Consider the following 144,179-nt stretch of genomic DNA (forward strand, 5'->3'; position numbering starts at 1 on the left):
TCTGTTCTCTGGATTCCCCATAAACCGGCAGTTAGACGGGCTACCTTGATCCAGTTCAGGGTCGATTCCTTGGGGTGGTTTAAGATGACAAGCAACCCCGTACTGGTAGTGTGTTAAAAAGCACCCAGAGATGGGATGCCTGGGTGGCTCAGTGGTTTGGTGTCTGCCTTTGGCCCAGGGCATGATCTCAGAGTCCTGAGATCGAGTCCCACATCAAGCTCCCTGCATGGAGGTGCTTCTCCCTCTGCCTGTATCTCTGCCTCTCTCTCTCTCTCTCTCTGTGTGTGTCTCTCATAAATAAATAAATAAAATCTTAAAAAAAAAAAAGGCACCCAGAGAGATCACAACCTGGAAAGATGCTCATCAGAACTTTATCAGTTATTGGGGAACCAGAATGACCTTGGGGCTTTTTTTGCCTGCCTTTTGTGGATCTATACTTCACGATTTATTCCACAGTGAGCATGCCTTTCTCAGGAAAAGTAAGCAAAAGCTATTATTTATTGCACGCGATGTGCCAAGCACTGTGCTGAGCGATTCGCTTACATCAGCTCATGGAATCCTCGTGACAATTCTATGAGGTAATGACTCTCTCCATTTTGCAGTAAACAGTCAGGAAGGTTAAGTAACTTGTCCAAGGTCAGCTGGTCAGTATTTGGTGGAGTCTGGATGTGATCTCTGCCTCTCAAGGGGTTCTGATGGTGGGAAGTGTGGTGTGCAGCCCCAGAGGTTAAACTTCTGGAAGGTTCTTCTGAGGCAGGCCCAGGTCTGGGAACCCAAGCGCATCCCTGCCAACCATGCTGCATCATCATCCACAAGCCTGTTGTTTCCCCATGTTAACCCCTGCTCTCAGCTGAAAGCTATTCTGCATCTGGCACGTACAGAGCAGGCCTGATGCCTGCACAGAGCGTGTGCTCAACAAATGTACCTCCTCTCTTTCCCAGCTCCGCTGGGACAATGCCTGAGAGCTGACACCACCCCACGTCCTGGGGTCCTGAGATCGAGTCCCACCTCCGGCTCCCTACATGGAGCCTGCTTCTCCCTCTCCCTGTGTCTCTGCCTCTCTCTGTGTCTTTCATGAATAAATACATAAAATCTTTAAAAAAAAAGTTCCTGCCCTCATGGAGCTTACAGTTGGAGGTTTGGGAGGAGAGATAAAAGTGAAGATAGTAAGTTAAATATAGAGAAAGGGGAGCCTGGGTGGCTCAGTTAGGTAAACGATTCTTGGTCTCAGCTCAGGTCTCCAACTCAGGGTCTTGAGTTCAAGGTCCATGTTGGGCTCCATGCTGGGTGTGGAGCCTACTTAAAGAAGAAGAAAAAGAAAAAAAAAAGGGAAGAAGAAAAAGAATAAATATAGAGAAAGCCAGATCATGAGACACTATTAAGAAAGGATGTGAAAAATGGGGAGTGTGTGTGTATGTGTGTGTGTCCACGTATAATTTGGGGGCAGATGGCCAGGCAAGCACTCTATAAAGCAAAGGTCGACAGACAAGGGACTGAGGGCAGCCAAATCCAGCCTACTGCCTAGGAGTGGTTTCTCCATTTACAACTTGTAGGAATAAAAATTTTTTTAAACAAAGAACAACATTCTGTAACACACGAAAATTACAGGAAATTCCATTTCTGTGTCCATAAATAAAGTTTTATTAGATCACAGTCCCGCTTGTTTATTGCCTATGGTTGCTTTTGCATGATGGTGGCAGGGTTCAGGTATTGGCAAAGACATCAAGTGGCCCACAATGCCTAAAATGTTTACTCTGAATGTCTGAGCAGATGTCACAGCACATTTAGAGGCCTAAGAAAGGACCATGCCTGGTGTATTCTTGGCAAGACGAAGAAGTCATGGTGTTTGGAGCAGAGTGGATGAGGTCAGAAAGCACGGCAGACCAGATCATATGCTGTCCATCATAAAAACTTGGGATCCTGGGGTCCTTAGTGGCTCAGTGGTTGAGCATCTGCCTTTGGCTCAGGTCGTGATCCTGGGGTCCTGGGATCGAGTCCCACATTTGGCTCCCTACAGGGAGCCTGCTTCTCCCTCTGCCTGTGTCTCTGCCAATCTCTCTGTGTCTCTCATGAATAAATGAAATCTTAAAAAAAAAGAACTTGGGGTCCTAGCCTGAGCAAGATGGGGGCCATGGCCATTGTGCATGAGGCGTGATGTGGTCTGGCTTATTTTCACAGATTTCTGTACTTTAAGGACAGACCAAAAGGGGTAGGGGAGAATGGAAACAATGAAACCAGCTCTGAGGGCACCCTAATAATCTATGTAAGAGATGATGAGGGCTTGAACCAGGAAAATGATAGAATTGTTGGGATTTATCTTGTGGAATTCTTTTTTTTGTTTTTATTTTATTTTAAGATTTTATCTATTCATGAGAGCCAGAGAGAGAGAGAGAGAGAGAGAGAGAGAGAGAGTAAGAGAGAGGGAAGACAGTTGGGAAACAGTCCCTGAGTGAAAGCAGCAGTCAAGGATTACCCGAAGGGTTTTGGCCTGATCCAACCTAAAACTAGAATTTTCTTTAGCAGAGCTGGAGAGGATTGTGGAAAAAGCCAGTTGGGCGGGGGAAGATGAGGTACTCAGTCTGAGTTATACTAAGCTGAGATGGTTTTAGGCCACCAAGGGGTGAGTAAAGACAGAGAAGATGAGATAGCTCATTGGATGCTCCCCATCCCTGTCCACCCCACAGACAACCTCCCCAGGGGACTCTTGTTCATAGTAAAACCCAAGCTTCCTATCATGTCAAGGCTCTCTGACCTCTACGGTCACCACTGTCCGCTCCTCCTATCAGCTCTCAGGGCCCCACGTTCACCTTTCCTCCAACAGGTCCAGCTCACCCAGTCCTAGGCCCCTGTCCGCTCCCCGCTCTGCCTGGAACCCTCCATCAATGGACGCTTGTAGGGCTGCAGGCCCGGGTCATTCACGGCTCCATTCAAATACCTGCCCTGCAGGAACCCTTCCAGATCACCTAACCAGATAGCCCCCGGCCCATCTTGATCCCACAACCAGGTTTTATTGTCTTTCTGCCTGTAAACTTCTCCGTCCAGTATTTGCCTTCTGTGAGACTGTAGGCTCCGTAAGGGCAGAAACTGTCTTATTCTTGAGCAGAGCCTGAACACAGGGCAGAGACTCAAATATTTGTTGACTAATTTAATAAAGGAATAGATAAGGGATGGTCATTTTCTGCTTTTTACATCCTGCATTCTCTACGCCAGAATTGTCTAACCTCTCTGTCACCCGCACGCTTAGTATAGAAGTCTGGTCTTGGGGCACCTGGGGGGCTCAGTGTTGAGCATCTGTCTTCGGCTCAGGTTGTGATCCCGGGGTCTTGGGATCGAGTCCCACGTCGGGCTCCCTGCATGGTGCCTGCTTCTCCCTCTGCCTGTGTCTCTGCCTCTCTCTCTGTGTCTGTCATGAATAAATAAGTAAAAAAAAAAAAAAAAAAAAAGTCTGGGCACAATGGTAGGCAGGAGTTGGGCATCAGACACACATGCAAGAATGAAGGGGATTCTGAGCAAGACATCACATCGTCAAGACATAGCAGGAAACAATTCTGTGTCTGAGCAGCTTAATAAGATAATCAGGGGGCACCTGGCTGGCTCAGGCGGTGGAGCAAGCGACTCTTGATCTCGGGGTCATGAGTTCGAGCCCCACGTTGGGTGTAGAGACTTAAAGTAAATAAATAAACTTAAATGAAAGATAATCAGGATGTGCAACTATTGAAACAGGTGAGGGGCAGGCACTCGTTGGACACACCTCTTCTAGTTTCTAGCTTGTTTGTTCTATCATTTGGGGGAAAGAGGCTTCCTTTTGGGTGTTTGGCAAAGCAAGTTTTGGTATTTTCCTGCTTGGGCCAAAATACAGCAGGAGAGGAGATCTTTCAGGAGATATGTGAGTTGCAGGCAGACAAAGTGGCTTTCTGTGGGTCTCTGCCAAAAAGGAGAATCAGCTGTCATCTATTCCTAAAACAAAAGTACCTTGAAGAAGAGGGAAAGGGTGGGGGGAACAGAAATTATATCGAAAGTACAGAATTTAGCCTTTACCATCATGACTATTCCTCACCACGCCTTCTCACAAGACTTTCAAGATCAGGAGATTCCAGGAAACAAAAGCAGGACCGTCCCATTCCCCAGTGGATTTGGATGGAAAGTGGTAATAAAATCAGGTACAACTCAGGAGGAGGCACTGAGGAAGCTCCCAGCCACGTCTGTAAGGGATCGCACGTGCGATGGCACACGTACTGAGGCTGCGTGAAGATCACGTGCTCGCATCCTATCACCCTGTTAACATCACTACCACCCGAACAATAGACATGTTTTATCAGGAAAGTGATTTTTCTCTGTTACTACACTTCTGTACTAGTAGGTTGGTTCAGTAATAAATATGTGAGACCTTCTGTCTGGAGAAAAAAAAAAAAAAAGGAGGAAAATTTAGAAACAGCTACTTGCTAGAACAAAAAGGGGGAATTTTAAGGGCAGTGAAACTGTTCTGTATCATACGTTAACGGTAGATACGTATCATTGTGCACCTTTTCTTTTCTTTCTTTTCTTTTTTCTTTTCTTTCTTTCTTCCTTATTTCTATTTTTAATTATTTATTTTTATTTTTTTACGCATTTTTCTTTTTTTTTTTCATTATGCATTTTTCAAAATCCACAGAACTTTACAACATAAAGGATGGACCTTAATGTCATCTGTGGACATTAGCTAGTGATCATGCACTGGTACTGGTTCATCGGTTGAATCAAATGTACCGCACCAACGCAAGGGGGTAAATAATAGGGAAATTGTACGGGGCAGGGGTGGAGTGTATATGGCAACTTTCTATATCATCTGCTCTGGTTTTCCATATACCTACAATCACTCCAAATTATGAAAATAAATAAAAGTGGAAAGGGCACACTTTTTAAGGAGCTGAACTTGTGAAGATACCCCTTGGTTTCACTATCACACAAACAGTAAATAGAGACATTTAAAAGCGTCTGTATCTCTTGAGGGAAGGAGGTAGTAAACAATGCCAGCCACCATTCATTAATTTGGAATTGCTCCACTGTTCTTGAGTTTGAACTGCGTGTGGCTTTGCTTTTGTTGTTGTTGCCCTGGGTATTTGGTCATCCAAAGAAAGCCCGCAGAGGGCTGTGACTCTTAAAAGACAGTATCAGAATGTTTCAACAACTGACAAACCTCAGACTTCCTGTATTTCTGTAGCTTGCAGTTTTCCCTCCTTTCTTTTAATTTGTTAATGATCTCTCAGCCACAGGCTCCCTCTGTCACACATCCCTAACTAGATCAGTAGATCAAAGGTGAGGCTTTGCTAAGTAATCAGTGTCATTTCACCCATGTAGCCAGCTATTAAAAACAGACCTATAGGGTTTTTCAAGGACAACCAAGGTATTGATCTGGCACCAAAACAAAACAAAACAAAACAAAAAACCAACCAACCAACCAAACAAACAAAAAACCCAAAAAACCTCCTATAGTGCAAGCAGTAATATACCCGAGCTAATGTTTCCACACTGTCCCTGTTCCTTATTCCCTGGGTCCCTAGTGAAATCCTGCAAGGCTCAGAAAGGCAAACACACCCAGTCCCACCCCCACAGCCCCGCCAGCTCAGTTCCTGCCTTCAGAAAGGAATTTCACTCTTACAAATTAGACAAGGGAAGAGAAACCTCCTTGTTTCATGGGCATTTTCATAAGCTTTTTTTTTTTTTTTTTTTTTGAGAGTTGTTTTCCCATGCATTAATTTTCCTTCCCAGTTACTACACCTATATGTGTAATTTTTTTTTAAAGAACATATTTCTTATGTAATCTGTTTTGCATTTCTGGAATGAGGAACCTTTTTTGCTCATATTGTTAAAATCTAGACAAGGCACCCGTGTGATAGATTACCCTGAGCCTTGGAAGGAAATGATTCACCACAATACTGTAACCGAAAGTGTTCTAACGCCAGGGAAGAAGGTAGGTCATTAACCATGTCACCTGCACAAACCAGCGATGAGGCCATTTGAGTCTTACCTTAGCCTTTGCCCTCAGAGGTGCCCTGCACCCATTAGCTCTGCCTCTCTTCTCTGGTTCGTCTGCCCAAATACAAATAATTGATGCTGGGATCTCATGCTCCATTTTTAATTTTAATTTTAATTTTAATTTCTTTTTTTTTTTTTTTTAAGATTTTATTTTATTTACTCGGGAGAGACACAGAGAGAGAGGCAGAGACACAGGCAGAGGGAGAAGCAGGCTCCATGCAGGGAGGCCATGTAGGATTCCTTCCCCAGACCAGGGATCACGGCCTGAGCTGAAGGCAGATGCCCAACCACTGAGCCACCCAGGCATCTCTATTTTTTATTTCTAAAAAAGATTTTATTTATTTAATTGAGAGAGTGTGCAGGAGCAAGGGGAGGGGCAGAGGGAGAGGGAGAAGCAGATTCCCCACTGAGCAGGAGCTTGATCCTGGGACTCTGGGATCAAGACCTGAGCCAAAGGCAGATGCCTAACTGACTGAGCCACCCAGGTGCCCCTACATTTTTAATTCTTTTTTTTTTTTTTTTTAATTTATGATAGACACAGAGAGAGAGAGAGAGGCAGAGACACAGGCAGAGGGAGAAGCAGGCTCCATGAACCAGGAGCCTGACGTGGGATTCGATCCCGGGTCTCCAGGATCGCGCCCTGGGCCAAAGGCAGGAGCCAAACCACTGCGCCACACAGAGATCCCAACATTTTTAATTCTTCAAAGAAACCTACAACTTTGTGATTTTAAATTGTCCACATCCATTCATCTGCTTCCAAAGGTCCTTCTCAGGCTACTCTTTTCTAATTTTTGTATTTAAATTTGCTATATGAGTAAAGAATAAAACCATAAATGTCCAGAATAAATCGAGATTTGTGAAAATAAATATTTTTAAAAAATAAAATAAAATTTTATTTATATATTTATTTTAAAGATTTTATTTTTATTTATTAATGAGAGGAAGAGGCAGAGACATAGGCAGAAAGAGAAGCAGGCTCCTAATAGGGAGCCTGATGCAGGACTTGATCCTGGGACTCTGGGATCATGACCTGAAACAAAGGCAGACACTTAACCACTGAGCCACCCAGGCACCCATAAAATTTTATTTAAACAAAAGATGAACTAAAGGGGGACCCCTGGGTGGCTCAGCAATTTAGCGCCTGCCTTTGACCCAGGGCATGATCCTGGAGTCCCGGGATCGAGTCCCACATCGGGCTCCTGGCATGGAGCCTGCTTCTCCCTCTGCCTGTGTCTCTGCCTCTCTCTCTCTCTCTCTATGTCTATCATGAATAAATAAATAAAATCTTAAAAAAAAAAGAAAATCTAAAAAAAATGTTTTTAAATAAAATAAAAAAATAAAGATTGCTTTAAAAAAAGATGCACTAAAGCAATGTGTGGGAGAGGTTAACACTGAATACATCTATTTCTTTTTTTTTTAATTTTAATTTTAATTTTTTTTCTTTTTTTTTTTTTAATTTTTATTTATTTATGATAGTCACACAGAGAGAGAGAGAGAGAGGCAGAGACATACGCAGAGGGATAAGCAGGCTCCATGCACCGGGAGCCCGACGTGGGATTCGATCCCGGGTCTCCAGGATCGTGCCCTGGGCCAAAGGCAGGCGCCAAACCGCTGAGCCACCCAGGGATCCCTAATACACCTATTTCTGATTAAAATTTTAAAAGGTCAAACAATAAAATCAAAACAAGGGGAAAACAAAAAATGTGTCTTTTATTTCCCTCTCAATGTGTTGAAGGTAGATCACAGCTATAGCCAGATGTTTGTCATTCTTTATGAAAAGTGACATGAATTGTTTCTCATCTTCCTTATTTAGACACACTTCAAAACTGAAAACTGGGGATCCCTGGGAGGCTCAGCAGTTTGGTGCCTGCCTTGGGCTCAGGGCACGATCCAGGGGTCCTGGGATCGAGTCCCATGTCGGGCTCCCTGCATGGAGCCTGCTTCTCCCTCTGCCTGTGTCTCTGCCTCTCTCTCTCTCTCTCTGTGTGTGTGTCTCTCATGAATAAATAAATAAAACCTTTAAAAAAGAAAACAAAAAAATTGAAAATTGATCACTATTTTTTTTTAAAGATTTTATTTATTTATTCATGAGAGACACAGAGAGAGGCAGAGACATAGGCAGAGGGAGAAGAAGGTTCCCCGTGAGGAGCCTGATGTGGGACTCAATCCCAGGACCCCAGGATCATGATCTAAGCCAGAGGCTGACCTCAACTACTGAGCCACCCAGGTGTCCTGAAAATTGATCACTATTGATGGAAAATTATGTGAATATTTTACACACTGAGATTCAAGTTGTTACTTTTATTCTACTTAGTTCACATGGAAGCAACCATGTGCTTGATTTGATCCATGTGTTTTGAGCAAACATGCTAAAACTAGGCAGGGCTGTAATATGACTTCCATGGCTCCCTTCCTTTATAAAAAAATAAAATAAATTATATTTTATTACTGTATTGGTATAAAATGAATTGAATATATTAGTATTAAATATTAAAACATTTCTTCAACCTAAAAGGTCATGCTTTTGTTCTGATTTCAAAAGACACTAAAACTGGAGCACCTGACTGGCTCAGTCAGTGGGGCATGTGACTTGATCTCAGGGCTGTGAGTTCGAGTCCCATGCTGAGTGTAGAGAATACTTAAAAAAATAAAAACACTAAAGTGGTTTTGTGGGTCTGCTGTGTCTAATGGAGAACTCTGCCCTGGAGGAAGGTCATTTTATAGAAACATGGATTAATAATCATAAAGCCAATGACAGAAGACAGATTTTTTTTAATATTCAAAAAAAGCCTATCCGTGAATTGTCACAATTATGAAAAATATTTGTGTTCATTTAAAAGATTAAAAAAAAATCTTCAGGATAAAATAAAAACTGGGTATTAGTACCGGGGAAATATAAATAAATTTGGAAATGGAAACATTATTCCATCACTAAGAAAATCAATTTTCAATAGATAAACATTTTTTAATGTAATTGAAATGCAAAAAAAAATTATTTAATGGATTTCCTCTCTGGAGTTAATGAAGGTCTGTGGAAATAAACACTTGTTCATTTAGTAGGTAAACCAGCACTGACTTTTCGGAACCTTTTGGAAAGCACATTGGTGATATCTGCTGAAATGTACACTTCAATTAGCAAATTCTACTTCTAGACATTTATTCTATAAGTGGATTTCTACAGGTGTGCAAATATATAAAGTCATATATGTGACTAACTAAGACAGCAGAGAATGGGAAAGAAAATTAGTGCCCGTCATTAGTGAACTGGTTATATAAATGATGGTCTATTTTCACTATGGAATACTATATAGTCATTAAGAAGAGTAACACAGGCATTTCGTAACATGGCTCACCGGCCAGCATTCTCTCACCTGCTTATTCATAAGTTAGTGGTTCTCAAGCAGGTGTATTTTTGCTCTCCAGGGGACATTTGGCAACGTCTAGACACATTTTGGTTTGGTTGTTACAATTAGGGAGATGTCACTACTGACATCTCAGGGTAGAGGCCAGGGACTCTATCATACATCCTACAAGCACAGGACAGCCCCACAACAGAATGATCCAGCCTCACGTGTCCAAAGTTCTGAGGTTGAGAAATGTTGTTCTAAACTGATCACTGGGGATCCCTGGGTGGCGCAGCGGTTTGGCGCCTGCCTTTGGCTCAGGGCGTGATCCTGGAGACCCGGGATCGAATCCCACATCGGGCTCCTGGTGTATGGAGCCTGCTTCTCCCTCTGCCTGTGTCTCTGCCTCTCTCTCTCTCTCTGTGACTATCATAAGTAAATAAAAATTAAAAAAAAAAAAAGGGTCATGTCCCCATAAAAAAAAAAATAAATAAAATAAACTGATCACTGGCAAGAATAATGGGACACCCAGATTTGTGTGCCAGATTAACCAGATTTTACTTTCTGGGACAAGGGTGGGTCCAGCCTTCACTCTGAAGTTAAATACCTGACAAAAGTCAGGGTTCTGTGAATAAGAAAGGATAGCATAGTTGCTGTGTTGTGTAAGCAGTCAACAGTGTCTGCCACAAACACGAAATAGAGAACAATATAAAACAAAGAACATTTTCATATGTATGTAAAATACTGAAAGAGGATGCACCCAAACTATTCAGGTCCTTAGCTGGGCAAGAGTAGAGTTGTGGGTGATGTTTATTTTCTGTTTTTGCACTGCTTCAAATTTTTTTTAATGATTTATTTATTTATGAGAGACAATAGAGAGGCAGAGACATAGGCAGAGGGAGAGGCAGGCTCCCCATAGGGAGCCAGATGCGGGACTTGATCCCAGGACCCCAGGATCACCGCCTGAGCCAAAGGCAGACACTCAGCCACTGAGCTACCCAGGCACCCCTCATATTTTCAACATTTTCTGTAATGATCATGTCTAACTTTTACTATCAGAAATAAATGCAAAAATTGTTTAGTTACATTTAGGTAAAAATCTGGCAACAATATCGTTTTTGAGATGTTTTTAAATTTTTTTTCTACGATGCTGCTATCTTCTAAAGTTGATGAAATTTAAAATTGAGTGAGTGGGTCTAGGAAACCTGAATACATCTGACAAAATCTTGATTTCCCAGATTACAGCTGAAACTGAGTTAAGCGATACAAATATTCAGCTTTTTTTTTTTTTTTTTTTTTTTTTGCTTTGGGTGATCTTCATTTCCATAGATCTTGAATGGAAAGTGAAGGGAAATGGGAGTCAGAAAGTCTGGCTTCTAGAACGGTTTGCTAGGCATCCGAACATGGGCAAGTCGTCTGTCACAATAACAACAGCACCCAAAGGAAATGGAATCGCTATCTCGAAGAGATATCTGCTCATTGCAGCATCATTCTCAAAAGACAAGATATGCAAACAACCTAAGTGATCAACAAGGAATATATGGGTAAAGAGAAAATATATAATATATAATGGAAATATGATATTGGAATATATATAATAGAATATATCTAGATGTCTATTATATGTTATAATGGGATATTCTGGGATCTTCATGCTCTGCTCTGAAATATTATTTGGTCATAAAGAAGAAGGAAATCCTGCCATTTGCAACAGCATGGAGGTAACTGGAAGGCATTTTGCAAAAAAAAAAAAAAAAAAAAAAAAAAGGAAGGCATTTTGCAAAGTGAAACAAGCCAGGCAGAGAGAGACAAATACTATATGGTATCACTTAGATGGAGAAGTTTTTTTTTTTTTTTTTTTTTTTTTTAGTTGGACTCATAGAAGCAGAGAACAGAATGGTGGTTACCAGGGGCTGGGGCTGGTGGTCTTTAGAGGGATGGGGAGCAGAATGAGGAGAGGTGGATCAAGGGGTACACGCTTTTTGTTAGAAGATGAGTAAGTTCTAAGGATCTAATGTCCAGCATGGTGACCATGGCTGATAATACTCTATGACTGTACATTTGAAATTTGCCAAGAGAGCTCAGGGCTTGATCCTGGAGTCCTGGGATCGAGTCCTGCATCGGGCTCCTGGCATGGAGCCTGCTTCTCCCTCTGCCTGTGTCTCTGCCTCTCTCTCTGTGTGTATCTCTCGTGAATAAGTAAATAAAATCTTTAAAAAAAAAAAGAAATTTGCGAAAGGAGTAGATCTCAAGGGTTCTTACACACACATAAAAGACAACTGTGAGGTGATGAATGTTTCAACTTGGTTGTGGCAATCATTTGACAGGGTATGCAAGAGCAAATCATCACTGGGTATGCTCCAAATATATTATTACCATTTTATTTGTCAATTATGCCTCAATTCAGCTGGAGGCAAAGAATCATAGCAAAGACCTACGTAGAACCTACTGTGTGCTGGGCACCGTTCTATGTACTTTACAGCCATCTATTCATTGAGTCCCCACAGCTACTTGGGGGGGGGGTTACTATTGTCCCCATGTCACGCAGATGGACACAGAGCCCCATGGTCACAGCACTGAGTGGCGAGTTGGAGGGTCACCCCCAGCCCTGACATCAGAGCTTGGACTTTGGTGGCTGGATTCAGCTGGCAGACAGGTGTAGTTTGTCCTCCCAGTGATTTCATTGGTGTGTGTGTGGTTTCATTTTGTATAAATTACTTTTTAACATCTAAAATCCTGGAGAATGAGGAAATAGCCACATAAATCCCCCCAAGAAGACATTCTACAGGGCGACTGGCCTGGCCTATTTAACAAGACACGGAGGAAGGAAGAAGGGAATGAGCTAGATTGGAGAAGACTGGCATGACATAATAACCCAATTCCGTGCCTGGGCCTGGACTGCATCTTGGTTTGGGTAAACCAGCTGCAAAAGACATTTTTTGGGTCAGTAGGGAAATTTGAAAATGGAGCAATACCAGATAAGAAAAAAAAAGTATTGAAATGGAAAGGTGGAGATGATTAACTGATTAACTCAATAAGTCAAGGATGATCTTGTCAAAAATACATGGATGTTTATGTATGCATTCAGAGAAAGATCTGGAAGCATAAGGTGTTCACAGAGGCTGGAGTCTAATGCTTTTGTGTTCACATTATTGTTTAGCTCTATTTTCTAATGTTCTACAAAATGCATGTGTACTATACTATACTTCGGATAACAAAAGGTTATTTTTAATAAAAATAAAATAAAATAACCTGGAGACTTTATAGCATCCAGATTCGGGGCTCATCTTGAAAAATTTCAAGATTTTCCTAGATTCCCTTTGGGCTCAGTCAGGGGAGCATAGTATGAGGTGACCTTTTGGATGGAGTGTAGACTCTTCAGTTCAGAACTGCCCCCCATCTGGCCTGCTTGTTCTGCTCTATTCATTCATTTATTCATTGATTTGAGAGATAGTTTTTGAGGGCTTTCCCTGTTCCTGGCACTGTTCAGGACACAGCAAATAGAAGTCAGTCTCTAGTGGTGCCTGGGAGGCTCAGTGGTTGAGCGTCTGCCTTTGGCTCAGGGGTCCCGGGATAGAGTCCCGCATCAGGCTCCCCAAAGGCAGCCTGCTTCCCCCTCTGCCTCTGTCTCTGCCTCTGTCTCTCTCTCTCTCTCTCTCTCTGTGTCTCATGAATAAATAAATAAAATCTTAAAAAAAAAAAAGAATAAGTTTGCTGGGACATCTGGGTGGCTCAGTTGGTTAAGCATTGGACTCTTGATTTCAGTTCAGGTCATGATCTCAGGGTCCTGGGATGGAGCCCCCACCTTGGCCTCTGGCCCCACACTCGGTGGGGAGTCTGCCCCTCTCCTGCTGATGATGCTCCTTCATGTGCACGTGCACTCTAAAATAAGTAAATAAATCTTAAAAACAAAAAAAGAACAAGTTTGCTCTTTAAAAAAAAAAAGATTTATTTATATATTCATGAGAGACACAGAGAGAGAGGCAGAGACACGGGCAGAGGGAGAAGCAGACTCCCTTCAGGGAGCCCAGTGCGGATTTCGATTCCAGATCCCAGGATCATGCCCTGAGCTGAGGGGAGATGCTCAACCACTGAGCCACCCAGGCGTCCCAAGTTTGCTGACTCTTGAGCTACAGTCTTTTGCACCTGGAAGATACCCGATACTTAGATTTAATGTAAAGTCAAGAAGAGACATCAGGTCCTATTTATCATTCTTTCCCTGGGTCCAGCAAAGGCCTTATACATATATATATATATATATATATATAAAATATATAAATATTAATATATAAAATATATATAATATATACATATATAAAATCATAAAAAATAAAGTTAGCATTATTATTGATAAAAAATGTAATAGTTATGACACAGCAATCAGAGGAAATTATTTACCAATAAAACTTTAGGCATGAGGCACCTGGGTGGCTCGGTTAGTTGAGGGTCTGCCTTCCTCTCAGATCATGATCTCGGGGTTCTGGGATGGAGCCCCATAGAGGGCTCCCTGCTGAGTGAAGAGTCTGCTTCTCCTTCTCCCTGTCCCCCACCCCCTCTCATGCTCTCTCTCTCTCACTCTCCCACTCTCAAATAAATAAATGAAATCTTTTTTAAAATTTAAAAACAACAACAACCCAACAACTTCAGGACATCTCTAACTTAAAATCACCCTAATTTACTTTTGTGCAAATAATCTGTATGGCATTGGGATGCCACTCAGCTGGCTTACACTTACACGGAAGAGGATCAGTTGCTGTAGGAGACCAGTTTTGATCTCTTGTATTATTTCTCAAGCTATAATGATCATAAGATGAAATGTAAATATATTGCGCTAACTTCAAATAGTGTCTCAGTGGCTTAAACTCCTACTAAAGGTAGGTTTTAGAGCAGACACAAAATAGAATATGGTGCTGGATACTGGTTGATGCAGTGATGACAGGGCGGAGACAGAGCAGGAAACAGGCCAGAAGAAGAATGGGAGCAGGTGCCATTAGCTCACCATCCCCGCTGCAAGTCAGCAGGCCGCAGTCCCACTCCACTACCCAGTCCGGGCACATCTAAGCACTCAGTGGGCATTTCGTTTTTAAGGGAGGAATGTTAACTTCCAAGCAGAACTTAACCAGAGGCAATGCTCCAAGATTCCCTGGAGAATTATCAGCTTTGTGGCTTCTCCACAAATAAATTTGGAATGGCAGGCTACACAACAGTTGTGGGCTGCCCTGTCTTGCTGCCAGTTGGTGGGTCTTTCCACTCATTTTTATTATTGATACAAGAAAAAAAGAAACAAAGAAAACCGAGACTCTCAGCCCAAACAAAGTACTTTAAAAGCCAAACATAAAGTAGCTTGGGAAGTAGCCAGTTTTGCATTAGCCACTTTTTCTTCAATTAGTGCAAGAAACTGTTTTAACAGTGCTCATTCAACCAAGGTGGCCTTGCTTTATTTAATTTTTTAGTTGTTTATGCAAAGACTGTAACCCATGAAGACAGAATCCAGCTCACAGCTGTATTGTCAGCATCTAAAACAACATCCGACAGGTAGCAGGTATTCAGGGTTATCTGCTAGAAGGGAATATAAACTGGTTTTATTCCAACCCATGGTGATGCAGCGGTGAGCAAGAGAAATGTTTTCCCTGCCCTCCTGGGGCTTATTTACCAGGGAGAGGCAGAGACATAGGCAGAAACCAGTTCATTTTTACTGATTGTAATAAATGCTATGAGGGCAACAAGGTGTCCCATTATAGGTACAGGGTCTAACACCAGACTACTCGGGTCTCAATTTTGGTTCCTGACCCAGGGCCAGGACTCAGGTGAAGCAAGTGTGAGCATGCTGAGGTTTTCTGTCGTTTCTTCATCTCTACAAAATGGGATGACAACAGTATGACCCTTTGGGGGCTTCGTGAGGATTAAATGTTGGGGAATTTTGCACAATTGCTGACCCACAGGAGGAGCTCAATAAATGGTAATTGTTATTTTATTATTCTCATCAATGTTATTAGTCCTATGGAAGCCCATCGTGGAAGAGGTACTTGAGTGATAACATCGAAATACTTCAGAAAACCAAGGGGGCCAGCTACTGTATCTTGTCGAACCTAAAACATCACCTCGGAAAATGCTTCATTATCTTGCGAACTCTTAAAAAAGAAATAAATGCTTCCAATTACAATTGCAAGGTGTCATTGATGGCAAAATCTACACTAATTTCAGTTATGTTAAAATGTAAAAACTAAAGTGAGCTTTAGAATTGATCAGCTATGGCACTGGGCACCCCAATTCCATGGCAAGGAAGCAGAAATGTGTGCCTTAGAGATGACCTATTTCCAAAAGATTGAGTGTTAAATAAATATTTCTTTGCAAATGTTGGTTAGATAATATAATAGAAATTCTAGGACCCCTGAGCATTAGACCAGTCTTGTTGAATAATGATTGTTGAATGAAAAATGAATGAATGAGGGGTGCCTGGGTGGCTCAGTGGTTGAGTGTCTACCTCTAGCTCAGGGCGTGATCCTGGGGTCCTGAGATGGAGTCCTGCATCAGGGTCCCTGCATGGAGCCTGCTTCTCCCTCTGCCTGTGTCTCTGCCTCTCTCTGTGTGTCTCTCATGAATAAACAAATAAAATCTTAAAAAAAAAAAAAAAAAGAACATGAATGAATGGAAAATGAAAGAATTTGAGCTACAATTAAAAAGAGTAAAAAAATTAAAAAATAAATAAAAAATAAATAAAAAGAGTCTCTGCTCATCAACAGCAGTAGAAACTCTATAAAACAATACCAAATGCCCTATGAGAGCTAAATGGAAAAGTATACGGAGAACAAAAATAAGGGAGACTTGCATAGACATTTTCTTAATTAAAATGGTGATGTCGATATAATAATACTGCCATGGTTAACCTGGAGTGTTATTTTTATTATTATTATTTTTTTAACCTGGAGTGTTTTTAGAAGTCTACATCACTTTGACACAACAACTCTATGGTAAAATCCACTTATATACTGAGCACCTGTCCTGTCTCTAACCTGGATTTGTAAACTGGTAATCACCATTTTTGGGAAGTGGATTCTAATAAATATTGAATAAATAAATGAATGAATTCTGTGCGTATGGGAACCTGAACCTAATTCTCAGACCAAACATGATATAGTCCACAAATTTAATTTTGGATTCCAGGAAATTTTCAACTCCAAGAAAATATGTGGATTACTCCTACAGACAGAATATTCATAGTCAGCAAGCATCCTTTCAAAGAGATTAGGCTTATCATAATACATTGAGGTTTTTGACATTTAATTTAAAAGAAAAACTGTCCATTTTTAAAACTGGTATTTCCAGATCTATGAAAAAGGAGTCACACACTTTTCTGTAACTAATAAACTATCTTCCCTCCTAGAGTTAATAATTTTTACAGTCGCTTTGCTTAGTTACATGAGCTAGTTTTTCCCAAGATTTACTAGTTTTGTGTGTGTGTGCATGTATGGGTTTTTGGGCAAGATTTTCATCTAAATTGCCTTGGAATATTATCACCATTCCACATTGTTGTTTGTTTAGTTAAATACATGCCTCTGCATTTATAGCATTTTGTAAATACTGTTACTGTCACTTTCCGGTTATGTTCTTTTGAAGAAAGCAAGGGGAAAAAAAAATAATAACCTCCTCTGTTGAATTAAGAGTACACAAGCTGCTCTTTCCTTTTTTTTTTTTTTTTTTTAAGTGTATTTTGGCAGTTGAAAACAGGTGCTCGTTTGGTTCATTCACGATATGAGAAAGATCAATGTGCATTTGAAACTCCTCTTTCTTCAGAGCAGAAAATTGTAAGCGTTGAGCAAAACAGAAAACAGAGCACTTTTCTAAATTTAGCCGTGTCATATGACCCCACTCGTCTTTGTACTCAGAGCATTAAGGTATGAGCCACATTGCTTCATGGATGCAGCATATAATTACTCCAGGAAAAGGGGAGCATGACCAACCAGGGCAGATATAAGTGTTGGGCTTCTGTCTGTCTTTTTTGATCTAAGGAAATAGACTTTTTAAAGTGCTGTTGGGACGTCCCACATGACAGCTTGTCATTTGGGTAAACTTTCCCACTGCATACAGAACGCAGTTCTTCCATCTCTGGTTTTATTTTTATACCTCTTTTCAGAGCAGCCCGTGTTGAAACACTTTTCACATAGATTTTTTTTTTTTCCATTTGCTTCTTTAACTGTGAGATCTCAAACTGAGGCAAATTCGCTTTTGTCGTCATGATCACTCATGCCAACGTTACATAGTTCTCAATAGATCCCCTGTAATTAATCTCTGAATGTGGTGTTTTGTTTGTTTTATTTTTAAAGGAATGTTTATAGGGTAATTTGGACATGGATTCTTAAAGCTTTTAATTTTTTTTTTTTAAGAACATTTCAGGTTTGCTGCACTTCTGGAACGTTCCCTTTTTTTATTTCAAGTTTTCATTTAGAGTCTAGTTAGTTAACATTGGAAGTTGCAATTAAAGATTAAGTTGGGAATGGGAATCTCAAGAGCTATCCCTGCCTTTCCGTGTGTTTATCTATAAACGAAAATTCTTAAAATGCCATTTCTGTTTTGCAGAAGGTAGATGTTTCTGACCGAGGGAAGGTTTGCAAAGCCCTGGTTAGGAAGGAACACTTGCTTTGGCAGCCGTGGGGGATGGAGGAACTGATACATATTAAAATTGAGAAAAGGCCTACCCAAGCTTGGGGGAAAAGCAGTGGCTCTCACACGGTATCAGCGAATATAAGGGGGAAATTTTTTTGCCCTCTGGGCCCACTGGAGGGAAGAAGTAGGAGGAAGTAACTAGGATTGTCCCATACTTGAAGGAAGCAGAGGCCTCAGCTGGTTGCTAAAAATTCAATTAAAAAAAAAAAAAAAAAAAGTAGCTCGGGCATACAGGAAGCTGTGGACCAGAATTGAGAATTTATTTGGTTTTAGGATTCTGGTGTTTCTACTCAGAAACTTATCACCCTGTTTCCTTAACCTGCCTTTAAGTATATTTTATGATGATGCCCACTGATTAGTTTTGAATGTCCCTCATGAAATCCATTTTTTTCTTAAACCTTTTACTACATTGTACTTACAAAAAAACAAACAACACAACACTTACAATGTATTGAGATAATATCATATAGTTAAGTTATTTTAAATGTATTCTTGACAAAGTAAAGGTTCTACATTTTTTTAATGTCTTTTTTTTTTTTTTTAATAATCTCTTTGCGCCCCGTGGGGCTTGAACTCACCACCCCAAGATCAAGAGTCATAGGCCCTATAGGCTGAGACAGCCAGGAGCCCCTCAATACCCTTCTTTTCAAAACAACCCTCCCGAAGTTAGATTAATAGTTGAGTTGGTCTCTGTGACCTTTACTTGTCTTTTAAAAAAAAAATTAAAATTAAAAAAACTGCTATTTTGGAATGTCCCTTGCAAAACGATAAATCATAACTTTATCAACTTCCCCAGAGGCCTTCAGAACGAAAGAAAAAAAAAAAAAAAGTTCAGCCAAGTTCAGTTGCTCTGTAAATTCATCCTAAAAGGTAGCATTCCTCCCTGTGTATTTTGTTCACAGGGCAGCGTTTCAACAACCGCAAAACACACTTTCCTTTTGGACGCTGGCTGAGGCTCCTCGATGGGAGAGGAGTCTGGGCAGTGGGGAAGCTCAGGCCAGGGGAGGCTGGCCTTGAAGATCTGACTTCCTCAGGTGCAGAACTGGGGGCTGCTATGGGTGGCCTGGAGTCATCATCCAGAGCTCAGAGTCGTGAAATTAGGGAAGCAGTAAATTCATTTCCAAGAGTTGTCTTCCCAAACTAATCCTGCTTCTAAATATGGAAACTTCCTTTGTTTCTCAGTGTGTGTACACCATTTTCCCCAGTCTGTGACAAAGCTCTCTCTCTCTCTCTCTCTGTCTTCCCATCTCTTAATAATCCAGAAGACTTGAGAGTCCATTAATACTCAAGAGGGTTTTGTACTTTATAAAATGTCTAGCATGTCAAGAAGGGAAAGAGTTCCTGCAATAACATTATTTATGGACCTTTTTTGCCTCTTTTTAAAAACCTCCCTGAATCCTTCTCCCGACTACATGTCTGATTAATCTTTGGGCTCGCAAGTTTACTCAGGAACCACACTCCACTGGCAGTGAACTATCTTTAGGAGATGAATTCACTACAGTTCACTGTTTTGCTACTCGGATTGGCCCCTGCTGCTGCATTTTCTTTTCTAATAAAATCTTGATATTTCAATCTTTGTGCTACAGGAATGAGGTGAGTTTTGCCAAGACTCACGATTTTCCCATGTTTCTCTAATCATTTTCATTTTCTCTCGAAAATGGAGAGTTACAAATCTCCAGAAACATCTGGCTTCCCTTTTTTTGTTATATAGTCAGTAGGTCAAAAAACCCATATGGAATAATAGGAAGTAGATACATTAGAAATACATCTTAAAAATTCTATCCTGTTCAAGTCACTTCAATAGTTCTAATCATAGAACTATTAACCAAAGTGTCATATTTTCATGTATTAGAATATATATTTTTATTTATTATTATTGTTTTTTATTTTTTAATAATATATATTTTTATACGCTTATACACATATAAGTGCTTAGGCTCCATGAAGTTGTTGAGAAAGCCGACCTGAAATCAAAATACTAAAATCCTGGCACTTGAGAATTGGAAATCATACAATTTTGTTGATCCCAACTCTTGAGCTACACAAAGGGAAATTGAGGCTGAGGCAAGCTGTTCCACTTGCCTTGGGGTCTTTGGATCCTGGTCCTTAATTTACTATATAATTTTGCACTGATCCCCTAGGGCCTTTCATTTCCTCATCTGTAAAGTGGGTGCAAGCAGAGGATTTGGATCACACAGAAGAGGTCATCCAGGACTCCCCGTCACTGGTCAGCCCACCCAGTGGCCCTGGACAGGCATTAGCCACCCTTCACTAAAAGACTGGTTTCTGGCAGCTGGAGTTTCCTGCCTATTTGGGTTTGTCTATTTTTACCAGCTTTGACTCAGAAAACTCCAATTCAAGTCTATTCCTTTAGTGCAAGTGGCAGCAGATACTAGAATATCCAGTATTGTCAGAATCTTCGTTTCCTGCTTCACCCAGCCTCCTGCCTCTGCCTCACATGGCTTTCAGCTTTGCCAGAACGGGTCCGTTGTACTTTTGGGAATTCCCTCAACCACTCACCATTTCAGGCACAACATGAATGATTTATCCAGCAAGAGTTAATAAAACTGACTGTGGTCTCTGAAGAAGGGATAGTTTGTCAAACTTATATCTTCAAACTAATTGAATATATTTTTCATGAATTGTGATTAATGCAAGGTAATTTCAGAGGATGGCTTTTACTAATTAATAAATCAATCACATGGACTCATCTTGGCAGACGGCACTTGCAAAGTTCACTACTGCCTTGTTCAAAACCGGGATCCCATACGTACCTAGTTTAGTGGTTTAATGTAATTCTTAAGAAAGCAACCAGATTGAGCAATACTTTAATTCAGAAACAAGTTGCTCAATGTGTGTCCTCTCAAAATAACAAGCTTGAGAAGGGGAAACTATAAAACAGGGGCAGTCCACGAATGTATTCCTGCTTCTTGATTGACTTCACATTTACAACAAAGCTCACATTATTATAAAGGATTTGGAGAGGTCAGGGGGGAGCATCTTTCTACCCATAGGAGGATTTCTGAAGTCGTTGAAAAGCACCAAGTTAACTCAAAACGACACAATCTAGAGAAAACTTTATCTGAGTTCTTATTACACGCCTGGCTCTCAAACTACAGAACTCAGGAAAATAAATGCAGGTGAATTTCTTTTTTTCTTTTCTTTTCTTCTTTTTCTTTTCTTTTCTTTTCTTTTCTTTTCTTTTCTTTTCTTTTCTTTTCTTTTCTTTTCTTTTCTTTTCTTTTTTCTTTTTTCTTTTCTTTCTTTTTTTTTAACCCCTGCTCATGGAAGTTTGTTTAAAAAGGCACTGGAGTTATGGTTTCAAAAAAGGAAAATGGTTTGAGTTTTTCTTATCACATCAAAAGGGACTTACACGCCCTTTAACAGAAAGCAATTAGGGGCTGTTCAAAGAAAGGGCCTCCCTGCAGCTAATGGCAGTTGGTTCTGAGTCAGGTAATGCACACACCTAGAACCTTTGGGTGGGAGGGGGGTGGGGGGAGAAAAAGGCATAGTTAATTCAATCACTCCATAAATTAAACCACAAATGACATTCTCAGTGGTGTCTTTTCTGCTTTCTGTTACTAGGATATTGAAACAATTTCTCTGGAGGAACAGGCACTCAGTGGATGTCTTCATACAAAAGAGGAAAGGCCTGGACCCCAGCCTTGGTGGGGTTCCCAACCACACAGAAGGCTTGGAGAACAATAATCCTGCCCTTTTAGGATATTCACTGAAGTAGACCTCGGTGACTCTGGGCCCAGGACCCCACAGACCTTTCTGCCTGGTGTCTCTGGTTGGGGATAGGACGCCAGGGCTGAGAGCAAACAGTTGGTGGTTGAGGGGGGAGCCTGGAGAGGGGCAGGGAGGAGATGAGTGCGGAAGGATCCAGAGCCTCGAGAACATTACTCTACAGCTACCCTGAACAGCTCTGGCACAGAAAATTCTTCTCCTTTGGAATGCAAATGTCGCATTCACAGCGGGTCTGGTCTTCTGAGTGGATTAACATTGAGACCGTCATTTTTTTTTTTTTTTTTTGGTTGGGAGAGGGAGAGGGGGGTAGAAAAGAAAGAGAAAGAGGAAGAGGCATTTTCTTTTAATTAAGAGGAGTTAGAGGTAGAGTCATCATAACCCTGATGGACGTGATGACTTGTAGGGATGTTTCTGAGGTGCCAGGTCTGGGTTAAGTAAGGGCTTTCTATTCTTTACTCCCTAAACTTCCGGTTAGGTAAAGCCGCCCTAGCTGACACTCCCTCAGTTTCCTAAAATCCTTTAGTCATCTTCCCTGAGGGCTTTGGATGTTTTTGCTACCTTAAACACCCACTCTTTGCTGTGGGCCATCTATGTAAGACAGGTACAGCACCCAGGGTGAAATTTCAAGGTTCCCAGTTAAAACATGGTGAGGGAAGAAACAGCTGGATTCCCCTATGGTGTCATGTACTATGGACTTTAAAAAAAAAAAAAAAATATATATATATATATATATATATATATATTTATTTATTTATCCATTCATTCATGAGAGACACAGAGAGAGAGGCAGAGACACAGGGAGAGGGAGAAGCAGGCTCCCTGCAAGGAGCCCGATGCGGGACTCGATCCCAGGACCCCGGGATCATGACCTGAGCCAAAGGCAGATGCCCAACCACTGAGCCACCCAGGTGCCCCAATGTACGGGCTTTCATACCGTCAACGGTCATAGGCTTCCTTAACCCCGACCCCCATTCAGCCACTCACAGCTGTGTGACCTTGGGCAACCTTCCACACCTCAGTTTCACCATCTATAAAATGGCTATAATGATGGTATCAGGCCCTAAGCATCATTGTGAGGGCCAGACACACTAATACACATAACAAATAAAGGCTGGCCATTGTTTTTGTGCTCATTTTCAGGTTATCTGTTAAGATACTGGGCAGCCGGGATGGCTCATTGGTTTAGCGCCGCCTTTGGTCCAGGGCCTGATCCTGGAGATCTGAGATCGAGTCCCGTATCAGGCTCCCTGCATGGAGCCTGCTTCTCCCTCTGCCTGTGTCTCTGCCTCTCTCTCTCTCTGTGTGTCTCTCATGAATAAATCAATAAAATCTTTAAAAAATATTTTTTAAAAAAATCAGTGATTCTTGGGACACCCGGGTGGCTCAGTGGCTGAGCATCTGCCTTGGCTTGGGCGGTGATCCTGGGGTCTTGGGATCGAGTCCTGCCTCGGGCTCCCTTCGAGGAGCCTGCTAATCCCTCTGCCTGTGTCTCTGCCTCTCTGTGTGTCTCATGAATAAATAAATACAATCTTAAAGAAAATCAGTGATTCTCGATAAAATGTATCTCTCCAACATCATGACTTACCCACCACAGAAACTTCTAAAAACTTGATACTATTTTTCTATGCGAAATTCTAAACTCTTGGACCCTCCTTGTCTCCTCAGAATATCCTTATTCCATGAGAAAAGTAACAATGTTCCCTCCAATCTCCTACAGTGAGTATTTAACATATACTACATCAAACAAGCAGGTAAGGAAAAGTAATCCTTTTAGGTGTAAACAGAATGCCTGACTGGGCCAATCGTGGTAGTCCCGCCCCACCCCAGGCAAATGCAGATTTTCAAGCCCAAAGGTACATTATAGTGTCTACAAACGTAAGAAGTCTGCTCCTGACCTGTAATCACATTTATTTCTATTCGTGATGTTGTTTCTAAGTAGGTTCCCTCTCATTTTTCCTATGCATTCCGGCCAAAGATCTGTCTTAATTTTATTGGACTTTGCAAAGAACCAGGAATCCATACTGGGTCGTTGTTGGTTGTTTCTTATTTATGTCCAAGTTTTCTGCTTTTAAGTGTGCTAATTCCCCCTTCCATTTATATTAGTAGATAATTATCCACGTTCACATGGCCTGGAGATCTATGGGGGCGTGGCACTTGGGGTGGAGTGGGATCCAGGGATCTAAGATTTAGGAAAGAAAAATACACTGAGCAGATGATCTCTCCCCTAACAGAAATGGTTATTTATTTATTTATTTATTTATTTATTTATTTATTTATTTATTTAGGAGGGGGTTGTTTGACTTTGAGATTTTACTTTTTTTTTTTTTTAAACAAGAAGAATGTGTTCAGGTAATAGCTTGAATGATGAAAAACGCAAAAAAAAAAAAAAGACGCCAAGATTCCCTAAGCCTCTGCGGTGGGGAGGGCTCACCTGGGGGGGGGGGGTGTCCAGGGAACAGGAAGCGGGGAGGGGCCCAGGGCCACCCAGCTGCCCTCTCCGGGCACCTGGTCCTTTGGTCTCCCCCACGCACGGATTCCAGCCGCGTGTGTGCCAGGACCCGCGTGCACCTCGCAGCACGCTGCAGGGGCGACGGTGACTGTAAAGGTTGGGGTACACAGGCTGGAGGGAGGGAAGGAGGGAGGAGGGAGGGAGAGGGCGGGGGAGGGAGGGAGGGAGAGAGATCACGTGATTTTCTGGAACGCAGACCAGCTTCTTTATTTTGATTCTCTCGCAAACCCACTCCCTCCAGAGCGCGTTGAGCGCATGGAAAGAGGAAAGTCACGTTCCACTGGAAAGGGTCACTTCTGAAGTTCACACGCACTTACTCTTTGATCCTCCCTCACCGCTCTGAAGATTGGCTGCTCTTTCAAATCAAATAATTTGTTTCTCATTCGGAGAACAGCTTTCTAGATGTGATTTCCCTTTTCAAAGAGCGGCTTTGAAGTCTTCCTCCAGCACATCCTTTCTTGAAGGGATCTGGAAACAGGAGCCAGGCCTGCGGGCGGGGGCCCTTGCCGAGTGCCCAGCCTTTCCACTAAACGCTGCGAATGCCAGGGGCCCATTCCGGGCACAGCTCCCGGCGCTGGAAACACCCCTGCCCGCGCCCCCCCGCCCCCCGCCGGGGATGCGCCACCCCCCGACCCCCAGGGATGAGCCCCCCCCACACCCCCAAGGGATACGCCCCCCCACCCCCAGGGATGCGCCCCCCCCCGCCGCCCCCAGGGATGCGGCCCATCCGCACCCCCAGGGATGCACCCCTCTCCACCCCCAGGGACTCGTACCCCCACCGCCCCCCCAGATGCACTACCCCCCTACCCTAGGGATGCGCCCCTCTCCGCCCCAAGGGATGCGCCCCCCCACCGCCCCCCAGGGATGCGGCCCCCCCCGCACCCCGAGGGATGCGCCCCCCGCCGCCCCCTAGGGATGCGTCCCCCGCACTCCCAAGGGATGCCCCCCCAGGGATGTGCCCCCTGCCGCCCCCCAGGGATGCACCCCCCCCCGACCCCCAGGGATGCGCCCCTCTCCGGCCCCAGGGATGCGCCCCCGCACCCCCAAGGGATGCGCCCTCCCCCGCCCCCCAGGGATGCGCCCCCCTTCTGTCTTTTGGACTCGGGAGCCGGGTGAAGGTAAAGGTGGGCCGAGCAGCAAGGAAGCCGTGTTTTCGTGTTTGCGCGAAGCCACTTCCGCGGGAGGGCCCCGGCCCCGAAGGAGCCAGGATTGCCAAATGCCTTTGGTTCTCCACTCCCAGGACTCGAGGGCAGGGGCCGGTGAAATCCAGGGGCGTCGGCTTCCCGGGACGGTTCGATTCCAGGATTCCAGGCGCCGGGGCCGAAGGGTGTTTCTTCCCTGCCTCGCGGGCGGGAGCACCTGGAGCACCTGGAGCACCTGGGCGGACGTGCCCGGCTGAGCACCTGCCCCTCGGTGGCCAGAAACGCCGCCAACAAGTTCAAGCCTCTCGGTGCGGAATGAGATGTGTGCACACCGAGTGACCTTTAATTGTGTCTTAGAAACTCATGTCAGATCAACATGTGGTTTCACTTATTCAGCAGAGGTGATTACATTTCAAGCTGTTTTGTGTTAGTTTTCAGCATTTAAATAAAGCATTTTTCTCTGTCCTATATTTGATGTGGCTCCGAGAAGCTCGCTTCTTTTTTCTTTCTTTTTTCTTTTTTTTACCCTCATAGATTTTATTGTTTGATTAGCTCTTTTTGTCAAGCGAGATCAAAGATGGCTCTCCTTTCTTTAAGAGAGATCTTTTCTTAAAACAAATCAATAGAATGGATTCCACAGTAAAGGGGAATTTTATTTAAAAGATTTTGAAAAGGGAAAAGATTTCAATGGGAGTGAAGAAATGATGGTTTTATGTCTGCATCATATTTATCTGTCAGAGTTCGATGAAAGAAAATGCTAGGGGTGCCTGGCTGGCTCCATCAGCAGAGCCTGTCACTCTTGATCTCCAGGTTGTGAGTTTGAGCACCACATTGGGTGTAGAGATTACTTTAAAAAAAGATTTTTTTTTTAAATAGATTACTTAATTTTTTTTTTTTTTTTTTTTTTTTTTTAAGAGAGAGGATCCCTGGGTGGCTCAGCAGTTCAGCGCTTGCCTTTGGCCCAGGGCATGATCCTGGAGTCCCAGGGTCAAGTCCCACGTCGGGCTCCCTGTATGGAGCCTGCTTCTCTCTCTGCCTGTGTCTCTGCCTCTCTCTCCCTCTGTGTGTGTGTGTGTGTGTGTGTGTGTGTGTGTGTGTATCATGAGTAAATAAATAAAATCTTTTTATTTATTTATTTATTTTTTTTATTTATTTATGATAGTCACAGAGAGAGAGAGAGAGAGAGAGAGGCAGAGACACAGGCAGAGGGAGAAGCAGGCTCCATGCACCAGGAGCCTGATGTGGGATTTGATCCCGGGTCTCCAGGATCGCGCCCTGGGCCAAAGGCAGGCGCCAAACCGCTACGCCACCCAGGGATCCCTAAAATCTTTAATAAAAAAAAAGAAAAGAATAAGAGTAAGTCCTGTGGCATGCTGAACTTTGGATTTACTATAGAAAGGCTTTAGCAATCTTAGCTGGTACACATATTATGGAAAATATCCACTTCACTTTTGTGATCTGGGAATGTCATGGAGCTATCCATCTGCACTCTTGGCTTTGCTGTCGGGCAGATGCAGGCCTATGGCCTTTGCTCATGCTCCTCTAGCTACCTGAATGTCCTTTCCATGTCTCTGCTGGATACTCCTTCCTATATTTCAAGAGGAAACCTGGGAGTTTCCAGAAAACATCTGTGTTGTAGTGTAGTTACCTCTACCAAGGACCGACAATGTTTTATTGAATTTATGTGCTTACTGTGGACCTGCTACTCCTTCGGGGCAGGAAACATATTCTTCACCTTTTTTTTTTTTTTTTAAGATTTTATTTATTTATTTATTTCAGAGAGAGAGAGAGAGAGACAAGGGGGAGTGGTGGAGCAGAGGGAGAGGGAGAAGCAGACCCCATGCTGAGTGTGGAGCCTGTTGTGAGGCTCGATCCCAGGACCCTGAGATCATGACCTGAGCCGAAATTAAGGCCCAGGCGCCCTAGGTTCTCTACCTCTGTGTCTCTCTCCTCCCTGTGCTTATTGGAACTCAATACATATTTGTCAATCTGAACTGAACAAAGACAGAATTGTGGTCAGCATTCACTTCGCTGTTAAAAAAAAAATGACTAGGATTATATCAGGAATATGTGGCAGTCACACAGTAAATGACATACAAATGGCATATGCGGATGCTCCTGGACAGCACTTACTATGATCCTCAAATGATGTGTATTTTTCTTATTTACTGTATTAATCCATTTTTATAGCTTAAAATGTCCGCTTCACGGGGGCAGGAGTTTTGCCTTGTTTCCTTCACTGCTCTATCCCCAGCATTTGGAACAATGCCTAAGATGTTGCAGTAGCTCCAAAATTATTTGTTGAGTGAAGGAAGCAATCCAGACACCATTTTGCCCACTTCCAGTCAGGATGTTGGGGGGGAAATTGAGATCGTCATCCAAATACTTCAAACCAAAGATTACTACATAAGTCCTGGGGATGTGGTGACTATAGTTAATAATACCATATTGCATATTTGGAAGTCGCTGAGAGTAGATCTTAAAGAAGTTTGCGTCACAAGAAAGAAAAATTTGTAACTGTGTGTGGTGATGGATGTTAACTAGACTTAATTGTAGTGATCATTTCACAATATATATAGATATATAGATAGATAGATAGATAGCTAATCATATTGTAATCTGAAATTAATATAATGCAATAGGTCAATTATATCTCAATTAAAAAAAAAGTTGACTTTCTTTTGAGTTAGCTTTCAAGGGGTCTCAGTTATATGGGTGGTGGGTACAAGTCTCCAGTTGCACAGAATATGATTTTAGCCTCAGGCTCCCAACTAGTTCATCATGTGGTTGATGCCTCTTCAATGCTCAGAACAATATATTCTTAGTTTATTAAAAAAAATCAGGGGCACCTGGCTGGCTCAGTCGAGTATGCGACTCTTGATCTTGGGGTTGTGGGTTCGAGCCCCACATTGAGTGGAGAGATTACTTAAAAATAAAAAATTCTTTAAAAAAGAAAACAGAGCAGCCCCGGTGGCGCAGCGGTTTAGCGCTGCCTGCAGCCTAGGGCTTGATCCTGGAGACCCTAGATCGAGTCCCACGTCAGGCTCTCTGCATGGAGCCTGCTTCTCCCTCTGCCTGTGTTTCTGCCTCTCTCTCTCTCTCTGTGTCTCTATGAATAAATAAATAAGTAATCTTTAAAAAAATAAAATAAATAAAAAAATAAAAAAGAAAACAAAACCAGGTAATTGCATGGAAAAAAACAAAACCTATCAGGAAAATGCACTATTTGGTATCCTAGAGAGTCACCAAGACAACATTTAAAAATTCTTCTTTTGCTCTCATTTTTGTCCCACAGTCTTCAAAGTGTAGACACTTAATAGAACTTTTTAGACTTGACCTTAGCCAAGAAAATTAAAAAAGTCAGGGCCTTCAATGTGTAGAACACATGCTCCATAATGCCAGGAACCACGTTGGTTGTGTTCTGTGTTGCCTCCCACACTCCCTGGCAGAGTGGCTGGCACACAGTAGGCCATCAAGAACTGTGTTGATGGGGGCACCTGGCTGACTCAGTCAGTGGAGCCTGTGGCTCTTGATCTCGGAGTTGTGAGTTCAAGTCCCACATTGGATGTAAATAAAGATTACTTCAAAATAAAATCTAAAAAAACAACAATAGAAACCACTGTGTTGATGAATGAATGAATGAATGAATGAGTGAATGAAGGAATAGTCTATCTCAGCGACTGTTGTATAGGTTGAACTTTAGGCATCATTTGAGATCATGAACAGCTGTGGGAGAAATTTCCCCTGCCTTTACAAAGTAGTGGTTGAATGGCTAACCATTTAATTTGAACATCTAGGTGGCCACTTGTATGCCCAATTAAAAGTTTCCAACCACAGTTTTGCTTGTGTACATATTGCCCCTATAATTAACCATGTGTGTAAAATACACTGGGTTTTCTGTAATAGAAAAAACAGCAAGGAAATACATATACCTATGGCAGAGAGGTGAGCATTAAAAAAAAAAAAAAAAAAAAGAATCCCAGGAGTGAAAAACAACAGAAAAAAAAGCATTTTTTTAAACAATAGAAAAAAAATTAATGCAAAAATTAGTGCAATTAGATTTTTTTTTTTTTAATTTCCTTAGAGCACAAAGCCTCTGAAAGAAGATCTTGACCTTGGCCAAAAAAAAAAAGAAAAAGAAAAAGAAAAAAGAAAAAGAAAAAGAAAAAGAAAAAGAAAGAAAGAAAGAAAGAAAGAAAGAAAGAAAGAAAGAAGAAAAAAGAAAAAAGAAAAAAAGAGGGACACCTGGGTGGTTCAGTGGTTGAGTGTCTGCCTTTGGCTCAGGTCATGATCTTGGATCCAGGATCCAGTCCCGCATCCAGCAACCTGCAGGGAGCCTACTTCTCCCTCTGCCTGTGTCTGTGCCTTTCTGTATGTCTCTCATGAATAAATAAATAAAATCATAAAAAAAAAGAAAAGAAAAAAGAAAAAAATTAAGACTCATAGGCCAGTGCAAGGCAAGGTCTGGCCATCTAAATATCTATACTAAATATCTATACTCAGTATGTCAGCTTTTTCTGCACAATAAACTTTGCCAAAATGTGGCAACCTCAAGCAACCAATTGTTTAAAAACATTATTTTAAGTTTTAATAATTAAAAAAAATTTTTTGAGAGCATTTTTGGATTAGAGCAAAACTGAACGAAGGTCTAGAGATAGTCTGTATATCCACAGTGCACATGCTCCCCGGAACCTATACTCAGCCTCTCCCCAACCATTTATTTTCTAGGTTGTATTCTTTCAGATTAAGCCAGACAGGCTGCTCACTGCTGGACTCTCTCGTGGATCTGTGGCCAGCTGCTGGGTGCTCAAGGACGGCCTTCCTCCCGTGGCTGCTGGCTGTCCAGCTGGATAGTCTAGGAGTCCTCAGCTGGGACAGCCTATCTCCGGTCCCTGTGGTCCTTCGTCTTCCACGACAGTAGCCCAAAGTTCTTCACCTGATGATCTCAAAATCCCAAAGGGCAGTAAGAGTGCAATATACACAGTGCCCTGAGGCCTGGGCTCAGGGCCTGTGGCGTATCACCAGGGCTTGAAGATAATGCTAACAAAGTATTACCATTGGGAAAAACTGGTTTGGGCAAAACTAAATAATATAATCAGTAAATCAACTAAATCTGGCAGACATCAACCACAGAGGGTAAACACAGGAGAGAGGGGAGGATCACGAGATCTAGCAAAGCACTATTAGCACACAATAGTTGGGCCATACTTCACACTAAAACATGATTTGTTTTTTATCTGCAAGTCAAATTTAAATGAGAGCCTAAAGCCTTTCTTACTATTTTCCTGTAAGAAATAGAAATGAAAGCTCTAGGATTTTCCTTTGCCACCCAGTGGCTCACCTGGGACCAACAACCGTGTTGTCAACCATCCTCTCCACTTTGGAGACACACTATACACTGAACTTTTAGGGAAAGATCACCTCTTTCTCTCTCTCTCTCTTTTTTTTTTTTTTAAGATTTTAAAAATTTATTTATTCATGAGAGACAGAGAGAGACAGAGAGAGAGAGGCAGAGACACAGGCAGGGGGAGAAGCAGGCTCCATGCAGGGAGCCCGATGCAGACTCGATCCCTGAACCCCAAGATCACGCCCCGGGTAGAAGGCAGGCGCCAAACCGCTGAGCCCCCCAGGGATCCCAAGACCACCTCTTACTGGGTTTTGTGTCTTCAGAGCTAATTATGAGCTTCTAATAGACTATATGACCGTGAGTAAGTGTTTAAATCTTCTGTTTCTGGGACGCCTGGGGGGCTCAGTGGTTGAACATCTGCCTTCGGCTCAGGTCCTGATCCCGGAGGTCCTGGGATCGAGTCCCACATTGGGCTCCTTGCAGGGAGCCTGCTTCTCCCTCTGCCTGTGTCTCTGCCTCTCTCTGCGTGTCTCATGAATAAATAAAATCTTTAAAACAAAAGAAAACAAAAATCTTCTGTTTCTCACTTTCCTCATCTGTGAAATAGAACTACTAGTAGTACCTGCCTTATAAGCCACGTGAGGATCATATGTATAGTATATGTGAGATGCTTAGAGTGTCACACATATGATTATATGCTATTTATTATTATTATTATTATTATTATTATTATTATTATCAATCTCCTTGTTATTGGCAATAAGAGTTGGTCAAATTCTACTACAAGAAAAACTGTTAGAACTGCATAGTTTTCTTAAAAAGGAATATTAGGGGGTGCCTGGGTGACTCAGTCAGTGGAGTGTGCAACTCTTGATCATGGCTTGTGAGTTCGAGCCCCACGTTGGGTAGAGAGCACTTAAAAAAAAAAAAAAAAGATAAAATTGTTGATCAAAGGATAAAACGAATGACCTGGTGAGTGAATGAATTCATGGCTGCTTTATGTAGCAGAAGATCTTGTCCATGTTTACGGGGCTTATTTCACTATTGCAGGTCGTTATTCCACTCAGAGCTGATTCTCCAGCGTCCTTCATCTGTGGGACTGAAGTCCAACCTCACCCGGGAGAACCACGCCCTTAAAGCATTTAGCACAACATACGCATAATAATAGCTAGCCAGGGAGCTTTTGCATTTTGCCAGGCCCAGGGCCCTGTTCTTTAAAAGTTATTCCAGTTTAAAGCTTGAGAACTCTTGGGTCAGCTGAGCTGGATTTTAATGTTTCATCTCCCTCTTTACTCCTGCACGAATTTGTGTGACTCGGTTGAACTGTTCTGGGCCTCCGTTTTCTCATCTGTAACCGGAGGGAGCCAACAGGGCCCATCTCACTGAGTTACTGTAATTCTAAGAATGGTCATGTTTGCGTAATATTTACTGGTAGTTATTAAGTGTCAGGCATGCTCTCATCCCTCACCATCGCCCCCAGAAATCCATCGAGGTAGGTAAATTAGGTCATAAAAAAATAGATCCCACCCAATGCAATAAAGCTACTCCACTTGGTGTGACGTAGGGGTGTGTGTGTGTGTGTGTGTGTGTGTGTGTGTATACACACTTCTACAAATATTTCCATTTTTTTAGATTCATCCATGGTGCAAAAATCTTTGTACGCCCCCGGTCAAGGGTGTAGTGGGAGGAAGAAGTAAACTAGTTGTGGATCAGTAGCAAACGGTAGTAGACTATAAAAAGTAAGGATTTTTTTTTCCCTTCTTTATAAAGCAAGGATGACTCACACATTATTATCCTTTTGAAGCACTCAGTTGTTCTTTGGGGAGGGACTATTTCCATGGTTGATACATTCCGGAAACAGAGTCTCCTCCCTCTGAAAATCCACGGCACATGGCCTAGGCTGGTCTGGCCACAGAAATTGTCGTCGTAGTCGATTCTGTCATCACCACCATTGGGGAACACGGTCTGGAAGCTTCCAGCATTTCGCTAGGTCTGCAGGAACTCAAGCAAACATTGAGGGCGTGCATCTGAAGCCGAGGGTACCTTCCTGTGAGCTGGGGGTCGACAATCCAGGAGGCAAGGCAGGCTAATGACCATGTCAGTAATTTTTCAACTGATTCTTGGGGTTGGCTGCAGAGGTAGCTTTAAAAGCTGAATCACAATGGCAGGAGACCTGGTGAATAGCAACGAGTGCTAGGAGGGAAAAAAAAAAGTGGTGTTTACAAGCTCTGGGTCTTTGTAGCAGGCCCTCCACGAGGTGATGCTGTGCTGCCCCAGGGGGAGGTGCAGAGGTGAGCCTCTGTGGGGCCGCGTGGGGCCTGTTTATATAGTAAGTGTGAACTGTTCTGACCTCAGGGAATCGCAACCCGGGTGATCCCTCAATCTGGGGTCCCTGCTATTTATTACTCAATTGAGAAAGTTACTTATTCAGCTTTTATATGGATAGCTCTTTGCTTTTCTCATTCCCACTCTGCACTAAGTTGTCTCTCTGCCTGATGCATTCCTAATTCTTTGGGAAAGAGATTTTTATTGCTTAAAACCACCTGTGTTCCGCTTGAAAGAAAAGTACACAGAGAATAACAATCGTGAACCTTCTACCGTGTAGAAAAGGGCCCTCTCGATATCTCGGGAGCGTCATTCTTGACTTTTCTGACACCTGACAGTAATTTTATGTGAATTCTGTGCTGTGCGTCCTAGACCCTTTTTTTGCAGTAATAAACATAGGTAGACATTATTTTTGTTGATGGCCCCCAATATTCTACTGTGTGGCTTTGTCGTAGTTTATGTGGCCCTTTGTCTGCTTTTGAGGGACCTTCCGGTTGTTTGCAACTTGTAATCATTCCAAATTGGGGTTTGTTCAAACACCCTTGGTTGTTTTTTTTTTTTTTTTTTTAAACACCCTTGTGTAAGTAGCTTTTCACACTTGAGAGATGTTTTCCTTACGGTGAATCTCTAAAGGCTAAAATATCTGTATCAAAGAGTACCTATATCTTATATTTGCCTCCATATTGCCAAATTGCCTTCCAGAGAGGTTACACCAAATGACCCCCACTCCAAATGTTCAAGAAATTGCTTCTTTTGATACCTGCAATTTTTAAACCATTTATAAGACCACTCTCAATCTTCACTTTAATGTATTACTATCCCTAGGGAAAAAGGTTAGTTCTGTTGTAAAGTGGATCCCTTCCAAGGGGGAAAAATGCCTATAATACAGAAACCAGTTAATTTTCCATTTTGTCCACATAATGCCAAAAGATAAGCGTGAACATCCCTTTCAGGGAATTAAGTGTCTCAAGCAGCACAGAGATCAATCTGAGCCCAGTACTGTAACACAAACACAAACGACACACAGTTCCCTCTTTTCCAAGAGTTCCAAGGCTTGGGAAATCCTAAGTGAATGTCTTTAAATAGATATGAATCTATTACATCAAAGATTTAATTATTTCATGTACAATGAGCAACTTGCTAATATAAGAGAGAATGCCATCTTCTAAGCCTGCTTTTATATAACCTTCTTGGAATTATTGACTGGGTATGTTAAAAAAAAAGGATTTCTAATGCTGGGTTTCCCTTTAGACAAGAGCACTCTATACAATGCCTCATTCCTGGCATCTTGTAACTATTCAGTAAAACCTAGTTGAATGGATACAAGGCATATGGCAAAGTTAGGAAATATCATCTTATCAGTCAGCATCTATCTAATCAGCCAGAGTTATTCAGGAGCTATTAATAGGTAACCAAAGGGTGTAAGTATATGCTCTGAGCAATCCTTCATGAATTCTCATGTTTTCCAGAAGTGGTGACAGCAAACTGGTGGCCAAGAGCCCACACACATTTTATTTTATTTTTATTTTTATTTTTATTTTTATTTTTATTTTTATTTTTATTTTTATTTTTTTTCCCCAGGGAGTATTTAAACATTTTGAAATAGTTGCCAACATTTTTCAAGTAACCTTTACATAAAAATCTGGATTTCTGGCTTTTCTCAACCAAATGGGAGCTCCGGCCACACCAAGTCTGAACGCATAGCACCATGGCCATAGAGGGCCAGGGCTGAGGAAGGGCGACCCCTTCTTCCAGACTGCCACAGCCCCACCTGGCTGCCTGGCTCACCTCCCTCTCTACCTGCCTGGTCTCTGGGTGCATCTTGATTTTGCCACACCCCCCTTTTTTTCCCTTTAAGTTCAGAATGTGTTCCTTGGAGATCTTCTTATCTTAGATCGTTACCCCAATTCAAAGAAATTTGCTTGCTCTCCCTCTCCCTTATTTTTAAGACCATGCTATTTCTGAGCTTTCCTTCCTCTGTAGCTTGTATTTGGTTCTTTGTCTTCACCAGACTAGCAGGGACAACTCTCTAGAGAGACTGTCTCTCAGCAAACTCTCTACTGTAGGTTGGTGACAATCAAAGACATTGGAATACTTTCTCCCAGGCACATGGGGTGGGGGAGGGGGAGATTCCAAGAAAGGAAAAGACACAAGATTATGGAGGGTTATGGCTCTACCTTCCTGTTCTTGGCCAATCCTGGTTGTCAGACAAACCCCAGCAAGACATTTACTTGAAATATTTATTTTGAGGTGGGGGAGGGGGGAATCTTGATTCTACTCTGCTTTGAGAAAAAAAAAGGCTGTTGACCCTTTATGATATAATTAGACATCAAAATACAGAGAAACATTCTTAATACTTTGCTATTAGAAAAGCAGACATTTTAGACATTGCAGATCACATACAAGATAAACACACACAAGTGCCCATCCCCCTCCTCCCTTAATAACGTAAGAATAAAATGCCAAACTTCTATTACCAATCTGTGGATCGCCTAAATCGATTATTTTTTCCTCCAACAATAGGTGTTTTTGGTGTCAGTGTACATTTTTTCTACCAAAATGCCTCCTGTCCCCAAACTATTAATTTTGTTTTTATGAATAATACAGTATGCCCCGGTTATTATTTAGTTTGATTGTATGCTGGCCTCATGCTCTGCATTTTAATTTAAGTGTAACTGCTCAGGAAAAATGCAAATCTCTTCTATTCAAATTCAAAAGAAAATAAATGGATTTTTTATGGCCTAAAGGATCTATTCATTACCAAATCATTTATCTTTTCAGAAGGAACAGTTTATATATCCAATATGCTCTACTGCTGTCTTTATTTTCTTCATTTTTTCTCCTTTGATAAATACGCTCGCTCTTTCAAATCTCCCTTGAATCTCTGCCGATAGGGGCAGCTTATAGCCTACTGAACAAGAATATAATTAATAGCATCAAGCAGCAAGCAAAGATTGCATAAGAAAGCTCAAACATATTGGATATTTAAAAACAACAACAACAACAACAACAATAAATCCAAAACTTGGATTGCAATGTTAAAAAACAGAACAGAACAGAAAGAATGATACAAGCCCGGTCTTGTCAAAGTAAAATGACATAAAGGGGAGAGAAAAGACAGAAGTACGAGTGTCTTTCACAGGCTCGTATTTGTGAGTCGTCTTGCTCGTAGCCTTAAGAGCTGGGAACACTCAGGTCCCAACCATGTGCTCTGATTTTGCTTCTAACATTATCTGCTATTAGAAGTTGGGCATTTTGAGTGCCAGCCTGTTTTTTTTGTTTGTTTGTTTTTGTTTTTGTTTTTTGTTTTTGTTTTTTTTACTTGAACACCGGTTTATGTTTAGATCTCGATTAGAGAAACCAGTTTAGAGAGTGTGGCTTCTGGGATGGGGGGTGGGGGGGGACAGACTATAAAGACAGCTGTGATACACAAAGCAATTTCCGCTAAATACCTTTCATCGCAGCAGCTCCAGAGGGCTCCAGTGGTTTCCTCCTGAATTAGGAAGGCCCTTCAGGGAGAAATAGTAATGCCAGGTAGGAGTTGGTGGCCTTTCTCTTTTCTTAGACATTTGCCTTGCTAAAAAATCATATGATGGCCTGCGTTAAAGTTACGCAGGCTGTTGACTTTGCCCATTCATGTTTATGCATTCAATCGGATTTCAGGGCGAACTGAATGGATTTCTTTGTTCGGACCAGATTAAGTCCAGATAGATAATCTAGGTTGGTTATGGCTAGATTGTTCAAATAATGCTAATTACGGTGCTTACACTACAATGGCAGATTTCAATTTTCCTTCTGAAGAAGGGGAAAATCCTCTGCCAGGCTCAAAAATGTGTAGTCACTCTAACTTGCTGCCGGAAGGCCAATTTAAAGACGGGTTTTCAGAGAATTGTTTACCTTGAGATTCTTAAACACCAGCCGTGCTTCCAAACACGCGGCCTGGGTAAGGGCTGGGTAGTAATCCTGGGGGGCAGGGGGGCCCTGGCTTATGCAGAGTTTTAGGCAGAGTTGTGATCTCACACCAGTGTGCATGCTGCTATTTTTCAGATGCTCTCAGGAGGGGAAGGAGCAAGGGGGACCTCCCTGGCCATCGAGGGCCCCTTTGGGCTGAAGGCTTCCCAAAATAAAATTAGAGTTGCAGAGAGCTGAGGGAAGGATCTCTGGGGGAAGGACAGGTTGAGCTGGTGCTAGCAGGCCAGAGACAGAGCAATCCAGAGACCATCTGATAACTAACTCCTTCAGAGACCAAAATAATCCGGGCTTCCTTAAGTGCTTCTGCTAAGCGTCCTGTGTGTGTGTGTGTGTGTATGTGTGTGTGTGTGTTTTATAAGGAAAAATTATGGGGTTAGGATGGGAAGGGAAATGAGAGGATGTAGAAACAGAAGGTTTACTGAGGCTACTTCACTTCTTTCTGGATGCTAGGGCTTGGTTCTTGGCTCTAGTTTTGTCCTTCATTTTGTGATTTATTTGGGAAATTCCTGAGGTGGGAGCAAAGTGATAGATGAAGCTCTTGGCACCAGAAACCAAAACAAATAACGCGCTGGAATATATTTAGCAGGTGATAATGCAGAAAACAGAAAAATAGATGGAGGATCTATTTAATCATAATCGTAAAGGATTTAATCGTAAAAAGAAATAACTATTGCCGTGCTGACTCCAAAGTGATAAAATGCTGAATGCAAGGCACAGATTATTTAGGGAATGTGTGTAGAGTTTTTCTACATAAATCACCTATCACTCAGGGTCTGGGCAACTAGATGAGGTGAATAGACGAAAACAGCACCTTCTTGAGGAAGGAAAGAAAAGGCATGAGAATCACCATGCCAAGGACGTTTCTGTTAAGAGACATTAAATGGACAATTAGCAGCATTTGTAAAAGACTTTTAAATAAAATAAGGGTACTGTATCAATGCTGATTTCATGATTTAGATGATTGTCCTCTGATTATGTAAGAGAATGCTATTTTTTAAAAAGATTTTATTTATTTATTCATGAGAGACACAGAGAGAAGCAGAGACACAGGCAGAGGGAGAAGCAGACTTTCCATGGGGAGCCTGATGCAGGACTCGATCCCAGGACCCTGGGATCATGCCCTGAGCCAAGGGTAGACACTCAACCACTGAGCCACCCAGGTGCCCCAAGGATACTATTTTTATTTTATTTTTTTGAGAATACTATTTTTAAACAAACAAAAATATACACTAAAAAGGGGATAACAAAATTGGGAATGTGGAAAGAGAGCTAACTTTTGCTTGCCACCACATTGCCAGGAATTGTCCGTGACTTGGCGCTCCTGTGATTTCAGACAAGATAATAATTTTGGAAGAAAAAGTGAACTCTTCAATAGTTGGGCTGACCTGGTCTATCGTTTAAGTTCCTGGGCATATTAATTAAGCACTTGCCTTTCACTTCCATTCCCTCAGCTGTAAGGCTGGTTTAATAATAACTCATTCCATCTACAGCCGACCCTTGAACAGCACAGTGTGGCGTGCCCATGCTCCACGCAGCCAAAAGTCCATAACTACCTTTTTTTTTTTTTCTTAAGCAAGCTCTGCACTGCCCAATGTGGGGCTCGAACTCACAACTCCAAGATCAAGAGTCATCATGTGCTCTCCTGACTGAGCCAGCCAGGCTCCCCATGAATAACTTTTGACTCCCACAGAACATAACTACAATTGGGCTACTGTTGACCAGAAGTTTAACTGATAACACACGTTTTGTATGTTATATGGATTATATATATATAATATATATATAACAGTATTTTACCTATAACAATGTATGTTATATATATATTTATATATATAAACATATATATATTTACATATATATTTATATATAAACATATATATAAACATATATTTATTTATATATATAACAGTATTTTATATATATGTATATATATGTAACAGTATTTTAACAGTATTTTACTGTATTTTAACAGTAAAGTAAGCTAGAGAAAAATGTTATAAATGTTAATGTCATTATGAAAATCTTAAGTGAAAATATATTTATAGCATTGTACTGTAAATATATATATATTTATTATACCATATATATATATATATATATAAAATCCATATGTAAGTGGACCCGCACAGTTCAAACCTGTGTTATTCAAGGGTCAACTGTAGTTGTTGCAAGGATTCAAGGAGAAATGTACACAGAGCATTCAGCTAGCACCCAGCTCAAGGCAGGTATCAGAAGTTATCTGGTAGATGGTCACGATTATGCTTAAAATTATTTCTATAGCTGCTGTTTTGCTGAGTTGGCTTTTGTGTGTTTGGCAATAACTTAAAAATAGAATGGCTTGCCTGTAAATGCATGTGCCTGGAAAATGTTCGTGTGCTTTAGAAAACACACTGTGTGTGTTAATTCTTACCAAGATAAGCACCTTTGCAATTACATGGAGGTTATATTCTTTCCTTGTGGAAAAATATTTTATGAAAAGCATAATTAACTTGGGCTTGGAGGAATAAGCTATGCTAGTAATAGGGAGGGGGGGCTCCTGGCTGGCTCGGTGGGAAGAGCGCCTGACTCTTGATCTTGGGGTCGTGAGTTCAAGCCCCACCTTGGGTGCAGAGCTTACTTATAAGAAACAGTGGGGAAAAAAAAAAAAAGGAACAGTGGAGGAGGCATATGTCCACAAACACACACTTCATAGTAATGCAGCAACAGCAGCCCTTGTGGGCCGAGCGGAGCCTGGCTTCCTGGCCCTTCTGCTCTAATGCTTCAGGAGGGGTGAGTTCCGCAGGTTCTGTGACTTTCACAGCTTCAACTACTTTTTCACAATCTAGATTTTGGGGATGATGAGAAGGAGAAAAGAGCATCACAAATATAATTTTAGCCATTACTTTTTTGTTTGCTCGCTTTCTATTTCTTTTTCTTTTATTCACTTATTTATTTTTTTTGCTTTCTTCCTTTTGACCAGAGGAGAGAACAAGAAAGGGCCCATGACCACCAGTGTAAGGTAGAACAGGGACAGGTCTCCACAACCCTCTGCCCAGAAGTGTCAGTGTTTTCGGTTGTTTGTCGTAAGCAGCAGACACATTTGCTGAACATCTACTTATCTACTTGCCAATGCACTCCAGTGTCATTTGAGGACAGGAGTGTCACCATGTCCCTTTCTGCACCGTGCGCATCTCTGCAGAAGCCGTCAACTGTACTTGAAGCAATTGGAGTATCAGATGATATGGAAAGGCATGCTCTGAGAGGGACAGATAAGGCCTGGGGGGGGGGTGGGGGGGCTGTTCCGCAGGCACAGGGCTGATTGCAAAAGGCTGAAAAGGTCAGAAGTGTCAGGAGAACTAACCAATGATATTATCAGCAGTGGCTCTGTGAGGAGCGTGAACTTTAGATTCACCGCCCTATGCAAGAGTCCTGATGACCATCGTTTACAAGCCCTGTGACCTTGAGCCGGCTGGTTAGGGTTTGAGAGCCTTAGTTTTCTGATCTGCAGAATGGGGCGATGATGGCATCTGCCTAAGCGGTGACAGAAGGATTAAATGGGAAAATGCATGTAGGACACCCTGGAGAAAGGACCGCCACTATCTATTATTACAGGTTGTTTAACAGCTTTGGAGAATGCATGGAGAGGGGAGCCAGGATGTCACCGTTCCCCGGGGTAGATTGAAGGCTGCAAGCTGCTGACCCAGGAGGCCCTACTGCATTTGCAGATACGTGTTTGCTGCACTGAGTATCTAAACATTTTTGGAATGAGGCGGGCTCACATACCCATTCAGACATTCCCTGGAAAAATAGGAAAATCAGGCACCTCTCGGTTCACATTCCTCCACAGGCAACAATAGCCAAGGAACAGACTTGACTTTGATCGGCATGAACTTTGCTAGGATCCATTCTCCTTCAGGATCTTCCCTGATTCCTTTTTTTTTTTTTTTTTAAGATTTTATTTATTCATGAGAGACAGAGAGAGAGAGAGAGGCAGAGACACAGGCGGAGGGAGAAGCAGGCTCCATGCAGGGAGCCTGATATGGGACTCGATCCTAAGACCCCAGGATCACACCCCTGGCTGAAGGTGGCCCTAAACTGCTGCACCACCGGGGCTGCCCTCCTCGATTCCTTTTAGCTCTTGAATTAACTTCTTTCTATAATCCTTGCATTGAAGGGGATTGATGTGAACACTAGATGATACTGTATTACCCAGCCATAAAAAAAAAAAAAAAAAAAAAGAATGCAATCTTGCCACTTGCAACGACACAGATAGTGCTAGTATCATGCTGAGCAAAATAAGTCAGGCGAAAAGAGAAATACCAGATGATTTTCCTCATAGGTGGAATTTAAGAAACAAAACAAATGAGCAAAGGTGGGGGGGAAAGGGAGGAAGAGACAAACCAGGAACCAGACCCTCAACTATAGAGAACCCACTGCAGGTCCCCAGAGGGGAGGTGGGTGGGTGGAGGGGAAACAGGTGATGGGGATGAAGGAGGGCACTTGTCATGAGCACCGGGTGATGGATGGAAGTGTTGAATCACTATATTGATCACCTGAAACTGCTATTACTCTGTATGTTAAGTAAATAGAATTAAAAAAAAAAACAATTTTTTTGGATACCAATGTAGAATTTCTGGCATTACTAGGAACACATTTTAGTGGGGCACTGAGGGGTCTTCTTCAGCATCCTGCAGGACAGGGAGCAGATTTTTTCAAACTCCAGTTATGTATCAGAATCCCCTGGAGGGCTCGTTAAAGTGCAGGTCGCTGGACCCCACCCCCAGAGTTTCAGATTCAGTAAATCTGGGGTGGGGCTGAGATTTTGCGTTTCTCTCAAGTTCTAGAGTGATGCTGATGCCGCTGGCCTGGGATCTACACTTGGAGATCCAGAGACCTGTGAAGTGCATATCTTTACATTGCTTTAATTGCAACAATATTATTTACTTAATTTAGGGCGCCTGAGTGGCTCAGGGGTTGAGATCTGCCTTTGGCTCAGGGTGTGATCCTGGGGTCCTGGGATGGAGTCCCGCATCGAGCTCTGTGCATGGAGCCTGCTTCTCCCTCTGCCTGTGTCTCTGCTTCTCTGTGTCTCTCATGAATAAATAAAATCTTAAAATTTTTTTTCCTTATTTTAAAATAAAATGCATACACTGTGGGAAGGTATAGAGTAAAAAGTGACCCTCTATAGTTTTCCTAGTAAGTTATTACTACAGTCAGTAGTTAATTTCTACCCTTCAAGAAGAATTAAAGAAAGAAGTTAATTTTAAAATTAATCATTTGTGTCTTTACAAACCGATGTGATAAAGGCCATAATACAGTTTAAGAGCTGTGAGGTTTTATTTTTCTTCTCTAGACTGGCTTGAAGTCATAATAAATTATGTGAACATGTGAAGGCCTGAGGAAAGGTAAAATGAACGCCGGTGTAGACTGGGGCTCACCCCATACCTGTGCTCAGCGATGGGCCCCATTTAACTGCCACAGCAGCTCAGTGTGGGAGGCTTCCCAGGGCAAGTGACTCATATAAGGTCACACATCTAGAGACAGTGGAATTGGAATTTGAACAGAGCAACCTTCGTAATCAAGCTACACGTTCCCCTACCCACTACCCATTCTCCTACCTACCTTTTCTAGGTGGCATTTACTGCTTGTTCATTAGATGCTGGACACGGTGCTGACCATGGAGGAGCAGAGGGATCTCAGGGATATAAAACCCGGCAGAGTCCCGACTCCCTGTTCTTGTGGTCATGGATTTTCCTACCGACTGTTTCCCCATGGAAAGACACACAGACAGCACATTTGGGGCACAACTTCAGGGGGTTCACAGACATCCCAAACGTTTGCTTATGAGTTTCCTCACCTCCCAGTCTAGGGACACTTGATCTTGTGAAATAATGCCCAAGTTTTGCCCCGGAGGGCTCACGGGGTGATGTGACTCATGCATGAGACTTAGCTGAGGCATGGTTTAGTGTTTTATACTATTCGAATGAACATTTGGGCTCCACATTCTATCTCTAAAAGCTCCATGGAGCTTTTGACACAGGGCTGGCGTCAGGGGCGTGTGTCCTGGGCAGGTGCACATGCCTTTGCCCTCAGAAGGGCCCCACGTTTGAGGCTCTGCTATTGCCATCTTGAGATTCTTAATAATTTTGGAACAAGGGGCCTCACATTTTCATTTCACATCGGTCCCTGCAAATTATGCAGCTGGTCCTTATTAGATGTTGTGGCACCCACGAGAGACCCTCCCCTCCCCAGAGGCCCGAATACTTGAAAATAAATAATTCCTGGGGCAGCTACTAATTCATTTCACTGTCACAGCGGCCCAGTGTGATGGGTTCTAGTTTTACCCCCATTTTGCAGGTGAGGGAAGCATTTTGCAAAGGCACCCAGTCCTTGAAATAGTTAGTGTGTAGTGATTAGTGAGCCTCGTTAGTGAGTAATGAGTCTAGAATTTGGCCTATTTGTATAAATTCCCCATCTATTTTAAACATGAAAAGTTGAATCTCTGGGGACCTTGCCCAGCTGTACAGATATTTTCTTTCTGAAAACATTGAGTTATTGTCTTGCATGTCCTAGAGCTAATTCAGGAGGCATTTTGATCTTGGTTCAGCTACCAATCATGCCAGCACCCAGCTCCCAGTGATAATGGAGGTGACTCGAATTCCCCCAGTTGAGCTAGACTGTGTCTGCAGAGAGCTCTCCAGCCTACACAGGATGGCTGTGATGTGTCCGGTGGGGGCAGGGAGGAGAGGGCGGCCTGTGGTTTCTCACACCTGGAAGCAGGTGGCCTGTGGGTGAGGACGCTGTCATCCCAGGGGCAGCGCTCAGAGGGCCTCTAATTCATGGCAAGTTCTGTGAGGAAGCTGGCAAATCAGGCCACAAGTCAGACATTCAGATTTCACCTTCAAAGCTATTCGACCCAAGCCAGTTCACGGCCAGGATATCTGTGCGCTGCTGAATTGTGATTATTGAAAAACAAAATGGATTGCTAACTCAAAAGAGAACTGAAAGTTTTCTATTTTTGTACTGAAAAAAAAAAAAATCTGGTGCCGTTAAATGCTAAAATACTACATTTCCTAATTAGTCTTCTCTAATAAAATACTTCTCACCTTTCTCTGTGCCAGATGGTATAACTGTTCCCATAACTATCTGATTAGGAAGGAAAGAAGTGTTTTGAAACTATATTATTATAATATTAGAATTAAAATTAAACTTGTCACGCCATGCTATTGCCTATGGCATTTTGACCTTTCTCATTATACCAGTTTATGAGTTTTTTTTTTCCCTTTCTGTGGGAAAACCCTGTGGCCTGCCCTTCTTTCTCTTCTTTCTTTCCTCCCTCCCTCCTTCTTTCTCTCTTTTAAAATAAATCCAATTAGCTTCTCATTTTTGTATGTTATGTGATTACTCCATTATTTTGGGCATGAGCTGACTTCCTCTCATGAATAACTCTGTGACTGGCACTGTGAACGCTGAGCCAATGAAAACTCAGGTTGAAAAATGATTCATTCGTTCTTAACATTTATTGAGGTCCTGTGCTAAGAACTTTATTATTAAAAAAAATTTTTTTTTAAAGTAAACTCTATGCCCAATGTGAGGCTTCAACTCAGGATCCTGAGATCAAGAGTGGAATGCGGTAGGGATTGACCCAGCCAGGCGCCCCCTGTGCTAAGAAGTTTAAATGGATTATTTTATTTAATCCTCACAGCCATGCAAAGAGATGATATTATCATCCTTGGATTATCCATGAGAAAAACCCAGAGAAGTTAAATACATTATCCAAGGTCACACAGCTATTAAATGATGGTGCTGGATGTAAAACTAGATCAATGACTTACGAAGCTCATGTGCTCTACTTGATGATTAAAATTCTTTTTAAAAATTGACAAATTTAATAAATAGAAAATCAATTTTAGTTTTCATTTTTATTTTTAAAAAGACTTTATTTTTGGCAGCCCGGGTGGCTCAGTGGTTTAGTGCTGCCTTCAGCCTGGGGCGTGATTCTGGAGTCCTGGGATCGAGTCCTATGTCGGGCTCATGCTTCTCCCTCTGCCTGTGTCTCTGCCTCTCTCTCTGTGTGCCTCTCATGAATAAATAAATAAAATCTTTAAAAAAAAAGACTTCATTTATTATTTTTTTTAAAGACTTTGAGAGGGAGAGGGAGTGAGTGAGAGAGACGGTGTGAGCCAGAGGGCAGGGAGAGGGGGAAACAGACTCCCCGCTGAGCAGGGAAGCTGACATGGGATTCCATCCCAGGACCCTGGGATCATGAACTGAGCCAAAGGCAGATGCTTAACCGATTGAGCCTCCCAGGTGCCCTAAAAGTAGTTTTAGATTCACAGCAAAATTGAGTAGAAGGTTCAGAGATGTCCCATCTATCTCTGGACTGTGCAGTCTTGCCCACCATCAATATCCCACACCAGATTGGTACATTTGCCACAAATGACAAACCTATGTGGACATATCATTGTCCATAGTGTCCATACTTTACATTAGGGCTCACTTGTGGTGCGGTACATCCCGTGGGTTTGGACAGATGTGTACTGATGTGCATCCTTCACTCTGATATTGTGCAGGGCATTTTCACAGCCCTAGAAATCCTCTGCGTCCTGCCTCGTCTTCCTTTATACCACATCTGTTTTTGTTTTTTTTTTAATAAAAGATTTTTTAAAAGTCCTAGATTTCTGGCTCCAAAAAATTTTATACTTGTTGACATTGAGAAAAGAAATGAACTTTCAAGAGGGAAATGGAAGATGAAATTCAGAATGAAGAGATAAGGAAGAAAAAAGTATGTGAGGAAAGTCATGGAGGTGAGCTTGTGTAGATGTCTAGTTAATGGCAGGTAGTTTCTGAAATTAAGACATAGTTTATAAACAGGTTACAAAAGGTCTTAAATGGGATCCCTGGGTGGCTCCGTGGTTTAGCCCCTGCCTTTGGCCCAGGGTGTGATCCTGGAGACCCTGGATCGAGTCCCACGTCAGGCTCCCTGCATGGAGCCTGCTTCTTCCTCTGTCTGTGTCTCTGCCTCCTTCTCTCTCTCTCTCTCTCTCTCTCTGTCTCTCATGAATAAATAAATAAATAAAAATCTTAAAAAAAACAAAAACAAAACCCAAAGATCTTAAATAAAAACAAGATTTGAGAAGCAGCCAATGAAGGTTTTTAAACACAGATGTAGCATGATTCAATTTATTTTAGGTAGAATCACTTAGGGATTTACTATTAACTGTTTACATATTTGCATTGACTATTTACTATGCCAGCCACATAGTAAAGTAATTTGGGAAAATAGTGATGAGTCAAAATAGACATGATGTCTTTGGTAAGCAGCCTCTAAGATGGCTCTAGTGACCATCCCCTCGCCCACTTCCTGGTATTTGCACCTTGAGGTGTGGGCAGAACCCAGTGACTCAGTTTTAATAAATAGAATATGACAAAGGTGAGGGGATGTCATCCCAGAGGTTAAGTTACACAAAGTCTGTCTTCCTTCTTGCTTGCTGTCTCTTGGTCTTTCTCACGTGTGTGCTTGCTCTTAGGGAATCCAGCTGCCATATTGTGAGCTGCCCTTTGGAGAGGCCCACTTGGCAGGAACTGAGCAAGGTCTCTAGCCAACAGCCAGAGAAAAACTGTGTCCCTTACTCCAACAGCCTATGAGGAATGAATACTGTGAACAACCATGTGAATGGGCTGGAAGTGTGTCCTTCTCCATTTGAACCTTCATATGAGGTTGCATCTCCAGCCAACACTTTGCGCCTTGAGCAAGATGCATCCACTTAAACTACATCTAGATTCCTAACTCACTGCAATACCGACTGCAATAATAACCATTTTTGAAGTGGCTGTGTTTGGGGATAATGTGTTGTTCAGTAATGGATGACTAATACAGTCACTGTCCTCATGGAAATTACAGCCTAGTGGGGAAAAAAGATGTCCACTAAATATGATATCAACTGGTGTGACATTGCAGCTGTGCCAGGTGCAGTGGGGGAGAGCTGCATGGACTTGCAAGGCTACACCATGAAGCAGCCTAATGTTGTGTCTGAGGGGCCAGTGAGGCCTCTTCTGGTAAACAATAGTGAGAATGGGATTTGAAGAGTATACTGCGTCAACTGGGCAGTCTGGGATGGGAAGAGCAGTTTTGGCAGCAGGAACAAGTACATGCATATGCCTCATGAAAGGAGGAAGCCTGAAGTATGTGGAGAGCTGAATAGATACCTGAGGCTACCGTCCTGAAGCATTTGGAGTTGATGGTAGGGGCTAGATCCCAAAGCATCTCATAGGTCAAGTAAAGGAGTTTGGTCTTTATTTTCAGCCCAAGGAGAAGGGTTCTAGCAGGGAAGCAGCATGCTCAGATGTTCAATTTGGTTTGATTAGATTAGATTAAGATTTTATTTATTTATTCATGAGAGACACACAGAGACAGGCAGAGAGATAGGCAGAGGGAGAAGCAGGCTCCATGCAGGGATCCCAATGTGGGACTTGATCCCAGGATCCTGGGATCACGACCTGAGCTGAAGGTAGACACTCAATCACTGAGCCACCCAGGTGGGAGAAGAAGAAGACTAGTGGACAGTCTTGAGAAATTTCTAGGCAGTAAAATTGGTAGGACTTGATGGTTTGGACAAGGGAGGGTGAGGAGGTAGTCGTCAAGACTGACTCATAATGTTTTTAACTCAGGAGAAGCAGGAAGAAGGGGAAATGTTCAATTATTTAGGTAAGAGGTCATGAAGATGCCAAGGCATTGACAGTAGGACAAGCAGAAAGATCCCCAGGGCATTGTAGAAAAAAAAAATCAATAGGCTTTCATAGCTGATTGGCTGTGGGGCAAAGGCCTCCTGGGAGAAGAAAGACTCTAGAAGGCCATCAGCCCCACCTGTTTCTGTTGTCTCTGTCTTGAATATGCAGAGTGTGATGATGAATATGTATTACATGAAATACCCTCAAATCTGTCCATTTTATACAGAAGGGAGCAGGTCTGAATGCTTAGAGTGAATGGTTAGAGGAAGCAGCACGAAAAGAGAATCATAAAGTTTTTCAGTTTCAACAAAGTATGATTATTTAAGCCAAAGGAAAAAAATTCTATTTTAATGGATCCATTAGACACGCTTTGGGATTTACTGCAGCCATAGAAACTGACCTGGATGCACTAGATGGTAGGAAACCATGTTCCTATTTGGACAGGGTTGTGCTGATTCTAAAGTATAGAACCATTAGTCCCAATATATTTGGATGGAATGATTTTGATTTGGGGGGGACTCATTTGTGGCAATTGCAAACTAGATACGGTTCCATGTATAGAAGATCAAAGAATACATACATATAAACATACATATGCACATACATGTATTTAGTATATAATATATCAATATTTTATATAACATGTCATTACTATAATATTATATATAAATAAATGGCAGATGTAAGTAATATTTTAAATAAATTATATTAACTTATAATTTGGCTTATTATTTAAAATGTATTTAAAATAAGAAGTAAATAAATAATTTATTGATAAATAATAAAGTAATTATAAAGCAATTATTTATTTATCAACAAATTATTTTGATTTATATTTTGATGTATTTATCCATGTAGGGTATAATTATATTGTAATTATATATGTAATATTGTAATATATATTATTACATATATACATGTAATATATATGTACAATAATATATTATTGTAAATATAATAATACATATAATTACATATATACATATACAATAGAATATAATTATATTGTAATTATATATGTAGTATATGTAATATATATTACATATATTATTTATATTATTTATAGTCTTCAAATCTTTAGTGAATCTTTAGTAATCATTCAACCTATTTGACATCTGCGAGTGGGTTAGTGTCATACACTGCGCCATGGTATCAGGTGTCACGCTGTCAGACACTGAGGCCTGGAGAATAATGTCATCCATCCACAAAAACCTTCGATTTGGTCAAGATTAAAAACTTAACATTTTTGCACAGATAAATTTAGGCAAAGAGGTCTGCATTTCAACTCTCCCCTCTACATTGTTGTTCAAACTGATGAGGCTCGTAAATAGTTGGGCGACTTTAACAACAAATAAAGGCCTGTCATCCCGTGTTTGGGGTGGGAAAGAGTACAGAGCAGGACGGCAAGGGCAACCGTCTCCCAAATGACCTCTCTGCTTCACTCTTCCTCCCACGATCCGTTCTCAACAGGGTGGTCTGGGTGTGCTTTTCAGAAAGTAAATCACATCTGGTCACTCTGTCTTCAAAGCTTCTACAGTTGCTTCCCATCTGACTTGAAAGGAAATCCTTACAACAGCCTTGGAACCTAGGTGAACAGGACCTCTGACTGCCTCTCTCTTTCCATCTCTTGCCTTGCTCATCCCTTGCTCATGATCAAACCACACCAGCTTTCTTTTTTTTTTTTTTTTTAAGATTTTGTTTATTTATTCATGAGAGACAGAGACAGATACAGATACAGAGACAGAGAGGCAGAGACACAGGCAGAGGGAGAAGCAGGCTCCATGCAGGGAGCCCGATGTGGGACTCGATCCTGGGTCTCCAGGATCACACCCTGGGCTGAAGGCAGCCCTAAACCGCTGAGCCACCGGGACTGCCCACCAGCTTTATTTCTAAACCTGTACCACATCAAACCTGGCTCTGCCACAGGGCCTTTGCAATTGCTATTCCCTCTGCCAGGAACATACTTTCCCCGGAGTTTCTTGTGTCTGGCTTCTTTTCCTCATTCAAGTCTAGATCCAAATGGTACCTCAGTTGAAGGCTTTCCCCTCCTCCTCTGGCCCTGTCTTCCGTTATGCTGACTTACCATAGGAGCACTTTTATGAGTTTCTGAAATTATCTTATGTATAATGTAATCTTAATTATTAATTATATTATTTATGTATTAACGGTTTTTGGCTGTCTCTCTCAGTTAGGTGCCACCTCCATGAGGGCAGTATCCTTTTCAGTGCCGTTCATTGATGTATCTCCAGATTCTTTTTTTTTTTTAAGATTTTATTTATTTATTCATGAGAGACACAGAGAGAGAGGGGCAGAGACATAGGCAGAGGGGAAGCAGGCTCCCCACAGGGAGCCCCAATGCGGGACGCCATCCCAGGACCCCGGGATCATGCCCTGAGCCAAAGGCAGATGCTCAACCACTGAGTCACCCAGGTGTCCCTATAGCTCCAGATTCTTATGACACTAGGCACTTAGTAGGTGTCAAAAATTTTTTTTTGAATAGATTCATTGAATGGATTAGCCTAGGCCACTCTGAATGCTTAAAGGCTAGTTTTGGGTGCATCACGGTGACCATTCTTCTAGGTAAAGCTTTTAATATACTCAAATTCATAGCTATAGGCACAATCCCCACCATTCAAGCAGAACCCCATGGTGACTGCCAACCTAGCCCATGAGTCAATGGGCCTGGCAGGGAGGCAATTAGTTACACACTCTAGTGAAGTACAGTATTGGTCATCCAACTCCTCCCAAGGTGTAAGTTAGCTATTTCAAAAATAGTTTTATTGAGATATAATCCGCATACCATACAACTCATCTACTTAAAATACATATACAGTTTAATGGCTTTTACTGTATTCACAGAATTGTGCAACCATCATTGCTGTCTAGTTCCAGAGCATTTTCATCATCCCAGAAAGCAACCTCTTACCCATTAGCACTCACTTCCCATTTCTCCTAGATCCCACCTCCATCTAATCCTATAGAATCACTAATCTACCTTCTGTCTCTATGGATTGGCCAATTCTGCACATTTTATATAGATAAAATTGTACAACATGTGACCCCTGTGACTGGCTTCTCTTACTTAGCATAATGTTTTCCAGGTCCACCCATTTTGTAGTGTGTATCCATTCTTGATCCTTTTCTGATGCCAAATATTCTATTTTATTTGTCCACTCATTTATCTGCTGATGGATGTGAGGCTTATTTCCAGCTTTTTGGCTATTCTGAATTTATGCTTTCAATTATCTAGGGTATATACCCCAGAATGAAATTGCTGGGTCATATGGTAACTCTATGCATATCCTTTGGGGGAACTGCCAGACTGTTTTCCAAAGTGACTGTGCTGCTCTCTGATGGTGCCTGAGCTCTGGAGGGACAGTCAGCTCCGCCAGCGACACAGGGCTTCCAAGAGCCAGACACCAGGCTGATGCGGCATGCTGGCGAGGAGGGGAGGGCTGGTCAAGGAAGTGGGGATCCCCGCTAGACAAAAACCCGATTGTGGTGATGGGAATGGAGATTTGATGATATAACAAAGTGTTTCCCTGTTTGTGGTCTGGGAGAGGACTTTAGTAGTAAGGGACAAGGCATTAATCACACAGAGTCCCAAAGTGAGAACATAATACCCTTTTCATTGTCTGGTCCCTCCTTATGATTACTCAAAGAAGAAAGTCTCAGTGTGACGCTAATATGTCTTTAACACCTCTCTAACACTTGCAAATCTCCCTTTGGAAATGAGTGCAGGTCACTGGCCCATCAAAGCCTTCAGCAGACAATGCTATATGCCTAGAATTTAGCCTATCTCTACATGTGTATGTGTATATATATTCATATATAGGTAACCATATGTATGTATATATGCTTAACCATATAGATATATTTATGGAATATGATATTAATTTTCATTGATAGCAGTAATGCAGGATTTCCTTTTAAAAATTTATTTTAAATGGAGAAGTAGTTTTAAAAATAAGCAATGGTTGGGGCCCCTGGGTGGCTCAGCAGTTAAGCATCTACTTTCACCTCAGGTCATGATCTCAGGGTCCTGGGATGGAGCCCCATGTCAGGCTCCCTGCTCAGCAGGTTGCCTGCTTCTCCCTCTGCTTCTGCTGCTCCCCCTGCTTGTGCTCTCTCTCTCTCTCTCTCAAATAAATAAAATATTTTTAAAAAGTGATGGTAATAATTTCAGGTGATCCATGAGGGAATTTAAAAACAGTAAAGGCTCTTAGAAGAGTAATAGCTAAGTGTTTTTTTTTTTTTAAACTTCTTTATTGTGTGACAGTCACAGTTTTTTTTTTTTTTAAGATTTTATTTATTTATTCATGATAGTCACAGAGAGAGAGAGAGAGAGAGGCAGAGACACAGGCAGAGGGAGGAGCAGGCTCCATGCACCGGGAGCCCGATGTGGGATTCGATCCCGGGTCTCTAGGATCGCGCCCTGGGCCAAAGGCAGGCGCCAAACCGCTGCGCCACCCAGGGATCCCCGACAGTCACAGTTTTGAGGAAACTGCGCACAGAGAGGCTAAGCCACTTGCTGAGGGTCACACAGCTGGGAAGTGGCAGGGCTGTGAGATGTACTCAGGCAGTCGGTACTAACCCCCCTGTTATGAAGGTGGCATAAGAATGACAGAAGTTTGGAAAGCCAAAGGCTAGTAATACATTTTGGAATGCCACCAGCTGATAGTGACTCTTGACCTGCTTTCTCTCGCCTCCTTCCAGGGAGTGGGTCCCAGCCACGAGCTTGGACCGCAAGGTCATGCCCTTCCAGCTAGTGTCTGCGAAATAGCAGTAAGACGTGATTCAGGCAGGGCAAATCCAACTCTCCCCTGAGAATTTGGAGTTAGTCTCCCAAGGGATGTGGTCTCCATAGTGGCCCTGCAAGATGTCAGATGGGGAGCCTTGGCACCTATATTTTCTGCAGACTGTAGCCAGTCTAGAAAGAGAAGAAGGAAGATGTGGGGAGAGGCAGAGTGGAGAGGTGAGGTCTCCCTGGATGCCACATTAGGCCGCACTCTGGCTCTTTGTTGGGGATCGATCCCCTGTTTTCTGTGATAAATGTCCCTTTTAACGTAGGCTAGCTAGAATGGGTTTCTGCCTTTTATTAAACACAATAATTTTTCATTAATTAATTAATTAAAAATGAAAATTTATTATTTATTTATTATTTATTTTCTATTAAAGATTTTATTTATTAATGAGAGACACAGATAGAGGCAGAGACACAGGCAGAGGGAGAAGCAGGCTCCCTGCAAGGAGCCTGATGTGGGACTCGATCCCAGGACCCTGGGATCACGCCCTGGGCCAAAGGCAGACACTCAACCACTGAGCCACCCAGGCATCCCAAAGATTCTTTTTTTTAAATATTTTATTTATTTATTTGAGAGAGAGAGAGAAAGTGCCAGAGCAGAAGGGAAGGGCAGAGGAAGAGGGAGAAGCAGACTCTCTGCTGAATAGGGAGCCCCACGTAGGGCTCAATCCCAGGACTCTGGGATCATGACCTGAGCCAAAGGCAGATGCTTCACCAGACTGAGCCACCCAGGTGCCCAATTAATTTATTTTTAAGTAGGCTCCATGCCCAGCATGGAGCCCAGCATGGGGCTCGAACTCACCACCCTGAGATCAAGACCTGAGCTGACACCAAGAGCCCCATGCTTAACCAACCACTGGAGCCAGCTCAGTGCCTCTGAAAACAAGTTTTAAAAAGAAATGCAAAGTATGTGGGAGCAAAAGGGGGAGGGGAACTCAAGATCTGCAGGAAGAGCTCTCAGGACTGGGATGAGTATCCTCAAGGGTAGATTGTTCATTCTTTCATTGATTCATCCCAGCTAGAATATAGCACGCACCCCCGTGTCCTGGGACCCTTCCTGACCCCAACAACATAGGGGCGAATGTGATAGGAAGGTCTCCATTCGCAGGCAGCTTGTTTCCGGGGTGGGAAGATTTTTGAAGATCATGCACGCACATGCTTGGGCCTTGGGAATTACCTTAGGTTTTTCAGCAGGAAAATTATTTGATTAGGCCTCCAAATCAGAAGAGTGACTCTGACAGAGATGTTTACAGGAAATGGGAGGGAAGGCACCCCGGGGGAGGAAGACTGGGAAGATGCAAACGCACTATACAGGGACGCCTGGGTGGCTCAGCAGTTGAGTGTCTATCTTCAGCTGAGAGTGTGATCCCGGGATCCAGGATCCAGTTCCGCATCCGGCTCCCTGCAAGGAGCCTGCTTCTCCCTCTGTGTCTCTGCCTCTCTCTCTGTCTCTCATGAATAAATAAATAAATCTTAAAACAAAACAAAAAAGCTCCCGATACAATGGTGCATCTCATCAGGGGCAGCTGGTTGTACTGAAATGTTTGGAGCGCTTATTATCTGCTGGGCTGTGTACTAAAAATTTTACTTTTACCATCTCGATTGAGCCTCGCAACACTTCTGTGAGGCAGGTACAATTACTACCCGTGTTTCAGATGAATTCTCCTCTTTTTTTTTTTTTTTTAAAGATTTTATTTATTTATTCATGAGAGACACAGAGAGAAAGGCAGAGACACAGGCAGAGGGAGAAGCAGGCCCCATGCAGGGAGCCCGATGTGGGACTTGATCCCAGGTCTCCAGGACCACACCCTGGGCTGAAGGCGGTGCTAAACCGCTGAGCCACCAGAGCTGCCCCATGAATTCTCCTCTTAAAGAAAAAGTCAAAATGGAAATTACAGTCCAATTAGAACTAAACAATGGGAACCAAACGCTCTGCATGCAAACCTGTGGGATGAGGACAAAGCAGCATGCAGAGGGAAATGTATAGCTCTAAGATGCATTTACTAGAAAAATAACACTTAAAAGATCAGTAATAAACGTTTTAACTCAAGAAACTTAGAATAATAAAGTAATTTTAAAAAGAATAAAAGATAGGAATGGATAAAATCAAATGTAGAAATTGATAAAATAGAAACCAAAAGTAGTGGAGTGGGCCAGTGGAGGGGGTGGGATTTGATCATTTCACAGATGAGAAGCTGAAGCTCAAAAAAGTTTAAATAATTTGTCCAAACCTGACAGTTAGCAATGCGCAGAAGGACTGAGACTTGGACATGGATCTATTTATTTATTTATTTATTTATTTATTTATTTATTAATTATTTTTTAAAGATTTATTTATTTATTCATTCATTCATAGAGAGCAAAGAGAGAGGCAGAGACACAGGCAGAGGGAGAAACAGGCTCCATGCAGGAAGCCTGATGTGGGACTCGATCCCGGGTCTCCAGGATCACACCCCAGGCTGCAGGCGGCGCTAAACCGCTGCACCACCGGGGCTGCCCTATTTATTTATTTTTTAAAATATTTTATTTATTGGGGTCTTTTTATTTATTTATTCCTGGGTCTCCAGGATCATGCCCCGGGCTAAAGGCAGGTGCTAAACCCCTGAGCCACCTTAGCTGCCCATGGATCTCTTTATATTCCAGAGCCTGATTTCTTTTTCTTTTTTCTTTTCTTTTCTTTTCTTTTCTTTTCTTTTCTTTTCTTTTCTTTTCTTTTCTTTTCTTTTCTTTTCTTTTCTTTTCTTTTCTTTTCTTTTCTATTCTTTTCTTTTTTCTTTTTTCTTTTCTTTTCCTTTTTTCTTCTTTTCTTTTCTTTCCTTCTTTCTCTTTCTTTATTTTGATTTTTATTTATTTTCAAGTAACCTCTACACCCAACATGGAGCTTGAACCCACAATCCCAAAATCAAGAGTCTTATGTTCCACTGACTGAGCCAGCAAGGCATCCTCAAAGCTTGATTTCTTTCTTTTTTTTCTTTATAAAAATACCAAACTTGCGTGTATCTTCTTTTTTTTTTTTTGATTGGAGTTCAATTTACCAACATATAGCATAACACCCAGTGCTCATCCCGCCAAGTGCCCCCCTCAGTACCCATCACCCAATCACCCCAACCCCCCTGCCTACCTCCCCTTCCACTACCCCCTGTTCATTTCCCAGAGTTAAGTGTCTCTCATGTCTTGTCACCAAAGCTTGATTTCTTAACTACAGAGGGTTTGCCCTATAAGGGCTCTCAGATGCTGGCCATTCTTCTTTGTTAGAGTCTGACAGAAAATCCACACTACATGGCCCTAGATGGCCGTCCCTTCCGCCAACACTATTACATGTGAAATGAGAGCTAAGGTGGGGGTCCTAGAGTAGGAAATTCACTCTGTTTGGCCAGCCTCACTCTGTTTGACAACCTCAAGGACCACTGACGTTTCTGCATATAAAGGAGGGACCCTGGACTGTCACCACATCCTGAACTCATAGGGTGACCAACTGGTTCCAACTGGTCCAGGACTTTCCCAGTTTTAGCACTAAAATTTCCACGTCCCGGAAAACCCCTCAGTCCTGAGCAAACTGGAATGGTTGGTCACCTTTGCAGATTGCCCCCGATGCTTGGGAATTCCAGAATATTCTGATGGTAGAGTCCCAAGAGTCTGGGTCAGGGGTCTTCAAGGACAGACTAAGAATGAACATCTGTATACCCAAAGTACCTTCTGCTCCCCGTCAGATTGAATAATGGAGGACTTACTGGGATGTGGCCCGAGACTGTGCAGTTCCCCAGGAGGTTTTATGCACACTTAAATTTGGAAGACCAAGCTTCGTAAATTATAGAATTCCAGGCCCATGATGAAGATTATGATAGCAGCCACTGTGGGCAGGGAGGTGGGTGAAAAGAAGTGCATAGTGAGAAACTGGGCTTTAGATTTGAGCAGGTACTTGGTTTCCCATTTGTCCCTGTGCAATAAAATGAGCGCCCCATGCCTCAGTTTTGGGGATAAAATGGGGATAATTAAAGGATATACTATGTGCAGCCCCCTGGTAACTGCACGATAAATTTCAGTTCCCTCTTTTACAACTGTGATTGGGAATTAGCAAAAGAAATGAGCAGAGGAAGCATTTCTGTTCATGTAGAAACTACTTTTCAGAATATGTTCCCATTATGACCCCAATTTAAAAAAATCTTCTATGAAGAATCTTTCAGAATTTAGCATCTGAGAAAAAAGTCTTTCTTCCTCCTCCCTCACCCCCAATCCCTGAATTTGTTGTTTCTTTCCAGATTCCTCCTCTTTATGGCTTGACTCTTAGAAATCTCAAAGCCAAACGCTGAAAATGTAAATCATTTTTATATTTAAAATCAACCCTTGGAGCCCTGGCTGGCTCAGTCAGTAGAGCATGGGACTCTTGATCTCGGGGTCGTGAGTTTGAGTCCTACATTGAGTGTAGAGATTACTTAAGATGAAAATCTTAAAAAAAAAAAGTCACTCTGGGGTGCCTCGGTGGCTCAGTCTGTTAAGATCTGCCTTTGGCTCAGGTCATGACCCTAAGATCCTGGGATCGAGCCCCACCTTGAGGGGAGTCTGTTTCTCCCTCTGCCCCTACCCCTGCTCATGTGCTCTCTTTCAAGCGCATGCTCTCTCTCTCTCAAATAAATAAATAAAATCTTAAGAAAAAAAGAAAAAAGCACTTTAAGTAGTCTCTCCTCCGTTGATGGGACTCAGTATCTACTGAATTGTTATTACTGCATGCATATTATTACATATTATTATGCATATTACATATAATTACATATTATAAAATTTTTAAAACTTTTTTATTTTGTTTTTTTTTTTTAAAGATTTATTTACTTATGATAGACATAGAGGGAGAGAGAGAGAGAGGCAGAGACACAGGAGGAGGGAGAAGCAGGCTCCATGCTGGGAGCCTGACGTGGGACTCGATCCCGGGTCTCCAGGATCGCGCCCTGGGCCAAAGGCAGGCGCTAAACCTCTGAGCCATCCAGGGATCCCCCAAATTTTTTATTTTGAAGTAATTATAGTATCACAGGAAGTTGCAAAGATAGCAGAGTGAGCTCCATGTACCCTTCCTCCAGTTTCCCTTTGGTGACATCTTCCTTAACCATAGGACAAACTCAAAACCAGGCAATTGACCATGACACCATATGTGTGTGTAGAGTTCTGTGCTACTCTGTCAACTGGTGACCACCACCATTGTCAATGTAGGGCACTGTTCCATCACCATGAAGATCTCATGCTTTCATTATGCCTACGAATCACCACCCCAACCCCTGGCAATGACTGACCTCTTCTCTGTCTTTATAATTTTGTCATTTTGAGGATGTCATATAGATGGAAGTATAGACTGTGACCTTTTGAGGCTGGCCTTTTTTACACAAGATAATGCTCTTGAGATTTACCCAAGTTGTTGTGTGTACCAGTAGTTTATTCTTTTTCAGTGCTGAGTGATTGTTAACTTATTATTGTATATAATATATAATATTATAAATATCCCGTTATATTAGTACCATTGTATTATGTGAGTCACCACAAAATCATTCTAACCTAAAAGTGAAGTTATGAAGAGGATATTTTACCAAAAAGCTACCCATGATTGTGTGCCAGGCAGTGTTCATTTACTGACTCAAAACAGCTCTGTGAGCTGGTGGCTATTGCTTATCTTCCTTTTATAGATAAGAAAAGTGAGGCCTAGAGAGGTTAAGACTCTTTAAGTCACAAAGTCAGGCAATCTGGCTCAGAGCCCAGGCTTTCAACCATTACCCCTACCTGCCTACACTGCTCTACACCTGCTACCTCATCCACATGTCTCCTGGGCACACCTGGAGGGACCTGCTTTCCTGGGAGATCATTGGTGCCATGGCTTGCCAAGCAGATTCAATCCAAGCTGTAGGAGTCAAATTCCTTTGGCTTTCTTTCCTTTTCTTTATTTTTTAAAGATTTTATTTATCTATTTGAGATAGAAAGAGAGAAGAAGAGAGAGTAGGGGCAGAGGGAGAGGGAGAAGCAAACTCCCCACTGAACAGGGAACCCGATGTGGGACTCAGTCCCAGGACCCTGAGATCATGACCTGTGCTAAGGCAGACGCTTAGCCAACTGAGCCACCCAGGCACCATTTATCTTTTATTTAGTAAGTAATCTCTACACCCACTACCCCGACATCAAGAGTCCCACGCTCTTCTGACTGAGCCCCCTAGGCGCCCTCTTGGGCTTGCTTTCTTGACTGAAGATTATGTCTGTGGATAGACAGTAAATAGGAAGATTTTAGTTGAAATTTGACATTCACAGAACCAAAGGTGAGTGAAAGCAACATAAAATAAGTCAATCTTAGGGGTAGCACTTGTTTTTTTACATAGAATTATAGTAGACTCAATTTTTTATACTCTATTTTTTCTTATTTATTTTTGATAGTCTTTAAAAATGTTTTTTATGATGGTTAAATATACATAGCATAAAGCTAGCCATTTTAACCATCTTTGCATACAATTCAGTTACATTAGTTACATTAACGATGTTGGGCAACCATCACCCCTATTTCCAGAATTTTTCATTACCCTAAACGGAAACTGTCCCCGTTAAGCAATAATTCCCCATTCCCACAGCTACTTTCTGTTTCTATGAATTTAACTATTCTAGATATTTCCTGTAAGTGGAATCATACCAAATTTGTCCTTTTCGTGTCTGGTGTCTTTTACTAAACTTACTGTTCATCCATGTGAGAAGCTCATTCCTTTTTAAGGCTGACTAGTGTTCCATTGTATGCATGCACCACATTTGGTTTGTACACTCCTCGGTAGATGGACACTAAGGTTGTTTTTACCTCCTCTTCCTCCTCCTCTTCTTCTTCTTCTTCTTCTTCTTCTTCTTCTTCTTCTTCTTCTTCTTCTTCTTCTTCTTCTTCTTCTTTTCTCCTTCTTCTTCTAAGTAAGCTCCATTCCCAGCACAGAGTCCAACACAGGGCTTGAACTCATGACCCTGAGATCAAGGCCTGAGCTGAGATTAACAGTAGGACGCTTACTGGACTGAGCCACCCAGGCGCCCCTTTACTTTCCTATACTGTGAATAGTGCTATAACACCAAAGGTGTCCAAGTTTCTGTTTGAGTGCTTGTTTTCAATCCTTTTGGGTTCCAGCTAGGAATAGAATTGCTGGTCATATTGTAATTCTGTGTTTAACTTTTTGAGGAACCCCCCGATTAAATTTTTGAACAGAATGTTTCCAAAAAGGAGATGTTAGACAAAGAAAAAAAAAAAAAAAAAAAAAAAAAAAACCAACAGCACACCTAAGCCTCAGAGCCCAGCTCAGAAGAGGTGTTTTGCACTGATTGTGTTTTTCCCCTTCCTATCAAGCATTCCATCTGTAATTCTGCTAGTTCACATTCAGAAAGAGAGACTTAGAAAAATACAGTGTGGGGTTTTCTTCAAGGCAAGCCAGCCTTTTCTTCGGAAGTCCTGATAAAATAAAACTTCTCTAGAACTTGAAACTGTATTTGAAAACCATGCTTGGTCCTCAAGCCAAAATAAGTCTCTTTTTTCTGAGCATACCTTGGTTTTACTGTTGGAGGATACACATCAGTAACTGCACACAAATGCGAGGCAAACTGTAGGAATACTGTTTCTTTTTCCCAAAGGTGTGTTTCCTTGAATTTTCCAACTTCCTGGCCAGATCACAATTAGTAAGTCAATTGTCCTGGTGAGACCTCACTTTTTAAGTAGGCAAGGTGCTAATTATCTTAAATAGGCAACATTTGATTTCACTGCCTATGTGACTTTGCTAAGATTGAAACTCAGTCACCAAGGTATAATCAATGGAGGATAAAATTCTTTAGGAGAGTCAAAATATTTCAAGAATCTTAAATATTCTATTTGCAGATAGGGTGAAATATGCTCTCAATCCATGGAACCAGAGCATGTGGTAAACACAACTCTAAAGAAGAAGAAGAAGATCCACCCGGCCTCTACACTTGGTGCCTTCTGCTGCGTGTAAGTGCTTAGATTGAAAGCTCCCTTCTACGAGTTCTGAGAAGCAATTTGTTATTTTTCTCTAAACCTTTCAGTCATGGCCAGACTTTCCTACTAGTTGAATCAGTCTGCTGCAAGAATGTGCTTGCGTGATATTTAATCCCTTACCGGGAGCCCAGATAGGGTTTCTTGCCAGAACTAGAAATTGCCTCTTTTACAAATTCCCCTTCCTAAGCAAGCTATGGTAACACTCGTGTGGGGCTGAGAACACCCTATCAGTGTATTTTTAAACAAGGGAGAAGGGCTCCACCTTGTATCATAAATTACAGTAACATCATTTCTAACCACAGAGGTGCAGTTCCTGTGAGCAGAAACATTCTATTTCAGAGTCTCAGGGATGGCGGAAACTTTCTAATACAACTGCAGAGCTCTCAGAACAGCCGCTGGGAGAAGAGCTCTGGGGGTGGGGAGGAGGGAGCCTCATTTGGTTTCCATGGTGGAAATGCACCCACCATTCCTGAGGTCAGACTTCCACCTGATGTCCCTGGAAGGCAGAGGCGGGAGGACATGTGGGCATCAGGGGGGCTCTGAGAGCCACAACACCAGGCTCTCCAAGTCTCCTTTGACTCAAGACATAAAGCCCTTAAAAAAAAAAAAAAAAAAAAAGACATAGGGACCTCAAATCTCCTGAAGGCAACATCCCCTTCTTCTTTCCTGGAGAAAGTTAAAAATGAGGTTTGCTACATCCATATTCTCCATATTATGCTTCCATACAAAATCCCAGAGGCTCTGCTAACCCCTTCCGAGTAACAGAATTTACTTAGATTGTTCCAAAGTTACTATTAAACCTCAGCCACTGTTCTGATCCAGAGGATAAGCATTCTGAGAAATCTAATTTTTTTTTTTTTTTTGGTTAAGCATCTCATTAGTGCCTCCCTTTTGTGGAGCTAATGCCATTTAAAAATAATTTTCACATGTACTTTAGGCCTTAGAGTTATTTTAACAAAATGTTCTTGTCATGTTGATGTCATTCTAATGACATGTTATTGGTATTTTTGTTCTCAAAATGTGGATGTTTCCCAGGAAACTGACCAGTGGGAAGGAAGGTGGGTGGAAAGCAAAAGTATGTCAGAAACTGCAAGTTAAGTTTCTGGTTAACTCTCTTAGATTAGGTTCTAGGGTGACTAAATTTTCTAGGGAGGAAAAGCTTTCTGATTTCTTAGGGCAAAAAGAAAAAAAATATCCTTTCTCTGGGATCCTCTGAGTCTCCTTAGCATCTTATGCAAATCTCTGTGTGACATTTCTGTACTGTTTTCCACCCAGTTTGGTGCTACTGATATCTCTCCTTATTCCATTAGATCAGGCTCTTTATCAAAGAGCTGGCTGCTTGATCTCCTTACCACTCACCAGTGGCCCAGAGAAACACCTGGATTTGTTTGTGCAATGAGTAACACGAATGCCTTTTAAAACTCAAAGCTGGGGGGTGGAGGTGGGGAGTGGGGATCCCTGGGTGGCTCAGCGGTTTAGTGCCTGCCTTTGGCCCAGGGCATGATCCTGGGTGGCGGGACTCGATCCCGGGGCCCAGGGTGTGATTCTGGGTCCCAGGATCGAGTCCCACGTCGGGTTTCCTGCATGGAGCCTGATTCTCCTTCTACCTGCTTGTGTCTCTGCCTCTCTCGAATAAATAAATAAAATCTTAAAAAAAAAAAAAAAAACAAAACAACTCAAAGACACCTTTCAAGTGGGCTTTCAAGATTCGGATGGGCTCCTCTTCTTCATGAATCCATCCTGCCCAACTGAGCCCCCCTAAGCCCACTGCCCTCATGGCTTTATTTAGCAATGGAGGCCGTTGCAGGTTGCACAGAGGTGGAGGGTTTTACAAACGGCTTCAGCAAACACAGGGCACTGGTGTGGGTTAAGGTGGGATGCTAGTAGTGTGGACAGAGCAAGCAGTGTGTGTGGGGTGAATCACAGCCTTGTCACTCACCCCTGAGAAAGGCCCTTGATGGGACGCTTGGGTGGCTCAGCAGTTGAGCATCTGCCTTCCTCTCAAGGCCTGATCCTGGGGTCCTGAGATCAAGTCCTGCCTCGGGCTTCCTGCATGGAGCCTGCTTTTCCCTCTGCCTGTGTCTCTGCCTCTCTCTGTGTCTCTCATGAACAAATAAATAAAATCTTAAAAAAAAAAAAAAAAAAAAGAAAGAAAGAAAAAAAAAAAAAAGAAAGGCCCTTGATGGCTGTGAGCATTGGTTTGTTCATCTGTAAACTGGGATCATACCTAATGTTAAGGATGTTGTAAAGATTAGATGAGATCATGTATGTAAAAGGCTTCACAGCTGACTGGTTCAAAGTAAGCTTCACTCACTAAATGTTGTTCTGGTCTCTGCCTTCTTTCCTCTTCTTTTTTTCCCCAGCTAAATTAAAAAAATTGTGGCAACATATACATAACCTAAAGCTCCCCATTTTAGCCATTTTAAGTGCATCCTTCAGTGACACTAATACATTCCCGTTGTTGTGCAACCATCACCATTGACCATCTCCAAAGCTTTGTCATCATCTCCAACTGAGACTGTCCCTATTAAACACCAAGTCCTCGCTCTCCCCAGCCCCCGACGCCCCTCTGTCCAGCCCTTGGCCATCACCATTCTGCTCTGCGTCTATGAATTTGACTATTCCGGGTACCTCGATAAGGGGGATCATACACGATTTGTCCTTTTGTATCTGGCTTATTTCCCTTAACATAATGTCTTCAAGGTTCATCCATATTGTAACCTATGTCTGAATGTTTTAAAAAAATATTTTATTTGTTTATTCATGAGAGACACAGAGAGAGAGGCAGAGACTTAGGCAGAGGGAGAAGCAGGCTCCCTGCGGGGAGCCGGATGCGGGACTCGATCCCAGGACCCTGGGATCACCACCTGAGCCGAAGGCAGATGCTCAACCACTGAGCCACCCAGGCGTCCCTAGGTCTGAATTTCATTTCTTGTTAAGGACACATAGTATCCCATTGTGTGGATCCACCCATTTTGTTCATCCATTCATCTGTTGACGGACACCTGGGTGCTCCCGCCCTTGGGCTGTTGTGAGCAGTGCTGCGGTGGACATGGGTGTGCGCGTACCTGTTTGAGCAACCTCCCCCTTCGAAAGTGGGCTCTATTCTCACCCCAAATATTGTTGGTAAAGGTTCTAACATAACTTCACACCTCCTGCTTCCTCCTGGAGGTCTTCCCCAGTGCCCCCTTCCAAAAGAGCCCCTCATCCCTGCTATCACGCTCCAGCCCTCCCCTTGCCTTTATATTTCTCATAAGAGTTCTTGTCATTTGATACCCTAAGACATTGATCTGTTTATTAACTGTCTCCAGGGACTACTAGGTAAATTCTGGGACTGCAGGGATTGGCCATGGCTGTATTTCAGCTCTTAGAATAGTGTCTTAGAACAGTAGGTGCTCAATACATAAAAACATATTAGGGGTGGCTCAGTGGTTGGGGCCTGCTTCTCCCTCTGCCTGTGTCTCTGCTTCTCTGTGCCTCTCATGAATAAATAGATAAAATCTTTAAAAAAATAAAAATATGGGGAATCCCTGGGTGGCTCAGCGGTTTGGCGCCTGCCTTTGACCCAGGACGTGATCCTGGAGTCCCGGAATCGAGTCCCACATCGAGCTCCCTGCATGGAGCCTGCTTCTCCCTCTGCCTGTGTCTCTGCCTCTCTCTCTCTCTGTGTCCTTCATGAATAAATAAATAAAATATTTAAAAAAATAAAAAATAAAAAAAATAAAAATAAAAACGTGTTGAATGACTAAGTTGACCGCTGGCTGCCTTGCCTCTGCCTGTCTACCACCCACGCCACCTGGACCCCAGCAGGGGCCCCAACCTAGTTTGAGAAGCATGGGAGGCAGGTAGGAAAAGGAGGCAGCCCTGTCCCAAGGTTGTCTGGGCAAACCCCAGCGTAGGTGCATCTGCAGCCAGAGGCAGGAGCCCGGCTTTGGAGTTGTTGGACATTTCGAACCATCCAGGGGGAGAATCGCTGACTCTTCACCTTGCCCTTCCCAGGACTTGGTCTGACACACGGCCCTGATGCCCACGGTCCGGCGCAGCTCTGACTCACACCTGCTAACAAAGGTGAGTCAGGCTTCCGTGAGGACGGTGCATGACACGCGACAATCTCGTTCCAAAACAAACTCACCTCCTCTGCTTGCTTCAGATTGTTTTATGCAAAAACATTGTCTCGTGGTGTCCACCGACTCGGCTGACTGCCGCTTCCTTCCCGACGTGTTCGTCTGGAGAGCTTTTCCTTCTCTCTCTTTCTCTTTCCTGTTTTGGGGTTTCTCCAAAGATCATCACTTGATTATGTCCAGACCAGGAGGCAACCCTGCCTCCTTCACATGGAGCAGAGCAGAAAGCCCCAGGGAGCAGGCTGGAACCGGGAATGGGCTCCCACCTCGGGCTCTACACTCAGCCACTCACTTTGTCTGAGGTCAAAGGGGACAAAATGAATGTCCTTTGCCAACTCATGAACCTGTTATTTGGTTTGCTATGAGTTTGTGCCTGTTAGAAATAAGCTATCTACTTGCTCCCCAACTAGCTGTGTAAACTTGGACAAGTTCCTGAGCTTCTCTGGGCCTTAAGTGTCCTCATTTCTAGAATAAAGCAGTTGAGGGGCGCCGGGGTGGCTTAGTTGGTTAAGTGTCTGCCTTCGGCTCAGGTCATGATCTCAGGGTCCTGGGATCGAGGCCCACTTTGGGCTCCCTGCTCAGCGGGGAGCCTGCTTCTCCTTTTCCCTCTGCTGCTCCTCCTGCTTGTGCTCTCTTGCTCTCTGTCTGTGTCAAATAAATAAATAAAATATTTGAAAAAAAAAAAAAAGGAATAAAGCAGTTGGATCAACAACAAACAACAGGAATGCCATGAACATGGATATGACACCGATGAGCTGGAGTTCCACAGAACCCCTTCTGGAAAGGGTCTTTGCAGAAAAGCCCTGGAGTTGCAGCCTTGCTCTGACGTTCTCAGCTTGGATGTGTCAAGAGCTCCCAGATCCATCTGCAGAAATCCTGGAAACCAGGGCCTTCTTGGTGGAAATACAAGGTAGTTTATCTCAAGGCAGGGGCTCTCAGTGGGGATTTTGCCCTCACGGGCTTGTGGAGCCTTCTGGAGATAGTTTGGTTGTCCCAACTCCAGGGAAGGGTGCTCCTGGCATCTACCGGGTAGGGGCCAGGGACGGTGTTAACCCTCCCACAGTGCACAAGGCAGCCCCGCAACAAAGGACTGTCCAGCCTCGAATGCCAGTAGCGCAGAGGTTGAGAAACAGTGCCCGCTGGTGGGTCTGGCGTGAGCCGTCTGTAAATGTTCAAACTCTGGCAAACCCACTCCTTCATTTCGACTTAGGAGCCAGATCCGGGGGCTGGATTTCTACATTGACTCTTTTCTCAACTGAGATTCCCTCTGTACCCATAGGCCCTGCCACCCAGGTGCTTGTTGGTCAACCCACATGGATCCGTCCATTGGGTTCAGCTGTAATTTCTCAACTTCATTCATTCACTCAACAAACATTACTGAGCACCCCCTCTGCACTTGATCCTGCTGTAAGTGAACACAACAGGGGGAGATGCACTGGGCCTCCATATATCCCCCAAATGTAAATTTATTTTTATTTATTTATTTTAAAAATATTCTATTTATTTATTTGACACACACAGAGAGAACAGCATGGGGAGCAGCAGGCAGAGGGAGAGGGAGAAGCAGGCTCCCCACGGAGCAAGAAGCCCAATGGGACTGGATCCCTGGACCCCGGGGTCATGCCCCGGGCCAAAGACAGATGTTCTGCTGAGCCACCTGGCAGGGGGGGGGCTAAACCCTGGTGCTCTTGAATGTGCCTTACACATTCCAGTTTGCTCAGATACTTCTGGCTCTGCATTTTTCTCCTCACTCTCCTTCCCTTGTCCCACGTCTATAAGGTCACACTGACTCACTTTACTTTCCCCCCACTCCCAGCTCCCCACCCTGGTCTCTGTCTCCAGAGGAGAAGTTGAATGTCCTTGAGCTGCAAGAGGAGGCCCATTTCCTCGGGGGCCACTTGGAGCCATGTGTACCCCTCACTCTTCAGACCTCCCCTCCCCCACCAACTATGCTTCCTGTTGGTTCTCTCCTCGCCATTCCCCTCATCCCATCTGAGTCTGGCAAAAACTTCCTTGGCCAAACTGCTCTCCCCCGAGCAGCCTGAGGATTCCATGGAACTCCAGGAAGCCTAGCCATCGTTCATCCCAAGGCAGCCTGGTGTTACCGGCGGGCGCAGGCTCTGGAACCGGACAGTCTAAATGCTTATGCGGACTCCACCATTTCGCAGCCGTGTGACCCTGGACACACTACTTAATCTCACGGTCTGCAGAGATCTGCAGGTCTGACAATGCTGGGCTGGTTTCTCCCTGCCGCTTAGGATTTTGTGAAGGTTAGATGAGCAAATATATATAAGATGCTCAGAATAGCGTCTGGCACCTAAGCGCTTGATACTGATAGCAAGTCTTTACCCTTTTTTGGGGCTATCCCTCAAGATTAAGAACCTTTTTGTTTCCTATCCCATAAAATGTTGATTGCTGTATTTGCTTAGAGTTCCCAAGATGCTCTACCTATGTCTGCTGCTCCTCATTCATCCACACAGAGCTTCATCTCATCTGATCCTTGAGCCCTTGCTACGCAAGGGAGGCCCTGTACATGGAAGCTTTGCAGAAAACACAGCCCCTTCTCTCAAGGAACAAAACAAAAGTCATGAAGACTGACCCAAAGACATTTTGTTTGGCCTTCATGGGTTCATGCACTGGGCAGGCCCCACACTTAGTTGAATGCTCGCTTGGCTGTCAATATTTTAAAACCCCTTTTTAAAAAAAAAGATTTTATTTATTTATTTGAGACAAATGAGAGCGAGCATGAGTGGGTGGGGGAGGGAGGTAGCAGAGAGAGAGGGAGAAGCAGGCTTCTTGCTTAGCAGGGAGCTGGACACAAGGCTCTATCCCAGGGCCCTGAGATCATGACCCCAGCTGAAGGCAGATGCTTAACCAACTGAGCCACCCAAGCGCCCCCTTAAAATTCTTAATGATTTTGAACTCTGCATTCTCAATTCATATAGAACCCTACAAGTTATGAAGCTGTTCACCAGTTGGAGGGCACAGTTAATTAGTCTTCTTAAGTATCAAAGCGCATTTAAAAATTGGGAGATTTTTCATGTGAAAATTTGTAGCTCCTCTGAAGAGATCTGCGGGTCTGACGATGCTGGGCTGGTTTTTCTCCATGGCAAAAATGTACCTGGAGCTGAATATCACCTTTCTCTGTGTACTTCCTGCCATCTTTTGGTCTTTCCTGTGCTGGCTGCGCTGTGAGCTCTGGAGTCTGTGTCCCCAGATCTACTCTGTGCAATGCTCACATGAGCCACTTTACAGGACAGACCAGTGTGCAAAATGGCCCATGCACAGAGCTCTAAACGTTTCCTTAGAACCAGAGCTGCCTTCTGTGTGGTCTGCACAGACAGGGCTGGTCTGCTGAATTTGATAGATCAGCTTAATGTCTACAGAATCCAAGAAAAAGTTGGACTTGCACTGTGTATGTCTTTGCTTTTCTGTTTCATTTTTCTAGCATTTAGTGTCTATCATATTTTACCAAGGGCCTGCCCCTGATTGGAAAATAAAAAGAAACTGGTCCCGCAGCTGAGCTAGGCCCGATGGATCTTTCCCTGCATCATGCTCCTGACTTCCTACTGGGGCCTTCTTCACTTCTAACCTCAGGGAAGCAGAGGTATCTAGCCAGTAAGCAAAAAAGCAAACACACAGAAGCAAGCAAACAAAACAAAATCTTTGGTAGATTGAGCCCCTGCTAGGCTCCATGACCTCAAGTGAGTTTCAAAGCTTGAGCTGGGTAATGCTATTCCCACCTAATGGGGAAACTGAGCCTGAGAGAGATCAAGTCACTTGCCTTCTTTTTTTTTTTTTTAATTTTTATTTATTTTTATGATAGTCACACACACACAGAGAGAGGCAGAGACATAGGCAGAGGGAGAAGCAGGTTCCGTGCACCGGGAGCCCGACGTGGGATTTGATCTGGGGTCTCTAGGATTGCGCCCTGGGCCAAAGGCAGGTGCCAAACCGCTGCGCCACCCAGGGATCCGTCACTTGCCTTCTTTACAAAATATACTCTTGGGGGTAGAGAGGGAAGAGGGAGCCAGGAGCCTGCGCTTCAACACAAGTTCTTGTGAAGTGTGCACTGGATGTAGCATGGTCCCTCCCCTGGCCTTGGTTTTCACACATACCGCAGGACTTTCCAGGACTGAAGGAAACAGACTACAGAGGTGAAACTAAAAAAAAAAAAAAAAAAAAAAAGTGGATCTGGCCTGCTTCTGTCCTGCCACCAAGCAGTTGTGACTTTGGGTGAGCCACTTAGCTTCTGGAATCCTCAGTACTTTCATCCATAAAATGGGGTTAACGTAAGCTCCGGCCACTCGGGGCCGCCGGGGTGTCCCAATAATGCTTAGCAGGAAGCTTTGCAGATACAAGGCGCCCAGCGAGAGGTAGATGCCATCAGCACAGACCCTGGAGCATCTCCCAGGCTCGGCCTCTGCCTGGAGAAGATGCGCGGCCTTCGGGAGATGTTGTGCGCAGGCGCGGAGGAGCCGCCAGGCCGCCTCCGGAGCCTCGTGCCTTTCCCTCCGACGCTTCCTATTGGCCGAGAGTGGAGCCAATTAGGAGGCAGGGGGCGTGGCCACCCCCGATTGGAGGAGGCGGAGGAGCCGCGAAGAGCCGCCCTGCCCTGGGTCGCGCTCCTGGGCCGCGCGGACCGCGGTAGAGACGCAGGTGGATCAGGGCCAAGCCTGGAGGTTAGAGACGCGTACGGCGGCGGCGCAGTGTCAGAGTTCTTCGTTTTCATCAATGAACTGTGGTTCTGTAACATGTTAATAATAGTGGAAGTTGGGTAAAGGGGACCCAGAGACTCTGTGCTATCAGTTCAGCTCCTTTGGGAATCTTTTTTTTTTTTTTTTTTTAAGATTTTATTTTTATTTATTCATGAGAATACACAGAGAGGAGAGAGAGAAGCAGAGACACAAGCAGAGGGAGAAGCAGGCCCCATGCAGGGAGTCTGATGCAGGACTCGATCCCAGGTCTCCAGGATCACACCCCGGGCCGCAGGCAGCACTAAACCTCTGAGCCACCGGGGCTGCCCTCCTTCGGGAATTAGGAAACTTCGGGGGGAGAAGGGGAGAAAATAGTCCAATTTTTATTTGTAAGATTTTATTTATTCATGAGAGACACAGAGAGAGAAGGAGAGACACAGGCAGAGGGAGCAGCAGGCTCCCTGCAGGGAGCCCGACGTGGGACTCGATCCCGGGACCCCGGGGTCACGCCCTGGGCCGAAAGCAGGTGCTCAACCGCTGAGCCCCCCCCCCCACCCCCACCCCCGCCACGGGCGTCCCGAAGATTGTTCAATTTAAACTGTTTCTCGTTTTCCAGCAAGTTATATTAATAATGGGGCACCTGGGCGGCTCCTGGGTTGAGTGTCGGCCTTCGGCTCAGGGCATGATCCCAGGGTCCTGGGATCGAGTCCTGCCTCGGGCTCCCTGCTCAGCGGGGAGCCTGCTTCTCCCTCTGCCTCTGCCCCTCCCTCCTGTTTGTGTTCTCTCTCTCTTAAATACATAATAAAATCTTTAAAAAGGTACATTAATACTAGAGTCATACATTTCATTTTGAGGAAGAGTATTATCTAAACTTTTAAGTCCCCTATTTATTAAAAAAAAAAAAAAGAAAAACAGTCATCACTTGCCATGGTACCAAGTTCATCCGGTACAAAAGGTTGTTGAATCTCAAGTGACCCGGTTCTCTTCCTCAGAGAAAAGTTCTCTTACAAGTTTCTCATGTATCTTTCCAGATTTATTCTCTGAACATACAAGCAACCTCTGTGATGTGTGCTGTGTACGTCTTGTTTGTTTTTATTTCGCGGTGTATTTTGGAGATTGCTTCATATCGGCGAAGCACTTCCTCATTCTTTTTTTTTTTATTGCTACATAGTATTCCATTTAATTAATCTATGCAGTTGGTCTCCCCTGGACGGACACTTAAATAATTTTCTGCTCCTTTTGCTCTTATAAACAGCGCTGCGGTAAATAGCCCCGGACCCTATTTTCACCTGCGTGGGAGTCCATCTGAAGAATAAATTCCTAGGGGCTATGCATATATTTCAGAGAACGGGAGAAGCCAATCTCAGCCAAATTTTTCCCATTCAGGACTTGAGGGGTGAGAAAACGTATTCTCAAGAGCCAGCATTTTGTTTTGGAAGTGCCGTGTTCAAGGGAAGGCTTCATTCTTCAGCACAACAGAGGCAAGAGAGCATGCTTCAAACAGCTAATCTGCTGATAATAACCTCCCGAAAGCAGAGAGGCAGACAATAGTACCAATAGTTTACACACTTGAGAAATGACTTGAAAATAATTGGGGCTGGTAGCCATCTGCCTGGTTCTTTCTTTCAAGAGCCAACACGTTTATTCCACCCAGGCACCAGGAGAGCCCCACGTTGGCATCGGCAACGATCAGCACCCTCTGCGGTCATTCTAGGAGGTTGTGTGTTTCCCTTAAAGCCCTCTGCGCTGGCCTGGGAGCAGGATGCTTCCCGAAGCTTTTCCTCTGCCTGCCAAGGGGAGGAGAGGGCTCATTTTGCTTGTTAGTTAAAAAAAAAAATCTTTCTCATGGCTTGTGAAATCTAATTTTTCATTTCACTTGGAAATTTTTTATTATTTTTTATTTCATCAGCTCATGAGTTTCCTTTTTTTTTTTTTTAAAGATTTTATTTATTTATTCATGAGAGACACACACACACAGAGGCAGAGACACAGGCAGAGGGAGAAGCATCCCCTGATGTGGGACTTGATCCCAGGACTCCAGGATCAAGCCCTGGGTCAAAGGCAGGCACCAAACTGCTGAGCCACTCAGGGATCCCCATATATTTATTTTTAAAAAAGATTTTATCTATTTATTCATGAGGGACACACATACACACAGAGGCAGAGACACAGGCAGAGGCAGAAGCAGGCTCCATGCAGGGAGCCCGATGTGGGACTCGATCCCAGGACCCTGGGATCACGCCCTGAGCTGAAGGCAGGAGCTCAGCCGCTGAGCCACCCAGGCGCCCCGAGTTTTTCATATCAGACCCAGCTGGGGGCAATTGTCTCTGGCATATCATTCTGCAAAACCCAGAATGAGGACTCTGCACCAAAAGATACACTGATAATTAAGAAGGATAATCCGATGATAATACCTACCCTGGTTTGAGAATTTATTGGTTTACTGTATTGTTACCTTTAATGGTACAACAACCTGGTGAGATAACACTGTTATTATGGACCTGTACTAGAAAGAAAACAGGTCTGCAGAGGTTAAATTATGCCTACATTTCTGCAGCTAGTAAATAGCAGAGAATCTGGATTTCTGTCCAAAACAAATACTCTGGAACATACTACAGCAGTGATTTTCAACCAGGGGGTGATTTTGCCTCCCAGGAAACATTTGACAATGTCTGGAGACGTTTTTGGTTGTCACAACAGAGTGGGGAGTGCTGTTAGCATCTAGTGGGGAGAGGCCAGGGATGCTGCTCAACATCCTGCAGTGCACAGGACAGCATCGCAGACCAAAGGGTTTTCCGGCCCCAGATGTCAAAAATGCCACGTTTGAGAAACCTTGTGATATACGGACAGGTATTCCCATCCAAGGCATTTCATTTTTTTTTTTTCCGAGGCATTTCAGATCGATTTTTATATCCTCTGTTTTTTTCTGGAATCCATATATTCAAGTTAAATACAGTGTGATCAACATTATGAGAATTTGAGTTCTATTTATTCTCTTTTTTGAAATTTTAAATAATATGCATTTAAAATAATGTTATATAAAATATTAGAAATGTCTAACTGACCTCAAAATGTGATGTACTGGGAGTTTCCTCTCAAATTTGTCAAGAGACCCAATTTTGGAGCTAGCAAGTTGAGTGGACTACAAAGTGTTTATGGTATAGCCACGTGGCAATGCTGGTAGGCTGGCAAAGAGAAGCGTTTTGAATTATGAGATTTATTCAGCTGCAAATCCCTGGCAAAAAAACCACACCTGCCCTGTACGGAGAACTGAATGGGAGAATGGCAGGCGGATTTTTATGTGCCAATAGGCACATAAATATTTTGGATTTATCTCAATCTATATAGATTTGCTATAAACTATCCTTGAACCGATACCCTAGGCTCGTGCATAATTCTTCACAAATTATTCCTCAGATAATATGCACTTATCAAACTTGTAATTATCTCAACAAATACGAAGTTGTCTTTGAATGAGACTATTTCCATAGCATACAAAGCTGGATAATTTTAGATTGTTCCCGTGTGTGAGTTTCCCGGAACGTCTGTGGGCATCTGGAGGCAAAAAGTATGTTTATTCTTTAGTGAAAATGATTGCCATTGTCGTGAGCGTTGCTGGAAGACAGGATGGAACGGCTCAGATGTCAGTGGAAATGCCTCTTCAATCTCAGATGTTCCTTGAATGCTCTTTGTTAATGCGAGCTGCAGCGGGGATGGAGAAGAGATGCTGCGGTCATGGTGCAGGATGGCTCACTGGCTCACCTCTTATATTCGGTTCTCATTTCAGTGAATGGGTCCCAGTGAGGTACAATGCGTTTTTCCAAAGATAGAAAGGGAGAGAGTAAAACAGGGGTCGGCAAACTCTTTCGGTGAAGGGTCAGATATTAGCTATTTTTAGGCTCTGGGGGTTGGATGGCCTGTGTTGGAATTAGCAATTCCTGCCTTTGTGGGGTGTGGGGAGAGAAGCCATCAACAATAGATAAATAAATGAGCACGGCTGTTTTCCAATAAAGCTTTATTTACAAAGCAGGCAGTGGGCCTTGTTTATCACACCCCGGAGTAAAGCATAAATATATGAAGATATAAATGTGGATAGATATACAGAAAGACTTGGATGGTGGCAGAGAATATCAATTGTCTCGTTAGCACTCATTTCCCCTTCCTTTTTTTTAATTTTATTTTTTAAATTTATTTTTATTTTTATTTTTTTAAAGATTTTATTTATTTATTCATGAGAGACAGAGAGAGAGAGAGAGAGAGAGAGAGAGAGAGAGGCAGAGGGAGAAGCAGGCTCCATGTAGGGAACCTGATGTGGGACTCGATCCTGGGTCTCCAGGATCATGCCCTGGGCTGAAGGCCACACTAAACTGCTGAGCCACCCGGGCTGCCCCCCCCCCCTTTTTTTTTTTTTTTTAAGGTTTTATTTATTCATGAGAGACACTGAGAGAGGGGCAGAGACATAGGCAAAGGTAGAAGTAGGCTCCCAGTGGGGAGACCGATATAGGACTCGATCCCAGGACCCCGGGATCACACCTCGAGCCAAAGGCAGAGGCTCAACCGCTGAGCCACCCAGGTGTCCCACCCCCATTTCCCTTTCTTAAGGGCAGAGCCTCCATACTGTAGGACCCAGCAATGCTCCGATGATGTATCTATATATCCTCATCACTCTTGCCAATAAAGGTAATTAAAAAATATGTATTTTATTTATTTGAGAGAGAGAGCACAAGCAGGGGGAGAGGAAGGGGGAGAGGGAGAAGATTCTGCTGAGCACGGAGCCCGTCCATGTGGGGCTCAATCCCAAGATCCTGGGATCATAGTCTGAGCTAAAGTCAGACACTTAGCTTAACTGGCTAAGCCTCCCAGGTGCCTCCAATAAAGGTGATTCTTGAAGTGAAAGCAGAAAACATAGATGAGATGTCTGGGAGTGCTCTGTCAAGAGGCCTCTTCTAGTGGGCAGGTGATATTTTGCCTTCTGTTTTTCTCTTTTTGCCTGCGTGGAATATGGGAACGATTGCTGGAACTCAAGTGGTCACTTTGTGACTAAGAGGGCAAGTCCAAGAACATGTCAGAAGCCTCATCTTTTTTTTTTTTTAAAGTTTAAGCAATCTCTATACCTCATGTGGGGCTCGAACTTATGGCCTGGAGATCAAGAGCTGCATGCTGTATCTACTGAGCCAGCCAGGCACCCCAGAAACCTCATCCCTTTATATCCTTGAGCCAGTGAACCAAAGCCAGAAGTAAATGACCTCTGGACTTCTGGTTTTATAGAGGAAACAACCCTTATAAGCTTAAGCCACTGGATAAGTCAGGTCTCTACTTGCTGCATAACCAAACATCTGATACATGTTGATAAGGATAACAGGTATATAGGGGCTTCTGGGTGGCTTCATCTGTTATGCATCTGACTCTTGGTTTCAGCTCAGGTCATGATCTCGGGATTGTGAGATCCAGCCCTGCATCTGGGTCCATGCTCAGCAGGAAGTCTGCTTGAAATTCTCTCTCTCTCTCCATCTGCCTCTCCCTCTGCTCAGTCTTTCTCTTTCTCTCTAATAAAAATAAATAAACCTTTAAACAAAATCTTTAGGGGCACCTGGGTGGCTCAGTTGTTGAGCATCTGCCTTTGGCTCAGGTCATGATCCCAGGGTCCTGGGATGGAGCCTTGCATTGGGGTCCCTGCAGGGAGCCTGCTTCTCCCTCTGCCTATGTCTCTGCCTCTCTCTGTGTGTATCTCATGAATAAATAAATAAAATCTTAAAAAAAAGGATAACATATAGTTCAGCCTAGAAATATTAGAAGTAATAGTAAGTTAAGGCTATGTTAACCAAGAAGAGGCAGGGTTTATGGCTGAAGACTCTGAATCCATCAGATCTGGTGGCCAATCCTTTTTTTTTTTTTCTGGTGGCCAATCCTGACTCCAGTACAGACCTTGGATAATTACTCTCTCTATCCCTCAGTTTCCTTTTCTGCAAGATAGGCGTAATACTATATGACTTAGAGTATTACTGAAAGACAATAGATGAATGCATACATATGCATGTATAGAGTGGCGTGTAATAAGTGCCCCCCAAATACTGGTCTAATATTATTGTTACCGCTACTGTTATTAATTTGTTGATCTGGGGAATGACCACTGGCTTCTTTGAAAGAGGATGTAGTTGGGAACAGTGAGTGATGACATTTATTCTCTACCACTCACTTTTTGGGCCTCCCCTCCATTACGAGAACAATACATGGAAATCCACCCACCATCTCCGGGTTTTTAGTAGTTATTATATGTCTGACAAGAGTGCTAGGTTCTGGGAGTTCCAAGATGAATAAGACAGTTCCTGTCTTCAGTGAGCAACAGCAACCTGCAAAACAAATATTAAAAAAAAAAAAAAGCGTTAGGTGGATGCTAGACATGTGAATGGGACATGGTTGGGAGAAACAAGGGGTCCGGTTCTACATGGCTGGGTGGAAAGGCTCTAAAAATATAGAGGAACTGGGATTGAAAATATGAGTAATGAAGAGGGTGGTTTTTAATACAATCTGTTATTCATAGCGAAAAATGGTAAGAGGAAGAATTTTAAAATCAGTGGTATATTAAATATTGGTCATTTTTCCCCTTTCGATCTCCTCTTCAACCTTGTCCTCCCCGCTCTATGGCTGCCCTTTCTAGACTCTACCTAGACTCCCTTGCTCTGGTTTCCACTTGGGTTTGGCCAGTGGGAGGCACCTGTGGGAGACTGGCAGGAGGACACGGGTGGGGGTATTTATTTCCCTAACTCCCAGCCGCCCTAGGGGGTCTGCTCCTTCCACCCGAAGGTCACAGCCCTAATCAGGGGGCTTTCTCCCACAGCTCCTTTCTTCAGGTCCACAGTCTCCCAGGCTGGGGGGCCCGCTACAGGACCCTAATGATTTTGCTAGCTCCCAAGTATTCTGTTTCTTCTTTCTTTCTCTGAACCACATTCACGCCTTCGAAGTCCTCCCTTAGATACCTGCCCTATTTCAGGAAAGTCTCTGATGTTTGCTCCGATCCTGACCTGCAAACTCCGTTGCCAACAAGGGCACGGTCTGAGTGAAATGGGACCTAGTCCTGGGCAGGGGAGAGGGGAGGTGCCCGCGGTGCCCAAGAGAGAGCGCTAGAGTGACAGGTGCTCCTCGGCTCTTGTCTGCTTGCGCCACTTGCAGAGATGACCCTAGGGTGGCCAGACCTTCTCATGGATTGGTGGAGGCTAAAATACACAGTTTAAAAGAAGAAATTTCCCTCGTTTATGAAAACACTCCAGGCCAAAGAAAGCATTTGCAAATGACCTGTGGCTGCCGCTACCGTAAGCCCATCACCGGGGCCTATGGATGCTTGCTGGCCTGTGCAGACTTGGCCTGCGGTATTTCCTTTCATGCTTTCAGCAACGCCAGCTTAAGGGAGGTTCTGCTATTCTCCTGAGGGAGCCAAGGACACTTTCAAAGAGGTTAAATGAGTCCATGAAGGCCACACCCAGATAAGAAGCCACAGTGAGACTCTGAGCCCCAGAGCCTCATCTGAGACTCATGCATCTACCTCTTCTTGGGTTTATTTATTTATCTTTTTTTTTTTTCAAGTTTTAAGCAATCTCTATGCCCAACGTGGTGCTTGAACTCATGACCCCAAGATCAAGCCGGGACCCCCTCCCATCTTCTGGGTTGTCTGGGTCACCTTGAGTGAGGCACTGGGGCCTTTCTTATCTCTTTGTGTCTCAATCAACTAAGTTTTTCTTTAAAATGTATTTATTGTTTATCTGAGAGAGCGTGTGTGCGAGTGGAGGGAGGGGCAGAGGGAGAGACTTTCTAGCGGGGCCCAATCTCATGACCCTGAGATCACGACCTGAGCTGAAAGCAAGAGTCGGCCTCTAAACCGACAGAGCCACCCAGGTGCCCCGGAGCCACCCAAGTTTTCGTGCTTTGCTATAGCATCCGTAGGAAACCAATAGAAAAGCTATTGTAGGATTTTGGTCTTTGTCCCAAGGGCTACTGGGAGGCATGGGGGCTGGTCATGTTTCTCTGGCCCCACTGGGAAGATGGGCGGAACGGAGGCAAGAATGCATGCAGGAAGAATAGTTAGGTGACTGAAGGCTACTAGTTAAGAGGTGGCAGTGAGACTAGTTAGGTAGTTGAGAAGGATAGGGAGGCAACAGGGAGACTAGTTAGGAAGAGTTTGATGTGGTTTCCCCGGGGGAGAGATGACAGTAGCTTGGAAAGGGGTTGAGGTTTAAAGATGAAGCCACACGAATGGATTGTGAATCCTTTAATGTGAGTGAGAGAGACATGTCAGCGGTGGTCCTAAGGCTTCTGGCTCGCTCACCTGGACGGATGGTAGTCCTATCACCTATCACCAGGCAGGCCACCCTCCAGGAAGACCAGCTCCCACTCAGCACAGGAGCCTAACGGTCAGCAGGCTGAGGTTCCAGGTAGTCAAACACACACCCAGCAAAGCCCTTTATATTTATATAGAAAGGGTTGAAATTAGTACATTCTTTAATGTTTTTGCCTTCTACAAAATACTCCTTCTGGGGGTCTAGTGCAATTCAGCACGTGGAAACTGACCTTTGTTTCATATGAGCAACTGTTTGATAATCCATTGAATGGATGTAACTTAATTTATTAAACCAATCTCCTATTGATGCATTTGTCTCCAGGTTTTGAATTATTTGATTGCAGGTTTTTCACATTTTTAAAAAACTTGACCCACTAGAAGAAGTATGTACATTTTTATGTTAGGACCCACTATACCTACACACAACACACACACACACACACACACTTATTTACACACCACAAAGAGTTTGATAAAATGGTGCTTACCCTTTCTATGTAATACCCTATCCTATCCTATCCTATCCTATCCTATCCTATCCTATCCTACCCTATCCTACCCTATCCTATTCCTATCCTATCCTAAAAGTGATAGTTGGGATTCACTGAATTGCTCTTACCAGCTACTGATAGGTTACAACCCACAGTTTGAAAAACACTTCTAGTGAATATTTATAAATAAATAATTAATTTATCAATATGTAATAATTATTCATTATTAATACTTTGTTAAGTAAATACTTATACTCTATTGTTTGAATATTTTATTATTTATTTTTTAAAAGATTTTATTTATTTATTCATGAAAGACACAAGGAGAGAGAGTCAGAGACATAGGCAGAGGGAGAAGCAGGCTCCCTGCAAGGAGCCTGATGTGGGATTTGATCCTGGATCCTGGGATCATGCTCTGAGCAGAAGGCAGACGCTCAACCACTGAGCCACTCAGGCGCCCCTGAATATTTTATGAGTCAACAACTTATTTAACCCTTACAAAGCCCCCAGTGGGATAGGAGTATTTGTGCTCCCCGTTTTCCAGATTTGAAAACTGAGGCACTGAGAAGATAAGCAAGTGCTCGGGGCCACGGGCTTGTATGTCGGGGAGCTGTGCTTCAAACCTGGGTGATCTGACTGCAGTTGGGGCTCTTAAAGATCAGCCCACGTAGTCTCAGGAACTGATGTGAGACCAACCATCTATTCAGAAATGTGCAGTTCTAAATAGCCTCATTCAGGGTATATTCCTCTACAAGATGTTTAAACAGGACGTTGACAAGTGTACGCTGCTATTCAGTACTTCGATGAGTACAGAAGCCAAACAAAGATTCCCCAAATTTACCAGTCTCCTCCAGAAACTCAGCATCAGTAACGCACACAAACACACACCCCACACCCCTCAACCCTCGAACCCCAAATTAAATAACATTGCAGAGGCACTTCTCATTCAGAGGCAGTAGGGAGCTTCACCATTATTTATTGATTTCCCCCCAAAGTTATCAAGTTCTAAAGCCTAATTATTGGTGTAATAGTTAGCCGAGATGTTTGGAGAATTGTAAGCCCCTTTAGCTAATGCATGGCATATGTCGGAGGGATTCAGCTAATTCACATATCTGTCTGCACTATTAATAGAGAAGGTTACATGCCAATTATCCAGGCTTCAATCAGCCTGTTTGGATACAATAGAGGCAGTGTTCACACACTTGATGTGCCACATTCCTTCTAGACATCAGAAGCAGCTGGTCCAGATAAAGACCACTGGGGTTTCGATATTTAGGAATCACGTCCACGGAAGAGCTGGAATTGAAACTTGATTGCTACATCTTGACTGGAGGTATCTTTAACCTGGATTCTTTTGAAAAATGCCTAGTGGGTTTGCAGTTCACTGGTCTTTAAACATTTCCTGCTCAGACTTGTTGGGTGGGTGGGTGGAGGTGCCGAGGAAGAGGAGAGAGACAAAGGCACGAACGGCTTAAACGAGGAAGGAGAGAATAATAGGCACGGTGAATGGATTCCAGCAGAATAAGGAACCCGCACATATTCTTGTGCCCAGTTTTAGAATCAAACAGGCTAAGATACTGCCCCAACCCTAGGATTTCGACCTTGTGTGTTGAAAAAACACCTCTACGTGTGCCTGTGTGTATGTAATTTCATCTCTATTTCTCTTCCCCTTTTCATTTATTTTTTCCCCCTCTGCTTCAGAAACTCGATTGGAAGTGCTGCAATCTCATCAGAAAATGCTGCTTCCGGTGGTATTTTTAACCAGGAACAGAAGCAGAAGTGTCTGGAATCACCCGAGAAAGCCCCAGCTCTCCTGAGAGCTGTTCTCGAATTTTGCTGGCACAGAGCGCTGGAGCAGTGATCAGGGAGTTAAAACGGCAGATGTTGGGGGCCTAGGGGGGAGGGAAGGCAGATACCTGAGCGTCTCTATCCTTCCCCCTACCTCCCTATCTCAGATCGCAGTATGAAATCAGAGCTGCTACCCACTTGCCTCAGGTCACACAGCCCAAGACTGGCACAAACGGAAGCAAACAGTTCACAACTGCCAGCCCCAGCTCTGCCTCCCTCCCAGGCCGGAGGCTTGCCCTCCCTGACATGGCCCAAGTACAGCAGCAGACAACCGTACCTTAAAAAAAAAAAAAAAAAAAAAAAAAAAATTCCAACAACAAATAGACAACAGGCAGATACAACATGCTGGCCTTGTTTTGTGTGCGATTTCAGCTCAGTGTGTATTTTTTTCCCACCCTCCCAGCTGAAAATACAGTAATTAACTCCATGCAGAAGGGGGAGGGGGGAGGAAGCTCTCTCTCTCTCTCTCTCTCTTTTTTTTTTCCTTTCCCTAGACTTGAAAAGAAATTCTGGCAGATAATTTGGCTGAACATGAAAAGAGAGAGGCTGCTTACAGCCGCCCAAATAAAGTGCTAGGTTGGTGAGGCTCCGCGGGCTGAGTTGGTTATTTCACGGCATGAAAAGCAGACATTTATCTGTTCCCATGGAGATGCGTTTTCTACTAGTCAATCAGACACTGAGGAGGTCAGACAATAGCCGGTGGATCCTTTTTAAATCTTGAGAGACAGTCAAGTCTCCCTTTATTTTCACATTCCACCTGAATTGAAAGGAGTCTAAACGATGCCTCGGATATACCTGTAGACGCAGCTGCTGTAATTTCGAGGGATCCGAAATAAGAAGAAACTCTGTCTGCTGATGTGGAAGTCTGGCACCCCCCCCCCGCCCCCGCCCAACTCCAGTTTCCAATCCGACCTTGTCCTGTCACCCTCCTCATTTGCAACAATTCGGCTTCCACACTTCACCCCTCTCTCCTGAATCAGAGAACTCATAAGGTCCCGGATTAAATGCTGACAATTTCCAAATGACTGTGGGAGAGGGACAGGGGCCCTTCAAACACAACTTCGTGGAAGCAAGAAAAAGCTGCCCCAGAAACACTGGAAACTGGATGCCTTGTAAACTTGGAGCCTGGCATTTCCTTGCCCCCACAAGTGCCCTTGCAGGAATGCTTAGGGCTGCTGTTTGATCCTATGTGCGTGTTCTCAATCCCAGAAAATAGATCATGCTCCCTTGCAGAGTAGGTTTCTCTCAGGAGGTAAACTGCGGCGTAAATGCCTGGGGACCGGGATCACATCAAGACTTTCCAAACAATCTTCTTTCAGATGTGTCTCTTCCTGCATCATTCTTGCGCATGCCTAGGGCAGAAGCAGCTGTGCAGAGGTCTTGGAGAGCTAATTGGGGAGGGAGAGCGCATTTCCCCGGGATCACATTGGAGGCAGCCTCTCAAAGGTGACTCACACAGGAGCCTGTTGACCCGACCGTGGAACAGAAAACATCAGGCGGCGGAAGTCAGGATTTTGTCATCAAGGAACTTCATTCTGGTTAATGCAGTCGTTCAAGTGCGGCTCCGAAGCGCAGGGCAGGAAGGCAAATGCAAGCCGGAGTCCTGCTCATTCTGAGCCGGGCGCTTTGCTTGACGCTGCATTTCCGCGGCCTGGGAGGCAGAGGCTCCTGCGTCTCCCGGGGGGGCTCAGTGGGCCTGGTGGGCCTGGTGGGCTCGGTGGGCCCGGTGGGTTCCGTGGGCTCGGTGGGCCCGGTGGGCTCGCTGGAACACAGGTACCACCCGGGCCCCCTCGCCCAGCACTTTGGAGCACTCCCAGCCAAGAGCAGGCAGGGGAAGGAGAACCTCTGGCATATCTAATAAACTAGACCATCCTATTTGTTAAGGAGGCAAAAGGCAGAAATTTACCTTGAACATTTTCTTGGGAGTTTCATTTCCCTGGAAACATGTGGCCCACATTTCTCCTGCATGTGGGTCAGTATTTGCCCATGTCCTTCTCTTATTTTCTCATTGTAGCTTTTTTTTTTTTTTTTTTAATTGTAAGCTCTGTCTGCAGGGCACCTGGGTGGCTCAACGGTTGAGCATCTGCCTTTGATTCAGGTCGTGTTCCCCGGGTCCTGGGATCGAGTTCTGCCCGCATCAGGCTTCCCTGCAGGGAGCCTGCTTCTCCCTCTGCCTCTCACACTCTGTGTCTCTCATGAATAAATAAATAAAATCTTAAAAAAAAAATAAAGTAAGCTCTACACCCAACGTGGGACTTGAACTCATGACCCTGAGATCAAGAGTCACAGGCCCTACTGACTGAGCCAGCCAGACAACCCTCATTTGAGTTTTTTTTTTTTTTAAAGATTTATTTATTTATGATAGACATAGAGAGAGAGAGAGGCAGAGACACAGGAGGAGGGAGAGGCAGGCTCCATGCCGGGAGCCCAATGTGGGACTCGATCCCGGGACTCCAGGATCACGCCCTGGGTCAAAGGCAGGCGCTAAACTGCTGAGCCACCCAGGGATCCCCTCATTTGAGTTTTTAAAGCTTTAACATAGAAGCAATACATAATCTCTCTCTAAAAGGTGCTAACAATATAAAATCCAGGTAAAAGAGGCAAAAGTTTTATTCACCTTTATTCCTTTTATTCACCTTCACTAGCTCAGGAGTTTACTAGAGAGAGCTAATAACTACTTCAAACAGTATGACACATATCCTTCCAGACATGTTCCATAAATTTGCAAGTATATATATGTTGTGTGTGTATGTATACATAAACTCTTTGTTTTATTTTTATTTATGTTGAATTTATTTTTATTTATTTTTATTTTTATTTATTTTATTTATTCATGAAGACACACAGAGAGAGGCAGAGACACAGGCAGGGGGAGAAGGAGGCTCCCTCTAGGGAGCCCGATGTGGGACTCAATCCCAGGACCCTGGGATCACGCCCCGAGCCAAAGGCAGATGCTCAACCAGTGACCCACCCAGGTGTCCTAAACTCTGTTTTAAATATACCACCAGAGCCCTATTTATAGACACTTGTACAACTTTTTTTTTTCCCACTTAAAATATCTATTGGGCAATTTTCTATGGGGACCTGAAGTTTTTAAAAAATTAGCTATAAATTTTGGGGAAAATATAATACATGCTTCTGGTTGGGGGTAGATTCAAATCAGAGGGTTTATGGGGAAGGTAAATCTTCCTCCTCCCACCCCCCCAGACAGTCATTAGCAGCAATTTTTCTGTGTATCATTCCAGAAATAGTCTATGCATAGATCAGCATATATGTATATCAAATATACCTTTCTTTGTCTTTACCTTGCATTTTTCTCTTAGATCTTTTGGAGAGCATTTCCTGTTAGAAATAATGGGCTTTTTAAATGGTGGCATAGTATTTCTTCGAATGGTGCTCCCCGATGCCTTTTACTTGCCCCTCCTGATGGACTTCGGGTGGATTTCAGTCTTTGCCTCTGCAAACAGGGATGTAATAAATACTCCAGTCTAATGCACACCCTGTGATTCTTTGCTCAAACACACTCACTGCTTTCTGAAAGCAGCAGCTTACCTCCACACCTGTCCTTAAATTGCCTTCATCCGTAGGAGAAGTGATTGAATTAGGGTTGTTTTCTTTTTTTAAATGAGGGTTTAAAACAGAGAATTAATAACCCATTAAAAATCTATTATGAACACGTGCCCTCTCCTGTAGTTTTTAATCTTCCCTCCAGCTTGAGAGTGAGAAGCTCGTGAGAAAGAAAGAAAAAGTCATGTTTCCTACCCACCCCCCCCCCGCCCCCCGCACCCCTTCACCCCAACCCCAGCCCCACCCAGGGGCCAGACAGCCTTGCCAGGATTATTGCGTTAGAGTCCCATGCCTGGGTTACAAATGCCTGCTATATATTGTGTAATTCTGCTCCATATCCTCTGTTCATCGTGGGCTCAGAGAAGGCTCACGGCTCACTCTTACAATTTAGGTGCAGCTTCCTGTTCTCTGTGTGAGTGTGTGTGTGTGTGTGTGTGTGTGTGTGTGTGCGCGCTAGGGTGAAGCCTTGGGGATTTAGAACAAAGTGTGTCCTTGGAAAGAAGTGGGTGGGATTTTGTGAGCGCAGTAGGTTGGAGAGGGAACTCCCCTCCCGGGGGAGGAGTCTGATTTCATTATGCATTTGGAAACCTGGTGAAATCGTGTATACAACCGAATCTTTTTGCTCAGCCCGTGAGGTCTTTTTGTTCTTTGTCTTGCAAAGCAAATTTCTGTTACGCCTGGGAAGAAGGGGAATTTGAGGTAAAGAGGAGGGCAGCTCCTTATGCCTTGTAACAAGCAAGCTAATTGAAAAATTTAATTCAGGAAGAGATGCAACAAGACCAAAATGAAAGAGGAACCGGGCCTGCCCATGTTCAGAGCAGGAAAACCGAAGAAGTTGCCATCCCCGAGTTAAAATTTTTGCGGGGCCGGGGATTTGCGGGGCTTGCTCGATTTGTCATTGAAATTCAAAATCTTGTTTGCTGTTTATCTTGAGGCTCGGGGAGCTCTCCTGCTGGTTAGAAAAAAGGAGGCGAGGTCCAGGAAGAAATGCTAGTAATAAGAAAGGGAGGGATTAGAAACCCCAGAGAGAAAGGGAGGTGTAAATAATATGTGGGCATTTGACAATCAGCACAAAGAAATGAGAGACAAAGCCAAATGCCTGCTGCCAGAAATCCTAAAAACTTAAGTGGGTAACTCAGATGTAGGAAGAATGTCCCACGGAAAAAAAAGGGGGGGGGGACAAAATCCTAGAACATCTTTTCCTCTGTGACGATGGGGTCTAATGGAGTAAATAAGCATTGGTTTTGCCCCGCTCGTGTGCAAAGGAGCCAGCTTCAGGATTGGAGCTCCCCGGGACAGCCTGAGCCTTAGGACAAGACGGGGGGAGGGGGAGGGGGAGATGGGGTGGTAAGCCGGGGAGGAGAGTCATCCACCAAAAAGGAGACAAGCTTGGGGCAGAATTATCTTTATTATCTTTTTCCCCACGAGTCCGATCTATTTGGGTCACCTCCGTCCTCCTGTTCCTCTTTTTTTTTTTTCCTCCCAGGACCCCCCCTCCCCTTGAACGGACTTGCTTAGGAAAGAGGGAAAAGGCAGTTTTAGCCAAAAGCTAGTAAGGGGGACAAAGTTAAACTCCCCGGACAGTGGGCACCTCTTTCAGAGGCTGCGGGTGCAGTTAGGATCTGGCCCTTTCTAAATTGCGTGACTTTCTTTGCTGTAAGAGGAGAATACTACCACGAATAAGAGGGAACATTTACGGGATACTTCCATGGAATCTTCTATACACTGGTCCATTTTATCCTTGAAGCCAAATGGGGTGGTGTAGCTATTATGTCCATTTTGCAAATGAATGGAGAACGGGCCAAATCACCAACTAGGAAATGCTAGAGATGGAATATAATTCTAGATTCGAGGCTCGGCAATTACAGGCCAATGGCTTAATCTGGTTCAATGCCTATTTTGGTGAATAAAGTTTTATTGGGGGCAGCCCGGGTGGCTCAGCGGATTAGCGCCCAGGGCCTGATTCTGGAGACTCAGGATTGAGTCCCACGAGCCTGCTTCTCCCTCTGCCTGTGTCTCTGCCTCTCTCTCTCTCTCTGTGTCTCTCATAAATAAATAAAATCTTAAAAAAAAAATAAACTTTTATTGGAACACAGCCACGCTCATTTGATTATATATCACCTGTGATTGCTCTTGAGCGACAATGGTAGGGACACTATGCCCTGCAAAGCCGAAAAATATTTACTAGCCATTCCTTTACACTAGAAACGCGCAGATCCTTGCTCTAGATTACCTGAGCCTATGCACTTAACCCCATATGTTTCCTTCTGCTCCCCAAATGACTCTTTTATTATTAGTTTTTTTTTTAATGTGATGCTGAACAGGAAAAAGAATCTAAAATAGCGGAAGCAGTAAGTTATTGGAAAACTGAACCTCAGAGTATTAAAAACAAACTTTTCTTCCTTTATCCCCCCTTTTTTTTCTGATCTCAAAATGTGAAAGTGTCTGTATTCTAAATTTAAAAGGGACCAGAAAAACCCTTCATTGCCTTATCAGCTTTAACAAAATGTAAATAAACACTTATCTAAAAACCTAAATTTCTAGGGTAATTTCCAAAATGATGAGGGAATGGACGACAGTATTTCAGGAGACATGTATTTCTCCCCTGCCCCCCGTAGATGTTATTTTCAAAGTCGCAAATAGAGTAAGTTGTTAAAGTAGGAGGCTACCAGATTTGACAATAATATTCATGCTCTTGGCATGTGGAGCTCTGGTCATAAATGTAAAAATTCTGTAACCAAAGGAGAATGAACATTACAAACAGGAAGAGTTATTGTCTCTTCTTTCCTACTAACAATTAGGTAGAGATCTGGGAAATAGATCCACGGTGCCATGTAAGCTAAGATTTTGGAGCCTTGGACCTTTTGAAAGGTCTCTAGGGTTGGTTAGTGTAGCTACAAACCCAGATTTTAAAAGAAGTTAGTGAACAAAATAAATGATAGTGTCTTCTGTGTCTCCCACACGCCAGGCACTATGTGGACCTAGAGTTCTGACGACATGGGACCAAGTCCTCCTGATAACTCTGCAAGGAAGGCGTTATTATTATTTTCTCCAGGGGAACAATGAAGTCGTGGGGCATAAGGTATCCCAGCTGATATGAGATGCAAATGACCTCAAAGTCCTGACCCCGGATTCCATCCTCTTTCCCCTCGAAGAGGAGGTCTGTCATTGATTGTTCATCTTTGCATTCAACTAATTTTTTTTTAAAGGATTTTATTTATTTGAGAGAGAGTGAGAGTGCATGCTCACCAGGGGGGTGGGGGGAGGAGCAGAGAGAGAGAGGGAGAAGCAGGCTCCCCGCTGAGCAGGGAACCTGATAGGGGGCTGGATCCCAGGGCCCTGAGATCACGTGCCCCGAGTCAAAGGCAGATGCTTAACCTCCTGAGCCACCCAGGCGCCCCTCAACTAATTCTTAACCTACTTTGGGGTCTACCACATGTCAGGCCCTGTACTCGCTTCTGAGAATTCGGCAGGGAACAAGTCAGATATCTAAGTCCAGTCCAGGATATTTTCAGAGGATGAGGAGTGCTAGGTAGAGAATGAAACAGGACAGACGGAATGGGAAGTGTTCAAGTTGGGCGTAGCAATATGAATGATGGGTAAATGCCATAAGGTGAAGATCTAGACTCAGGAAGAAAGTTCCAGGCAGAGAAAGAGCAGAGGCATGTTCCTTGAGATGGGAAGAAATTTTGTATATTGAGAAGTTTACATTGATTCTTTCCGATTCTCACTGATTGAGCAGTTATTACGACCTGTCTAAGCTGGAAGGTCTTAAATGCTTTGCTTTCTTTCTTTCTTTCTTTCTTTCTTTCTTTCTTTCTTTCTTTCTTTCTTTCTTTCTTTCTTTCTTTTCTTTCTTCTTTCTTTCCTTTCTTTCTTCTTTCTTTCTTTCTTTCTTTCTTTCTTTCTTTCTTTCTTTCTTTCTTTCTTTCTTTCTTTCTTTCTTTCTTTCTTTCTTTCTTTCTTTCTTTCTTTCTTTCTTTCTTTCTTTCTTTCTTTCTTTCTTTCTTTCTTTCTTTCTTTCTTTCTTCTTTCTTTTTTATTTTCTTAAATGCTTTCAAGGTACAGGTGAGCCGAGAATTTACCCTCAGTTCTAAGTCTAACACCCTTATCTCCTTCCCCTCCTCAGACAGGGAAGGGGGGTGCTCCTTCGTTATTTGCAGTAAGACTGCAAATAATAATAATAATGGTTACCGATTCCTGAGCACATGGTATATGGCACTGTGTTATCTCATTTAATCCACAAAACAACCAATGAAATATTGCAGAATGGTCTTAAAACTGGAGGATGCTGCACGGATGGTTTTAACAGAATTGATTTCTAGAATTTACATATTTATACTTACATTTACTTATTCCCAAAGCTGCTGGGAATACTGCTGCCTAAGTTCATATGCACCCTCTTCCTACATTACAGAGAAGTCTGAGCTCCACGAGCAACTTTCTGTAGCATGGGAGCTGGTGGGTAGAGGGTGGAACAAGGTAACAAAGAGATTAAAGAAACTATCCTTTAATGATTAGTCAAGGCGCCTCATTGTGGGGCATCCTGTATTACTTTATCTGACATGTGTTTCTTTCTAAGGAGCATTCGGAACAACCACAGATGTGTAATACCATTGTTGATTCTTAGAAATGTAACTGGAATGTTTTCTAGAAGCATCAATTATTTCAGCAGACACCGGGGATAAATACACCTGAATACCTCAGGGTAAAAATATTCTATAGTTTCCTTTCATATTAAGTGTGTGCTACTCAATACATCAGTTAAAAGTTATTTTTATCAAATCATATAATGAGTTAGGGATTCCAATTACAGTCACTCTACATTTTTTTCCCCTACACAATGTTTATTATTTTCCTACTAAGAGAAAATGAATTCACTTGAATTGTAATAAAAATTTAAGATACCCACTTAAAAAGATGCAAGAGGGGTGCCTGATTGGCTCAGTCCACAGGGAGTGCAACTCTCATTCTCAGAGTCGTGAGTTTGAGCCCTTCCTTGTGGGTAGAGGTTAATTAAAAAAAATATATATGCAAAACGCTATATATTTTTTCCTCAAAATTATGTAAGAAAAAAAGTGAGATCATTAGTTTAGTAGATCCTGGCTGTTGCCTACCTAAGAGTAATCGCTACTTATTTTCTTTGCAGATAAAACTCAACTTACATGTACAAACATGCGTATTTATTTATTTATTTATTTATTTTTGACTGCTGTGTGCTTCAGGGAAAGTTGGAACCTCAACGGTCCGGAGGGATGGAGTTTTGATTGGTCGTTATGAGTGGTTCTTAACCCTGGCCATAAGGTCAGATTATCTTTGGAGCTTTTAAAAATTGTCATCGCCCGGACTTCACCCCCAGCTGTTGTGGTTAAGGTAGTCTAGGCAGTTAAGAAATTTTATTTCTGTTGCTAATAACAGGTTAAGGAATTGGCACGTCACCTGATGCTAACCAATGAGAGGTGAAGTAAGCCAGCCCAGGGCATGTCTCTGGGAAGGTTATCCTTGCTCTTGAAAAGGTAAACAAGGGAAGGAATGTTCAATTTTTAGATTTTCTTTAGATGAATATATGCCTCCTGGTGCCGTGGCAGCCGTTTTGTGGCGATGAGAGGCAAGTCTGAAGTTCAAAGTCATACACTGAGGTGGGCAGAACAAGAAGATACAAAGGATTTGGGACTACAGCAATTGAATTAACCAATTCTGGAGCTGCCCTATCAGGAAGAATGCCTACGATATCTTAGGATGGATTCTCTGTTTCCTGTCGGTCTAGGCATTTTCAATTTTACAAGATAAACAAACTGGAACACAGGTTAAGCTACCTGTTTGCAGTTACAGGGCTGGAAAGTGGCCAAGCCAGGGCTTGAATCGGCGTGACTCTAACTGCTGCACTTTTAATGACTATAGTCATTAAAACTATAGAACTATAGTTCTAAAACTATAGAACAGGGATTGGCAAACTATGGCTTGCAGGCCAAATCCCACCCGTTGCCTATTGTTGTAAATAAGGCCTTATTGGAACACGGCCAGACCCGGTTAGTCCATGCATTGTCTGTGGCTGCTTCCACACCATTATAGTAGAGTTGAGTAGTTAGTGAGAGACATTATATGGTGTGCAAAGTCTAAAATATTTACTGTCTGGCTCTTTACTGATAAAGTTTGCCGACCCCTGCTGGTCTAAGCCAATCACGGTAATCCTATCTTTATCTGTGATCGTCTACAGGTGACTATACAAACCAGTTTTGGCCAATGGGATATAAGCAGCATTCTGCTGGAGGAGGGTGGTACGTACCTCGGAGAAAGACATCCTTCCCCCATCCTTCCCCCCATCAAAAGAGGTGTGCAGGAAGGCAGCCACTTCCTTTCTTGCCATCTCTGAATCAGAATAGGATGATTGGCGCTGAGGTGGCATCTTGAAACCACCAAGGGAGGGAGTGTAAGTCAATGGAAGATGGCAGAGAAGAAACTGGGAAAGAGGCTAAATCGTTGATGACACCGTTGGAGCCCCCCATGCAGTGTTGTAACTCCTTCCCTCCAGATTTCGTGTTTGTTGGACTATAGTTTGTCTCTTTTTGCAGGCGATGCCATTACTTGCGGCCGCATTGATCCCGCATGATACAACCCTTGTGTCTGAAACCACTGTCCGTATTTGACATTTAAGAAATCCAACGTTCAGGGAGGTCAAAGGATTTGCCTAAGGCGTGTGCATCAAATTAAGTTTGCCTACCTCCAGTGACGTCCCCGGTTCCATGACCCTTGATAGTATAACACAAACTTTTGGCGTTTGGGGATCGGTTTATCTATGTCAAAATTCTGTAACCAAAGAAGAATGAACCCTAGTGGGCAAATGGGTTATATTTTCTTCTTCCCTACTAACAGAACCTGCGTTTAGTTTGGTCAGCAGAGCACCCAGCTCCAAGGGATGGAGGATAGTTGGTCTAAGCCAGTCATGACTTTCCTCCTTGATGGGAAGTTTTACTCCCTAAATAATCTGATTCCAGGCTGGGCCTGGGTGGTGCGTGAGACTCTGCATTTCCAATGAGCTCTCGGGTGATGCTGGTGCTTCTGTTCCATAGACATACTTGGACTAGCATCATTCTATACCAGAGATTGACCGACATTTTCTATAAAGGACCAGAGAGTAAATATTTTAGGTTTTGTGGGCCATGCAGTTTCTGTGGCAACTACTCAATTCTGCTATTGCAGTGACTTGAAAGAAGCCACAGAAAACACAAAAATAAGTGGGTGGGGCTGTGTCCCAATAAAACTATTTATGAAACTGAGTGGTGGACCAGATTTAACTTGTGGGCCATAGTTTTCTGACACCTGGTTCAGACTACTCATGGTTCATCTCCTGGTCCTGGGCCCATCTTCTCTGGATATGTTGCTGACTAAAAGCTGAACCAGTACGGATTCTCGCAGGAAGGCAGACAATGGCATGGCTATTGGGTACCGGGTAAACTGTTGTGATCTAAACCAATTTGACATGGAACAATTCTTAGGTTCCTTCTGGCAGATGTGAACATTTCCCCACAGCCTAAGCTACAAGTTATCATAAAATCTAGTCTGTCCAAATTTTGCTACTCTTAACCGCCAAACATTCATTAGCAAAGCAGGCACAAAAACGTTTATACAACCTATGCTCGAAGCTTGATAAAGTCTTACTTAGCATTCCATTCTTTCAGGGTCACACCCTGGATGAAAAGTTCACTCACAGCAAGTATAACAATTTTCCAAAAGCAGGATTCTGGATTCTGTGCTGTCTGGTTGGCATAATGTGGTCAAAAATCCTCCTCATGAGTGGCTGGACACAGGACCAGTCAGGGAGGAAGTGGGGAAGGGTATAGGTCAAGGATGGATTGTTGTATCCTATAATGCATTCTAGTCAACTCCCACGTCTTGAATACCTTTTATCTCACCACTGCGAACCCATCTCTAACATCACCATGCTAATTACCATCAGTCACTGGTTTCACCAATAAAACCCCCATTTCTGAATTGCAAGAAGTATCCATCACAGCCGTTGCCGGAGTGTGGTCCTTTCGGCCCTGGTGTTTGCTAGCTATCCCCAAGCGATGCATTCTTGATTGCCAGTGAGCTAACCTCACTCCTGCTGAGTTTTCACCAACCTGACGACACAGACAGCTTCTCACACTGATTATATTGAAAAATTTTCAAGTAGAGTCTGTGTAATGAGAGGTAACCACCTGTGTCGGCTACAAGGCTTATGGCAGACAGAGTTGATATATTTAAAATCTTTTGGTTTTGTGAGCTGTCAGCCCTATGGCTTCCCGTGCTTCTGTGAGTTTCTAGCTCAACAAGGAAGAGGACCAGATAAGGACAATGGAGCCCAGATGGAGTTGGAAACCCATCCCAGGCTCAGCTGTCAGGGAACCTGGATGCAAACCTCATCTGTGTGCACCTGATGCTCTGCAGGTGTGCCCTTGGGTAGACTCTGGTGCTGCTGATTACACTCTCTGGAGGTAAAGAAGTCACCTCATCTATAAAATGGGAGTAATGGTGGTCGTGGCAGATCAGGAAGCCAGGCGTGTGAAACAGCCTTGCATCCATGCGTAGTGAGCTCTCAGTGAATTATCGGCTGTGATCCTAATTCTGATTTTTCAGATAAGATCCAGAGCTGAAGTACTTTTCCCAAACACAGAGGCGGAGCCTGTGAGAACAGTAGCCACAGGACGTGTCACCCACACTCATGTAATATTCCAGAAGTTTGGGTGAATCTTTGATCTCAGGTTTCTCTAGGAAGTTAAGAACATCCATCAGAGGTTCAAGTTTTACATTTAGATGAGAACATTGGAAAACTCTTTAACCGTGGTCTTTGGCTAGTGTAGACTGAGTTGAAGCACAAGCTAGTGATCAGATGTCTTGATTTTCTGTCCAGGAGAGAAAGTTCTGAGATGATGTGTCCTCATCAGGTATAGTGTGTTTATCCTTTTTATAATTCATCCACCATCTGAACCTCCCTAAATCTGGGGACTTACTCTTCTTTGATATTTTGGTAAATAGCCTTTCACTGCAGAGGTGGAAAATGCAGAAAATTGATTCCAGTGCCCCTTGTAGCTAAAGTGTGGACACATGGCCTCAGACTAGCCCATCAGAGGCAGCTGCCCCAGACTTTTGCTTGGAACCTCACTGATGCACAGAAGGATGGGCTACGTGGAGTCCACTTTTGTGACTTGTGATGCTGGTATTCTGTTATCATTGGTGGCCTTGATTGTGGTTCTAATAGCAGAACCCAACATCTACAACCAGTGCTGGTGCTGGGTCCAGTGTAGACAGCAGGGTTTACACCATGGTCTGGCACCCCCTCCTTTTTTTTTTCAAGGGCCAGATAGATATTTTAGGCTTTGCCAGGCCAGAGGCAATATCAAGCCGATGATGCAGATACTTATATAACCATTTCAAAATGTAAAACCATTCAAAGCTCATGGCCCCTTAGACTAACAGGTGGGGCAGCAGGGTTTGTCATGGCCACATTTTGCTGGTCTCTGGTCTAGAGCCCTGAGGTGGCATTGGTGCTGTTTTTCACAAGACTATCTCAGTGTGACTCTGGATGTCATTCCCGGCTGCCCCAGAGAAAGGTTTTTTGCAGTTGTAATCAAGTTAAGATGAGATGATATCGGACTCGAGGGGTGGGTGGTGGTGTTGGTTCTACCTCAATGACCGTTATCCTCATGGGAAGAAGGAAATTCGAGTGCAAAGAAACAAGGGGGGAAGGGCTGTGTGAAGACAGAGACAGATCGAAGTGATGAAGCCACAAGCCAAGGATTGCCGGGAGCCACCAGCTGAGACAGGTGGGGGACAGTCTCTCCCTCAGGAGAGACAGAACCCACAGGAGGAACCCACCCTACATCACCCCTGGCCCAAGAGGCAAAATGCTCTTTGCTCTTTTCACCCTCATTCTTTCACAAGTTAAAGTGTGTTTTCCAGGCACTGTAGGATGTATGAAGTTCAACTACCCAAAAACTGTCTTGCAAGAAGCTGAATGCTAATGGCAATTGTAAAAATGTAAAACCAAAGCCAATCTACTCACTAAATTGAGGGGGATAGTTATTTTTCACAAAAATGTTATTGATGTTAATATGTAAGAGGTTTGTTACTGTTATGTTTAAACTAATTAAAAATTAATATTTCAAACATTTCTCAGATTTCATTTTGAGCAGGCCAATATCGATAGGCCTAATATTTATTTATTTATTTATTTATTTATTTATTTATTTATTTATTTATTTAAAGATTTTATTTAGTTATTCATAAGAGACACACAGAGAAAGGCAGAGACATAGGCAGAGGGAGAAGCAGGCTCCCCACAGGGAGTCCAATGTGTGATTTGATCCCAGGACCCCGGGATCACGCTCTGGGCCAAAGGCAGACATTCAACCCCTGAGCCACCCAGGTGCCCCGATAGGTCGAATTCTTATGAATAAAAGCTCTTTGGGGTCATCAGTAAAAAAAATGTTCTTTAACTTCTTTTTTTTTTTTTAAGTAGGCTCCGCACCCAGTGTGGGGCTAAAACTCATGACCTCGAGATCAAGAGTTGAATGCTCCATTGACTGAACCAGGCAGGCACTTCTCATCAGTGATTTTGTTTTTTGTTGTTGTTTTTTGTAAAGTAATTTTTAAAAAAAGATTTTATATATCTATTTGAGAGAGAAGGCATGAGCAGGAGGAGGAGGAGGCACAGAAGGAGAAGCAGATTCCCTGCTGAACAGGGAGCCCAATGCGGGCTTGATCCCAGGATGCTGGGATCAAGACCTGAGCCCATGCCCAACCAACTGAGCCACCCAGGTGCCCCCTCATCAGTAATTCTGAAGTGTGTTCAAGGGTCCTGAGATCAAAATTTTTAGGAACTTTTGGCTTCAAGCAATGTCATGCCTCCTTTCCTGGAGATCTTACTGGAGGGAGACTATTTGCTGTTTTTTCTTGCAAAGCAAGAAAAAATTTGTGGTTAAGAGTGCAGGCTTGGGATTCTGAAAGCTCAAGTCTAAAGCTTTATTCCAGAACGTGCAAAATTGGTGATATGAAATCAGTGACCTTGGAGCCTCAGTCTCCTTATCTGTGAAATGGGGACCATAAGACCCACCCCTTGGAAGGGTTATAAAGACTAAAGTAGTCCTCACTGACGGTGAGCTGTGGCAAGCCCTGTCCTGTGGAAGAAAGGGGTGGACCAGACCAACACCTCTCAGACCTTAAGGTCCACATGGATTGGCAGCAGATCTCGCTCAGCGCACATTCTATTTCCTTTTATTTCCTTTTCATATCTGTCATGATCAGATTGGACATGTATTTTATTATTGGCTTCGTTGACCGTCTTCTGCATTCAAATGCAAACACCGGGAAGAGCTAGAGTCCTGTCTGTCCTGACCTGAGGCTCATAAACTATAGCGTGTGGGCCAAATTTGGCCCCTCATGTCTCTTTTTGTAAATAAAGTTTTATTGGAACACAGACACGTTCATTCTTTAAGGTACCGTCCATGGCTGCTTCTGCTCTACAACAGCAGAGTTTAGTGATGATAGAGATTGGATAGTCCACAAAATGAAGATATTTACCCTTTTCAGAACACATGTGCTAACCTTGTGGTTATGGGTCCGCTGCGCCAGTGCAGAGTCTGGCCGTCGCGGGCACCCAGCAGATGCTTACTGAGCAGTTATTAAGTATATTTTTTTGTTTTTTTGTTTTTTTTATTAAGTATGTTTTACACGTAGTGTCCCATGTAATTGTCCTTACCTCTCCATAAGGTAGATACTATGAAGGCTCTACAAGCCTGAGATTCCAAAAGCCATACTTTTAAAAAATAAATTTGGCAGCAAAATGATCTGACCTGACTCATTTGGCTACAAAATGTGATTTGAATGGCAAGAGGCTATTGATTGGCTATATTTAGCTCACTAATTCAACCTTCGTGTGCTTCTCTGCAGACACACTGATGAGGCCGATTATGGGGGCGCTGCCCTGGGCCCCGCTGGAGATTCTGTGTCACACGGCATAAGCACCGCATCACATTTTTAAAATCTGAAAATTCTGAATTCCAAAACCTATTCGGCTCTAAAGATTCAGAGGAGAGATTTGGATGTGTACTTGTTCTTATTTTACAGCAGAAGACAGAGACTGGGTAGCAAGGCTAGTGCATGGCAGGGCTAGGTTTTGAATCCAGGAATCGGAGCCCTGGGGAGCCCTGGGGAGCCCTGGGGTGCTCAGAGCCTATTTTAAAGGAGGGGGCTGGTGCTTGTTGGCTGGATGAATCCAGGAGTCAATGAAGGCGACCGGGCCTGGTTCCAACCCCTGGGCTGGTTTACCTGCTGCCAGGGAGATTCCTGCCTCTCCTGGGTAGGCCAAGCATTGCTGCTGTAAATGTGCGTGCAAAACATGCATGCATGCACACACACACACACACACACACACACAGAACACAGAAAGGAGCTGTACACTAACTATTATATTTCCTGGAGCCTTGTGGCCGCCTGTTGTTCTCAGCAATCTCATCTTTCTGAATCGGGTGACAAAACCCACTAGTAACCAGGCAGGGGAAAGAAAACAGATGCTTTTCCAGCCAGGCAGGGTTGAGCTGAGCCGTTTGTCATTGGGTTAAACCTCTGCCTCCATCAGGGCACAGCACCTTGTAAAAATTATGACTGTTTTCTCTCTCTGGCTCAGGGGGCTGCTCTAGTCCTGAGAACTGAAAGCCATGGTGAACAGGAAAAGTATAATTTGTCTGTTGGGTACTCAGACTGGAATAGGGCAATGGGGTACAGTAATGCTGTTTCCAAAGCGTGAAAGCATTATTTCCTTCAGTCAAGAGAGGAAGTGAGCCTCCTCTCGCGTGCTTGAAAGGTTCCTTGAGAAGATGTGAAGTTGCCTCTAGAAGGCAGTGGAAACATTAACGTGGTTCTAAGCGAGCGAGAGTGTCTTTAAGAAAGGCTGGGAGGTGTGAGATGGGCCCTGTAGGTTCACAAAGGCTGATGTTGATTAAAACACAGTTGTAGACAGGTGAAGACCATATGGTTTTCTTAAAAAAAAAAAAAAAAAAAAAGAGGCACGTATCTGTGTGGGTGCGTGCCCAAAATATAGAAATTTGTATTTGTGTCAAAAAAAGAGAAAAAGAATAGGAAAAATACACTCACCATTAACACAGGAAGTAGAGGAGAAGCAGGCTGGGGCGGAGGAAGGTACACGTGTCAGAGCTGGGCAACTTTCTATTTTCAATCGTATATATTGCAGCATTCTGACACTGCTTGTGTAATCTAAAAAGAAAAAAAAACCAAAACCATGCAAATAAAATTAATGTGCAAAAACAAACACCCCCCCCCCCCCCCCCCGCCCCCCAAGGAATCAGCTTTATAATAAGGAGAAAGCCCTTTAAACTTCTAAGAAGGAGGAGGCCCCAGGCACAAAGGACTTCCTGGTTTGGGGCATTCCTGGTTAAATCATGTTTGGAAGCTTGACAGAATTTTTACCTCGTCCCCAAAGGGTAGATTACTTAAAACGGTTATTGAAACTTCCCTGTTGAACAAAAGGGAAACGTAGGGTTCCCTCCCTCTCTCGCTCTCTCTGATGCTCTGCTTCAAGTTATTAAGCTGCTTCTTCTTTTTTTGAGAAATAGGAAGCCTCCAAAATGACTAGTGGTTTCTTAAATTGATCTTTCAAAATACACCTCCTACTAGCTTAAGGCAGCAGATTATACCTTTGAATATTCAAAAGAAAAATCACATCTCTTTAGGAGCCCAGGCCGGGATGCCACAGATCCCAGAGGGGCCTTTAGGTGAAGGCACACAAATATTTGGCCTTGGGGGAATCTCCTGTAACACAATCCGATTGGCTTCTCACTTTCAAGATTACCTTTCGGAGGAGGCTTCAGTAGACTGTTGCTCTTGTTCGGTTTATTCCTTATCGGCCTGTGGCTGGAGAGGATGGGGAGCCTGAGGAGTACCCCCACTCTCTGCAACCTGGCGGGGGAGGGGTCCCCAGCTTCTCCAGCTGCACCTCCAAGACGGGCGCGAGTTAATCACTGGAGCTTTCATCGTAGGTGTGCAAAGAATAAATGACCAGCATGGGTGGATCTTGATTAGGATTCGTGGGGCCAACCCATTATTTTCTAAAGGCTCGGGTTTCTCACTATGGGATACCCGGCGGGTCTGCAGAAGTTGGCCAGCCTCTCTGGAGCGGTCAGATTTACAGATTTACAGAACGGTGCTAGGAAAGTTTATTTGCACCCCCCTACCCCCACCTCGGGGAATGTGTTTCTATGAAATGAAGAGTCTTGTGGGCAATTTTGTTTTTATTCATGAGATAAAGAACAGGTCCTTGGAAATGATCCTAATGCCAGATTTTGTTGCTGTCCTTTCCCAAGCATTATTATCATATTATTTTTTATTTGATCCTCCTAGGAAACCTGGAGGCAGGCGGAGTAAGCAATAACCCTCGGTGATTTAGAGGAGCAAAGAGAAGCATACAGGGTAACCCATGCAGGTAAGCAGTGGGCCAGAGAGCAGTTAGGATTCCCAGTCTCAGGCAGAGGGAGAAGCAGGCTCCATGCGGGAGCCCGACATGGGACTCGATCTTGGGTCTCCAGGATCACGCCCTGAGCTGAAGGCGGCACTAAACTGAGGAGCCACCCGGTCTCTGCCTCTCTCTCTCTGTGTCTCTCATGAATAAATAAATAATTAAAATCTTAAAAAAAAAAAAAAAAAAGGATTCCCAGTCTCTTTGACCCAATGCTTTCAGGGAAGATAGGTGTAGTTGTGTGTGTGTGTGTGTGTGTGTGTGTGTGTGTGTGTGTTTTAAATCGGGTTTTATGTAGGTGGAGTTCAAGGCATCTCCAGGGCTCCTCTTAGGCTAAAGGTTGTGGAAAAATCCCAAGAGCACAATAAAACCCCAAGAAGAGGTTTACTTAAGCATGATTCACCCTAAAATACCTACTTCAGGCTTTGGGGAAGGGACTCATTTTACCTTTGTCATCAGGTACACACCAAGGAGTGTTTGCAAGCCCCGCCAGCAACCTGTCTGTTGATGCTTTATTACGGTAGGTGACTGCATAGCTGTTGGTCTTTGAGGACCACACGAGATTGCTGTGAGTGGGTGGCGACGTGATCCTGCAGACAGAGTTAATAATCCTAGACAATCACAGGCTCTCTTTTACTCAACGGGTGTGCCCCTTCTTGTACAGAAAGGAAGACTGAATCACAGAATGGAAAACAACTACAACACGGCCTGTAGCAGAGCAGGAAACAAAAGAATGGGATTTCCCTGCTTAACTTTTAGACTACGGCGGCGTCTGAAAGAAAGGTAGACTTGGATGCCAAACTTGGGTCATTTTCCATGACAACCGTTAACTAACAGGCAGGATCTAAATGTCTCCATGGATGATTGGCGTGGCTTTCGCTTGAGAGAAGACAAGTAAAAGTGACCTGGTTCCAGTGTGAAAGGTGTAAATCAGAAATTGAGGAAGGGCACGTGATGGGGTTTAGGCATGTGCAAAAGTAATGGAAAAGTAACAATGGTGATAAAGTTTATCATAAATAATAATCATGGCTCACGGTAGCTGTGTCAGGCACAGCTTTAGGGGCTTTGCAAGTACTAATGCATTTAATGTTCACATCGACCCGATAAGGTATGTGCTGTCATTGTCCTCTCTTTATTTTTATTTTTTAAAAAGATTATACTTAAAAAACTTTTAAAAAAAGATTTTACTTAAAATACTCACAGGTACTATATGTGAAGTTATACACACGAGTGTGGGGGACCAGATGACCCTGTGTCACCCCTTGAAAGCTGTGTGACTTTGGACACGTTCTTTAACCCCTCTCCACTCTTTATATATTTGAGATGGAGAGTGAATGAGAGAGAGTGAGCATGAGCAGGGGGGAGGGGTAGAGGGCGAGGGAGAAGCAGACTCCCCGCTGAGCAGGGAGCCCGACCCATGTGGGGCTCGATCCCAGGACTCTAGGATCATGATCTGAGCTGAAGGCAGATGCTTAACTGAGCCACCCGGGTGCCCCCGTCCCCACTTACAGTTGGGGAGAACCAAATACAAGGAGACTGGTAATAAAGACAAATCTCAGTCCTCATGTTTGCCTTGGAAATGCTGAGGAACATAAGCTTTGGCATCTATTAACTCCATTTCAGTTGGCGGAGCCAAAACTAGTCCATCTGGTACTTTTGAGCTAATTAGAAAAAGGTGCTCCCTGAGGGCAGGTGCTGCATCTTTGAGTTGATGGCTGGACAGGCAATATTCAGGGGCGCCCTATGTGCCACTTGGGGGATGTGCTAGGTTTCTGCTGAGACCCACCTCTCGGAGCTAGGGGTCCCTGCGTACGGCCAACTGTTATGCTGCCCCGGCTCCTGCACACAATAGTTTTGAGACTCTGAGCAACCTCCTCAGTGTCTTTGAGTCTCTGCTTCTTCATTTAAAAGTGGGATGATGAAAAAAAGAAACAAAAATGGGATGATGCTACTAACTTTAGACAGAGGCTTGTGGTGAGGATTCACATGAATTTACCCAGCGTACAGGAAGGAAGCACTAAGAGAGCAAAGTGAAAAATGAGGTAGGTAGATTGCACCTCCTGTTGGATCATACGCTTCTCGGAGACAGGAGGCATCCATTTAGAGACTCATTTTGAAATGTCGTGGACTGTCTGTCACGGGAAAGGCACTGGTGTCTTATAAGAAGTAGATCACGTTTTCAGTTCTTATCATTGAAAGATGTTAGTGCTCAAGTCACTTGTACAATTAAGTTGTGTTCTCAATAAAGTGTCTTCCTTGGGCTGCTGTCTTGAATGCACTATATTGAAATAAGCAGAGAGGCACTTGAGTGGCTTAGAGGGTTAAGCATCTGCCTTCAGCTCAGGTCATGATCTCAGGGTCCTGGGATGGAGCCCCACATCAGGCTCCTCACTCAGCAGGGAGTCTCCTTCTCTCCCCTCCCCTCCCCTCTCCTTTACTTATGCATACTCAGCATTTGTCTCTCTCAAATAAATAAATAAAATCTAAAAAAAAAAAAAAAAGAAAGAAAGAAGAGAAAGAAAGAAGCAGAGCCCATGACACTAAATTTAGAATTGCCTTCTGAATGCCTTTCAGTGAGTTTGAATGGACTCACAGGTACTATGTGTGAGGTTATACACATGAGTGTGGGGGACCAGATGACCCTGTGTCATCCCGGAGCCACTCCTTGAAAGCTGTGTGACTTTGGACACATTCCTTAATCACTCTCCACATTAGTTTACTCTTCGGTGAAATGGGGATCATAAAAACAGTCCTTTCATAGACCTGTGAAGTGTAAGTGAGAAAAATCCATATAAAATGTGTTGTGTCATCCATGGCAAGTAGTAAGTGCTCATAAAACGTTAGCTGGTGGGGTCCCTGGCTGGCTCAGTCAGAAGAGCACAGGGCTGTGAGTGTGCGCCCCATCTTGGGGGTAGAGATTGCTCAAAAAAAAATTAAAATGTTAGCCGGCTTAATGGATGGTGATTATTACATAGAATGTACATCTAAGGCAGCACTGGCATTTTCTGATTTCTCTTAAATTCTCTTAAGTTTTTTTTTTTTTTTTTTTTAAAGATGGTGTGAGAATTAAGCCCCAATGTTTATTTATTTTTTTTTAATTTTTTTATTTATTTATGATAGTCACACAGAGAGAGAGAGAGGCAGAGACACAGGCAGAGGGAGAAGCAGGCTCCATGCACCGGGAGCCCGACGTGGGATTCGATCCCGGGTCTCCAGGATCGCGCCCTGGGCCAAAGGCAGGCGCTAAACCGCAGCGCCACCCAGGGATCCCAAATTCTCTTAAGTTTAACCTCAGAGGAAGCTCTCTCAATAAATCCAGGCTAAATGATTCACCTACGTCCTCTTGCCTGCCTTCTTAGAGGACGCAATATGTTTCTTCAGCCGCTCGCTGAGAGGAGAGGTTAGTTCCGGACTTGCATGTGCGTTTCTGTCAGTAGGAAGAAGAGCAGGGGCAGAGGGTCAGTTGGCATCTTTAATGGCTTTTGCCAGGACCAGGGATCTTGGAGGCTCAAAAGTCAAGGATGAACATTTCTTGTTTCTCCTTGCATTTTGGCGCTGGCTTTTCCTTTCTCTGGATGGGTCAAAGGCCAAGGTCTAGGTTGAACTTGGAAGGTTCTTGAAAGCCAGTGAAGGGTTTTCTCTCCCTGCTTATTTGGTAAGTTGAATGCAGCAATGTGCTCTCTGCAGCTCCATCGTATACTTTTGAATGTTGAGAAGATTTCCCCCAGCAGTGCTGAGCGGACTGGATTAGATTATGAGCTTTCCTCATATGAACACCCAGGCCCTGCTCCTTTAGTAGCAGATACCCCTGGTTTCCTAACAGCAAGTTGCCTTGGCTGCATGTAGCAAGAACTATCAAACAGTGGGGCAACCAATAGGATGCCCCTTCACATAACAAGAAGTCCTAGATTCCAGGAAGCCACCCAGGACTCAGACTCCTTCTGTCTTCCTGGTCTACCCTCCTTTGCACATGGCCAGCACCATCATGGTCCGGTGATGACTGCTCCATTGCAAGAATGGCGACACAGTCCATCTGAGCAGAAGAAGAGGGGGTGACGGATGTGCACGCTAGCAGAGTCTATACTTTTTTATCAAGCAAAAAAAAAAAATCTGCAAGAGAATTAGGAATATCAGGTTTTGTTTTGTTTCAGTTGGGCTTAATGGCATCTTGAATAATTCTAGGATTCTATTAATAAGAAAGAAGGGAAAGGATATTTGTCGAACAACTAGCCGTGTCTACCAATTGCCACCTGACTACTCCCTTCTCCCTAACAAGTATCTCTCCTCTTCAAGGTGGCCATATGCTTCCAAGAATATATTTTTTTAAAAGATTTTATTTATTTATTCATGAGAGACACACAGAGAGAGGCAGAGACACAGGCAGAGGGAGAAGCAGGCTTCCTGAGGGAATTCCGATGTGGGACTCAATCCCCAGACTGGGGATCACACCCTGAGCTGAAGGAAGATGCCCAACTGCTGAGCCACCCAGGCTTCCTCCCCCCCCCTTTTTTTCTTTAAGATTTTATTTATTTATTCATCAGAGACACACAGAGAGAGGCAGAGACACAGGCAGAGGGAGAGAAGCAGGCTCCGGGAGGGAAGCCTGACAGAGAATATTTATATCAGCTCCAGGAGGTGGGCTCTAATTAGCTTAAACTCTTTAGAATCATCCATTTCCTCTTACCAGTGATTAATTTATGTCTTGATATGTGACATCATTTTGCACAAGGAGATTTGAGAGAACGAGTACCAAAGAGTTTAGGGAAAAGTTTCTTACTTCCTAAAGAGAGATTCAAGAAATTGAAGGGTTATTTTTCTTCCCCTGGTTGTGGTTGTGTGAATATGTGATCATTGGAGCCATGCAACAGTATCGCAAACATGAAGGGAGCTAGCTTCATAGGACAAGGCCAACATGCTGGAGTTTGCATAACGGAGTCATGGTAAAAACCCACGTCATTCAAGAGGCCACTTAGCTGGGGAATTAGATGAAACAACTTTTCTTCTAGACTTTTTTTTTTTTTTAATGTGAGATGATAAAATTCCTTATTATTTAACTATTTTGAGTTTGTTTTTTCTGCTACTCACACCCAATGGGATTCTAATTGATACTTATTTGAGATCAGTAGAATGGGTCAATATTTTTCTGTGTGAATATACCTTTAAACAATAGAAATAACTGTCACTGACTTCATCTCCTCCTGCTCTCTCCTAATTTGCTGTTGTTCACTACCAGGCCAGGAGCGCTCCTGTGGCAGGCACCACACTTGTGCTCTTGCCTCTGCCTGCAATGCTTTCCTTCCAAATAGACATTTAGGTTCACCCACCACTTGATCCCATCTCTAATGAGGTGATATTTGAGGCTTCTCTGACTTCCCTATCTAAAGTGGAGCTGACTCCTCCTCCCCATCCCACCCTTTTCCCCTCTGCTTTCCTTCATAGAAGGTAGCATCCATGAACAGAGCACCATTGCCTTTCTTTCATTCTCTCTTTTCTTTCTTTCTTTCTTTCTTTCTTTCTTTCTTTCTTTCTTTCTTTCTTTCTTTCTTTCTTTTTTCTTTCTTTCTTTCTTTCTTTCTTTCTTCTTTCTTTCTTTCTTCTTTCTTTCTTTCTTTCTTTCTTCTTTCTTCTTTTTTCTTTCTTTCTTTTTTTTTCTTTCTTTCTCTCTCTCTCTCTCTCTCTTTCTTTCAGGTGTTATTTATTTGAGAAAGAGAGCGAGAGAGAGAACGAACAAGGGGATGGGGAGAGGGAGAAGCAGACTCAGTGGGGATCCTGATGCAGGGCTCAATCCCAGGCCCCTGGTATCATGACCTGAGCCAAAAGCAAGCACTTAACTGACTGAGCCACCCAGGTGCTGCTACTTCTTTATTTTAAAATATTTATTAATTTTTAATTTAAATTTAAATTTTAAAAATTATTTTTATTTCTTTTTAAGATTTTATTTATTTATTCATGAGAGACATAGAGAGAGAAAGAGAAAGAGAGGCAGAGACACAGGCAGAGGGAGAAGCAGCCTCCATTCCATGCAGGGAGCCTGACGTGGGACTCGATCCCGGGTCTCCAGAACCACACCCTGGGCTGAAGGCGGCGCTAAACCGCTGAGCCACCCGGGGTGCCCTTATTTTTATTTTTTAAGAATCTCTACACCCAATGTGGGGCTGGAACCCACAACCCTGAGATCAAGAGTCACATGCTCCACCGACTGAGCCAGCCAGGTACCCCTCTCAACTTCTTGACTGTCTCGTTCTGTAGGCTTATGGGAGCAAGAGCTTTTTTGTTCTTGTTGACTGCTAGATCCAGTTCCTCGTACAGTGCCTGGTACACGGTGGTTGCACACGTGCTCTCTCTCTCTGTATATATATGATGAATATATGTACTGTGGTGATCGAGTGCAGAGTTTGGTTCAAACACACCTGCCTTTGAACTCTGGCCCTGCCCTGCTACTTGTGCGGGCCTGGTCAAGGCTCCTGCCGAACGTCCACTTCTGCATAAATTAAGAATTTTTTTCCAAAATCTATCTTGGGGCGCCTGGCTGGCGTAGTCAGAGAAGCATGCAACTCTTGATCTCTGGCTTGTGGGTTCGAGCCCCATGTTGGGCAAAGTGATTACATAAAAATAAAATCTTAAAAAAAAAAAAAAGCCCCTATGTCATCCACTTGTTGTGAGAGACGAGTGGCTAATGAACACAAGGCACAGAGGGTTTGGTGCAGGACCAGTGTCTACACGGGAGGCGAGTGGTGCTGCCCTAGTTAAAGGCAGTTGCCCTGCAACCAGGAGCCGCTTGCTTTGCTTTTCCCGAAGCGACTATTTGGAAAGGAGACTTGAAATATTTCATCAGGCAAAATGTGGGAGAATGGTGAAAAATGTAAAAGTAAACAAATGTCTCAAAGCTGCTGTCTGCCCAGGTCGGTGGTAAGAAAATGAGAACATTCTGCATAAACAGATGTTATTAAAGACGGTGTGTGCCCGAGCGTGGGGTCACGGGCCATCTGCCACCGCAAATCCTCCTGCATTCCTCGGAAGAAAGGCATTATTTCCCCTCCCTCCCTAGGTTGACCAGTATAAATACTGCTAACAGCAACAGGGGGAAAGGATTATCCCACTTAGCTATTTTTAGCTTCCCCTTGAAGTCTTACACTTCACATTTTAAGTTTGTTTTCAAAGTCCCCTTCCAACCCAAATAAACCCACGTTCAGAAATGAAAGGATGCAGGTTACTACTTTCCGATTCTCCAGGGAGCAGGCAATGAAGCCAGCTTCCCGTGGAATGTTCTGTGAGCCTGGTGGCCTCACGGGGATCCCGCAGGAGGCCGCGCCTCCATCCCGGGTGGGAGCCCTCCTTGACAGCGGCCCTCGGCTCTCTCCTGCTTCTCAAGATAACCCACTAAATCACAATCTTCCAGGATTTTCTATTCAGATTCTATAAGTCCTTTCTGTTGGGGTTATCCCATCCCCTGCTGGGACTATCACTGCTGTACTTGGTGAAAGAAAACACACCATTTCTATTCATTCATTCGCCTATTGCATGTCAGGTACTGTGACCTGCTCTCATGACACTTCTTTTCTAGTAGGAAAGCTAATAAAGCACTTAATAAGTAAAAAAAAAAAAAATCTATAAATCAATACAGAATTGAATAGAATACTGTCCTATTTATTATGAGAACAATTAATAAAATAATTGTATTTATTAATATATGACAATCTCAATATAATGCTTGCTATATGGTGGATGGCATCCTAAACTCTTCATATATCCGCTCATGTTGTGCTTCCCTATTTCACAAAAGGAGGGACTAAAAAATCAGAAGTTTAAGTATCTTTTAAAAGACCTACAGCTCAGAAGTTGAGCATCTGCCTTTGGCCCATGTCGTGATCACGGGGTCCTGGGATAGAGACCCGCATCGGGCTCCCCGCAGGGAGCTTGCTTCTCCCTCTGTCTCTGCCTCTCAGTGTCTCTCATGAATAAATAAATAAAAATCTTAAAAAAAAAAAGTCCTACAGCCAGTTAAGTGGCCAGTGGGATTCAAAGGTCCGCCGTATGGATTTTAGAGCACACTCCCTGTGATCTGTGAGACGGGCCCATGAACAAGTGGCAAGAACAAGTCAGGCGCTGCCACCTGTCACCAGGAGGGTCAGCTGCGTGATGGTGGCGAGTGTGACGGGTGGGTGGGCAGGGGGCCAGGCGCCCACCTGAAGGATCAGAAGCGGTGAGCGGTCTGAGGAAAGCCTTGTAGGGCCAGAGACAGAACAGCAGGTGCACACATGGGAGGCAGGGAGGTGGCCCATTTCAGGGACAGAGGCGAGGCCCGTGTGACCAGGGGTGCGGTCAGGGCGAGGCTGCCTGATGGGCGAGCGAGGGCACACAGGTAGGCAAAGGGTTCTCATTCAAATACTGCTCAAGGAAGAGCATTGCTCGATGAATCCTCTTGCTCAGGTTTTGTGACAGCTTGTGGAGGCTGGCGTTTGTCACGGAGCTCAAGGAGACATAGAGAGCCTGTCTCACATCACCCCTTGGGGCTGAAAACCTGGCAGCATTTGGGAACCTCTCCTTTCTGAGCCAGTGTCTGAGCAGAACCCAGCCTCCCTGGAGTGACTGCTGGCCTGACCCGGGCTACAGTTTAGCTCTGATGAACCTGTGACAATTTGAGCCACACTTACACTAACCTCGAGACTTCCCCGAAGCAGTGTTTCCTTGGTTGTGGTTTAAAAACAAATTCTGAATGCTAGGTTATTTTGCTACGATTTACATGTTTTCTAAAAAAGGGACACCGAGGCCCAAAATAGGAAGAAACGAGGGTGGGCTTCATGCGGTTGGTTTCCCGTGAATCAAGATTTTACTGTCATCCGTGTCTACCTCCGGAGCAGGGACTCTTTATGGACTTATGGGCAGGGAGAGGGTAGGCTAGGATGAAAGAATAATAAATAGCCTGGCCAATGATCAAATATTTTGCAACAAAAAAGTATGCGGTGGCACTACTTGGAGTTGATGTAACTGGTTCATAGTCTGAATCGAACAATAAGAAAACATTGGAGGTCCTGATGGCGCATTTGGGTTGCTCTTCGGAGGGTAATACTTGGCGATTTTCACAGAACATTCATTAAAGGGAAATGAAGGGTTCAGGCAGCCAGAGTCAGAATCACCAAATTCCCAAGTCCTCTGTATGTCACCTTGGGAAAGTTCCTTAGCCTCTCTGAGCCTCAATTTCCTCATCTGCAAAATGGATGTAAAAACGGCACCTATTTTGCAGGGTTGTCCTGAGGATAATTCATACATCAAGTCATAACTGAGTAAACTGGTATAAAGAAGCGGTTACTCAGTTGGCTCGGTTGGTGGAGCAGTGACTCTGGGCAGTGAGTTCAAGCCCCGTGTTGGACATAGAGCTTCCTTAGGAAAAAAAAAAAAAATAAATTGATGTAAAGAAGTTAGTTCAGAGCCAGGTGTAAGGCCTCAATAAACATTTCTGTGTGTCTCTTTTTCCATCATGCCCTTTCCAGCTCTTGGTCTGTTGCTCCAGCTCTGCTGTTCCGTAGCACATCTCTGCATGACCTCGGGAAGGAGTGGAGTGGCCACCTTCAGGTCCACGGCACAGCCGTAGCAGAAGCCCTTGCAGAGAATCGGCCCCTTACAAAAGGGGCTTTGCCCTATGGCAGGGTTTCTATCGACCCGTCTGGGACAGATGATGCTTTGTTGTCGGCCGTCTTGTGCATGGTAGGATGTTTACTTGGCAGGATCCCTGGTCCCTACCTACTAGATGCCAGTGGCACCCCCGCCCCCACAATTATGACAACCAATAATGTCACTGGGCTTTGTCAAATGTCCCCTGGGGGACAAACTACATGGTATAGTTTAGCTTTATTGTTTAAAAAATCATTAAATTATATACTCTTATTGTTGGGGGGAGAGAGAGAGAGAGAGATGCAAAGGGAAAGAGGCAAGGCAGGAAGGCAGGTAGGAAGGAAGAAAGATATTGTACACAGATGGACAGAGCAAAACCAAAACAAATGAAAACAAAACACTCCTGTCTATCACTACAAATGTTTTATTAAAAATCCTTAGAAATTAGTTTTCCTATGTGTGAATGGATAGATCAAAATATCTTTGGACCCACAGATACAAAGAGCAAAAGCTCCTCGATCGGAAATGATGGGCTTGAATCCCAGCGCCACCCCTAAGGAGCTGTGTGACAGCAGCCAGGCCGCTTCACACCCCCAAGCCTCAGTTTCTTCATCTGTAAATGGGAACTATCCTAGTGCCTAACTCAGCACAGCGCCTGAAACATTCCTTTATTGTGGGCTCTGAATACTTGCAAAAATACGTATGGCACCTGCCACGTGCCCAACACAGTGCCAAGAGCTTTCCCCAAGTTAAGTCCAGTACTGATCAAATAACTACATGGAATAACTACTGTTTTGTTCTCATTTTATAGGTAACCAACCTGGCATCTGAAGCGTAGAGGGCAGTTTGTGGGGGGCACACAGCTGGGAGGTGCAAAGACAGACAAGAGGATGGCGGTCAGCTCGCTCAACTATCCTGCTTCCTCGGTATCACCCAGAATTCTAAAATCTTCCCCCAGGACAGAAGAAAGCTCCTTCCCCTCCACCTCCAGGATCCTCCTGGCTTGGGAGAATTCAGGATTCTTAGGGCACTTCCTCCATTGCCAGGGTCGGTTGTTTGCTGTTGTCACCTGCTGGAGACAGGCCATTCAGGAAATCAAAGGAAGGTGCCCTGCTGAAAAAAAGTGGCAAGAGTTTGAAGGTGCCTGTGCTCTGTGACCTGCTGCCGAGTCTTTAATACCCTAATCCCCAAGTGACATCTTGGCACTTCTGTGTGTTCTGTTGGCCACACGGGGCAATCCTGGCAAGAAGACCAGAGGGGATTCCACAGGGATGCATGTGCCAGGAGGTGGGGGTCGATCTCCGAGGCTGGCTGCCACACTGATACGCATTCTAGAAAACTTTTTATTTGAATTCCAGTTAGTGGGACGCCTGGGTGGCTCAGTGGTTGAGCGTCTGCCTTCGGCCCAGGGCGTGATCCAGGAGTCGGTGGATCGAGTCCCACATCGGGCTCCTTGCATGGAGCCTGCTTCTCCCTCTGCCTGTGTCTCTGCCTCTCTGGGTGTCTCTCATAAATAAATAAATAAAATCTTAAAAAAAATGAATTCCAGTTAGCTAACGTACAGTGTTACCGAAACCTTTATTTTTAATTTTTTATTATTCTTTTTTTTCCTTTTTTTTTAATTGAAGAATAATTGACATACAATATTGTGTTAGTTTCAGGTGTATAATACAGTGATTTCACACTCACCTACATTATGGAATGATTACTCCAATCTGTCCAGTTACCATAGGTCACCATGTAATTTGTTACAATCTTATTAATCACGTTCCTCATGCGGTACATTAGATCCCCAGGTCTTATTTATTTTATACCTGGAAGATTATACCTCTTAATCCCCTTCATCTACTTTGTCCAGTCACCTACCCACCCCTCCCCTCTGGCAGCCATCAGTTTGTTCTCTGCAACCATGAGTCTGTTTCTGTTTTGTTTTGTTTGTTCATTTGTTTTGCTTTTTTGGATTCTACATATAAGTGAAATAATACGGTATTTGTCTTTTTCTGACTCATTTCACTTATCATAACACCCTCTAGGTCCATCTATGTTGGCACAAATGGCAAGATCTTATTCTTTTTTATAGTTGAGTAATATTTCATTGTATATATGACGGATATACTGCATCTTCTTTATCCGTTCATTTGTTGATGGACACTTGGGTTACGTCCCTATCTTGACTATAATAATACTACAAGGATTGTAGGGATGCATATGGCTTTTTTATATCAGTGTTTTCATTGTAGAAAACCTTTTTTTTTTTTTTTTAAGATTTTGTATTTATCCATATGAGGGAGAGAGAGAGCAGGAGCAGGTAGGTGGGGATTTTAAAGATTTTAAGCAAAATTTAAAAAAAAAAAAAGTACATGTTTGGTCAACCTTTGAGTTTTTTTTTTTTTTTTTTTTTTTTAAGATTTTACTTGTTTATTTGAGAGACAGAACACTAGAGAGAGAGCTGGGAGCAGAAGGAGAGGGAGAATCAGGCTCCCGGCTGAGCCAGGAGCCTGATGTGGGGCTCGATCCCAGAACCCTGGATCACTACCTGAGCTGAAGGTGGATACTTAATTGACTGAGTCACCCAGGTGCCCTGAGATTCTTTTAATATGTTCAGAGTTAGAGATTAGCTGTGTGCCCCTGATGATAGAAAGACATAAATTTTTGATTATACACTTAATTTTTTATAAAGTAGTGTTAGCTACAAGGCCTTATATGATCTGGCTCCTGCGTGGCGGTGCGACATAATCTCATCCACCACTGTCTAGCTGCAGTAGGAGACTTTCTGATTCTCAAACACAGGCCTTTTCCTACCTCAGGATCTTTGCACTTACTGTCCCTCTGCCTGGAATTCTAGTCCTGACAACAACCATCAGAGGCCAGGCCTCCTTGAATTTCTGTGCACTCATAAAAGAGGCCTTCTTTTAGCCCCTTCCTGCTCATTATCTGCTTTTGTTCTTCATAGCACTCACCACAACCTGATTTATCTGTATCTTTAAGTAGTTTATTATCCATTTGCCCCTAAAAACATAAGCTCCTTGTCCAATGGATTTGTCTATCCAGGGTATCCCAGCACAATATCTTGCATACAATAGGTGCTAAGTGAATATTCCCTCCGTTTGTTTCTGTCTCCATGAATTTATAAATAGCTGGCCAACATTTGGTTGCAATCACCTTTGATTTATTGGCAGCTGAATTTTGCTAATTTCCGGTTGCCAAGGGTTGCCTTTCTTTGGGATGACAACACCAAAGCATTTGTTGTCTTGGGCACCATGAGTGTGAAGCTGAAACGTCAGGTGACACCAGAGAAAGACTCCGTCATGGCAGCTCCTTAAACATAGAACATATTAAACATTCAGGGCGTCGGTAGCTGGCTCATAGAGAATTCCATCCTTAACACATGACAAGTTGGGGTTTACAGTCAAAGTCCACTTAGCAAATGTTTATTCTACGACGTGCTTTTCTTTTGTTTCCTGTAAGTATAGCTTCATGCCCTGCCAGGATTTGAGGTCATAGAAACACGAGGAGGCTATTAACATATCAATGGAGGGATCTCTTTGGAATCTAGAATTTGGAATAATATTTGCATCTCAAGCTCAGAAGCCGCCCAGGCAAGGCTGCTTATTGATTGCCTTTAATTTCCCCTTAAAACAGTGTCTGTTTCTGAATAAAAGATTAATACAGGAGGGCTCAGTTTGTCGCGTGATTTATACTCAAATGCTGCCTTTTTTTTTTCCCCCATTCAGTAGCCCGTTGCATGCACGTCCCCACCCCTGAGACGTTTGCATTCAGTACCTCAAGAAAAATAGCTGCTGGTCACCAAAGCCTGCAGCTTAATTGAATTTGTCTTTGTCCACTTAATCTTCATGCTGACAAAAACTGGGGTGGGTGGGATTTACCCAGAAAGACCATACCTGAAAAATACAGCCAATCGCTAGGAGACCCGGTGGAGGAAAGAGATAAAAAATGCACTTTAAAAAATGAAACTCTCAGGGATGCCATTTAGGATGTCTGTGCTGTGCTTCTCTTTGCTTTCAGCATTGCCAGATACTCCCAGTATCGCCCCAGTATAAACTTGACGACCCAAGAAGTGAACTACTGCACTAGCTTGGAGCACCTCCGTCATTCTTGTCTTGGCTGCAATTTCTATTGCCTTTTGGGGAAGGAAAAAAACATGAGAGGAAAGTGATTTCTGTTTTGTGTGAAGTTCAGAAACCTCTTTCTATAAATGAATGGGTGTTAATAACAAACATCACTAATAGCAGCCATTTATCAGATAACTTTTTTTAAATAAACATTGTACTAAATACACTCTACTCATTATCTCATTTAATATTGGCTCCAACACTGTAAGGAGGTCCTATTAATATTCCCACACAGACAAGGCTTGGAGAAGTGCAGGAATCTGCCCAAGTCTGTAAAGTGGCAGAGCCAGATTTTGAAGTTGGGTGCATTTGGGTTGAACATCTAAGACTGTAATCCTGCTGGGAGAAGTGCATGCAGGTGGGGGTGCCTCTCCGTCCATTGACTTCTTCAACATGGTGGACGGAGGAAGGGTGAGCTTTCCAGGTAGGCAGTCAGTTAGGACTAGGGGTCTTGAGCTTTGAATCCTAGCTCTGTCTCCTGCTAACTTAGACTTAACCACCAGGCAGCACCATGTCCCATGGGCACATAGGACTCCTGGAGGCAATCTCTTCTGATGGGTTGACTTTGGTCATTCAACATGGTCATATAGGTGACCTATGAGGCCGCAGACATGCATGGAGCAGAGAGGAAAGGTGGATTCCTGAGAATCAGAATATGACGGTGATGCAGAACAGAACGCCCCCTGACCCCAGCCAACGAGAATTACCTCCCAGGGACTGATAAAAGGAACAACACTTCCAAGATGTCACTCACTGAGAAGTTCACAATTTTGCTCATATCTTAGATAAACCTAATGATAAATGCCCAAGGTTGGAGCTGCATTGTGTTTGAGTGGGCCGTTGTTTCCTGGGTTCCCCTCTTTGATGGGGGACACGTAGAGGAATACATGAGCTAGTGATCACAGGTGAGCTAGAATCAAGGCTCTGGTAGAAAGAATGAGATCAGATTTGGGAAGGTTAAAAGGTGAATATGCCTGCCTTCTAGTTTGGGATAATGATTCCTGATATCCTGTTGATGCCTCTCTGTACTCCCATTCGCCTTTCCAGTGATTGCTTCCCTGACTCAAGCCAAAAAAACCCAAAAAACCAAAAAAGTAAAACAAGAGACATGGGTGGAGCATTATGCGTACCCTCTGTTACAGGTACTGGGCCTGAGACAGTAAGGGAGACAAAAATTATTACAGATAATTAACACCGAACAAATAATTCCACAAATAATTTAACTACCATTTTGATACTTGCTATCAAAAGAAATGAACACTGGATACAGTGAGACTATATCTGAGCTGCGTCTAAACTTCTATCATACTTCCTGTCTACCTGTGATTCCTTTTCTATGCGCTTCCCCGCAGCATGTTGGCTAAACTTACAGACTAACCACAGGGTTTCAAATCGGGCACCTTCACCCAATGGCTGTGTGAGCTTGGAAAAGTTAGGGAACCCATCTGAGCCTTAGGTCCCCGAGCTGTGGGAGGAAAATAACAGAAACACCCACAGTGTTATCATGATAACCAAATGAGATGATTTGAGTGAAGCACTTAAGCTTTAGAAACAGGCACAGGGCAGGTGTTCAATCAAGTCTTGTTATTATTATTATTATTATTATTATTATTTTTTTTTTAGTTATTATTTTTAGTTTCTGAATGTGATCAGCCTGTTGTTTTGTCTCCTCTGCTGAAAGGCACGGGATCGCTCGCTACGATGTGCTGAGGGGGGTGATTTGGAGAGTGACTGACAAGGGTCGGAAGCCTGGACGCTGCTCCATGGCTGTGTGTCCTTGGGCAAGTCAGGTGGCCTCTCTGGGCTCCATTTCCTTCGTCTATAGGGGGAAGGTCAGAAATTGACTCGAGAATTACAGCTGATGCACATAAAGCATTTGGCGCAGTAAGCGGCAACTGCTATTATTTTTTACTGATTATTACTGTTAGACTCTGTACGAAACATAATCGTGCCCAACTATGCCTTTTAATCCCACAGTTTTCGTGGTGTTCATGCATCAATTTACAAAACGAGATTCTGGAAGTCTCCATAAAGTGAACTTGCTCCCCAGCGCTTCTCCAGAGAGCTCTTATTTGCGGAGTAAATTTACAAGAGGGTTGGTAGATAAGGGATTTTGTCCTTAAAACACTTCTTTAATCTCTACAGTTGCCATGGAATTTGTGTCATTTTTGCTTGGGTGATCAGATTATGTTTCATAAACAAAATCCCGTATGTTTAAAAATCTTTAAACGGCCACTTGTAAGCGGCTTGACGTGGACTACAGTTAATGCCTTGTTTCACTTGGGTCTTCCTTTGTCCATGGGGCTGACGGTCAACTGTTGCTGCCAGCGTCAGATGCCTAAGCAGAGACCCATGTTTTCCAGAATGTTCTTACTGGAAACGGTGCCTTCATTTTCAGCCCATTGACTGTCCCTTGTCACTTTCCAGAAATGGGCATTATTGCTGCTTTTTTGGATTTCTTATTTTTCCCGGTGGTCACGCTTAGTTTCCTTTACCTGGAACTTTCCAAGTCAAAATTGCCAGCTCATCCTGACCCTTCACCACCCTGGGGCCATGGGGGAGAACTGGGTATCTTAAATTGCATTCATCGGCTTGGTTTTCATTTTAGTTTTAATTTTTCAAATTGAAGGATTAAACTTGCTCTTGTTTATTGGAGCTCCTGTTGACAGGCTGCTCCCATATGTGACTCACCTGACCTGTGCTGCCCAATTCATTCTCCTGTTCGCCAACAGCATCTAGAAGGTTTTACCTCTAAATAAAGGAATCCCAGACTGTCATCCTGGGGTCCCCACTCCACTCCCCACCACTGCTGTCCTCTCTCATCCTGGTGTCCATCCAGCTGCTTCATGCGGGCTCTCCTTTGTCCTGTCCGTCACTCACAGAGAAGTCCTAAAATGGCTTTTAAAAAGGCACAGCTGGGGATCCCTGGGTGGCTCAGCGGTTTAGCGCCTGCCTTCGGCCCGGGGCGTGATCCTGGAACGCCAAGATCGAGTCCCACATCGGGCTCCCCACATGGAGCCTGCTTCTCCCTCCGCCTGTGTCTCTGCCTCTCTCTCTCTCTGTGTCTCTCATGAATGAATAAATAAAATCTTTAAAAAATAAAAATAAAAAGGCACAGCTGATCATGCGCAGCTCCGCTCTCACAACCTTTCCATGCATCCCCATTGCATTTCAGACAAAAATAAAAATCTCCCTCTAGGAGATCTGGCCCTTGCTCCTGCTGCACATCGACTCCAGCCACCTCTGTTCACTCTTTGAGCCACGGTCCCCTTCTTTCCCTTTCTTGAACAAGCCAAAGCCTGTCTTGGCCTCAGGGCCTTTGCCCCTGCTTTTCTTTGAGGCTCAAGAGCCCTTCTCCCAGACACTAGGTTGTCTGGCTCCTTTGTGACTGTTAGCTTTCCGTAAAACTGTTTTGTCCTCAGAGAGCCTTCCCCGGCACCCCCTGACCCCACTCAAACAGCTGCCTGGGGTCATTGTGTCCCGGAGCTCTGAGCAACATCTGGCATTGTCTTTTATTTGTTTATTCTAACTTCGGTCTCTCTTTTTCCTTGGAGAACAGGGCAGGGAATGAGCTCTCAGCCTCAGCGAGCCCTGGTGACATCTGGGGCTGGGCAACTGGTCGTTGTAGAGGCCAACCTGTGTGTGCATGGTCCTGGGTGTCTAGCTGCATCCCTGGTCTCCACCTACTAGATTCCCGTTGCATTTCCTCGGTTCTCCTTGACTCGTGACAAATAAAAACGTCTCCAGATGCTGCCAAATGTCTTCTGGGGGTGGGGGAGGAGGGGGGCAAAACTGGTCTCTATTGAGAAGCACTGGTCTAGAACCTAAAGTCTTACCTTGGCCTAAAACAATGCCTGGCACGTAAGTGAGTAGTTAACGGTTTACTAGTTGTGGGAAGGAAAGAGCAACCGTGTGCTGTAGGTGTTTTTGTCCCCATGGCACAGAGCTGTCCCTGGCCTGGAAGTGATGCGACCTGCCGGGGAACAGAGCCGCCAGGTGTTGGAGCGGGTCACCACGCAAGGCGACCTGACGTCTAAGTTTAATCTCTTTATTTGTGGCCACATGAATAAGCAGCCAATACAGCGATAATGCTTTCTAGGGCTTTCCTAATTGAGCACCTGTACATGCTGCCACTAGTGGCCTCAATTTGCTCTACCTTCTGGCAGGATGGACCATTCTAAGCACCTTATTTAGCTAATTTCACCTCATCTTTACCTCGTGCAGAGAAATTAAAAACAGTATTTTTACATCTAGCAGCAACAGCCTCTTAGAGAGAATTATTGTTGTTGTAAACCCCTTCTTAGCTCTTTAAAAAATTCGAGCTTTTGCATAGGGAACGCCTTCATGTGGTTTGAAAAGAAAACTGTACAGAAAGGAATACTTGTTTTTTTTTTTTTTAAGATTTTATTTTATTTATTTTTTCTTTTCTTTCTTTCTTTTAAAGGTTTTATTTATTTATTCATGAGAGACAGAGAGAGAGAGAGAGAGAGAGAGAGGCAGAGACACAGGCAGAGAAGCAGGCCCCATGTAGGGAGCCTGACGTGGGACTTGATCCTGAGTCTCCAAGATCACGCCCTGGGCCAAAGGCAGGTGCTAAACCACTGAGCTACCCGGGGATCCCCTCTTTTATTTTTTTTTTAAGATTTTATTTATTGATTCATGAGAGACACAAAGAGAGAGGCAGAAACCCAGGCAGAGGGAGAAGCAGGCTCCATGCAAGGAGCCCAATGCAGGACTCGATCCCAGGACCCCAGGGTCATGCCCTGAGCCAAAGGCAGATACTCAACCGCTGAGCCACCCAGGCGTCTCATGATTTTATTTTATTTTTTAAGTAATCTCTACACCCAATGTGGGGCTCGAACTTACAACCCCGAGATCAAGAGTGGCATGCTCCACTGACTGAGCCAGCCAGGCGCCCCCAGAGCTTTCTTTTATATGTAAAGCACAGCAACACGTTCCTGCTCGCTCTTTTCTTTCATTTCCTCAGGACAAACTCTGGCATACCATCTCCCTTCTTGGGCATCCTGCTTCGTTCACTTAGCTTATCCCAGGCATTAGTGCGAATAGAGCTTCTCCCTTCCTTTTTAAAGCTGCAAAAGATCCCACGTGTGATCACACTCATGTTTATTAAACCAGTTTTCTGTTGCAGGGTATTTGGGTTGTTACTCTCTCGCCTGCTATAAACAGTGCTGACATGCAAAGCCTTATCATCCCGAACCTATGTGGGAGAGAGAAATCCTCGTCTCACCCAGAAGTGCTGGGTCCAAGAGGGGGATGCCCTCGACAGATATTGCGATGGCTTCTTTGAGCCGAAGAGTCCAACTGTCCAGACGTAGCATAGGTGGGGTGGAGGGAGATGAAAAATTGATGAGGATTGCTTAGAACAATCGAGGGGGAAGCAGGTGGGATTTCGAGGGGGCGAAAGTCTCATGAAACTGGAGAGCAAGGGAGAGAGGTCAGAGATGGGAGGGAGAGGTGCTGGGGTGGTGGGAGGCAGGGTGAGAAAGACCACAGAAACCGATGGACTAACTCCAAGGGCAGAGATGGGTGAGGGGCTTTAGGAACCACCTCCGTTTCCTCTAGATACTTGGTGACTTTGGGCTTCATTCAACTGTCTCTAGGGGGCGGGGGTGGGGAGATCTAGGGTCTCCGCAAGGTTGGAGAAATTGAGAACACCTGGTGGTGAGCATAACATTAACGAGGTGGGTTCTCTTTTGTATTCCCATTTTACAGATGAGAAAGGTAAAGTCCGGAAAAGTTGGCCAGACCCCACGGTTGCGTATCCACCAAGCCGTGGAGTTGAGATGGGCACCGAGAGACGTCCTGTTTTTTTAAGCACTGTGCCATGGCACATCTGTTCAAGGCTGTTGGGCAACAAATAAGCACATCTTACGTTAGCATTAAAAAAAATACGGATAAACCCAGTACAAGATATCCAAGCCTCTGTTATTGTTAACATGTCTTCCTCTGTCATTAAAACCAGCTAATTTTTACTGTTTATATTTTCTGTTTCTAAAGACTAAAGCGCCTCACCAAGAAGTCGGCCCAAAAACTGTTTACACGGAGAAAGGGAAGGTTAAGCCGGCCACCCACTCGTATGATACCTCTCCTGCCAAGAGCCCGGGGAATACTGCAAGGCCTTGTCTGGCCCGTGAGCAAGAGGATGCCTCTCTGGACACGGTAGCCTTCTCCAGATGAGCTTTAAAGGCCTGCTTTGTTCCTCTCGACTTGCTCGAGCTCCTCTTGGGGCTCTGGTCCTGATTTTTTCCACCTGTTCTTCAAAATTGCGGGTGACTTCTTCCCCGGTTGCCCCGGTGGTGACATCCCCTTCGTCCTGCCGTAGGACATCCATCATGCTTGACTCAATCTTCCTCGCCCTGCTTCCTGGGCCATTTCCTTGCATGTGCTTGCATGCTAATTTCCAGTGGAACTCTCTGTCTCTGTCTCTCTCTTTTTTAAAAGAAGATTTTATTTATTTATTCATGAGAGACACACACACACACAGAGGCAGAGACACAGGCAGAGGGAGAAGCAGGCTCCAGGCAGGGAGCCCGACGTGGGACTCGATCCCGGGTCTCCAGGATCAGGCCCTGGGCTGAAGGCTGCACTAAACCACTGAGCCACCCGGGCTGCCCTCCCTCTCTCTTTTTCTTCAATGCATGTGACTCAAGACCCAGGCTGGGTACAGCACTTAGGTGTGCATGATGGAACGCTAAAATGCTCTGGCCAGAGGGGAGCAGCAAGGCCACAGAGAAGCTGAGATCATATGCTAGGCTCAGAGCATGGAGGGGCGTGTGTGTGTGTGTGTGTGTGTGTGTGTGTGTCTTGGGTTGCTATGAATTTATTTGGGCCTTTGTAGAAAAAGGTATCAAAACTAGTAGCCTCGGGGATCTCTGGGTGGCTCAGCGGTTTAGCACCTGCCTTCAGTCCAGGGTGTGATCCTGGAGTCCCGGGATCGAGTCCCATGTCAGCCTCCCAGCATGGAGCCTGCTTCTCCCTCTGCCTGTGTCTCTGCCTCTCTCTCTCTCTCTCTCTCTCTGTGTCTCTCATGAATAAATAAATAAAATCTTAAAAAAAAAAAAACCCTAGTAGCCTCACAAGGTATTATTGCTGTTTGGGGCAGCATTATACAAATGAGTGAATCATTATGTATTTTGAAAGGTGTCGGTCATGCTGGCTCTGGCTGTGATCTACATCAGGCAGTAACTGCAGGTTGTTCAGTGAGATAACGTAGTCTACATAACTTAACCCTGATTGAGAATGAGCTAGCAGCCTACGATCCCTGGGCTGAATCCTGTTTACGTCTAGTGTTGTAATGTGAAAATCATGTTTGAGCTGCATATTGGAGCAGGATTGTGCTCCATGCGTGTTGGGAAGGAAGAGCATTCTAGGATGGGCTGGCAAACTGGTCTGAGGGCCACATCAGGCGTACCGCCTATCTCTGTAAATAAAGTTTTATTTGAATGCAGCCATGCCTGTTTTTGTTCATGGATTATCTACAATTTCTTTTGCTCTGTAAAGGCAGAGACTGTACAGTCCCCAAAACCTAAAATATTTACTGTCTGGTCCTTTACAGAAAAAAAATTTTCCTGCCCACCCCTGGTGTTGGAATTAAGCACTTAAGGCAATGAATCAACAGCCTGCATTCAAATCTCAACTCTAGTACTGGTTTCTGCATAACCTTGGTTACATACCTAAAAAATGGGAGTATGAATATTTCTGGGTTGCTGTGAGACGTAAATTCAATAATTATTATGATTCATCTTAATGAAAGACTTCCAGAGGTTTTCCCAGATTCTTGATGCCCTATATTATAATCATGTTGGATCTTTTCTGTTGTATAAAAATTAAACATCAAAAATATTTGAGGAATTTAGGCAGCCACCCTTCCTGTTCCAGGAGTAAAAGATCCTGAAATATTTGCAGCATTTTTTCAGTATATTTGATGTGGATTAATGGAGCTGTGGCAGCTTAGGAAGTGTCCTTTGGTGTATCTTTATTCAATTTGGGATATCTTTTTGGCTTCCGATGACAAAATTCAGGTCTACAGGTAAAATTTCTAGGAGACAAAAGTGGGTGTGATGGGATCAAGATTCACGATGGTCTCCATAGAGTCAAATAAAAGATGAGAGGAAGTAAGAGAATATTTACCAGGGATTGATGTGGATTCTGGCATCAATTATTGAAGTCTGGGAATGGGGAGACTTGGCCAGACAGCAGTTCCTGGGAAGTAGATCTAGGGCTTCTAACTGGCCACAAGCTCAATTTGAGCCAGATGTATCCAGCTGCCAAGGAAACAATCTCAGCCTGTATTAACAGAGTCGGTATATGCCTCGTGGGTTCAAGGAAGGTAAAGCAAGAAAACAATTTAAGTGAGCCAGACAGCCCAGATCTGGAGAGGGAAGGTCAGTCATGGAGACAACTCACACATTTGAATGGAGATGTTGCCAAAGTTGTGTAGGCTGAGGGGGAGGTGGGGGAGTAGTCAGGTTGTTGAGTCATCAGCCAACTGCCATACTGAGGAATGACTGAAGGTTCTAGAGATGATTCCCAGGAAAAGAGATAACCACAAAGGAAGAGAGAGCTTTTTAAAAGCCCTGGAGCTTCTTTACTATCTCTTTTAGGGTTTTTTTTTTTTGGGGGGGGGGGGAGTGCAAAACTAAGGGGAATCAATGTGAGATACTCCTTTTGGGGAGAGGGTATCAGCTCAGCTCACAGTCCCCCCCCACCCCCGCCCCTTCCACCCCGAGTCCACAGCTGCAAGTGAGGTGACGTCCCAGAAACCATATTGGTTCTTGGTCACCCTGGCTTCCTGTTGACAACTTATTGGATGAGCGTTTGTCTCTCTGGGGACCATGAGATTTGCCTTGAGGCACTGCCAGTCAGTCAGATCCATAGAATTGGATCTGTAATGTGTAAATCTGGGGCGCAGGAGCAGCCACTTGCCACCGTGGCAATGGAGTAGTTGAGAAAATCAATCTACAGAGAGAAAAAAAAATGAGGCGGAGATGCCAAGAAGCAGAGGTCTTGCCTGGCCGGCTGGATTTTTTTCAGCTTCCCATTTCTTAGTTTCAGTTCTTCCTAAAGTCTAACTGCCTTCCTGGACAGGGACTTCATGAGATGTTTTTATGTTCTTGTTATAATTCCCCCTTTTTGCTTATGCTAGGGCAACTGGGTTTCTGCATTTGTAACCAAAAGTGTCTTAACTCTTTCCGGGTGCAGCGGAAAGGAGCTCAGCCTAAGGGGGACCTCACGGTAGATCCTGTCCAGCCACTGAAAGAGTAGCCTCAGGAGGGGAAGGGGAGTTCTGTTTCTGGGATCAAACAGAAGCTGAAAACCAGATAACTGGGAGGCCCTTGGGTTGCATTGGGTTGGTCTTGGGTTTCAGAAGGACTTGGACTTGACTCTGGGCTCTACACTTTCTAGCTATGGGGTGTGGGGGCAACATTCTTAACCTTTCCTGAGCTCCCCTCTTCTGAGGGATGGGGAGAATGGACATACCTTCTGGAACTGCTGTGAGGGTGCATGAGTTTCTTATTGCCACTGTAAGAAACTGCCACAAAGTTGGTGGCTTAACATGGAACAAATGTATTCTTTTATGGTTGTGGAGGTCCAAAAGCCAACATGGGCCTTCCTGGGTTAAGGCCAACGTGTTGGCAGGTCTGTGACCCTGTAGAGTCTCTAGAGGAAAACCTGCTTCCTCGGCTTTTCCTGCTTCTAGAGGCCAAGTGCATTCCTGGCCTTGTGACCCACTTCTCCATCTGCAGAGCACCCCACTTCAACCCCTCTTCCGTCTCACGCCTCCTCTGACACTGACTTCCCGCCTCCCTCTTTCACTTACCAGGACCCCGTGATTACAGTGGACCCACATGGATCATCAAAGATAATCTCCCCTTTCAAAACCCTTAACTTCATCACACCGTCAGCATCTCTTTTGCTACACAAGGTACCACATCCATAGGTTCCAGGGATTAGGATGTGGACATCTTTAGGGAGCCATCATTCTGCTTCCCACACCTAAGGACACCAAGCGCTAACCTTGATTGAAAGCTGCCAATGCCTTAGGACCTGGGCTAAAGGCTTTTAGGAGATAGTTTTTACTTAAATGTCATCACAGGCTCTGAAAGATGGACCCAGAAAGGTAAAAATGGTTTGCCCTAGGCCTCCCAGCTAGGAAGCAGCAATGCAAAGGACCAAGACTCATCATTTCACTCCAGGGCCCTCTCTCTTAACCACCAGTGAGAGATGGCAAACCCACAGGTCTTACTTCAGGCAAGTAAAGAGTCTGTGGTAAACCAGCGAGGACTCACACGATCTTAGAGGGACAGTGGCTCCATAGCCCCAGCCCATAGGCGCCAGTTTTCCAACAGATGCCATACGTTTGGATTACTCATGTGAAATGTCCCCATTTTCAAATACCAGAAACCCATTCAAATATTAAAAAAAAACCTTTATGCAGCCACATAATATAGGATGATGGGTTCATCTCGCCTTACATTACCAGTTTAAACTGTCTTCAATACTACACTGTTTTTTTTTTGTTTTAATGTTTGAAGGTACGTGGCTCATCATAATGGCTAATAGTTACTTAGCATTTCTTATATGCCTGGCATGATGCTACATGCTTTACGGTTTTATCTTATTCACTAGTATGTTCTTAGTTAAGGAGTTAACTTCCTCGTTGGGAAATTATTTTTATTCTTTATAGGGTTTTTCTGGCCAAGTGTAAGACTTCTATGAAAGAGTAAAGGCTCACTTGATCTTGGTTTCCAAACCTGGCTCCAGCATTTGACTAACTGTGTGATGGTGGGCAATGAATGCCCCTCTCCGAAGCTACTTCTTCATCGGTAAAATGTGCTCGTAGTTCTCTGGTAGGGTTTCTGTGACGACATGATTGCAGGTAGAAGCACTTTCCGCAGCACCATACAAATAGCACTTATGACTCATAGATTATTCACCCAGAGAACATAATCAGCAGGTAAACACGGAGACTATGGCTTCAGTTGTAAATAAAAGCCTGAGATTAGGTGCAAATTTTCAGCTCGAACTAGTCAACACATCAGGTCTCAGGACTGTAGGGGAGCCCCTCACTGCACAACATCAGTGGCCCCGAAGCAAAGGTGGAAGCTCGCTGACTGGGCATACCCGCAGATCTACCTCAGAGCCACTGGCATTACCTTTTTGAGTTTCTAATTCAGTGTAAAGATCTGCTTTCTGCGGTGGAGACCCATCCAAAGTGGCAGCAAAGGCTGGGTCGGTCTCAGGGCATCCGGGTGCTGGTTGTACGTTGGTCACTAGTCAGATGGGCCTCAGGCTCCTCCCTTCTTAAGACCCCACTTTCCACCTGGCACATGGAGCAAACTGGATGAGTTCACGTAATCCAGGATCTCTTCTGTTGTTTTCAAAAAATGGATCAAAAAAAACCACAAGGGAATTCCTCACCAATGTATCTTAGGACTTTCTGTGTTTTCTTAAGTGGTTTCTGCTTATTGGGGAATAGGATGGTGGTCACCACCTGCAGGACAGGAGAGACTTTCTTTAAGGATACAAACTCGCAACTACTAGAGAAATAAACCCTGCAGGTCTAATGTACGGAGCAGTGATTATATATAGGCAACAACGCTGTTATGAAGATCAAACTTCCTAAGAGACTAAGTCTCAATTATTCCCAGCACAAAGGAGAAATGGTAATTATGGGAGGTGATAGAGGTGCTAGCGAATGCTACAATGGCAACCATGAATGCGATGTGTACATTTATCAAGTCAAAATGTTGCAATATATACATTTATCAAGTCAAAATGTTGCCTGTCTTAGTTATATAAGCTCATATGTCAAATATATTTCAATTTTTATTTACTTATTTTTAAAGATTTTATTTTATTTATTCAGAGAGGCACAGAGAGAGAGAGGCAGAGGGAGAAGCAGGCTCCATGCAGGGAGCCCGACGCGAGACTTGATCCTGGGTCTCCAGGATCATGCTCGGGGCTGAAGGTGGCACTAAACTGCTGGGCCACCAGGGCTGCCCATATTTCAATTTTTAAAAAGGTTTCTTTTTTTTTTTTTTTCCTTTCAGATTTTATTTATTTGAGAGAGACAGAGAGAGAGGGAGAGGGAGTGCATGAGTAGGGGGAGGAGCAGAGGGACAAGCAGATTCCCCACTGAGCAGGAAACCCCACACCACACAGGAGAGGCCGGAGTTTGATCCCAGGACCCTGAGATCAGGAGCTGAAGTCAGATGCTTAACCGACTGAGCCACCCTGGTGCCCCCAAAGCAGTTTCTGTTTTGAAAGTATCGGATGCCAGAAAAAAATGTGAACGGAACTTTTATAATATGTGTGTTTTAGGAGTTAAAAGTTTAAGAGTTAAAGTTCCAGGCTTCTAGTCTGTTCTTCCAGAGGTGTTCTATGCTGATGGTTCTCAACCAGGGGTGATTTTGACTCTGGCAATATGTGGAGACATTTTTGGTTGTCACAACCGAGGGCGGGGTGCCTCTGGCCTCTACTGGGAGAGGACAGAGATCTTCTAATGGCACAGGACAGCCCCTCCATAGCAAAGAATTGTCTGGCCCCAGATGCCAATAGTGTGGAGATTTAGAAATTTTGCTGTATGCATATATTAGCAAATACCAGTGACATGCTCACATAAACACCCGCACACATATCTCCTTTCTAGCTACAGATTGTAGACATGCCATACACCTTACTTCATCTTGTCTTTTTACTTCACCGTGGATGGAGATTGCTCTGTACCTGTACGTATAGACCCTTTCAAGCTGCGGAATATCCTGCCATATACGCCGTCCCCTATTGAGAGACATTTAGATTGTTTACAGCTTCTGCAAACAAACAATATTGCTAGAGTTACGTGTAGAATTATTGAATCATCATATTATACACCTGGAGCTGATGTAACTCTGTAGGTTAATCATACTTTAATAAAAAATTGCTGATTTTTTTTAAAGATTTATTTATTTGAGAGAGAGAGAGAGAACATGAGCAGAAGGGAGGGGAAGGGGCAGACAGAGAGGGAGAAGTAGACTCCCCGCTGAGTGGGGAGCCCAACGCAGGGCTCGATCCCAGGACCCTGGGATCATGACCTGAGCCGAAGGCAGATGTTTCACCGACTGAGCCCCCCAGGCACCCCTGTGATTATTCTTGTTCACAAATGCCCATATACCAGTGTATCTGTCCCATAATTCCTCTAAGTGATATAACCGGGTCAAGTTGTACGTGGCTTTAGAATACTGATAGGGGTGACCAAAGTTCTGCCAAAGACACTAATTTACATTCTCAACTACGGTGAGAGACTGAAGCTTGCTGACACTTTTATCAACAGAATATGATCCTTCTGTCTTTGAGCTGACCTAGCTTCAAGTAATTGCATATGTTTTTAAAAAAATATTTTATTTTTAAGTCTTCCCTGCACCCAACATGGTGCTCGAACTCACAACCCAGAGATCAAGAGCTGCGTGTTCTACCGACCGAGCCAGCCAGGCGCCCCAGTAATTACATACTTTAAACCAGTTATAATTTCCAACCATTCATTTTTCAACAAATATTTGTTCTTTGTGTTAGGCACTGAGGCGGGGTCAGGAGGGGGAGGATAAATCCTGGTATCTAGCCTCAAAGGTACTCTCAGTGCATGAGAGGCAAGCCAAGGCACAGTGTGTACCACAGTGCAATCAATTCTGTGAATTAGGCTGGCACAGAAAGGCACTTCACCCAGCTTTTTGTTTTCATGTGGGCCCTGGGTGTGTCTGGTCTCCTAATTTGTCCAAAAAGTGCCTGGAAAATAGACTTTTTTTTCCTTTTATGTGACAGCTCCTCCTTTGGAAGTGCTGGCAAGAAATTCAAATAATTTCAAACCATTTTGAGGGTCAGAGAAATCAGATCCGAAGGATGGATCCAGCCTGTGCGCAGCCAGCTCTCACCCCTCACGCTCAATGTTTTTGTTGCTTCTCGAGGAAACTAATGGGATGCCAAACCTCCTGCCGCAGACAACAGGGCTGTGGGATGTGTTTGCAAGCAGCCTTATTTTTTAAGGCTAAATCTTCAGAAGTGGAATCGCTCGGTAAAATGAAATGAAAGGTTTCAAGGCATTTGATACGTACTGCCAAGCTGGTTCCCAGAAAATTATGCTAATTTACATTTCTACCCTCAGTAACAAGAGTGCTTTCCTCTGTACCCTTGCCAACACTGGGTATTAACAATGAAGACTTTCTTCTGCCAGTTTTACAGTTAAAAATATCCTCGTGGTTATATCACTTCATTATTTATGATATTTTCCCTAAAAGTCAAAGACTGACGCTACCAAGGGTTGGCAAATATGTAGAACTGGAACACTCATACCACCATTGGTAGGAACTCAAAGTGAAAAAGAATTTGCCAGTTTCTTAAAAAGTCAGACACACACCCAGTCTATGATCCGGCCAGTCCGGCAGGGCTGTGAGGTTTACCCCGGAGAAGAGAAAAGTCTACATCTATAGGGAGGCTTGTGTATAAATGTTTATAGTGACTTTAATCGCAAGAGCCCTAACTGCAAAGAACCCACATGTCCATCAACAGATGAATGGATAAGCAAACTATGGTATATCCATACGATGGCCTTCTACCTGGCAAGAAAAAGGGATGTTCTTTTGGTACATGTGATAATAAGGATGAATCTCCAAATCGTGATGGCCAAAGGTGCCAGGCAAAAAAAAGCGTACGTCTTGTTGACTCCACTTATATAAAATTCTAGAAAGTATACACTGGCCTGTAGCGACAGAAAGCTGATTTGGTTGCCTGATGTCGGGGGTGGGTAGGAGTGGAAGGGAAGGATTACAAGGAAACTTTTGGGAGTGAAGGATATGCTCACTCAATTGATTGGGGGTGATGGAGTCACAGATATATACGTAGGCCAGACGATAGCAAGTGATACCTTTTTCAAACGCACAGTTTATGGTATGTCAAGTATGTACCAATAAAGCCATTTTAGAGAATCCCACCAAATATTACGGCAGGGGCCCCTGGCTGGCTCAGTTGGTGGGTCATATGACTTTTGATCTTGGGGTTGTGAGTTCAAGCCCTGTATTGGGCACAGAGCTTATTTTTAAAAAATATTTCAATATTCTCGCTGTTACTTCAATTACTATTATGGTTGCTGTTGATTACTAAGCTGGGACACCAAGTACGGTCAGGCTGGCTGTGAGCAACCCAGTTCTGGGAGTGCAGTCCAAATAGGCTTAGGAGTGAGCACCCCCTCCCCCACCTGGAGGCACATGATGGGTGCAGCTGCTTTAATCACGAGCTTCAGTAATCATTGCATTCATTTACCAGCCTCCTGTATTTCTTTTCATGGGTGTTGCCTTTAAAAAATCATCTGTGAGCTCTCTTTACGTATATTTTTTTTCTTTCTTTCTTTCTTTCTTTCTTTCTTTCTTTCTTTCTTTCTTTCTTTCCTTCTTTCTTTCTTTTTTTTTTTTTAGTGGGCTCTCTTTATATATTAAGGCTACTATATATGAGTTGCAAAGATGTTCTCAGCTTCACAATTTGGAGCTGAGTTTTGATGCTGGTGAGCCAGTGACATTTACTTCTGATCTGATAAATTATTTCTTGGCAAACGCTGCCCGGTGAATTCCTTTCTTGGCACCTAGGATCACTGCTTCAGCACTTGTTATTTTAGAAACAGGTTTGTCCAGCAACTTGTATTTGTCATCTTCCTTGTGATTTGTTTGATCGAGTGTACTGTCTCTGAAACCCAGGCGCTACGAGCTTATGGGTCAGATGCATTAGGTTTTGATGGACATTCTGAGGGACTTATCAAAAAATCACCTCTTAATAAAATCACTGCTGAGAGTTCCTCTCCTTTTCTCTTCGTCTTCTCTTCCTTTTATTTCAGTTACAGTGGCTGCCATCGTTTTCTGAGGGCTCACCACACCCCCAACATGTCTGTCCCTGCCCCGGGGGTTCAAGGCTTGCACTTCTTTCACATCTAATTCTTGTAACCCTGTGAGGTAGGTACTGTTGGCTCCATTTTTTTCAGACAAGGAAACTAACTTTTTGAAGAAGCAAAAAAAAAAAAAAAAAAAATCTGATCCAGGATCACAGAGGGTGTAGGTGAGAAGACTGAATTTTGACTCATATTGGTCAGACTCCAAAACTCAGACTGCCTCCAACTCAGACTGCCTCCCACTTACCACTCTGGGTTTCAGTGAGTTGCTTATGACCTTGTCTGTGTCTTCAAAGACAAAGACAGAATGTGCTTCATCTTTTAGCCTCAGTAACAAACCTAAGATTTTGTGCACAATAAACCTTGAGATCTATTGGGTTGAAAGGGTGAAATAACGGTTGGTGAGGGGTGGGACGAGGGGGTGGGCTGAGGAGGTGCGTCTAAAAGTGTGTTCCCTTCAGGTCCACCCACAAACATATAATGGATCAAAAAGTAATAGGACAATAGGCTCATTTTGCCACACACTCCTTCAAGTCAGATTGTACATGATAATACCACTAGCAGAGTTTCTCATCTTTGGCACTAATGACCTTTGGGCTGATCATTCTCTGCTGTGGGGGCTGTCCTGTGCATTGTAAGAGGTTCAGCAGCATTCCTGGTCTCTACCCACTAGACAACCCTGTTGTGACAACCAGACATGTCTGTAGATATTGCCAAATGTCCCCTGGGAAGAAGAATCCTGCCTCCCACCCCCTTGGTAAAGAACCACTGGTCTGTGATTAATAAAAGCTTACCAATGACTTTCGGGCTCCAAAGAAATATCTTTAGATTACAAGGCCAGTAAAAACATACTGGGACATTCATCGTCTCTCTTTTTTCCCACTAGCAGAACCTCCTAGTGGAAGCTAAATGTTTGATGAGCACACTTAGAAGTCTGAGAAATGTTTACTTAAGCATATGCTTGATTAAAAGAAAACATTTTTATCATCCTTTCCTCATTGCAAATGATACTTACTGAACTCAGGATATTTGCCAATCTCCATGCTAAGCCCCTTGATGCAAGTTATCTCATTTAAATACTCATGGCTTTTTTTTTTGCAATAGGTCTAAACATCACCCTCATTTTATTGACGAGGACACAGAGATTCAGAAAGATTAAATAACTTCTCCAGAGTCATTCAGAAAAACTGGCACAGCTGAGACCTTCACCCCAATGTGTTTTTTGCTGGGGTTCGTTCACTGTGCTGATTTCCAAAATTAATACTCATTCACAGCAGGGCGTTAGAAAAATCTAAAAACAAAAAGAAGAAAATAAAATCATGGCTAATGTTCCATTTAATAATTATCAGTGTTGGCGCTTTGTTATGACGCTTTGTTTGTCCATCTAGTCTTTGTTCTGTGCATTTAAAAATGTATTTACTCTAGAAAAGACGGCATGTGTTTTTCTCTTGACACTTGGGACAACTTTTCCATTATGATGTTCAATGTTGTTCATTAGTAATTGAAAGGACTATATCATCTTCTAGCGGGGAACTTTTAAAAAATATTTATTTATTTTAGAGAGAGAGACACGGGGAGAGGGGCAGAGAGAGAGGGAGAGAGAGAATCTCAAGCAGACCCTGTGCTGAGCGTGGAGCCTGTCTTGGGGCTCGATCTCATGACCCTGAGATCATGACTGGAGCCAAAACCAAGAGATAGATGCTTAACTGACTGAGTCACCCATGCACCCCTCTGATGGGGAACTTATAAACAATCTCCCGTTGTTAGACTTTCCCGTTGTGTTTTTTCCTCCCTCCTCCTTTGTCTTTCCCTCCCTCTCATCTTTCCTTCCTTCTCTCCTTTCTCTTCCATGTTATTTACTCAGGATAAATGCCTAGCAGGTCAATGCTGGAGTAGTAGTTATCATACTTTTAAGGCCCATGAATCGCGCTGTCAAAGTGCATTCCCACCAAGGGTTGTATTGATCTATATATTACCTGCATTGTACTGATGGATATGTTTGTTTCTTCCAAGAAACTCAGGGTTTTTACCTTAACACACGCCTATCTTGCAGAGATAACAGAGGAAATCATATTTGGTTTTTATTTACATTTCTTTGACTACTAGAGAGTTGGAAATTGCTTTATAAAACATATGAGACAACGTATACACTTAAAAGAAAGCAGTAGGGCAGTAGCAGTGAGAGCCAGATTTCTGAAATGTGAGAATATTCAGACCCACTTCAAAGAAAAAAAAATCTTGTAGACTCAGAATGTTAACACCTATGTTTAATTATACAACATAAAAAAATAATTATACAACATAAATGCCCAGCAATGGAAGAGAACTTACAGTTCTTTTTTTTTAATTTATTTTTTATTGGTGTTCAATTTACTAACATACAGAATAACCCCCAGTGCCCATCACCAATTCACTCCCACCCCCCGCCCTCCTGAGAACTTACAGTTCTTAAAGAACCCTGAGATCAAAGCAAGTTTACGAATTAATACAAATAAAACTATGAAGATTGTTAAACCCAAATTAGCAGCAATAATTTAATATGGTGGATGGAAAAGTGCACGGAGGGAAGATCTTGCAATCTCTACGGGCAGTACTGATGCCTCGTCACCCCGCTTTCTGACTCTGTGGTGACTGGCTCAGCCCGCCCACCACTTTTCTCCCTCTGAACCAGAGAGAAACAAAGCCTTCCTGGGGCGCAAATGCATCTTGCACACGGTCAGCCTGCCTCTCTTTTCTTCCCATTCAACCCACAAATAAAGCCATATAACTCAGGTCCAGTAATTGTAAACCCAAGAGCAGGAGGGAGCAGGATGCTCGGTTAGAATATGGAAAGATTATTTTTAGATTATTTGCAAAAGCGAGCGGAGCATGTGAATTATTTTCTTATAGGCAACTCAAAAACCTCACGTTGTTAAACTTTGAAAGCATATAGGAGGGTTGGACACACCGGGGGTGAGTTAGAGCCACAATTCTTTTCTGTAAAATGGAGCAAACAGCAACTACGTCATGGGATTGGAGTGGATTGAGCAAGAATAATGCACATGGGCTGCTTAAAACATGCAAACTATTATTAAGACATGTTCTTAAGGCCTCAATTGGTTTCTAAGGGATTTTAAAATAACTTAGGCTATGTTATCTTTACAGAAAAAAATGTTGCATTCTAAAACAGGATGATGAGTTATAAATGAAAAAAAAAAAAAAAGCCTCCAAGGCAAAGATCCCCGACCTGATCTGGGATCCCCACTTTGGCCTAGGGGCGGCTTGAGGGTTCTCCACCAGGATTTGTTTCATTTTCGTTGATCCCATTCAATCTGAGTGCAGAAATCTTCTTGGTCTCCCTCATCAAACAGTTGGATGCATTCTGAGTGATTCTCAAAGCAAGGGAATTACTGGCTCCTATGCAGCATAAATACCAGGAACCAGATTTACAACTTTCTGCCGACTCCTACGGAAGGCTCCCTGCGGATCTTTCCTCCTCTTCCTGCCTGCTGACTCCAGGACTCCAGGATGGCATGGGAGTCTCCGCTTACCAGCAGGCCTGGTCAAATAGAGCAGGCCTCACTCAAGGCGGATCCGCATAACCCCAGTTAGCTGCAATGAAATTGCACCCACATTTTGTTGAGGTGTCTCTTGAAAATGCAAATGAGTTATCTTTCTTTTTGTGGTAGCAGGATCTGGTGGGGAACATTGATGCTTCTGGGTGCCCCCAGCCTCCCCCCTCCCCATCAGAATGCTTCTCTAATGGTGTTAGACCTGGGTGGCTCAGTGGTGGAGTGTCTGCCTTTGGCTCAGGGCCTGATCCCGGGATCTGGGATCAAGTCCCACATCGGGCTCCCTGCATGGAGCCTACATCTCCTTCTGCCTGTGTCTCTGCCTCTGTCTCTGTGTCTCTCATGAATAAATAAATAAAATCTTTAAAAAAATTATAAAAAAAATAATGGTGTGACTGCTGGAGCTTCATGCTTAAGGTGAAACTCTGCCAAGGTCTTCCAAACCTTTCTTTGAAAACCTTTGGGAAAAAAAAAAAAAAGAGAGAAAAAAAAAGAAAACCTTTGGGAGCCTGGTTTTATTACTACTACTACTACTACTACTACTACTACTACTACTATTATTAATTGGGGTTCAATTTGCATACAATGAATTTCAAGGATCTTAAATACAGCTTTATGAGTTTCAACAAATGTCTACAACCTTGGAACATCCGCTATAACTGGTGTAGAACCTTCCATCGCTCCTGTACCCTCCTTCACGCCTTTTCCCAGCAATAACCTGCTCACCTCTGTGGTTTTGATTTCTATCCCCAGAGCTCAGGTGTGCCAATTCTAGAGCTTCATAGAAATGGGATTAGACAAAATGTGGCCTCTTTGGCATCTGGCTCCTTTCAATATATATATTTTTAAAGATTTTATTTATTTATTCATGAAAGACATAGGCAGAGGGAGAAGCAGGCTCCATGCAGGGAGCCCGATGTGAGACTCGATCCTGGGTCTCCAGGATCACTCCCTGGGCTGAAGGCAGGCACTAAACCGCTGAGCCATCCAGGGATCCCTCCTTTCAATATTATAATGTTTTTGAGATTCATTCTTTCTGTGGTGTGTACCTGAGTTCATTTTTAAATTTTCCCTGGGCCACGGATGTACAGCACTCTGTTTATCCATTCAGTGGTGAAAGGCATTTATAATTTCTGTTCCAGTTTTTGGCAACTGCGAATAAAGCTGCGGTGGATGTATCCGTGTGACTCTTTCTGGAGGGTGTGTATATTAATTTTCCTTGGGGAAATACCTAGAATGAATTGCTGGGTCATAGGGCAGGTGTGAGTTCAATGTATGTATAAGGAACTGCCACCTGTTCTCCAAAGTGGGAACTGACTTGGTTTTGAGATTCCTGATCAAACTGTGTACCTCATTATCTGTTCTTTCTTTCTTTCTTTTAAATTTATTTTTTTAAGAATTTTATTTATTTACTCATGAGAGACAGAGAGAGAGAGAGAGAGAGAAAGTGAGGCAGAGACACAGGCAGACGGAGAAGCAGGCTCCATGCAGGGAACCTGACGTGGGACTCAATCCTGGGTCTCCAGGATCATACCCTGGACTGAAGGCAGGTGCTAAACTGCTGAGGCACCTGGGCTGCCCTTATCTGTTCTTTAATAACACATAACTTGCTTTTTTTTTTTTTCTCCCCATTTGTCTGGACAGATTAATTGCAAAAAAAAAAAAAAAAAAAGCTGTATCTTTTTACCCTTCCCTATATCCATATCCTTTGCAATATCATTTTGGTAATGCCTTTCTTCAAGAGGTGGAGTCTAGTTCCTACCCCTTGAATATCAGTCGGATTCATGCCTTACTTGAACCAATAAAATGCAGTGGGAATAAACAGTCTATGCCTTAGGAGGCCTCATCTATCCTGTGCATATTTTGGAAGCCGGCTTCCGCCATATGCACGAGGCTGGCACAGCCAACTGGAGGATGAGGGGACCGCATGCAGCAGGGCTCAGCCGTCCCAGCTGAAGTCATCGTGGACCCCCTACTATACAGCCAGAAACATCCTAGCCGGTGAGAAAGCCCATTCTTCACTGATCTACCTACTCAACCCTCAGCTGACTACAGAACCATGAGTGAGTCCAACTTTAAAGAGAAGAACCCCTTGGCTAAGCCCATAGATCTATAAACAATACTAAAGATTTATTGTTTTGAGTCATTGAGTTTCAGGGAGACATATCGCACAGACATACCTAACACGACAGTGCCTAGCTGATAGTAAATACTCAATAAATTCTTGCTCTTTTTGCCTCAGCACATTTTCTTGTAGCAGAATCATCTATGATTTTGGACATTCCCAGGATTTGTCCTTCTAAGTGGGAATATGAGTGCATTTTTTCCCCCCACCAGGCAGTTCATAGTCACATGACAGAGTTAAGCTATTGATTTTCTTTTCTTTTTTTTTTTTTTTAGCTATTCATTTTCATTGACGGAGAAAAACGTAGTGGCAAATGCAGAATTATAAAGTCTCAAGTACTTTTGCAGTGGATTTGTATTTTCGGAAATTACAATAGCATTGTCAATGCATTTAAAAGCAGGCGGTATACAAAATATGAGATGCATTTATTTAGTTGACAGATACTATTTTGCATGCATACCAAATCATGGGATCTTTGTAATAATCTCCTTTCTTTTCAAAGGCACCAACTTCTACCATCGCCGGGGACTATGGCTCAAAGTTTGGAAACCATTGATCAAGGTCAACAGTGGCTTATAAGGCAAGGTCCTGCATGGACTAGCCTTTCCTCCAGCTTGCTTGATTTTCGCTCTTATGCCTCTAAATTCATCTACTACCACTCTCTTACTCATCTTGCTCCATCATGCTAGCCTTCTGGCTGTTTCTTAACCGTGCAACAGTAGTTCTTTGCTCTTTTGCTGTTGCCTGTGCCTGGAAAGCTCGTTTCTTGGGTCTTTATGTAGCCACCTCATCTTTCCATTCAGATTGATGCTGGAATATTACTTCCTTCAACAGGCCATCTTCGGCCTTCCTTCTTCTCCACCACACTCTTTATTTCCTCTGGTTGTGTTCTCTTCATGCACTTTTCCAGTATTATAACATTATCTTTCTTTTTTTTTTTTTTTGTAAGCTCTATGCCCCATCACCCAATGCAGAGCTTGAATTCATGACCCTGAGATTAAGAGTTGCATACTGCACTGACTTAGCCAGCTAGGTGCCCCTTGGTGGCTCATTTCTTGGTCTTTGTCTTAACTGTTTTACCTACTACGCTGTCAGGCTCATTAGAAAAGGCAAGCTCTGAGCAATGCCCAACACAGTGGCATTTAGTGTATTTTATTTTAGCGAATGAATCTTATTCTACAGATGAGGGTCCTAATGTCCAGAGAGAAAGAACACAGCCAAAGTCACAGAGTCTGTTAGGGATTAACGTCTAGGTTTCTAAATTACTGGGTAGTGCTTGTTCTTGCCCTCACCCTGTCTCATCCAACCTGAATTGGTAAGGTTTCAGTTTGCATGCAAGAACACCAATTTTCATTAAATGTGGTAGAAAATTATTTTTCTTTCATAAAGAAGCTTAAAGGTAAGCAGTTGTTCTAGGTATCATTGGGTAAAAACGTTATCAAATTTAGTGACTTAAAAGAATAACTTATTTCCGTCATAATTCTGAGGGTGGACTGGGCTCAACTGGGCGGTTCTGCTCCATGTCATGCCAGCTGGGCTTCAGCCACTGAACATGACACTGGGAGGAGATGTACAACAACATCGTTACATAGTATTTCCACCACACATGTGAGTCCTCTCAAGGCCAATAGCACAATATAGGAAAATCATTAGGAAGGGATGAGTTTTGAGTATTTATTTCCCTTAAGTTTTATATATATATATATATATATATATATATATAATATATGAAATTGTGATAAATATACATAAAAATTATTATTGTAGCCATTTAAAAATATTCAATTCAGTGGCATTAAGTACATTTACAATATTACGTAGCCATTGCCGCTATTTCCAGAATTTCTTCATCATGCCAAAAAAGAAATTCTGTGCCCATCAGACAGTAGCACCCATTCCCCCTGCCCCCCAGTCCCTCGGAACCTTGATTCTTTCTGTTTCTATGAATTTGCCTATTCTAGGTACTTCATAAAAATTGCATCCCACAATATTTGATCTTTTGTTTTGGCTTATTTCACCTAGCATACCTTTTGTGTTTCATATCATTTATTTAACTGTAAGTTTGTGGAATTTCATTCTTTCAAGGCTGTGTTTAACAACCAACTTGAGAAATTCCCCAAAATTTAACAGTCACCTCTCATGAAACTGGTGGCAGGGGAGTGGCCACAAGTAGATGGCATTTCCTGTGCTCAGAAGGCCTTGTAGCTGTATGTGATGTTTTCATTTCTTCCAAAAGGTACCGACTAGCCCATGTCCTGTGCCGGGCACTATTCAGGGCAAGGGGGTTGGGGGCATGGGGTTGGTGATTAAAATCAAATACCCGATTCCTTTACAAATGAATGCAGAAATCAAGCAATAAACAACTAAGTGTGTTAATATATAATATAATGTCAAGTAGTGATAAATGCCATGTGGGAAAAGTACGGCAGAGGAATAGACCTTGGTAGGAGGGAGAGGCTCTTTCAGGTAGTGTGATAAGCGAAGGTCTTTTGAGGAGATGCCATTGGTGTAGACGCTGGGCGTGATGAGGATGTCTGGGGAAGAGCATCCTAGGCAGAGGGAACAGCAAGTGCAAAGGCCAGAAGAGGAGGAGGACGCGGGGCACGCAAGGCACAGCGCGAAGGCCACTGGCCACAGCAAAGGGCACAGAGCGGGGCAGGAGGCAGAGAGGATTGAGCTGGAGCAAACCCAGACTGGGTAGGACATCATAGGCTATGACAAGGACTTTGGGTTTTATTTTGAGTGGGATGGAAGTCAATGGAGGGGTGATTACATGTTACTTCCCTTAATCCTTATAGTAAAATATTATCTGACTTAGTCCTTATGATAATACTGTAGCAGTACACATCCCCACTGGGACACGAGGACAGTAAGGATCGGAGTGAAAAAACAGCTCTCCCAGGGCCACACAAATGGTACATGGAAGAATCAGGATTCGATTGCAGACCAACTGCAGTGATCTGCCCTGAACTCGCCCTGATTCCACACCAAAAACCTTGCATCTAAGAAAACCTCTCATTCCTAGGCAAATGGGACACTTGTTCATTTGAACTCCAGAAAATTATTTTATTTTATTTTATTTTATTTTATTTTATTTTATTTTATTTTATTTTATTTTATTTTATTTTATTTTATTTTATTTTATTTTATTTTATTTTATTTTATTATTTTATTTTATTATTTTATTTTACCTCCAAAGACAGTGTAGTAATGAGTCCAGAGCCCTGGAAGAAAAAGATCAGACTTCCATGGGCTCTAAACTTTCTTTCTGGATTTTGCCCAGGACAAAGCAGGTGTCCTCTTACCTGCCCCCTCTAAAGAATCGCATTGGGGTCTCAGGAGCTAAGAGAGAAGAGCGGTCTGCAAATTACCTCTAGTGACCATCCATCAGATCATCCGAAAGGGGATGCTTTTCTGAGTGGAGAGGAAGCTACTAGTCATCCCGTGGGGGCTTGGAGCACTAAGCAGGGAAGTCCTGAGCCCCCTGCGCTGGAGCATACCCCCCTGTGTCTGGTTGCAGAATCTGGAGGGTGGCTGTCGTCAGCAAGGCTCCAGCACCAGTGTGTGTTTCTCTTGGGCTGTTCAGCTCCACGAACTCCAATCAAAGCACTTTTCTGCTCAGAAAGTCAAAGTCCTCTTAGAGGAATCCAGTCGAGATAAATGGCTCCTCTGTTCTGTGTCCATGTTATGGTTTTCAAGCCTCAGTAGTCACTGGAATAGGATCTCCTCCAGTCACCAATGAACCACTTTGATTCTGTTAAAAGCTCTGGGGCTTCCTGGGCCAAAAAGTCTCGGCACAGTACTATGGAAATAGTAGCTGTTGTTTTCTGAGTGTCAGTTACATGCCACGCATGGCTCTACATTATTTAAGCATCCAAACTTATTCCTTGGAAATGAATAAGTCACAGAAACAAAAGGCACAACATAGGGAATATAGTCCATGGGATTGTGATTGTGATGGTGTTACATGGTGCCCCATGGCAGCTACCCCGGTGGTGAGCGCAGAGTAACATGGAGAGCAGTTGAATCACTCTGCTGGACACCTGAAACTAATGTAACATCATTGTGTGTCAACTATATTTAATTTTAAAGAAAGTTCCTTGGAGGTGGGGTCATTAGCCCCATTTCACAGATGAGGACACTCCGGCTCTGAGGAGTTAGGGAACTTGTCTATGGTCACACAGCCTGTGAGAGGCAGATACAGAAATCGGAATCTGGGGAATGTCTGACACCAAATCCTGGCTCTTCATCTGCACAGACTCTTTCTGGTGTGGAGATCTTTGATCTGTTTCTCCTCGAGCCCTTGAGCTGATTGGTCTCTCCACAGGAGTCCTTAAGCTGGGGTCTGTGGACCCTCCCAGCCATTCTTGGATAGAATTCAGGATAAACAGATATGCACACACATAGGCGCTAACCTGAACGGTGTCGTTTTTCTCATTTGGAATGTAGGCAAAGCACGGTAGTGTTAGCAGTGCTCGAAATTTTGCCACCAATGGAAGCCAGATAATTTCGTATCACATCAGTGTTACAGATAATTTGGAATCTCATTTATAGTTATTGCTATTTCTAAATTACAGTCATTAGGCTTCCTACTGGATCTTGTCATTTTGTGTGTTAATAAAAAAGCACATATATTACCATGTTTGCATTTGTTAAATTTTTTTTTTGATAACTACATTTTAATATAATTGGTTTTCTTTGCAAGCCTATACATTCTTTATACATTTAAAAACAATCCTGAGAAGGGGGTCACAGGCATCCCCAGACTCCCGACAGGGTTTGTGGTGCATAAAAAGATTAAGCTCTTGCAAAGAGCTGAGAAGCAGGCCATTTGTTTAACAAATGATTCACTCTTTGAACACAAAATTTTACATAATTTCTCTACACTGTCAACAAAACTTGTATGTATAAAAGATCGAGAAGGCCTTCATGGAAATATCTCATTCACTCATTCATTCATTCCTTAAGCAATATTTGGGCACCTACTGTGTACCAGGCCCTGCAAGTGGTATGGGAAACAGGGTAGACCAGAACTCTGTTTTTATGGAGCTGACGTTGTAATGGGTCATGAACCACAGAATGATAATCATGTGTATAATTAGCTCACACAAGTGTGATGGGGCCTGTGGGGAGAATGCATGGAGAATTCCCTGACCAAATACTGCCTGGCTGAGATCCGAAGGAAGGCTGGGTAGGCGCTAAGTAGGCAATGAAGAGGTAGAGAATCCAGGCTCAGCCTCGTGAGGACCGACTGCCCAATTTTCAGGAACTTTGTCAGCCCGTTGTTAAACACAGCCATTATTAAAAATCAAGTTATACAAGCTTACAATTAAATTGTATAAAAAACAAAGGAAGTGAATACCTCTGGCCGTGCTCTGGAAGTTGGAACAGAGGGGGCCTGCTGTGTTCTTACGCCACGCAAGGATAGCAGTACCTGTGTGGTGTTTCTAACCAACTGTTGCTTGAATACTAGAAGCACGACTCCTTCACCCATTGGAAACCCTATCGGTAGTAGCAGCCCTTTCTAGCAAACCCTCTGGCTTAGAATCCTGCAGCAACACTAGAAATGCTTAAGCACCCACCCCTGGCAGGTGAGATCCTGATTAGGGTCCTTCAAATACTAACTCATCCTGGGTGCAAATTCAAGGCAACCTACATACACCCCTTCCTACTCCACCCTGTTTATGATCAAATGCTTTTAGAGCACACAACCCTGGAGATAAGATCACAATGTCTGACCGTGGCCATGTGATCCCTGATTCTGTCCAACTTCACTGTTTCTTCTGGCCAGTACTAGATGAATCCGCTAGTGGCTTGTATCTCAGGGCCACCTCAGCCGAATGGTCCTTACCACTAACCCTAGCATCACACTAGGTGAGGTGAGACGTTCCCATCACCAGAGGTAGGAAGGAACCAGGACCTGGCGAGGAAACCCGGGCCCATTCCTGAGCTTACCCCCCTGCTGAAATAACCCTGACCCAAGCTGCCTGCTGCATTAAATCTTCTCTCTCCCCCACTTCCCTTGCTCAATCGGAACTCACGCAATGTCGCCTGAGCACATTTTGCCATGTGACTCGAGTGCCTACCATCTTCCTTTTTGTGCTTTTATTTGCAAATGGACGGCCACTTAGCCCAGCACTCCTGGAAGGTACGGCCTTGGAAGTCACCTGCCTGTGGCCTCCTTGTGGGGCCGTGGATGAACCCTCTCTGCCCTGAAGCCGTGCTCAGTATCTGACAAGTCCCAGCTGCCATGAAGCCAGCCAGGGTCATCGTCCCCTCCACTGTGGCATGACTCCTGGAGGTCAACACATAGATGTCCAAGGTGGGCGGTGTCCACAGATGGTGAAAAAAATTTTTTTAAGTGAGGCAAGTAGACTGGGTATGAACTCCCAGGTCCCAGGGTGCCTCTCAGGCTGGCCTGTTGGTTGCCAAGTGGGACTGGGGCCCAGTGTAGCTGAAGCTCCTGATTTTTTAAGAGAACTGGAAATCTAGATTTGGCACAAGGAGGCACCTGGGAAATGTTTGCTGAATGACTCAACGAATGAATGGATCCATCAGGATATTAAAATTCTTTCCCACCTATACCTGCCATCTCAGTCTATTGGCTTTCCTTTGGGCACGTTAATGAAGCTAGGTACTTGCCAAGGGACTAAGATGCTGGGTACTTATTTGTACAACAGCTCAGCAACATGGCATGGGGCGTCCCCTGGTGCGGGTCATTGTAATTCTCACTTAGGTCATGCAAGTGCGCCAAGACATAGGTTCCTATTAGTGGCTCCATTTTTTAAAGGAAGAAACATCTGTGAAGCTTCAAGAAATCAAGTCACCTGTCTAATGCCCTACATATGGTTGGCAAGCGTCCCTTCTCTCTCAGGGCAGAAGCCAAGGTCTGTGTGAGGACCCTACAGGTGCCCCTTCCCTTCCCTCTTGCCCTTCTCACCAAAGCTCCTCTCACTCACCCTAGGGCAGTGTCACTGGCATCATCAGATATCACACACATGTACAGGCCTCAGGGCCTTTGCATCAACTCTGAATGGAACGCTCTCCTCTAAGAGCTTCATACGGCTTCACCCTGAGATAGCTCCTGGCCCTCCAGCCCCCTTCAAACTGCAACTTCCCATCATTTCCTATTTCTCTCTCCTGCTTGTTTTACTTCTCTCCACAGTTTTTTTTTTTTATCATCTTCTAAGATGCTACATAATTTGATTTTTCATTTTCTGCCCTTATCCCTGTAAGATTAAACACTATGGGGGCAAAGATTTTTTTCATCTCTTTCCCCCTTTGCATGTCTCTAGCACTAGAACCGGGCCTCCTTGGAGGATGCCTCAGGAAATGTTTGTTGGATGAGTGCACGCTGGGGTTTGAGCACTTGTTAGGTGTTGATTGAAGATTTAAAAATCTGTTTCCAGAACCAACCTCCCTTGCTGACTGTAGTAGGGGCAGCGTGGCCCGCGTGGCTTACAAGCTCCAGACAGACGTGCAGGTTCTAGCCCCACCTGAATCCCCTAGAAGGCTGTGAGCACTCCTCACGAGTTCACGTTCTAATGACAGAGAAGCTCCTGAAGTCAAGACTGTAACCTCTGACTTGAGCTTGAATCTCAACTCTTCATGGCCAAGAAGCTATAGACCAAAAACTGCTTTACAGAATTTTGAGCAAAAAGGGGGAAATCAGAAACGTAGCCAATTGGCACCTAATGGTCCAGTGTTGACTTAACATTCGGCTCCTGTGGCTCCTTCATTAGAAGCACAGCAGTGGGGTGCCGCTCCTAGAGCCTGAGTTCCAATCCTGACTGTGCCATTGGCTTTGGGGAGTTTGTGCCATTGGAGGAGTTAATTAATTTCTGTGAGCCTCAGTCTGCCCCTCTGACAAATGGGGATAATATCACACTTTAACCAATCCAAGAAGCCCCTGAAATGCCGCATGATTTTAGGAACCACTAAGTAAGGAAGAAAAAGTTCTGACCAATCATAAATAGCCCATTGATTCTAAGAGTTATATGGGCTTTAGAAATGGTATAAGTAGAGTGGCCAGGTAAAAAAAAAAAAAAAACTGAGACATCCTTTTTTTTTTTTTTAAAGATTTTATTTATTTATTCATGAGAGACACAGAGAGAGAGGCAGAGACCCAGGCAGAGGGCGAAGCAGGCTCTCCCCAAGCCTTGCTGCGGATCTTCTCTTCCTGAAAGAACCCAATAATATTTATTCATTGAATAGAGACCCCCCCCTTTTTATTCAATGTGTAGAGAAACCCCCCCTTTAGAAAATTAAATGAATGGAGAGCTCCCACTTTCTTTTTTACTCCTTTTCTGTACTGATTCACCCATGACTGCAAGCCTTTGAATGCACAAGGGGGGCCAGTTTGCTCCAAATCTTCTCTGAAGTCTGGAAAGAGAATACTTTTAGATAAGCCCCTGCAATGAGTGCCTCTCCCCAGCCGGAGCCTCCACCCATCCAGAAGCCTTCTAGCATCTACCTTTGAGAGCTCAGGTGTCGGCTGCCAATTACGTTTCCATCCTACTTGTGAAACTACTGCTTAATTAGCCTAATTGCAGGATTGCAAGCAGTGGCAGCAGGCTACCCGGGGAAGGGGTATTAACCCTGTCCTTCCCGGCACATCCCAGGCTCCCAGGGCCCCATGTGGTCTGCCGCATTGTTCCCTTGCAGTGGCCAAAACAAACTAGTTTGTTCGGAGTCTGCCCTTCACAAAACAACGACAACAACAACTACAATAATGTAATAATAATAATGGCAATAGGTACTCAGGACCCAAAGTGTTAAATAGGACAAAGTGTAAAGCGAGACCTAACAATTGTCTGAACACTTACCACCTGCATCCCAGCTTCCCTCCCTAGAAGTCACAATTGTTCACAGTTTCTCCTAAACACAGAAGTGTTCTACAAACAATTGATATAAATAGAAAGTCTGTAAGCATGCGTGCATATTGGGGACATATTTACATTTTTGAATGTATAGCACCCAACTGGAAGATACAGTCTTCATTTTGTTGATACTTAGGTTTTCTGAATAATAATGAATGATGGGAGTTGAATGTGAGATGCAGTTATTTTAAGCACGTTGCATGTTTTATGTAGATATATTCATCCATAAATGTCTGTTCAATTTATTTTGCTCAAATGGAATTACACAGTGTATACACACAGGTGACCTGCCGTGGTTGCTGAACACACCTCCTGGCTGTCCGCACTTTCTACATATTAGAGCCGACTCATTCCTTTTTATAAGGTTGCGTCATATTGGGTTAGGAGGTACATGTCATAATTTATTTAATGAAGCATTTAGGTTACTTCCAGATTTGTGCCATAGAGCAAACAATATGCAAAGAAGCAAAAGGAACATGAAAACTTGGCTTGGATTTGTGAGGAGGCAGCTTCTAGGTAGGGGCCCATTCTGGCTTTCACCAATCAGATGGCAGCTGGCAGTCACCTGGGGAGTGGGAGCAATGTCCTAGAGGTCCCTAATGAAGTCCAAGTTAACCCTTTAGGAGCTGGATCCTGGGACACTCCAGAAGGTTCTGGGAAGAGGCCAAGGCAACCTGGGTGGTGGTTAAGGAGTGTCCAGTTTGGGGAAGCAGCTGTTGGCCAACTGGTGCGGAAATCTTCCTACATCTTAACCACCATTATGATCTTTCTGGTCATCCCTGTAGAATGTTGGTCCTATTTGAGTATGTATACAGATTTCTTTTTTTTTAATTTTTAAAAATTTATTTTAATTTATTTTTTATATCCATGGATTTCTGATTTATTTATTTCTTTTTAAATTAATTTTATTTATTTTTTTATATCCACAGATCTCTAATCCTGGATTTCCTGGGTCAAATGGTATAAACTCTTTTCATTTCCACTGGTCTATTATCAAATTTTTCCTTGGAGCCTTTTCTTTGGCGGGGAATAATAATGATAATAATAATAATAAATGACATTTATGAGAGCTAAGTGTCAGCTAGGTGCTTTCTAAATCTCACACAATGTGCAATCCTCCCCAACATGCTACAGGGCAAGTACTTTTAGGGGAAACTGAGACTCCAAGGTGGGGCTGGGATCCAAAACTGTTCCCACTGTGCCCAGCAGCTGCTACCCTATAGACTTTCTAAATCCCAATGGGGCGTGAAAGGATGAAAGCGAGTTCACAGTTCCCCCGTGCATGCACGCACTCTGCGGTAGATGGAGGTGAGAAGGTGGGATGAGCCCAGGACGGCAAAAAGACAAAAAAATGAGATAAAATGTCAGTCACTTTCAACGGAATTTGTGCAATAATGAAGGACACTTCTAACAACTGGTGATGTGGACTTGAGCCTTCCTGAGCCTCAGGTTCTCAGCCAGTATATGGGAACAATAATTCAACCCAGCAGAACTATTGAACAGAGTGAAGGTGGCACATAGGAAATGCCTGTGGCCCAGCAGACCGACTCGCGGGTGTTCTTAGGTCTGCGTGCAATTCCAAGAGCCCCTTTACACTTCCGAGAACATGATGTCATAAAACCATAAGCGTGTAGGCAGACTGTCCTACAAGGGCCTATCATTCCTCCCAACAATGCCCTATTCCAGATCCCAATCATGCTAAAAAGCCTCCAAACATTTTTTGCCAATTCTATAAAAAAATTCTTGTTTAAAAAAGGAAAATGTGATTACATTTTAAAAAGACAAAAATAAACATT

General features: G+C 43.7%; 2 long non-coding RNA genes across 4 annotated transcripts; one reads left to right on the top strand and one right to left on the bottom strand.

Annotated features, from left to right (window-relative positions):
- The first annotated feature begins 36,545 nt into the window (after positions 1-36,545).
- On the top strand, positions 36,546-80,923 carry LOC140618649 (uncharacterized). Of its 3 annotated transcripts, none has more exons than XR_012018715.1 (4): positions 36,546-36,630; positions 60,447-60,557; positions 64,584-64,652; positions 79,927-80,923. It is a non-coding gene; the product is annotated as an uncharacterized lncRNA (long non-coding RNA). The 3 variants fall into 3 exon arrangements; XR_012018716.1 differs by lacking the exon at positions 79,927-80,923 and adding an exon at positions 70,658-73,394; XR_012018714.1 differs by lacking the exon at positions 79,927-80,923 and adding an exon at positions 66,522-68,703.
- A 38,950-nt stretch (positions 80,924-119,873) lies between these two features.
- On the bottom strand, positions 119,874-120,436 carry LOC140617913 (uncharacterized). The gene is made up of 3 exons (XR_012018061.1): positions 120,327-120,436; positions 120,049-120,204; positions 119,874-119,956 (listed from the first exon to the last, which is right to left on the bottom strand). It is a non-coding gene; the product is annotated as an uncharacterized lncRNA (long non-coding RNA).
- Between the last annotated feature and the right edge of the window lie 23,743 nt (positions 120,437-144,179).

Source organism: Canis lupus, chromosome 26, assembly GCF_048164855.1.
Source record: "Canis lupus baileyi chromosome 26, mCanLup2.hap1, whole genome shotgun sequence".
NCBI classification, from domain to species: Eukaryota; Metazoa; Chordata; class Mammalia; order Carnivora; family Canidae; genus Canis; species Canis lupus.